The sequence below is a fragment of the Cynocephalus volans genome, chromosome 3, assembly GCF_027409185.1.
Source record: "Cynocephalus volans isolate mCynVol1 chromosome 3, mCynVol1.pri, whole genome shotgun sequence".
Classification (NCBI taxonomy): domain Eukaryota; kingdom Metazoa; phylum Chordata; class Mammalia; order Dermoptera; family Cynocephalidae; genus Cynocephalus; species Cynocephalus volans.
The window spans coordinates 9645308-9777555 of NC_084462.1; the positions used below are offsets into that span (position 1 = coordinate 9645308).

The window sequence follows — 132248 nt, forward strand, 5'->3', positions numbered from 1 at the left end:
CCCTTTACCATTGCTGATGTTAATAAGTTCCTGATAAACGTTGGATGCTGTCCCATGTGCTGAGAGGATTCTCCCACAATGCCCTCCAATCCTCATTCTCTCTCTCTCTCTCATCTTCTCCAAAATGAGAGCCCCATGGAGGCAAGACTATGCCCTGTGTCTACCTTGTTCACTCCACATCCAGCATAAACTCTGGCACACAATAGGAACACAATAAATATTCTGGGTGAATAATAATAATTACACATAGTTGACACTTACCATGTGTCAGTCACTTCTCTTGGCAATTTACATGTATGAATGTATCCCATCCACACGGCAGCCTTGTTGAGGTGCATACCACTGTTATCACCTTTCACATTTCACAGATATGGGCACTGAGACACAGACAGGTGAAGAAACTTGTCCAAGGTCACACATCTAGTAAGAGGCAGCACCGGGATCCAAAGTCAGGAAGTCAGCCTCGGGAATCCATGTTCTCTTAATTGCTGTGCTATCTGAATGAAAGAACAGGGATTTGTACTCACATCTGCCTGTCACCAAAATCTGCTTTCCTTCCGTTATATGATGCTAGTTCTTAAAATGAGAGAGTGCCCAAATATTTGGGCTCCAAGAGGAGCTGAAATGTAGACACCTTAGTGCTAAAGGCTGGGGGCTCTGGAGCCATGTGAATTTTAGCTTTGCCACTTACTGGACTGTGCTTGCACTTACTGTGCTTGGACTAGTTGCTCACCTTTCTGTACCTTGCTTATCTCATCTGTAAAATGGTTATATTAATATTTACTGCGTAGGGTTGTTGTGAGAAGTAACTTGAAGAGCACATGGGAAGCACTGACGATACTGCCAAGAACATAGTAAATGTTCAGTTAAATGCTGGCTTTGTGGCAGATTGTATTTTTGAAAGGTGGTGACACAACGTATATCACACATGCATTTTTTACAATGTGACATTGAGCCTCCAGACCGCAGAAGGATGGAATCTGTGTTCCCTTTCCTTTAGAATAAGCAAAACTTTGTAACTGCCTTGGCCAATAAGTTATGGTGAAGTAACAGTGTGTGTCTTCCCAGGCTGGGTCATAAAAATAATACAGCTTCTGCTTGGTATGCTCGCTCGCTTATTCACTCACTCTCTGTCTGTCTGTCTGTATCTCTCTCTCTCTCTCCCTCTCTCTCTCTCTCTCTCCCTCTCCCCCCTCTCCTCTCCCCCCTCTCCTCTCCCCCCTCTCTTCTCCCCCCTCTCTTCTCCCTCTCTTTCTCCCTTCCTCCCTCCCTCTTCCTCTCTCTTCTCCTATATCCCTTCTCTCCCTCCATCTCTTCTCTCCCTCCCCCCCACACACAACTAGAGAGCCCTTAACCAACAGGTAAGAAAGAAGTTTAGCTCCCCCAATGCTGCCATGCTGAACAGACTGAATAGAAATAAGGGCAGATGGCCAAGGAGCCCCAATAATCCCAGACTCCAACTATTCAAGTCTTTCCAGCCCAGGCCCCACCCCAACTTCCAGTCGGACCCTGCTGTCACCAAATGGAGCAGAGATAAGCTGCTTCCATCAAGGCCTGTGCAGATGGTAGATTCATGAGCAAAATAAATGTGATCTTTGTTTGAAGTCACTGCATGTTGAAATAATTTGTGACATGGCCTTAATAACTGGAACAATTGCTTTGGGTGTTTGGGGATTTTTTTTTTTTATACACCTTGCTGTATGTGGCACATGCATAGCTCAATAACTGGGAGGAAAGAAGGAAGAAAGGAGGGAGAGGCAGAGATGGACAGGAGAGAAGGGTGGAGAGAAGGAAGGAAGACAGAGAAGGAGAGAGTTAGTGACCTTGCCTGCAAGTAGGGTAGACATCATGCAGACAGCTGACCTCCCAGATAGGATGGGGGAGACTCTGAGAGCTCATGAGAAGACCCCTCTGCCCAAAGGCTGGGCAGGCTTTCTGAGGACGTGGTATGGATCACGGCCACAAGGGCAGACAGGCTTTCCTCCAGCCTTGAAGGGAGCTTCAGACAGTGAGAACCACTTAAGCAAAGTGAAAGAGGCAGGAATTCATGGGAGATGTTGTGGGAGGAGGAAAAAGCCTGCTTTGGCTGAAGGGTAAGGTATGGGAGGGGTTAGAAGAAATGAAGTTGGAACAATTGCAAGAAGAAGCCAGATTATGACTCCAATGCCAGGCTGACAAGCTCGTCTCTGATGCATAGGGCACTGGGGAACCACAGAAGAGTTTTGAGCAATGGAGGGTTATAAGCAAATGTATAATTCTATGTTTTTTTTTTTTTTCTGGCTGAGATGTAGAATATGAATTGCAGAAGGACAAAAGTGATATAGGAAGAGAAGCTCCAGCATTAAGGACTTTCCCATTAGGGACATCAACTAGTTGTTCCCCAGTATCCATTCTTCCCTTTTTGCTCATTGTACTAAAGCTTCTGATTTATAGCTGGGCACATGAACACCCAGAATAAAAACTAATCTCCCAGCTTCCTTTGCACCTAGGTGTGGCCATGTGTCTAAGTTCTGACCAATGGGATGTGAGCATTTCTCTCCTTCCTCCTCGTCCTGCCTGGAAGGCAGATGTGATGGCAGGAGCTAGAGCAGCCGCTTTGGACCATGAGGTGGAAGCTATATTTTGCCAGAGCAATGAGATGAAAGGAGCCTGGGTCCCTGGTGTTTATGGATCCCCCAAATAAGCCCTGGATCAACTGCTAACCTATACTTACAAGAACAAGAAATAAACTACCTTGTTTAAGCCACTAATAGTATGAGCTTCTCTCTTATATGAGCAATCATCTCATCTCAGAAAATGGCAATTCTAGCTTTCCAGTTTCTTAGACCAAAACATGGAGTTGCCCTCGTCTCCTCTTTTTCTGTCATACCCTGCCAGCTCTTCATTCAAAGTACATCCAGAATCTGAGCAGATCTCAGCATCTCCACTGCTGCCATCTTTCACTGGATTAGTGTGAAATCCTCCTAACCTGTCTCCTTGATTCCCCCCGTCCTCCACTACAGTCCATTCTCCACACTGAATCTAGGGGATTCTTTTGACACTTAACTCAATCACCGTTTAGGAACCACCATAATCATAATTGATTCAGATGAGAAATATCAACAGATAATAAAACTAATGGTTGAAAGTTTTGTGACACACAAGGATATTTACATAATTTCAAAGCATCTCCCCACAAGATACTTAGTAATAACAAACAGAGAAATTGTAACTTTACTGAACTAAGTGATCAAAGCTGACACCAGCAATATTGGGATAAACAGACACCTCTTGATACATGCACTAGGAGGTACACAATGTCAGTTTTGTGATATTGTTGCCAAAGATGCATAACTGGTGTGTAATAATGAAGAAGCATCAAAGAAAACCAAGCTGAGGGACACGCTACAAAATAACTACCTTGACCTCTTCAAAAGTGTCAAGGTCAGGGGCTGTCCAGTTAGCTCAGCTGGTTAGAGTGCAGTGTTGTAACACCAAGGTCAAGAATTTGGATCCTCTTGTAACATTAAGGTCAAGGGTTCAGATCCCCTTACCAGCCAGTCACTCAAAAAAAAAAAGAGAAAAGAAAAGAAAAAGAAAAAAAGTGTCAAGATCAAGAAGGGCTGATAAATTATTCCAGATTAAAGGACAATACGAGGTAGGACAACTAAGTGCAATATGTGATCTGGGATTGAATCTCAGACACTATTTTTAGAAAACATTGAAAATATTTAGGAGTAAAGGGACATCCTGTTTGCAACCAACTTTTAAACAATTTTTTTTTAAAGTGTGTGTGTGTTGTGTGTATGTGTGTGTGTGTGAATGGGAGAGAGAGAGAGAGCAAAATTGTTCATGTTCACTGTCAGCCTCTGGGGAATCTCAGTGAAGTATATAGAAATTCTTTGTATTCTTCTTGTCACATTTCCATAAACTTGAACTCATTTCAAAACTTGATCAATACAACATGGATGAACATGGAAGACATCGTGCTGAATGAGAGAAGCCAGGCACAACAGGTCACATACTGTAGGATTCCATTTATATGAAATATCCAGAATAGGCAAATCCTTAGAGACAGAAAACAGGTTAGTGGTTGCCAGGGGCTGGGGGGAAGGAGGGACGGGAAGTGATTGCTAGCAGATATGAGGTTTTATTTGGGGGATGACGAAAATATTTTGTAACTAGATAGAGGTGGTAGCTGAACAAAATTGTGAATGTGCTTAATGCCACTGAATTGTTCACTTTTTAATGGCTAATGGTTGATTTTAGGTTATGTGAATTTTACATCAAATTTTTTTTAAAAAACTTAATCAAAACATTTCTATAGCTCCCTCAATATTTCTGATCCTTACAGCAACCCTGGGAGCCCATGATCCACCTCCACTGCCTGTCTGACTTCACGTCCCACCCCTCCCACCTCATCCACTCTGCTCCAGGCACGCTGATGCTGCTGTGTTGAGCACCTCAAGACCTTTGTATTAGCAATTCCCCCTGCCTGGAAATCCTTCCCCAGTTGTCCCCATACCTCACTCCCTTACCTCCTTCAGGTCTTCAGCCAAATATCACCTTGTTAGGGAGGCCTTCCCCATCATACTAAATTTTAAATAAAACCTCCAAAACAGCCACTCAACCCTCCCTGGTCCCCTTCCCTGCTTTAGTTTTCTCCATGGTATTATCGCCACCCGACATTCTACCTAGTTTACTTTTTTATTTTGTTTAGCCACTGTGTCTACTGCCAGATTCTAAGCTCTACAAGGTCAAGTTTTGGGCTATTTCATTCACACCTCTCTCTCTCTGGTTCCTAGAACAGTGCCTGGTATAGAGTAAACACTTAATAACTATTTGTTGAATGAATGAATGTCCTGAATGAATGAATGGTCATAAGAAGTTTAGAGCTGGAGAAAGTGAGGCTGTCAGTTGCTTGAGATATTGAAGCAGGCACTGGAATGCAGAGCTGTCTCTCTGCAGAGCCATCTCTTGCCACTTCGTGTCACCTAGGTCATTTAGTTGTTTGGTCATTCCTTTGTCTATTTATTGTTCATCAATTTGCTGAGCACTTACTGTGTCCCAGCACTTACTATGTTCCAAGCACTTTCCACATCTCATCACACCAATACTCCCACCAGTTCATAACACAGGTTCTGGAACTTATGCTCATTTTAGAGAGGAAGAAACTGAGGTTCAGGGAACTCAGAGAGTAAAATCACTTGCTCCAACCCAAGATACAAACTCAGGTCTATCTGGGGTCCCATCCCCTTCACTGACCCCTTGGCCCAGCCTCTCAGGCCTCAGAAAAAGCCAGTCTTCTCCAGTTTCAGGAAGGGGATGCCCCAACAGCCCTGCCTTGATCCCTCCCAGAGAACAAACAGCTCCTGCCCTGCCACCAGCCTCTCTCCTCCACCCTCCTCTTCCTCCTGCCAGGCCGGTTCTTAGACCCACCCTCCTGGTGCCACAAGCACCTCGCCTCTCCAAAACTGGTCTCAGAGAACTTCAAAGAAAAACCTACCCTGGCCCCTTAAGCTTAATGAGGAAACTGGGCTTCCGCACAGCCCGAGAAACCTCCATTACAGCATATTTAGGGAAGCCCATGTTTTTCTTGCCTCCCCAACCAGACTGGGAGCTTCTTGAGACTGAGATTTAAGCCAAGCCCATTTGAGTTTGGCCACCCTCTGGTTGTTATTGTCACTGTTGTCACCACCACCACGAATGTCTTCATAGCTAAGTCTCCCACCTCACCTCCTCCCACCAGGCCAGCCACACCCCCTGCAGACTACCTGTCGGCCTCCCCAAGGTATTCCCTCTGCTTGAAATCTTCTCTGCATTCCTGGTTCATTCTCGAAATTCAGGTCAAAACTAAGATGCCACCTCCTCAAAGAGGCCTTCCCTAACAACCCCACCTAAAGCAGCCTCACCTGCCTGCTCCTCATTCACCACATCTCTTCACCTCTGTTTCATTTCCTTCGTAGCATTTACTAAAATTTGAAAATCTTATTCATGTATATGTCTGCCTGTTTATCTTCCATCTCCCCACCATGCCCACTAGGATAACAATAACACAAGGGCTGGGGCTTCATCTGTTTCCCCCTCTTCTGTGGCGCCAGGACTTAGAACATGCTTGGCACACAGTAGGTGCTTAAGTATTTGCTACTACATGACATTGGGACTTTGCATATGCCACTCTCAATGTTTAGAATTTTATTCTTCACCTCATCTTTTTCAGCAAACTCCTATTCTTCCTTCAAAACCCCATCAAGTTATCACTTAACCAGGGATGGCTTCTTTGACTGCCTCACACACCCACAAAGTTGGATTAAGGGCCTTCTCTGGGGACACACAGTGCCCTGTGCCACTTCCATGAGTGCACACATCACCGTGAATTATGACTGTGCATGCCGACAGGGCTATTTCCTTAATACAACTCTCTTCTTAAGGAGAAAGGGTAAGGCACAAATAGGTCTCAGGAACTATTCATGCATTGAATGAATAAAGAAATTAATTGGTATGTAAGTACATATATTTCTCTGAGACCCTGCCCCCATCTAATTTTTTTTTTTTTTTTTTTGGTGGCTGGCAGGTAGAGGGATTGAACCCTGGACCTTGGTATTATGAGTACCATATTCTAACCAACTGAGCTAACCGGCCAACAGCCCCCCCATCAAGGTTATAACCCCTCCCCCCAACATGCCATAGCTCCTATTACCAGTGAGTTTGATCTTTCTCCTTGTCCTGGAAATGAGGTATCAGCAGGGCTTGCTGGTTAGCTCTCTCGGTAGAGCACGGTGCCCATAACACCAAAATCAAGGGTTCGGATATCCGTACCTGCCAGCCACCAAAAACAAAAAACAAAACGGAAATGTATCAGCAAATCCTACAGTCTGGTGGCATAGCGGTTGAGGTGAGCTGGGGGTTGGGGATAATGGAAGAGATGCGGATAGTTTCAGATATGACACACGGGGGAATTTTAGCTTATCAAGTCCCAGTGGAGAATTCCGTTCGGTTCCTGTGACCAGACAACTGGGAGAAAAGAACATCCAGCTCCCCGTGCACAAATAACCCCAGTTTAGGCACGGAGGCAAAACCGGGTTATTCGATAATGCACTACCCTGGTGAGTTTGCAAGACAGAGATTCGCTGCGTCCGCCCCGGACTTAATGAGTCAGGCTGTGCAGGGCTGGGAGTCTCGGCGGGTATGTGGGAACGACTTGCTACGGTTCGGGGAGAGGGAGGGGCCTCCTTTGCGGCCGAGGAAGGAGGAAGGAGGCCCTGGGCCCTGGAACTAGGGCAGAGGCTCCAGTTTCGGTCTCGCCTGCAGCTTCAGACCGCAGAACAGCAGCGAGTGGGCGGGGCCTGGGGGCCACCTGCACCGCCCCCAAAGCGAGGGGCTGGGCACCACCCTCTCCTCCCTCAGACCCGGGAGTCTGGGCCCCCCCACACCGAGTTCTTCTGTTTCCCCACCTGCACATAAAGAAAGAGGCCTGGGCTCAGCCTGATCGGCGTTTATGTCACAACCCAGGGCCACTGTGACCTTGAGCTACTGGCCTGCCCCCTCTGAGCCTCTGTTTTCTTCTCTGTCAGTGGGGTAAGGTGACTGCTCCTTCCTTCAAATCCCAACCCAGACAGAGCTGAGCTCATAAAATATTCACGTCTCAAATGCGACAAGAACACAGTGACAGAAGCCAAAGAAAGATAAGCACAAGGACCTTCCTTCCTCCCTCTGCTACACATAGGAGAACCACCTGCTGAGAACATAAGTTTGCCCAGGAGCCCCCAGTGCTTGCTCCCGCAGCCCTCCCCTTCTCTGCTCAGGCAGTTTCATGGCCTGGAACACTTTCTCATCCTCTAAGCCACCTTGGCTGTCAAATTCACCCTTCAGGTTGAGCTCTAGCCTCCCCTCCTCCTCCAGGAAGCCCACCCTGACCCTCTTAGCAGCCTCTTTAAGCTTCTGCAGCACCCTTTGTGTCCTCCATTAAGCATATAATGGGAAGAAGGGCCATTATCTCCGTCACTGCTAACATTGACCTTGAATTGTCTTTTTGCCAGGTATTGTGCTAAGAGCTCTCAGTAAACTCACTTAATCCTCCCAACATTGTTATCCCCATTTTACAGTTGGAAGACTAGGGCACAGACAGGTTAAGTAATTTGCCCAGGGTCACACAGCTAGAAAGGGGCAGAGTCACAAGGTGGCAGCAAAGGATAGCATCAAAGGACACAGGGTCAAAATTGTATGACATGTTCAATCATCTCCTCCATATATTAGCTGTATGACTGTAAACAAATTACTTACCTTGTATGTACCTCAGTTTCTTCATCTATAAAATGGGGATAATAGGTTCAGGTTTCAGTCTTGCCTGCTTCGTGGGCAGGACCTGAGTGGCCACCTGCGCTGCCAGTGAACCAAGTAGTTAGGGCCTGCTCCTCCTCTCTCAGACCCAAGAGTCCAGACCCCAGGAGTTTAGGGTCTGCGGATGATAGGACCCATTTTATAGGATGCTGTGTGGATTATGCATACACACACATACTCACATATTTATAATGAACTGAGAAGAAGATAAAAGTACGCAAATATTACCAAAATTCTTAGGTGGCAAAGCCAGGAGTCAAACCTGCCTGTGCTTTTTGCCATACACCATACATATAATCATCTCTCTTTCTGTTCTTTGAACTAGTTTGGTTTTTTTCTGTCTTGTTTTTTTATTTGATTTGGTTTTTTTTGTTTGTTTGTTTGTTTTTTGGCTGCTGGCTTGTATGGAGACCTGAACCCCTGACCTTGGTGTTACAACACCACACTCTAACCAGCTGAGCTAACCGGCCAGCCCATCTCTCTATTCTTTTATTCCAATCAATTTAGAGCAAGAACATGCCTTCTCTGGTTTCCACACTCACTCAGCATAGACTGTGAAGTCAACATGCGTTGAATGAAGCAATGAAGTAATGCACATGAATGCACCAAATGCCAAAATCTCTTTTCTTAAATTTCACTCCAGCTCCTACTATGTGCTAACCCAATTCTATGTGCTGCAGATAGAGTGGGAGACTGAACATACAAAAGTCTTTGCCATCATGAAGTTTACATTCTAATGTGGAAAACATAAAGTAAACAAAATGAATGGGAAACATAGTGTGTAAGAAGGTGATAAGTGCTCTGGAGAAAAATAAAGTAGGGAGGGGAGAGAGAGACTACAAAGAAGTGGGGTAAGGAGTGCTGCAATTTTAAATAGTGTGGTCATCCAGGCCTCTCTGAGAAGATGACATTCAAGCAAAGGCTTGAAGGAGGAGAGACAGCAAGCCTTGAGGATATCAGGTGAAAGAGTATTCCAGACAGAGAGCGGAGCATGTGCAAAGGTCCTGAGGCGGGATGGAGTCTGGGTGTTCACAGAGCAGCAAGGAGGCCAGTGTGATGAAACAGAGTGATTCAGGAGGAGAGGAAGAAGAGATGAGATCAGAGTCTTTCCCTTTAGGCCTTGTAAGACTTCAGCTTTTATCCAAAGAGAAATGAATAGCCACTAGAAGATTTTGAGCAGAGGATTGACATGAGCTGAGTTGGTTTTCTACAGGATTCCTGCATTGAGACTAGACTGAGGGGAGGAAAGACAGAACAGAGATGAGGCCTCTCCTTAGGAGGCTACTGCACTGGCCCAGGTGAGAGGTGGTGGTTGTGGAAACCAGGTGGAAATCATCAACAATGGGAAAGGCTAAGAGCAGGCATGTCTGTCCCCTGCCCCTGCCCTCTAAGTTCTGGGCCTTAGAGTTTGCCATTCTCATCTACTCACTGCATGTGTAACCTTGGGCAACTTTTTAATCCTTCTGGGCTTCAGTTTCCTCATCTGTGGAATGGAGACCCCCCCCTCTCACACACACCTCCCTCATTTTGGGGAAGAAATGGTGTGTACAACTTGGTTACCACGGAATGGAGGGGGTTCTCAAAAAGAGATTTTAGAGAGGTATTTAGGCCTGAGAATCCTGTTCATTTTTGAGATAAACTTGGAACTGTGCCAAGTTTATTGAACTTAATAAACTCAATCTCAGCTATTATCCTAACGGGGGATTATTGAGGGAAATTTCCAAAGAAAGAGGGAAGGGGATGGGTGGGGGTTGAGGGCACCAGTAGTGACAGTAACCTTGGACAGTAGGAATCCACAAGGTAGGGATGGACACTGGCTCTGGAGATATAACATCAGCCCTGGGTTCAAATCCCCCTTCCACATACCTCCTTTGACCAAGCAACATGAATAAGATGCTTAACTTTTCTAGGCTGCAGCTTCCTCATCAGTCAAGTGGAAATCAAACCTCCAGCCTCCCCAGTTTTTAGGAGAATTCAAAGGGAGTGTTTAAGACAGAGCTTTCAACTCTGACATGTGAACAAGGGTGACATCAAATTATTGTTTCTGTTATTATTCTATTGTTGTTTCATCCAAGCCGGTTAAAGTTTCCTAGCTCCCCGAAGCTGTCCCAGCCCCCTCCTGGATCTGTCTGCCAGCCCCGCCCCAGGGCCACTCCAGCCTGGCTGTGCCAGATGAGTGCTCAGGTATGCGGAGGCGAAGAGCTCTGGCAGGAAGAAGGAAGGAGGAGCCGGCAGACTGGAAGGGAGAGGAGAACTGAGAGCCAGGCAGAGCCTGACAGAGCAGGTGAGGAGGTCTGGGTCCCACAGAGAAGAGGGCTGAGGGTCAGAATTCTAGGTTCTGAGGGAGGAAGAGCTGGGAGTCTAAACTCCTGAGTCTGAGGGAGGAAGAACTTCTGGGTATGAGGGAGGAGGGGCTGGGGCCTGGACTGCTGAGTCTGAGGGAGAAGGGGCTGGGACCTGGACCACTGGGTCTGAGGGAGGAGGGGGCTTGAGGCTTGGACTGAGGGAGGAGGGGCTGGGACCTGGACCACTGGGTCTGAGGGAGGAGGGGGCTTGAGGCCTGGACTGAGGCAGGAGGGGCTGGGGCCTGAACTCCTGGGTCTGAGAAAGTAGGAGCTGGGGCAGGAATCATAGGCCCCTGCAGGCCAGGTCAGGGCATCACATCTTTGTTGGCTCCCAGGGTTCCTCCAGGTGGGCTGGAGCCCCCCATTCTCAGCACCATGAGCACCACCACTGGGTAAGTTCCCCCTGCCCACCAGGCCCCTAGCCTCACCCCACGTCCCCTCACCTCTTTACCCATACCTGCAGATCCTGTTTATATCAGCCCAGAGACTGTGCACAGCCCAGGTCTGGACACTCGGGAGGAAGCATGAGCCTCTTCCCTCTGCGCCCAGCCTATGGTTAGGAGCTCCTGCTTGGAAGTACACAGACCTGGGTTCAAATGTGAATGCTCACACTCACCAGTAGTGTGATTCTCACCAAAGGATGTCATCTCTTTGAGCTTCAGGTCCTCTTCTTTGAAAGAGGGACAATTTTGAGAGCTTGATGGGATACAGCATGTGCAGGACTTAGCAGAGAATCTCAGCAACAATGGGTGTTCAACTCATGGGAACTGCTATTGCTACTGTTGTTATCTTGTTACTAAATATTAACCCTTGCTAAAAAATCGGGGCTTTTTATAATGAAGATTCAAGTCTCCTGGAGTGAGCAGGGAGAAGAACAAAGAGAGATAAGTCAAAATAGCTACATGGAAGGTAATCAAATTGTGGGGGCATCTGACTGGCAGGAGCAGCAGATGGAGCAGGAGTGTGGCTAAAAGTGTTTTCTAGTCTCCCTCATCTCTCGCCCCACCTGAGCCATGAGCTTCTGTTATTTTATGAAAATGGGGATTCAAGAAGAGTAGATCAGTGACAGAAAGAGACAGAAAAGGATTTGGCTGGGAAGAGCCTGACCCATGGGGATGGGGAAGAAGAAGATAATTCCCTGTCTACTCCAGATATTACTAATGCTATTGTAACCATTTCCACTTATTAAGCAACTATTGTGTGCTAAGCCCTTTGCATCATCACAAGAATGATAATAACAGTTATTGAGACTGCAAAATACATCACCTGCATCATCTGATTGAATTTGCCCAACAGTCCTACCGGATGGATTCTATCTTACAGTCCCCTGCCCAGGGTCTTATGACAAGGAAATAGCAGAAAGAGGATTTGAACCAGGTCTGTGTGACAGTAGAGACCATACTCCCCACCCCCAACCGGTACCGCTGCTTTACGTGTCTTCTTAAAGTTCAGCACTGGCCCTGCCCTCTCCTACTCAAAACCCTCCATGGCTCCCCATTACCCTCCCAGTGAAATCCTTGCTGTTCTGCTTGGCATTCCCACAGGATCTGCCCCTAATTCCCACAGTCCCTACCACCCTTTTTTTTTTTCACCAGCCCAGCAGCTGCACCCAAGCCAAGTGCCAAGTCTATCTATGGTGAGTGTGGGGCCAAGAAACCCCAGGTGCACAGAAACTGAGTCTGAGGAAACTGAGGACCTGGACTTCAGGGTCTTGAAGGAGGAGGGAGCTAGAGTCCTGAACTCTTGGGTCTGAAGAAGAGGGCTGGGGACCTGGACTTCTGAGTCTGAGGGAGAAGGGCTTGGGGGCCTGGACTCCTGGGTTCATTCTCCTTCTCCCCCTGCAGAGCAGAGGAAGCGTTACTCCACTGTGGTTATGGCCGATGTATCCCAGTATCCAGTCAATGTGAGTCTGGGGCCTGTTTCCACAGGGAGTCTTCTGGGGGAAGGTAGGCCTAGGGAAATAGGGCTGTTGAAAGCAGTTGGCCGCCAAGCAGAAAGAATGTGGGAAACTCAGTTTGCTCGTCTGCAAAATGGACGGCCTCTGCCTTGCCTCAGACATGGATATTAAGTCAAGGACCTCAGTTCCACTCAGATCTGCCAGCTTGTCCGCCAGACCAGCCCTTATGCTAGACAGTAGGGTCACAGGGACAAATCAGATGCAATCCTGGATGAGTAAGGGATAGACAAACTCCAGAGGCACTGACAAAGAGTGCCAGGTGCTCTAATGGAAGTGGCAGAGGGTACCGTGGGAAACCAGAGAAGTCACTTAGAAGGAACTAGATACAATCCAGACCCATTCCCTGTCCTTGAGGAGCCAGCGGTCTTGGTGAGAAGAGAGACACAGGTGATGAAAGAGAAACAAAAGGCACTAGGAGGAGGGACAGATTTGTGGAGCAGGTGATCAAGGAAGGCTTCTTGGAGGAGCTGTGGTTCATCTCAGGCTGCAAGTCTGATGCCAGGGGATTCTGAACCCATCTGGCATCTTCCTGGGACTCACTACTTTCTCCCTGGCCTGTGCCAGCACCTGGTGACGTTCTGCCTGGGTGAAGAGGATGGCGTGCACACCGTGGAAGATGCCTCAAGGAAGCTGGCCGTCATGGACAGCCAGGGCCGCGTCTGGGCACAGGAGATGCTACTGCGAGTGTCCACTGACCATGTCACGCTGCTCGACTCTGTTTCCAAGGTGCCAGGGGGCACGTGGGTGGAAGAAGTGGTTGGCCTGGGCCTGCAGGGACATGGAGATCTCGACCCTCGGGGCTTTCGGGGGCCTGAGTGTAAATCTTGGCGTCCTTCCTCTGGGACTGACTTCTTCTTGAGCTTTAATAGCCTCATCTATTAAACGGGGGTACTATCTAACCCCCCTAACCTCGTGAGGTTGCCCGGCCTCGTGCCTGTACCTACTGGGCACTGCAGTCACCATGTAGTACTACTATTGGTTTGGGTCCTCCGTTTACTCCATCGTCCCACCCGGCAGGAGGAGCTGGAGTCGTACCCGCTGGGCGCCATCGTGCGCTGCGACGCAGTGATGCCACCCGGCCGGAGCCGCTCGCTGCTGCTACTCGTGTGCCAGGAGCCCGAGCGCGCGCAGCCGGACGTGCACTTCTTCCAGGGCCTGCGCCTCGGGGTTAGCGGGCCGGGTTGGGGGACAGCAGCGGAGGACCCGGCTGGGTTCAGGCTAGTTCTGCGGGCGGAGCCGGAACTGGACGGAGTCCAGAGCAGGCGCAGAAATTGGGCGGGTCCTGAGAGCAAAGAACGGGTCAGCGCAAGTGGAGGAAACGTGACCTGGGAAAGAGGGGCTGGAAGGGAGTGGGGTTTGAGGACAGGTCGGATACAGAGTCGAGATAGAAAATGAGGCTGGGATGCAAAGGAGGCTGAGGGCTCGAATATTCTGAGGACATGGTGGAAGGTCTAGGGGAGTGGCCAGAACAAGGATGGGGGTGGTGTGGACGAGGAACCACCGGGATTGGGTCTCCATGGGCGGGGTCGTGGTCTAGGTCAGGAACAGATTTAGGGCGAGGGCGTGAGTCCAGGGCGTGGACGTGCTTGGTCCACCAGCAGGAGCGATGACAGCCCGTGGTTTGGGGCAGAGCCAAGGACTGATCAGGGGCGTGGCCCGAGGCCGGCACTGGGTGGGGCGTGGAGGGACGTGGCCTAACAGTGTATTTGGCAGGCGGAGCTGATCCGAGAGGACATCCAGGGGGCTCTGCACAATTACCGATCGGGTCGTGGGGAGCGCAGGGCGGCGGCGCTCAGGTGAGAGGCAGAGGGGAGAGGACGGACGGGGTCTCTGGGAAGCCAGTTCCACCTCTCTGAGCCTCAGTTTCCTTATCCGAGAAATGGGCTGATATCACCAGCCTAGAGCTGAACGAGTCAAACCCTGGTCAAGTCTTGCCTGTACCTCCCAGACAAACGGACCCCTCTCCAGGACTTCACTTTCCCCGTCATGGTCCTCGCTTTCTCCTGCCTCTGGCCCCGGTTTTCCTCTAGGGAGGTGCTCCTCCCCCTCCCCATATTGTATCTCTCCCTACCCCTCTGAGCCCATGTGTGACCCTTTCAGCCTCAGTGTCTCTCGTTCCCGAATTCTCCCTTCCCGGACCTGCCGGTTGACCCAGCCTCGGTTTCCCCTTCTCCTCCGCAGGGCCACGCAGGAGGAGTTGCAGCGCAGCCCGTCGCCCGCCGCCGAGACCCCACCGCTGCAGCGCCGCCCGTCGGTTCGCGCTGTAATCAGCACCGTGGAACCGGGCGCCGGCCGCCCCCAGGCGGAGCCCATCCCCGAGGCAGAGGAGGCGCGGAGGCCCGTCCTGGAGGGCACGTCGAGCAGGGCGGACCCGGCCTCCCCGGACCTGGGACCGCGGGCCCCTGACCTGGCCAGTCTGCAGGCCGAGCGGGATGTGGTGAGCGGGGCCAGATGTCTAGAGGTGGGGCCAGGGTGTGGGCCGAAGACCGCTGGGGGGCGAGTCCCAGGTCGGTTCGGGCTTCCGAATTTCGGAGGCGGGGTTGGGCTCCGGGGTCCGGCTTGCTTCTGCGGCGTGGCCAGCCACGTGGGGGCGTGGCCAGCCGTGGGGGCGTGGCCAGCCGTGGGGGCGTGGCCAGCCGTGGGGCCGTGGTGTGCACTGGGCGCGTGTCCAGGCGCTCTTGGCTCGCGGTTTGTACATATGCTGCCGAAAGCGAGCACAAGGCTTACGGGTTGTGACAGGGCTGAGACTCTGGGACTCAGGAGCCCCACGTGTTCCGCACCTCCGTCCCCCAGGATGTCCTGAACCACGTGTTTGACGACGTGGAGAGCTTCGTGTGGAAGCTGCAGAAGTCGGCAGAGGCGGCCCGCGTGCTGGAGCACCGGGAGCGCGGCCGCAGGACCCGGCGCCGGGAGGCCGGTGGTAAGGGTCGCCCCGAGGGAGCCCCCGAATCTCCCCTCCCGCCACTTGCCAGGTCTGACGTCTCGCCACGCTTTCACGGGGTGTCTGCTTCTCTCTCTCACTCTCTGCCTGCCCGTCTAATGCTGTCTCCGCGTCTCCCATCACTGCGCCTGTCCCCCACCCCAGAGGGTCTGCTGACGCTGCGCGCCAAGCCTCCCTCGGAGGCCGAGTACACCGACGTGCTTCAGAAAATCAAGTACGCCTTCAGCTTGCTGGTGAGGACGCGCCCACCCCCGGGCGTCAGAGGGCGAGTGCGACCCGTCCATACGCTGGCACCGACAGCCTCTCGTCCTCACTGTAGGCCCGACTGCGCGGCAACATCGCCAACCCCTCCTCCGCGGAGCTGCTGCACTTCCTGTTCGGACCTCTGCAGATGGTGAGATCCGCCCCGCAGGCCCTCGGGTTTCGCCGGCAGCAGCAGGAGTCGGGGTTACACTTCAAGAGGGTCTGATGGCATGGCCCCGCCTGCTCCCCTGGCAGATTGTGAACACCTCGGGCGGCCCCGAGCTCGCGAGAGGCGTGCGGCTGCCACACCTGACGTCCGAGGCCGTGGCGCTGCTGCGGGACAACGTAACCGCACGTGAAAACGCCCTCTGGACCTCGCTGGGGGACTCGTGGACCCGCCCAGGGTGAGCGGTGGTGCGGGGAGGCAGGGGGCGTGATGACTGGAGAGAAGGTGGGACCAGGAGAGACGGGCTAGAGGCAGGGCTCCGCTAGAAGAGCGTGGCTAAAGAAACCGAGAGGGAGTGGACGGCCGGCCGCCAAAATAAACAGATAAATAGAGTAAAGGAGAGGTTTAAGACACGCAAACTGTTGGATTGGAACAAAAGGCGGAGTTTAGAGCACGGAGCGGGACTACAGGGCAAGGGGAGGGGATTAGATGAACGGGACGGGGCTACAGGCCGAGGGCTAGGCGCAGGGAAGGTTTGCCCCATACGTTTGGAGACTGGTCGGAGTCTGTGCGCTTGGAGGCTGAGAGCTGCACAGGGGTAGGCAGAGCCTGAGACGCGACTTGGGGAAAGGTGCGGGTCGTTTGTTGCTAGAAACCCGGTTTGGAATCAGAGGTGAGATTTAGAGGCTGGGTGAGGCACTTGAGTGGAATTAACGCAGTTTTTAGAAATAGAATTGATGTTGTGAGTTGGGCTTAGAGGTAGGGGCAAGACTTGGCAAAAAGGGACGAGAGTAGAACAGTTGGGATAGAGCCAGGCTTAGGGGAAGGGGAAAAACTTAGTGAAGTTAACGTCAGGGCTAAGTCGGGGACCGGACAGGATCCCAGAACTCGGCCCGCCCCTGGCTGCAGGGTGGAGCTGCCCCCGGAGGAAGGACCCCCATACAGCCCTGAGTTCTCCAGCGGCTGGGAGCCTCCGGCCACTGACCCACAGGGTCGCCCCTGGGAGGACCCAGTGGAGAAACAGCTACAGCACGAGCGGCGGCGCCGGCAGGTGAGGCTGGGACTTCAGGGGACACAGAAGGGCCAGGACCCGGGAAGTCCAGGGTAGAGACCAGCCCGCCTGACCCGAGGCTCTCTTGCTTCCTGCAGCAAAGCGTTCCCCAGGTCGCTGTCAATGGGTGAGTGTCCCCCCAGGGTGGGGCAGGGGGGTCCAGGAAGGGGGCCTTTCAGGGGCTCACAGTGCTGACTCTGCCCTTCTGTTTTCTGTCTTTTCTGTCTTCCCGGCTCTTCGCAGGTGGGTGAGGTGGTGATGGGGCGGGGTGGGGCGGGGCGGGGGAGGAGCTGGGAGGGAGGGGGCGGGGCCCAAACTTCTGGGTTCAAGGGGAGGAGGGAGTGGAGGCCCAGATTCCAGGGCCTAGGGGAGGAAGAGGCTGGAAGTGGGAAAAGTCCGAGAGGTTGGACCCCTGGGTCCTCAAAAGGCTGGAAGAAGGCAGTTTGGTTTCCAGGGCCTGAGAAGCTCTGTGCCTGGGTCCCTAGAGGACAAAGACCTGGGTATTAGAGAAGAGGCTGGGGAATTGGTCGTTTGAATTTTGAAGAAGAGCTCAAGTCAGGTGCTTGGATCCTGGAGACCCAGAGAAGCAGGCTTGGGACTTCAAGGGCGAGGGTCAGGGGAGAAGTTTCTGGGAAAGTTAGGAAGTGGTAATATCTCTGCATCCCTGAGATAGGTAAAGGCTAGGAGGTTGGACTCTTGGTTTTCCAGAGACTCTAAAGCAATTGTCTAAGTCTCTGCTGGGTGTCAGACTGGGAGGCTTTAAGGGTTAAAAGGGGAAAGTGAAGCTTGAGACCTGGACTCCTGGGTCTCTGGGGGAGGAAAGAACTAGGGGATCTAAATTCACAGTCCTACCAAGCTGTAGGGTCTCAGAGTTTTGGGTCCTGGAGGAGGAAGGGGGTAGAAGGGATAGAACTTTAGGGTCCTTGAGCAAGTAGGGGGCAGATTGGAGCAAAGCAAGGTGGGATGAGAAAAAAAATCAAAGCAGCGAGGCTGGAAGAGAGGAAGGGGGGTCTGGGTGAGGGCCTGGGCAGAAGGTCTCAGCAGGGACAGCGTGCTGGGAACTGCCGGCCCCACACAGGGGGTGCCGCGGCCCTGAAGACCTCCCCTCTCCCCTACACACAGGTAGGCCTGATCCGGGCTGAGGTTCTTATTGGGGATCAGAGCCAAGATCCTGTTCCCCACCCCACCCCCAGCTGCCTGGTATTGCAGAACACACCCCCACACCCCGCTTTTGAGTCTTGGGCTTGACACCTCCAGCTTTTAACTCTGAGCCTAGAGTTTTGCAGGAAAGTGTGAATAATGATAATCACCTCCTGGAAGAGTGAGAAGTCTGTGATGTTGTAGGGGCTGGAAGTTAAGAGCTCAAGGCTGTGGCCAAGCTCGGGTTCAAATCCAGCTGCATGCAAAGTAGAGCAGAGTTACACAGACATAGACTGCCTGGGTCCTAGGCTGGCTATGCCATTCTCTTGCTCTGTGACCTTTACATAACTGTGTGTCAGCTTACTCACCTGTAATGGTGATAATAATAGGGCTTCCGAGGAGGAAGGAACTGGGGGGTCCAAATTCATGATTCTACCAAGGGTTTTCATGAAGATCAAATCAGCTAATGTATGTAACAGACTTTAAACAGTGGCTGGCATAATAAGTGCCACATAAGTGTTAGCTATTGTTTTTACTATGATCATGAGTTATTATTGTACCTGAGCCCAGTATCTAATAGATGCTCAATAAATAGCTATTTCTAGCTGTGTGATCTGGGGCATGTGATTTTATCTCTCTGAGCTTCAAAGTTCTCATCTACAAAATGGAATTGATAATAGTACCCATATCATATGCTTATAGCACAGTGTCAGGTAAGGCAAGGAGAAAATATATCCAAGCTGTTATTCCAATTCCAAATCTCTACTAACAGTATTAACCTGATCCCCTGCTGTGACCCCTGCTTGGCTCTAACCCCAGCTCACACAGGAACCCTACAGCCCAGTGGAGTGGGGCTGGCTGCCTCCTTATCTCCAACTTTCCTGCTTCTCCTCAGTCACCAAGATCCAGAGCAGGAATCTGAGCCGAATTGCGAGCCAGAGCCAGCAGGAAAGTGGGTCCTGTGTAATTATGACTTCCAGGCCCGCAACAGCAGTGAGTTGTCAGTCAAGCAACAGGATGTGTTGGAGGTTAGAGGTGTTGCTGGCTGAGGGGCTGGAATTGGTCAGCCCTAGCCACAGACCCAGATTCTGAATCCTCTCCTTATACCACACCCAGGTCCTGGATGACAAGCGGAAATGGTGGAAGGTTCGGGACCAAAAGGGGCAGGAGGGATATGTACCCTATAATATCTTGACACCCCATCCCAGAACCCAGGTGGACCGCAGCCAAAGCCCTGCCCGCAGCATGGTGAGTCAGGGCAGACTCTTGGGTCTTGAGGTAGGAGAGGCTGGGGGGCAGATCCTGAGTCTTGGGAATGAGGGGCATGGTAGCCAGGTGTCAAGGGTATTGGGGGTGTAGGTGGCTGGGGCTTCAAAATTTTATCTCCAGGAAGGGGAGGAGATGGTACTCTGAGTCCTCTCCCTGATCCAGGTGCTCTTCTCTCGTTCCCCTCTAGGAAAATAGCACTCCTCCTCCCTCACAAGCCCTGGCCTCAGCTCCTGCTCAGGTTCGGCCCCACTGGGACAGCTGCGATTGCCTCAACAACTTAAACCCCAGTGAGAAAGGTAAGTGATGGGGGCAACTCCTCCGGACAGAGGTCCTTGTCCTCTTTCCAGGCAGCGAAAACGAGGCTCAGAGAGAGCAAATGGACTCCCGACCCATCCTGGGGATGTCGGAGACCTCCAGCCTTCTGGCCCTAGGACCCCTCGCTCTGAGCCTGTACTTTCTTCTGGTTTCCCGCCTGCAGAGAAATTCTGCCAGATGCTCAGTGTCAGCGAGGAGCTGCAGGCACGCCTGGCCCAGGGCCGCTCGGGTCCCAGCCGTGCAGCCCTGGGAGCCCGCGCACCAGAGCCGCAGCTCAGCCCGCGTTCAAGCGCCTCGGAGGTCCGGGCCTGGCTGCAAGCCAAGGGCTTTAGCTCAGGGTGAGTAGTGCAGGTACTGGCTACCCGGCAGGAGATTTGGGAGTTCCGATTGGTCCGGAGTGGGTGGAGGTGTGCAGACCACGGGGAGCTGGGGTTGGCCCAACGCGAGTCTGTCTGGTGGCAACACCCAGTTGGCAGGCTATGGTTGGCATGCTTTTTCTGGCTCCGACTGGAGTTCCCAGAAAAGCCCCTCCCCCTTTTTAAAGCAAGGTGCAGTCCAACTTCCCTAGATGGTATGCTGTGACTTGTGTGGGGGGATTCAAGAGACTTCTGCAGTGCCCTGCCCTGCTTGAGAGCTAGAATACTGCTGATTGAATACTGCTAGAATACAGCAGCTAGACAGGCGTGATGTGATTGGTGGGACTGGGGACCTTGAGCTGTGATTGACCGACAGGCCTGACCGCGCCCCCCCGCTGCCTTTGCTCAGGACTGTGGACGCGCTGGGCGTGCTGACCGGCGCGCAGCTTTTCTCTCTGCAAAAGGAGGAGTTGCGGGCGGTAAGCCCGGAGGAGGGGGCACGTGTGTACAGCCAGGTCACGGTGCAGCGCGCGCTGCTGGAGGTGAGAGGGGACAACTCACCCTTGGGCCTGAACTGGGTGGGAGGCGCCAAAGACACTAGGGTTCTGATTTCCACCCTTGATTTCTCCAGGACAAAGAGAACGTGTCAGAGCTGGAGGCAGTGATGAAGAAGCAAAAGAAGAAGGTGGAAGGAAAGATGGAAATAGAGGTCATTTGACCCTTCCTAGCCCCTTAGCAAAAAGTGAAGAGAAAGCGGGTTTCCCAGTGCTCTGTGGGAGAACAGACTCTTCAGACTCCCCCCACCAATGGGAGGAGACCCCTTGAAGGATCGCCAACCCGTTTAGGCCCTGGTCTTCCCCCTTCCCCTTCCCGGCAGACAGACTGAACAATCTTGCTGGAGTCTCTCCAGAGCGAAAATGGACTGACTGAGAGTGGGGAGAAGGCAGGGCATAGAGACAATTTACAGAAAGCGCTTACTGCCCGCCCAGGGAGAAGGCACACGCCGGGAGAGGGCACACTCAGGAGCCCTGTGCACTGTAATATGCTGCCCAGTCTATAAACAGCCGCCTTTTAGCAAGTGGTGTCAACTTCTGTCCCCTCTCCTGGCTACCAGGAAGTCCAGGAATCTGCCCATTGCCCCAGACACAGCCTCACAGGAGGAAAGGAATCTGGGAGATGACCCACCTTCTTAAGTTTCTCTCTCTGAACTCTCTTCATGCCCGAAGCCATATCCCAGGCTTTCTCCTGACCTCCTAGCCACCAGTCTGTCCTCCAGCTCACCCCATCTTCTGAATACACGTCCTTTGCTCAAATCCTTCCCTGGCTCCCCACTGCCTTCTTAGCCCCGTATCAGGTCTTTGCCTGTTTGGCCACTACTATAGCACCAGCATTTGAGATCTTGAGTGTTTTCCATACCCACCTCTCCAAACTCATTTCTCACCTCCTTATTCTTCCTTGCATTCTAGTCCTGCCTTCTCCACAGAGCCCCAAGCCCCTTCAACCACTGGTTTTTTCACTTGCTATTTCTACAGACCAGAACAGCCTTTTTCTGCCTGGTGGACTTTTATTCAGCCTTCTTTGCCCAGCTCAAATACCCACTTTAGAGAAGCCTGCCCTCATCCCCTAGGCTAGTTGCCCAACATCCACTTCACTTTTTCCCCCACCTCCTGCCAGGGGTCCAGCCATGGAGAACTGGCTGCCTCCTGAGCATGCCACAGGCTTCCTGGCCACTCTTCATCCTGTGAGATAGCTGCCTAACTACAAACTACCCCCTCAAGAACTAGCTCCTTTTCCCTCTGGCAAGTCTTGTCAGTTTTCTCCATTATTCAAGTGGCTGGTGAGAGCTGGTTTTCTCTGGATTGCACCTTCATTCAGGTTGGACGTTCCTCTGACTGTAGGAAGAATGGCCTTTTCTCTTCCTCCTGTGGCTCCTCCACCTGCTCCCACAGAACACCCACTGCCAAGATTCCCCACCAGAATTCCTGCTGGCCTATGGGTGTCCAGCCTGTTCCCCTGGAGTTCAGTTTCTACTTGAGCCACCAGAGGGCACCAGCCTCAAGCAAGCAGGAGCCCTGATTCTCACTCCCCACTTTGTCCCCTTGTGCCTTGGTTTCCTTCTGGAACCAGGCCACTTTGGATCTTGAAGACTCCTTCCCACATCAACCCCAACCCTGTCCCCTACTTGAACACCTCCCTTGGCACTCCATGACCCATCAGCTAAAATCTAAGCTCCAGCTTGGCAGTTGAGGGCCTGTGACCATCAGGCTCTCTGGCTTCTCAGGCTGTAGAGGACTCTGCTTTCCTCTTCCTGCCACCATGCCTTGGTTCATCTTTTCCTTCTGCCCAGAATACTCTCTCGACCCCAGGGAGTATTTAATCATCCTTAAACCTCTTGCCTGGTGCCCTACCCCTCATTTCTAATAGAGGAACCAGAAATGCAAGCAGTCCGCTCCTCAATAACCCCTCATGGCTCCCATCATCTGGGCTGCAAACTGAAATGCCTGCAGGAACGAGACAAGTGACCCAAACAAACAAGTTGGGCCTAAGCTCTATTTACAAGCCAACGTCCAAACAAACTAAAGGCTGTACCTTCCAACATTCCCAGAATCTGAACATTTCTCACCATATCCACTGCTGTCACCCTGGCCCAAGCCACCCTCATCTCTTGCTAGGATTTCACCAGTAGCCTGTTAGCCAATCGCCCTGTCCCTTACCACCAACTCCCACTCTATTCTTAATGCAGCAGTCAGAGGGACTCTAAAACCTAAGCCGGATCATGATTATGCCTCAAAACCACCCAAGGCTCCCACGTCACAGCTCAAGTCCTTACGTGGCCAAGTCCTTGCACAGCCAGCCACTACCTCTCTAACCTCATCCCCTACTGCTTCCCTCCAGACACCCTGGGTTCTTCCTGTGCCTCAACATGTCAGGCACACTTCTACCCCAGGGTCTTTGCACACATTCTCATCATCCAGAGGGCTCTTCCCTCAAATACCTACACGGCTCACTACTTGCCACTTCAATTATCTGACCATGCCAGCTTTTCAGTGAGGCCTACCCAGACCACCCTATACAAAATACATATGTTCATGCAGGTGCGCATGCACACACACACACACACCTACCCTCCCTTTCTCCTTCCCCTGCTTTCTCTCCATAGCACTACCACCTGGAATACATTAATTTAATCACTGGATGCCTCCCCTCCTGAAACATTGGATCTTTGCCTGTTTTGTTCACTACTGTAACACCAGCATGTAGAACAGAACCTGACAAGTAGAATATGATCAATAATTACTGAAAGAATGAATGAATGAATGCCCATCTTGGAAAATGGCTCCCACTCAGCTCCAGTCACCCATTGCCATGCTGGACTGAAAAGCTCACATTGTCAGTTTCCTATTTTTTTCAGAGAAGCCCAAATTCCAGGTTTTTATGTGAATTACCCCAAATTTTAAATATTTACAATTGACTTAAATTTCCTTCAAAGCCACTGGTGGCAAAACCAAGTTCCCCAGCTCAATATTCACGGCCCTCAAAGTCTTAAGCAGCTGACCCTTCCTTCCCTGTCAGCTTCCCCTCCAGCCACCTTGCCTGTGATCATGTCAACCCTGCCTTAGGGCCTTTGCTCCAACTGGTTGCTCTTCCTGAAGCTCCCTCTCCACACCAGTGAGCCAGCACCTACCCACCCCTCAGCACCCCACCCAAATGGCCCAGTGGCTTGTTCATTAACACACATAGCCCCTGAGCACAGAAGCAGGAAACAGCACCCCACCTCCAGCTGGGGATGCAGTCACTGAGTGGCAACTTCACGACTTTTATTTGTGGTGCCTGTGCTTTGTCTCGAAAATACCTTCTCCCCCTGCCCCAGACAGAGGGTGGAGAGGGGGCAGCAAAAAATAGAAGACATCCCTCCCTATTGCACATGGACCCTATATACAGGCCCACCTGGCTGAGGCCAGCAGGACTCTTGGCACATTCTTGGATCCCTGCTCAGGAGAGGGAGGGGTGACTGGGGTGGTATCACACGTGAGGTGGGGGACCTGTGGGGCAGCCACTCTGGTCCTGGCTACTGATCCTTGCGCCTCTTGGTCCTCGGTTTCTTCCTGGTCCCGTCTCCGACCCCAGTCCCCTCTTGGCGACGTCCCCCTACCTGGCTTGGCCTCTGCCTTCATCCTGGCCTCAGATGGCCCCCTTTGGCTCCTGGGGACTCTGTGCTCCTCTCCCAGTCCAGAAATCCCAAGGGGAGGTTATGGCTTCTCAGAGACTTCCCCCAGAGCCCTGTCACTGGTGGTGTTCACACGGGGGAAGGGGTGCGTGTGGCAGAAGCAGCTGTATAAATACGGGTGCGGGAAAGTTCTCCAGAGTCACTTGGAAAGTTTGCTGATGACTCGGATCAGCGCTGCATTTTCATCCTTGAGCCGCTGGTTGTCAGCCCGGAGATCAGATAGGGCCTGGGGGTCAGAAGGGGTCAGCTGGGTGGCCCTGGGTAGGCTGAGCCCCACCCACCCTCAGCCCTTTGCCCGCAGTGCCCCCATGAGCACCCACCTTCAGCTCCTCCTCCAGCTCTGCTGCCTTGCGCTCCAGGGCCCTGCGCTCCTGGAAGAACATTTAGAAACTGAGTAAGGCTAAGAAGGGTGGGGAAAGGTCAGGGGACCAGGTTAGGAGGTCAGTGTGGCCCTCTTGATCCAGACCCACATGGGCATAAGGCTGGGGACACATCTGGCTCCATCCCAGCTGCCCCTACTCACGAATCTCTCCAGCTCCAGAAGGGCTGGCCTCTCAGCAAAGCGTTCCTGCCTCTGGTGAGGGGAGAGAGAATGCACAAGGGTCAGAAGGGGTAGCCAGCGTTGCTGTGGCAGGGAGGCAGTCTAAGCTCCTGCCAAGACCTTACTCACCCACTAGCCAAACCACCCCTCACCATTCAGGCCCCGCCTCCAAGGTCCTAGCCCCAACCCCTCAAGCTGAGCCCTGCTCAGACCCCACCCTTCCACAGATCCTGCTCCACTTCCCAGAGGTCCTAGCCCCACCGTCTCAGAACCTTCTCCTCATCGCTCAGGTTCCCAGAAATTCTACTCCTCCTCTCAAAAGCTAAGCCCAGCTCAGACCCCTCAAAGATCGGACCCTGCCACCAACAGGCCATAGCCCTGCTTCTACTGCTCCCCCCCAACCCTAGCCCCTCCCCTAAGGTGGAGCCCAGTTAAAGCTCACCCTTCATAGTTCAGGCCCCACCTCTCAGAGGTCCTAGACCCACTGCTCATCGCTCAGGCTCCACCCCCTCGTGATGCTGCACCCGGCACAGGCAGCCCAGCCAGTTCCTGCACCTCCAAGGGCCTGGGCACTATTACCTGTGTGGCCCGCTCCAGCTCCACCTTGAGCTGCGCCAGCCGCAGCGTAGTTTCGGTCAAGGCTTCACGAAGCCGCTCATTCTCCCTGCGTAGCTCTGAGTACAGCTGGGGTAAGGAAGAAGGCAGACAGTCGGGCCTGCCAGCCCCAGATGCAGCACCTTAGCAGGTGGGCTGGGAAGTGCGGGATGTGGGCATCTAGCAAGCGGGAGCCACCGAACAAAGGGGCGGAGCATTAACGGGACTGACGGTGGAGTGGGGCAGCTGTCACACCTTCTTAAAGCCTCCCTCCGGCTCTTCGGTTCCTGGCTCAGGTTCTGGGTTGAGGTCCCACTGTGAGCGCTGCCTGCGGGCTGAGGGGCAGCCCTCGGGAGTGCTGGGGTGAAGGTGGAGCACAGCCTCAGGGGTCACGCTGCTTGCTGCACCACAGACAAGCCCCACCCCTGCCCCCTCAGCCCCATACCTGCTTTCTGGGCTTCCATCTGTCGGCTCCGCCTCTTCCCCCTAAGATGGAGGGAAGGTTCAGCCAGATGGACAGGGAGGCTTGGTCCTGCCCCATCCCCATGGTCCACCCTCAGTACTAGCTAGGCCCCACCTGAGCCCACCTCACCTCAGCAGGCCCCCTCCGCTCCTTGTCGATCTTGTGGTGCTCCCTGGATGCCTGTGGTCCCTGACCTTGCCCGTCAGGCGCCTCTGCTGGGGAAGGGGCAGAAATCAGCCCAGACACCTGTGGACGGAGCACCCTCTCTGCAGTGTTGGGGTCCCTGGGCCCAATCCCCCAGGAAAATAGGAAGACTGTATGAGAGAGATAGGGTGGATCCTGCAGAAGGACTTCCGCAGACAGCAGACCTCACCTCTGTGGGCAGGGCCGTCAGAGTTCTCAACTCCAGGGACTCGGGGCCGGCGGGAAGGGTCCTGTTGGGGAGTGTGTGGTTGTCAGAGGAAGAGGGAGTCTTATACAACCCACTGCCCCCTTACTTGACCTCTCTCACCAGGCATGGCAGAGATGATTTCTCAGGCTCTATGGCCTTCCCTGCAGCCTTTTCTGCTTCCTTCAGGTCTGTCAGAGTCACACCCTGGCAGGGAGAGTGGGCAGTCAGGGGACCCCAGGGTCAGGGCCTAACCCCTCAGGACTCAAGAATCCAGGCCTTAGTTTCTCCGTCCCTCAGACCCAGGAGTCTAGGCCCCAGCCCTTCCTCCCTCAAACCCAGGAGTCCAGATCCCCATCCAACCCCCCACACCTGTGTGGACCTCCGAGACTGGCGCATGAGGCGGGAGCGAGCTTTCCTTTGGGACTCAGATTCCTCATCTCGCACAGGCATCTGGTAGGACCTGAGTGAAGGGCCCCAGTTCTGAGGGAGGGTTCCTTTGGCCCTGTCCTCCTTCCAAGGCTGATATCCTCCAGGGGAGGCAAATTCTGCCAGAAAGGACTTCAACTCCCAGCAGACCCTGGGACAAACTTTCCCGCAGGAAACCCACCCAAAGCCCGGGGGACTCCTGGGTAATGTAGTTATCTCCCAGCTGGGGAGCCATCAGCTTCCCGCCCTGGCCTCTTCACCTCCGACGGTCCCGGGAGTCCACTGGGAGTGCTGTGGATGGTGTGGGGATATTTGGCTTCACTGGGGATTCAGCCTCTGGAATCCCGGAGGGAGGAGTGGAGTTATCCAGGGGAGGAGGAGGCTTGGTGATCTCAGACCTGTATGAATTAATTCATTCAACAAATATTACTCAAGCTCCTGTTATGTGCCTAGCACTGAATATACAGCAGTGAACAAAATAAACAAGGTATCTCTGCCAGGACAGAGTCAAATCTGAGCAGGAAAGACACAAAATAAACTTTAACCATAAAAAGATTGGCACATTACATAATACATCACAAGGATAAAGTACTTTGGAGAAAAGAAACAAAACAAGGACAGGAGACAGGAGGGTCTACATGACCAGACACTGCTGCAGTGGGAGGAGGGTGGCCACAGTGGGCCTCAGGAAGAAGGTGACATTTAAACAATTTAAACACAGATCACAGGGAGGGAGGGAGAAAGCAAGCCCTGTGGATGTGAGGGGGAAGAGACATAGCAAAGGCTCTGAGGCGGCAGAAGGCCAGATCGCTGTGGCCTTGGAAGTTTTACCGTGAGCTTTTACTTGACACACCAAAAGGGAAACTGAGGCAGGGTAATTGGTGGGGTGGAAGGAGAAAGCAGGGACTAGACACAGAGAGAAAATGAACTTGTTCAAAATCATGCTGACAGGACTGAAACCCAGATCAGCCTGCCACCCCCAGGGGGGCCCAGCTCTTGGTACTTACAGGGCAGATAGCTCCAGCACTTTCCGGGAGGGAGTAGGAGTAATTCTGGCAAGATGGGGCTCCTTGGCCTATAGAGAGAGATGAGGGGAGGGTATTCTCCACAACCAGGCAGGGTCCTGGACCCTGCCCAGCTCACCCCACTCACCTGAGTGGAGGTCCCTTCCAGCCGAGAGGAGGAAGCTGAGCGCTGCAGCCCAGACCCAGGGGCTCCATCGGCTCCTCGCCTTTCTGGGGGACCCAGGGCACCAGAGCTCCCTGTTTTCTGGAGGCCAAAGCGCCTGGAGAAGGGGGCCTCATTGGGCAGCTGGGAGAAGAGGAAAGTCTTAGTTATGGAGAAAGGACCTCTCTTCTCAGAGACTTCAAGTGTTAACCCCCAGGAGGACTGTAAAACACTACAATTCCCATCGTCCCCTGGGGCAGGTGAGGCCTGGAAAAGGTGATCAGTTGTCCATGAGGATTCTGGGAACTGTAGTCTTCACACTACCTACCCTGGGGAGAGATTTACAGGCTTTATGGAATCCCACCTCCCCCACCCTCCCAGCCTCCCACGATCTCTAAGGGAATCCAGACTCACCATGGGGCTCTTAGGGATAGGGAAAGGTGGGGAGGAGACTCCATTGAGGGTTCTGGGTTCTTCAGGGGATGGCTCTGAAGTGTGGAAACATGGGTGGGGGGTGATTAGTCACAGAATCTGCTAGTTGCCTCTGAGAATAAAAGAACCCAGCCCCTCTACTCTCCTCCTTCAGATCCAGGAGTCCAGGCTCCCAGCCCCTCCTTCATAAGATCTGCCCTTAGTCTGGCCCCTCACCCATGGGGCCTTCTTCTCCCTCATCCTCATCCCGGATGGGCGGCCCTCCAGCCCCACCAGGCCGGCGCTCCTTGGATAGGTCCTGGAGGGAGATCTTCTCCCGGCTGCTCAGACGGCACACAGAGCTCCTGTTGGGGAAGGAGAGGGAGTTGGGGTCCAGCCCTGGGGTGCAGCCTTCAACCCATCCCACCAGCATGGGGCTCCTCCCTCCTACCTTCTGTATTTGCTGCTGGAAGGCACCTGGGGCTCCTGGCCCCTGTTCTGGGAGGCTTCCTTTTGATTTCGAAGCTGAAAGGAAGAAAGGGGGCTGAAGGGGAGGGGTAGAATACACAATCCCTCCTGGGTCCCCCTGGATTGGACTCCTCTGTTACACATCACCAACACTGAGAGCCAACATTCACAGCTGTGCCGAGCATGCCTTACTCAGGGTGCTGCAACTACAAGGAGTTCAGTGCCTGGGACAGGCAGAGAGGATTTGTGGACTTATTCACAGATGGCCGTGCATCTGCTAGAAGAGAAGGTGCCCTGGTCTTGTTCTCACAGCGTCCACCCATGAAGTCTCCCGTCTCGTCCCCAGACAGCTCTTTCTACCTCCAGGGGCAACTTAATCAGACCTTCTCAGCACACCCAGGATACTGGCCCAACATTTGGTTGCCCCAGATTTGGCCATAGCCTCCTCTACCCTAAGCTCTGTGACAATGGGCGCCGTTTTCCAGACTGCAATTTGCTTTCACACCTTGGAGCCTTTGCACAGCAGTGCCCCTCGCCAGGAATGCAGTTCATCCCTGCCTCTTCTAGCAAACTCTGGGCACTGCAGTATTCATGTTTTCCAGAAAGTGTTCCCAGACGCCCCCAGGCCAGGCTCCCGTGACACCTGGGCCACCTCACCAAGAGCTGACTCTGCTTCACCCATCAAAAATCCCTGTTCCAGGCTAGCCCGTGGCTCACTCGGGAGAGTGTGGTGCTGATAACACCAAGGCCATGGGTTCAGATCGAATATAGGGATGACAGGTTTGCTCACTGGGTGAGTGTGGTGCTGACAACACCAAGTCAAGGGTTAAGATCCCCTTACCGATCATCCTTTAAAAAAAAAAAAAAAATCCCTGTTCCCCATACTGGCCAGCTGCAAAGGAAAATTAAACATTCCCCCTCTCCCTCCCATGCCTCCATTACCCTCATGGTAGAAGCCATGCTGCTCCTCAACCTCAGGGTCTGCCTCATGACTCACGCTCCCCTCCCTGGGCCCCTCAGGGCACTGTACATTTTTCACTCCCAGACTTTGCACCTGTTGTTCCCTCAAGCCCAAGCGTGTGCCCTGGCCTCAAGAAAGCTGGCCGGAATTAACCAAGCCAGAGCCACAAGCTTTTTCTCCTGAGTTTGCAAGCCTTGACATCACTACTGCCAATCTTTAAACAGAAGGATCTGTCAATATCCACCTGCCCACTCAACAGAAACTCGAGGCGGAGGGCCTGGCCCCCAGGAAGCTTCAGATGTTTCTTGCTACCTAATAGAGCTTACTGTATGCCAGGCATGATTATAAATGGTTTTATTTAGTAACATGTATATACTCCTCACAGCATACTCCATGTAACATCACACATAACTCCTCATAAAGTAAAGGCATGCATTATTACCATCCCCATTTTACAGATGAGAAAACTAAGGCCCAGAGAGGGTAAGTGACTGGCTCAAGCTCACACAGCAAATCCATGGCAGAGCTGGGATTCCAACCCAGGCAGTCTGGCCAATGCTCATACATTTAACCCCTTTGCTCTGTGTTTTCCCAGCAACAAAGCCTGGCCTGGTGCTGGCTGGGAGAGATCCCAAGGGTGATGAGCCCAGCCTGAGTCCAGACAGACAACCTCCACCTGAATCCTCTGCTGTCCCCTCACCAGGCAGGTACGGAGCTTCCCAGCCCAACATCCACTGTGGCCCAGCCCCGCCCCCGCCTCCTCCAACCACCCCTGCTCACAGCCCTCCACTGGGCCTGGGTCACCAAGTGGGGAAGAGCAGCTGCCTGGGGCAGTGGGTGTCAGAGAGTCAGGGGATGAGGATGTCCTCCCTCCCCAGCCCTTTCTTCCTGGCCTCCTCTGATGAGTTGTAGGGAAGGAAGGGAGCCTGGGGTAAACTTTGTGGCCCTGAGACTCACATCCTCCTGCTTCTGTGCCAGTTCCTCCAACAGGCTCAGCACTTCCTCGTCAGCCAGGTCACAAGGACGCTGCCCCTGGGTTGGGGGAGAATAAGGGGTAGATGATGATGGAGGTGGGGGCCCTCCTCCACCCTACCCCAGCCTCTGAGTCCCCAGCCCTCACCGCATGGGTCAGCGAGTCCATGCCCCCACCGTGTTCAGCCAGCAGGCGGCAGGCATCCTCCACGCCCCAGTGGGCCGCTGCGTGCAGGGGGGTCCAGCCATCCCCATCGCGTAGCTCTGGGTCATAGCCAGCCTGAAGGAGCAGCCTGGGGGCCAGGGAGGTGCTGGGTCAGGGCCAAGATGGGAGATCTGGGCCAAGGGCTGATTTCAGCCAGCCATGCTGTGGCTGCAGCTCCAGTTGTTACAACATTGAAAAGCTCCTGAATCAGTCAGTAAAGAGCCACTACCCCAAGATCCTCCACTACAAGTAACCCCTTTGCCCCCCAGCCTTGACCCTTCCCCTTGGTCCAGTAGCTAGAAGTTACACCCTGGCCCAGCAGTTGGCCTCTGGAACCTGCTCCTCGTACATGCAGGGGGCTGACACTTTTGAGGGTCACCCTGGTGTGGGACTCTGAGGTGGCAGCAAGGGGGTGCAAGGAGACAGCCCCAGAGGAGGTGGGTATGGGGCTCCCCTGCCAGCCCCCAAGCCTATAAAAAGGACGAGACCCCTAAAGGGGACACCTCAGGACAACGGTGTTCCAGGAACCTAGTCGGCTTAGAGCAGTGGTTCTCAACCTGGACAATGCTGCCCCCCAGGCAACAACAGCAACGTCTACAAACATCTCTGGTTGTCATAAAGTAGGGGTGGGCACTACTGGCATCTACTGGGTGGAGGCCAGGGACATTGCTCATCCTAAGTCATAGCACAGCCACACAACACAGAATGATCTGACCCAAAATGTCAATAACACCAAAGTTGAGAAACTCCGGCTTAAATTCTGCAAGAAAATAATAACCACTTCAGACCACTCAATTTGGGGGTGAAGGCAGGGTTACAAGTCCAGGGCAACTCTCCAGACCTAGCTTAGCTTAAGACATACCTATTTTGAGAGAACCCAAATGAGGTTCTGTGTCAATGAGAAGAGCTATGGCAAAGTGGGAACAGATGAATAGACTAAGATATTTTATAAAGAAACTTTTTTTTTTTTTTAATAAGATGACCGGTAAGGGGATCTTAACCCTTGACTTGGTGTTGTCAGCACCATGCTCTCCCAAGTGAGCCACGGGCTGGCCCATATAAAGAAACTTTTTAAACAAAAGGTCGTCTATCTGGCCCTGCCGACCTCTTCACTCACCTTCCCCATGCTTTCCCTCCAAGCTCACTCTGCTCCAGCCACACTGGGCTTCCTGCTATTCCCCCAAGTGGTAACCTGTCTCTTGGACTTGCTGTTCTCTCTGCCCAGCGAGTGTTCTCAGGGCGCTGCAGCATTTCACATGGCCGCCCCTACTCAGCACAGTCATCCCTCCCCACTCCGCTGTTTCCTGACCACCAAATCCAATTCTTACATAGGCCTCTCCCCATCACACTCTTCTCCTGTCACCCTATTTATATCCTTGTAAGCCAGCAGTTCTCAACTGGGGTGATGTTGCCCCAGAGGGAACATTTGGCAATATCCAGAGACATTTTTGGTTCTTCCAACTGGGGAATACTCCTAATATCCAGTGGGCAAGGGCTGGGGATGCTGCTCAACGTCCTGCAATGCACAGGACAACCACCACAGCAAAGAAGGACACAGTCCAACATGTCTGTCTGTCTGTCTCCCCAACGAAGCAAGGAGCTGCAGGGGGGCCCAGCTCTGTGTGTTTACCACCGTGTCCTCACCATCTAACAGATGGCCTGGCACACAGCAGGTGCTCAGTAAATAAGTGTTAAATGAATAACATCAAGAGCCAGCCCATGGCTCACTCGGGAGAGTGTGGTGCTGATAACACCAAGGCCCTGGGTTCGGATCCTATATAGGGATGGCCGGTTAGCTCACTGGTTGAGCGTGGTGCTGACAACATCAAGTCAAGGGTTAAGATCCCCTTACCGGTCATCTTTTAAAAAAAAAAAAAAACAAGAATGAATGACATCAGATAAATGTATATCTCTACTTTGCCACTGATCTTTAATGGAGAGAATGCTGGCTACACTCCTTTAAAAATGCAGTCAATAGATATTGGTTTAAACAGGAACCCATACAAAAGGGAGTTATGAAAGTACAGTCAGTGAATATTTCTAAGTCCAAAGTGCTTCAATTCTGAGGCTGCCCACAAACATTGACTCTTTTTCTCCCTTTAATAATAGCACCCAACTATTAATGGGACACATGGTCACCTGGCTCAATACAAATCTCCCAGTGTCCCTTACATCTAGGAATGGTCAGGTGACTAGGGTCTGGCAAATGGGATGTCAGCATTAAGTGGTGCATGTCACTTCTGAACTGTTATCTTAAAAGGAATGGATGTTTGCTCCCTTTGTCCTCTCCCCTATCCTGCTGGCTGGGATGTAGATACAAGGGCAGGAGACGAAGCAGCCACCTTGAACTCAGGGGTGGAAGTTATAGGCAGAGGAGAGCACAGCCTCCAGGGCTGGGCATATCACTGGGCTTGACCATTTAGAGTATCTGTTGCCCCTTGCTGTAATGACTGGTTCAGAAATGGGTAAGTAAGCAAGGTGGCCCAGTGAGCAACAAACATGAACTTTTGATGGAACTATGGAGGATAAGATGCTCTACTTCAACAGCAGGTGCTGAGCAGCTAGGATATAAGCCTGGAGCTTTTAAGGGTCATCTGAAGTACTCACTGAGAAAACCTGCTTAAAAATTAATCAACACAGAGTTGAGCAGAGAGATGGAGGGATTCACCTTACTCCATTTTAATACTAAAAAATAAAGTATAACATCACAAAAGACAGAGATGAAAACTGAAACAGCAGGGAGCTTGAGGATGACACCTGGAGAAAACTACTCCAATGGAAAGAGAAAAGACAGCTAGATAGGCACTAAATAAGACCCAAACTGAGGTGAGGATGACAGAAAGGAAATATGTACTATAATAACTTAAAATATATATGCACCAAATAACCTAGCCTAGAAATATATAAAATAAAAATTGACAGAACTAGGAGAAACAGGCCAAGACCATAATTGCAGCAAGAAATTTGAACCACATCTCTCACAGTAACTGACAGAATAAGCAAAAGGGAAAATAGCCCTAAGAATACAGAAGGCTGAAACAGCATGATTACAAAGTTGACCTAATAACCTATAGAGAGTACTGTACCTGACAACACCATTCTTTTCCAGCTTACATATTCTGGTATATAAAGCAAATCTCAACAAATTTCAAAAGCTAGAATATAGAACCCATTCTCTGAACACTATGTAATTAAGCCAGGAAATTAGTAACAAAATGATGAATAGAAAATCCCATTGGAAATCAAGCACACACTTCTAAATAATCCATGGAGAACAAAGAAGAAAGATTACAAACTGGAAAAAAAAAAATTTTTTTTTTTTTAAAGACGACAAGTAAGGGGATCTTAACCCTTGACTTGGTGTTGTCAGCACCACACTCTCCTAAGTGAGCTAACTGGCCATCCCTATATAGGGATCCAAACCCGTGGCCTTGGTGTTATCAGCACCACACTCTCCCAAGGAAGCCACAGGCCGGCCCTGGAAAATGTTTTACACTGTTTACACATCAAAACTTGTGGGTGCAGCTAAGACTGTATTTAGAGGGAAATACATAGCCTCGGGTACATAAATTAGAAAGGAATGGGAAAGGACAAGACTCACAGGAAGGTGTAAGACAGCAAGAAGAAACAGATTGGCCCAGCTCACCTCATCACCTCAATGTAGCCCTTGGCAGCGGCAACATGCAGGGCAGAGGCCCCAGTACGGGGGTGCCGGGCCTCTGGCATAGCACCCCCATTCAACCAGCACCTTGTGTCATGAAGCAGTAATTCCTCCTCAGCCCGCTTGGCTGCCTCCACATCCACGCCTGGAAGGATGAGAAAAGGTAATAGGTGGGACTCACACCCCTTGGCCAGGGAAACCCAGGGCTGCACCCTGGGCTAGCCACAGCTCAGCCCTGAACTTGTCCCTCTCTCTCACATTCCTCTCTGGAACTCAGAAAGCCTGGATTAGCCCAGTGGTTTCCCAACTGTGCTTTGTGCACTCCTGGGTCCACTAAGGGTCTCTGAGTCACTGCTGAGGACTAAGAGAATGAAGAGTTCAGGCCTTTTCCCATTTCAACCAGAGATCCATTTTTATAATATTTTTTAATATAAAATCTAAAGTTTATTGAGCAAATCCAGTGTTGATTACATCTAACTTTTCCTGTCACTACCAATATAATCATTAACACAGCATCTTCATACATTTTATCACCATTATCACTTTTATCACTCATAAGTAGGATAAACCAAGCAAAAAGGCACTAAACTAAGTATCCGTGTCATTTGGACAGCAGGTTCTTTCCTACCCAGGTGCTGATCTCTGTTTGCAACCGTGCTACCACCCAAAGCAATCTGTGTAAAAGCAAAGGATAATTCCCCGCTGGCCAATTTCATTGCACCTAATTGTTGTACTGTATTTATAAATGAAAAAGGCACGTTATGACTTTAAAAAATATAAATTAATTTTGGATCAAAACAGGCAGACTTGGGCCCGCCCCGTGGCGCAGTCAGGAGAGAGCGGCACTGGGAACGCAGCAGCGCTTCCCGCCGCGGGTTCGGATCCTATATAGGGACGACCGTTGGGCTGAGAGGTTCGGCCGTTCACAAAAAAGACAAAAAATTAATAAAAATAATAAATAAATAAAATATATAAATAGAACTTAAAAAAAAAAAACAGGCAGACTTGTTAAAGCTGAAATTTTATCTAATTGTTGACTGTCACTGAGAATATTCTTTTGTGTGCTATAAACTATCAAGATGAGAGTGAAAATGGTCTTTTCTAGAGAATGTTCAATTCTTTCCTGGGGAAGTTATTATTGTCTATTATTTTTTTCAATTGTGAAATTTTTCACACTTACCAAAGTGCCATATGGAGCTGAGCTGTCCTATACAATAGCTGCCAGCCACATGTAGCTACTGGGCACTTGGAAATGTAGCTAGCCCTAATTGAGATGTGTTATAAATGTAAAATGTACATTGGATTTTGAAATATGAAAAAATTGTTTTTATATTGATTACATGTTGAGATGATAATATGTTGAATATACTGGGTTAAATTAAATACATTATTAAAATTAATTTCACTCATTTTGTTTTGTTTTACTTTCTTAAATGCACCTACATAAAAATCTTAAATTACATTTGTGGCTCACATTGGATTTCCATTGGACAACACTGACAAAGAACCCCCATGTACCACCACCCAGCTTGAAAAATTAAAATACAACACAGCCAACAGAAGGCCCCTGTGTACCCCTCCCCAATCTCATTCTGCTTGCTCCTGTCCCAGAGGTAACCACAATCACAAATTTACTTTCATGAACATGTGTTTTGTTTATAACTTTACTATATATATGGTAAATTTCTGCCATAAGACTATAAAGGGATCCAAGAAACACAGTCCCGTAAATTGCCAGATAGTGCTCTTGTCCCACTAAAAGACCAAATCCATCCAGGTCTGGGCTGCAGTTTGGTGCCACCTGAGCACTCTGGTTTAAACTCCAATGGGATCACTTTGGGGTCCCCTGGCTGCAGCAGCTATTCCAGGAATGTCTATTACAGCCTATCTCATGGGCCCAGTATGAAATAGAAAGTCCTACAGAATACTGGGGACAATACTAGGTACTCAGGGACCACCCCCCCCACCCCACCCCCACTGCTTCCTTAAAGGGAGCCACTTACTGTTCAATCCTACTAAAGCTGAATGTGTCTTACTGCAGGGAGGTGAAGGGCAGAGTTTACTGACCTCATTCAACAGCCACAGTGAATATCTTCTGGCATGTTTGTATGCCTTCTTCTGCAACTTGCTTTTTGCCCTCAACATGTTGCGGAGATTTGTCTGTGTTCATAGATAGCGTTCTTGATCAGAGGTCAGCAAACCACAGCCTATAGGTGCTGGCCACCTGTCTGTATTTTTTTGTTGTGGTGGTGGTGATGGTAAAATCAACAGAACATAAAGTTGACCAATTTCAATATTTTTAAATGCACAATTCAGTGGCATTTAGGATATTCACAATGGCACCATCACCATTATCTACTTCCTTGACTTCTTCATTATCCCAAATGGAAACCCTGTATCCACTAAGCAGTTACTCCCCAGACTTCCCTCCCCCCAACTCCTGGCAACCACCAACCTGAGGTAGACCCTTGAACAATGCAGGGATTAGGGGTACCAGCTCCCCCAGTCAAAAATCCACATATAACTTTTGACTCCCCAAAATCTTAACTACATAACTACTGATAGCCTACTGTCAGGTAGGCTACTTAACTGCTTGGTTAGGTATGTCATGTATTCACCAAAAATTTTCCAATATATTTATTGAAAAAATCTGTATATACGTGGACCTGCACAGTTCAAACCATGTTATTCAAAGGTCAACTACTTTCTGTCTCTATGGATTTGTCCATTCTGGAAGGCTGTTTTCATAAATAAAGTTCTAATGAAACACACCCATGTCCATTCATTCACATATTGTCCCTGGCTGTTTCCCCCTCTATAGCAGCTGGTAGAGTAGTTGTAACAGAGACAATATGTACTGCAATGCCTAAAGTATTTACTGTCCAGCCCTTCACAGAAAAAGTTTGCTGACCCCTGCTCAGACCACTCATTTATAGATTATTGATTCATCCACTTTCCCTTTGGCATAGGTGCCAGCCTCTCACTACTGCAAACAATACTATGATGGGCATTTTTGCACACAGGTGAGAAGGCCTCTCTCCAGCTGCCTAGGAGTGGAACTGCTAGAAAGAACAATGAGGACGTGGGCTCTCCAGCTATAATTGATGATGTCCAACCATTTTTCAAAGTGGCTGTAATTCTCAACATTCCCACCAGCCAGAAATGAGTTCCTGTTGCTCCACCCTTATCAGCACTTGGAACTATCCGATTGTCAACTCTACCTGTCTTTGAGTATAACACCCCCTCTTCCATCTGTCTTGAATGTTGGGATTCCAGGTGATACTGCCTCAAATGTTTCAAAAACACTTCAAGTCTCCTTCCTACCCAGTTCCATGTCCCCATGCAAAGAGGCCAGAGAGGGTCCTTTCTGCATAGGACATGGTGCTTAGGACTGTGTTCCTGGGGCCTGCCCCTGCAGCCTTGGTCATGGATACAGCATCTGTAGTGCAGCTGTTGCTTGGATCTGCCAGCACCTATTCTACCTTCTTCAATAACCACATCTTGACTTTCTGCACCCCTGCTTTCCCCAAACATAGTTCCAATGTGACTGAGCCCACAGCCTGACTCCAGGGGGTGGACACATCAAGGGCCTATCACCCTTGCCACACTGACTGGCTCAGGGGCTGGCAAGTGACTAACGCATCCCAATGAGCATCAGAGAGGCCCAACTACTGAGAAAAAGATGCTCTATTTCAGCTGGGATATCAGCCTGCACTGGTAGGAGCCATGCTAAGTACCTCTCTGAGAGAAGCTGCCTAAGAATGAAGCCAGCACATAGTTCAGCAGAGTGATGGAGAGGTGCTTTTGACTTCATTTGTGCCCCTCGATCAAACTATGCCTGAAGTCCACATAACTCACAAACTTTAGTTACATAAGCCCATAAATTGCCCTTTGTAAAAAACTGTGGTAAAATATTCATAAGATTTACCATCTTAACCATTTTTAAGTGTACAGTTTGGTGGTATTAAGTATAGTCACATTTTTTTGCAACCATCATGACTATTCATCTCCAGAACTTTTTCATCTTGCAAAATTAAAACTCTGTACCAATTGAACAACTCCTCCCTATTCCTCCCTCCTCCCAATTCCTCCCTTCTCCCAGTCCCTGGCTATAACATTCTGTCTTTCTCTATGATTTTGACTATTCTAAGTACCTCATGTAAGTGGAATCATGTGGTATCTGTGTTTTTGTGACTGACTTATTTCACTTAGCATGATGCTTTCAAGGTACATTCACATTGTAGCACATGTCAGTATTTCTTTCCTTTTTAAGGCTGAATTATATTCCATTACATACATGCCACATTTTGTTTATCCATTCCCCCACTGTGGACACTTGGGTTGCTTCCACCTTTGGGTTACTGTGAATAATGCTATAGACATGGGGTGCATAAATTGCCTTTTTTGACCCGAGCTAGGTTGAATGGGTTTCTGGTACTTGCAAAGAGCGATGCCTAATTCAGTACCTGAATCAACTGGACCAGAGGCCTTAAAGTTGAACAAGAGGCGTGCTCCAGGTCACAAGGTGACTAGATGAGCACATGAGATCCTCTCATGAGCAGTAGATCCAGAGAGAGGAAAATAGCAAGTGAGGCAGAGATGGTGAGGGGGACAGCTGTGCCTGTCACTGGTTCTGTCTTTTCTCCTGGCACTGCCTGTGAGCGGCTGCCAGGGTTACACTGTGCTTGGCACCTATCTGGATGCCAGCACCCCTGGCAGATTTTCCATCTTCCAGATGTGTGTGTCCAGTAGGAGAGGCAAAAGCCCCACGCTTCTTGCAGCTTGCGGCCAAAGATCTTTCCAGTAGTACCACTGGCCTTTGTTCCCAGCTGATCCTACAAACCAGTATTCTCCCAACCGATATGTCCTTTCTAAGCCTTCTCCTCACCCCACAGAAGAGGAGCATGGCCCACCTGGAAAAGCTGATGCAAGCTATGGGCAATTTCTTCATAAAAACAGAATGTCAGAAAGTTCATGGGCCCCTGAAGGCTATTCTTATTCCCCGCAGGGTCCCAAGGAAGGGGAGGACTGGTGCAGGTGGAAGGAGACTAAAGCGATATGAGAACCACATGCAGGGCCAGATCCTGGGCTGGGCCCTCAACAGGAGGGGGAGAGGCTACAAACTGAAGAAATGACAGGCAACAGTGTAGCATCAAGATTAAGTTCCTGGGCCGAGCCCGTGGCGCACTCGGGAGAGTGTGGCGCTGGGAGCGCAGCGACGCTCCTGCCGCGGGTTCGGATCCTATATAGGAATGGCCAGTGCACTCACTGGCTGAGTGCCGGTCACGAAAAAGACAAAAAAATAAAATAAAAAAAAATAAGTTCCTGATGTTGCCACAGGAGGGTGACAATGTTGCATCGCTACTGTGGTTATGTAGCAGCATGTTCTTGTTGCAGGAGATACTTGCTGAGTATCAGGAGCAAAGAATTGCAATATTTGCAACAAAATCTCAAAATGGCTCAGGAATGGAAGGGAAAGAGAGAGGGAGGAAGGGAAGGAAAAATAGAAGGAGGAAAGAAGGAAGGGAGGGAGGTAGGAAAAGGAATGAAAGAAAGGGTAGACAAGAGAGGAGAAAGAGGAAGGAAAGAAAAAAAGAAATGTGTTTACGTGCGTGTGTGTGTGTGTGTGTGTGTGTGTGTGTGTGTGTGTGTGTGTGTGTGTGTGTGTGTGTGTGTGTGTGTGTGTGTGTGTGTGTGTGTGTGTGTGTGTGTGTGTGTGTGTGTGTGTGTGTGTGGCTGGCAGTTACAGGGATCTGAACCCTTAACCTTGGTGTTGTAACACCGTGCTCTAACCAACTGAGCTAACCTGCCAGACTGAAATGTGTTTATGTATGCACACATGGGAGGAAAAGAAGGGGGGGGGCGGGTAATGACAGCACTCAAAGGTATCGAAAAGCTAAAAACCGATGAACCTATACTGCATGATTCCATTTATATGAAATATCTAAAACAGGCAAATCTACAGAGACAGAAAGCAGATCAGTGGTTGCTTAGGGCTGGAGGAATAGGGAATGATGGCTAAAGAGTACAGGCTTTCTTTGGGGGAATGATGAAAATGTTCTAAAAATCAATACAGTGATAGATGCACAACTCTGTGAACATACAAAAACAACTGAATTGTGTGCTTTGAACAGGAAAATTGCAGGGTATGTGAAAAATATCTCAAAAAGCTGTTTAAGAAAAAACACTGGTGTTAGAGGTGGGAAAGGGGGAGGGGAGAGGGGTTGGAGAAAAAACTAGTTAAGAGTTACAAAGATTATGTTTTGCACACGAGTATACTAATTATCCTGATCACCACATATTATTCACAGTTATTGATATTTGACTCTGTATGCCACAAATACATATAATCAATAAAAAATAAAATACTTTAAAGTTTCTTTTAAAAAAAAGAAAAGAAAAAACACTGGGGAATCTTAAGTTTGAAGCCTTCCCAAAATAAAATCAGGGGAGAATGGAGAACACCCAGCTCGAGGGTTGATTTTACTCGCTGTAGTGGATTGAATTACATCCCCCAAAACTCAACAAAGCTTAAAGTGTCTCCCAAGTTGTATGTATTAGAAACTTGGCCCCACTGTGACTGCTAAGAGGGTGGGAAATCCTATTATGGTAATTGAAAGGTGGAGCCTTGAAGAAGTGATTGGGTTGTAGGACCATGCAGTGGTGAACAGATTAAAAATGGTGGTCAGGGGCGTGGTTCTGAAGGCTTTAAAAGAAGAGAGTCTGTCTCTCTCTCTGCTCTCTCTGGTTCCACCATCTTGCAGTGTGAGACCCCTGGGTCACTGTTGCCACCAACAGATGGACTTTGGACTTCTCAGCCTCAGAAACTGTTAAGCAATAAATTTCATTTTCTTTATAAATCACCCAGTTCCAAGTATTTTGTTATAAGCAACACAAAACACACTAATACACTCACTCTCCCATTTTAACCAAATGACAGCACCCAAACCTCAGATTTCCACCTCCACATGTCCCACTAACTATGCTGTATCCCCACATGGCTCCCACAGCCACCTAAAACTCAATGTGCCCCACACAGAACCCTTATCCTTTTCCGTCCTGGCTGGTGACATGGCAAGGATAGCCAGGCCGGAAATCTGGGAGCCTCCCAGTATCTGTTTCTTCATCAGAATCTCACCTTACCTCCTAAACAGTCCTAGTCTAAAGGCACTATGCTCACACCTTTTCATCAATAACCATGCTGAGCCCTGACAACCACCCCATGAGGCAGACACTGGTCATCTCTGTTTTATCAAATAAGGAAAATGAGCTTCAGGAATATGCCTGGAGTTGTACAGCCAGTCATCGACAAAGCTGAGACATGAAGTCAGGTTTGAGAATCATGTTCATGACCTAGGGCTCCTCCAGGGTGTCCCACAGGCATGACACACTCCCCAAGATCCAGTAAAGCTGCTTGGCATCCCCCACTAATCTGCTCCCCACATCCTTTGCTTCTAGGCCCTTAAGTGGAGAGCTGAGTGCCACCCAGAATACATGCCAACTGGCCCTGGACATTTATTTTGGGAGAGAGGTAGAAGGTGGTCTCAGGCCCATCTGAGGACCTGTTAGAACCAACATTTCCCCTCCCTAGAAAAATGAAAATGGCCAGGCACAGAGCATCAGGGGATTCTTGGACCCCATATGCAGGATCCATGGGGTGTAGTGATCCTCAGAGCACAGGGGAGACAGAGACCCTGGAAGCCCCCTGTATGCCTGTACTCCCCCCCTCAGTAAACATGCCACCTCCCAAGAAGAACTGCAATGGGGGTCCCAGCAATCCTGCCTAAGGGACTCCTGGACAAGTTTCTCCCTCTCTCTGCCCTTTGATTTACTCAGTTACCCAGGCAATAAAATAACAACTCCAGTCAATAGCAGTTTGAGCTCTTATTCTGTGCCCAGAGGAGGCACAAGAGCTTTATACAATTACTCATTTAGCCAACCGCCAAGCAACCCTGGAAGTAGGTACCTATACCCCCATTTCACAGGTAAGGAAACTGAGGCATAGAGAGAGACAAAGAATCGTAGGAAACAGGGTCAGCCTTTGAGCCCAGACAGCCTGATTCCAAAGCTGTTTTTTTGATTTGTGGTGGTTGGTAGGTACTGACTCCAAAGCTCTGGATCTTAAGGCTGCAGACGATGAACAGTGCCCCCCACCCTGCACATGGCACACCAGAGGCCCACCTCGGTGGGCGATTTCCGCTTTCAGCAGCCCCTCCATGGCGTCCGACTCGGCCAGGTCCAGGGGCAGGTCCCCATCACTGTTGACAGCAGCAATGTTGGCCCCATGGCTCAGGAGGTACCTGAGGGCAGGGGAAGGTCAGGACTGATGGGTCCAGTGCCCCTCCCATCCCATCAGGGTGTGGCCCACCCCCTCCCACCTTACCTGGCAATGTCCAGGTAACCACAGGAGGCGGCCACATGCAGGGGCGTCCAGCCCTCATTGTCTGCCTGGTTCACAGTGGCACCCTGCTCCACCAGGAAGCGCACCACCTCCAGGTTCTCATCAATGCAAGCCTTGGGAGGCAGGGGACAGTGCCATCAGTCTATACCTTGTCCAGACATGCCCAGCAAGGCAGAGTCCTGAAGGGGACTGTCAAACAGATCCAGGGGCCCAGTGGGAATGAGAGTCAAGAAAACAGACCCTGACAGCCTCTGGCATAAGCCGTGAAGGACTATTCAGCCACCCAGCTGTTTAAGACACCCCTGGAGAAGGAGGAAGTAGAGAGAAAAAAAAGACACCACTGGCTGCCCGATGGTCAGGTCAGCCAGGTGTCAGGAGCTCAGTCGAGACTACGAGAAGAATCCCAGCTGTCTGCGAACAGGAGTTAAATAGGGAAAGGATGGCGGCTTCTCATCCAGGTGTAAGAATCCTGAATGGTGCTTGTTAGATGTAGCATACGCCACACTCATCACTACAGGGCAGGGCTTCCAGTGTTCAGGCTAAGGGGAGAGGTCACAGCCCCTCCTCCCTGAGACCAGGAGTCCTGACCCCCCAGGCCCTGCTCCCTCAGATCCAGCCAGGTCCTTCAAAGAGGCAAGACTGGAGGACCCACCCCCAGCAGATGCTCTCCAGGAACTGACCCCTTGGCCAGGGCTATGTAGGGATGGTAAAGTCACCCTATCCCTGGGACAGAGTAAGTGTCCCAGGTAGGATTCCCAAAGTGAGAGAAATGGTTGTTTTTTTCTGTACCCAGGGGCCCAAGCAGACACAGCTCCTGTTCACTGAGTGCCTACTATGCACAGGGCACTGTGCCAAGGGGTTTACTTGAACCATCCCTTCTAATCCTCCCTCTGTTAGGAATCAAAGCTCAGAGAGATGAAAGCCCTCACCCAAGTCAGCAGCAAGCATTTAACCCAGGGCCCAAGTGGGCACTGGGTAGGTACTGGGACCTGAACTGGGTCTGAAAGAGGTGGAAGGGCCTGAACTCCTGGATACTAAGGATAAGTTAACCCCCCAACTCCCTCACCTCTCCAAAACTGCCCATCTGGAGAAGGGGGGAGGAAGCTACAAGGGCCAAGAGCATGAAGTCATGGAAACTCAGGCTGCAAAAGGGGGGCCACACGTGCCCTGGGAACGGGATGAACTCTGGGCTCTGTTTATTTCCACCCAGTTGTCATGGCGATGGGGGGGGCAAGGAGGCAGATGGGGCTTTCCCTTTCAAGGACCTGGCCCAGCACGGGCATCCATGTGAAAAATGCCTGAGGCCTGGGCACCAGGGACCCAGGAATCCAGGCCCCTCCCTTTTCAGACCTAAGAACACTGGCTCCCAGCCCCTCCTACTCCAGACCCTAGACTCCTAGCCACTAAAGCACATGGCAATTTGGGAGATGAGGGGGAGTGAACCAGCCTCACCAAATGGTTGATAAACCTACCAGAGGTAGGAACTGAGGCTTGAGAACTCACAGAAACCATAGCCTTGGCAGGGGCTGATTCTTGGGGACCTGGCCCAGGAATGATTCAGAACAGAAAACGCAACCCGAGGTAGAGAAAGCAGCTGAGACTGAGGAGTCTCCCAGATAGGGTGATCAACCATCGATGTTTTCCTGTAACAGACGGTTTTCCTGGGACCTGGGACTTTCAGTGCTAAAAGTAGTCCAGTCCCAGGCAAACAACACAAGTTGGTCACTCCATACCCAGACCTGATCCAAATCCCAGCTCCCCTGTTTGAGTCACGTGACCTGGGATGGGAACTTCCCTTCTCTGAACCTCAGACCACCCCAATCCCTCAGGCCTCCTGCAAAACCCTGGAGAGTGAGTTTACCAAGTGCTCACCCCATGGTGGGAGGTGAATCCCACCAGAAAGGCAGCCTGAGAGGCCAGGCCAGAAGGGCCTCTTTCAAGGTCCAGGTCAAGGAGGTCGTCAGGGGGCCTCTGGAGGATGGAGGGCAAGGGGACTCAGTCTGAAGAGCAGGGCCAGGAACTCCTGTAGGAAAGGTACAGGAGGGCCAGGGGCAGGGCCAGGGGCACAGGATGACAGAGGAGGAAGGAGGTAGCCTGAGCCCCTCTCCTGGGCTCACTCGCCAAGGACTATGAAACCCAGAAAAGGGCCTCAGGAAAGCAGTTCCCCACTGTGGGTGGAGGAAATGTCCCAGATAGCACTGGGGCTTCCCCAGGGAAGGGGCCTGGGGTGGGGAAAGGGAAAGGGGGTAGTGGCAGCAGCATTTAGACTGGGGGCAGCACCTCCCAGTGAACACCTATATGCTTCAGGCCTCCCAAAGGGAATTTTCCACACATACGACCTCCCTCTCTCACCAGAGCCCTGCCAGCGAGGAACTGACTACTGGCCCCATGTCTCAGTTCAGAAAACTGAGGCACAGAGGAAAGACACTAAGTCAAGGTCACAAAGTTGAGAAGCTGAGATGAGAACTCAGGACAGACTGATTCTGATTTTGTTTTTCTCAAACTGCTGATCTTCTTGGGAATCTGAAAAGTGGGCCTGGCCAAACATCCTCCCCTTCCTTTCCACCCCCTGCCAATCATTTGTTACCAGGGCCCTCTCTGGCTCCACCAGTAACCAAACCCTAGGGATTTTGGCAAGAAGAGAGAGAGAGGGCACCAAGAAACGGGGGATTGTCACCAGAGAAGAAATCTGTTTGACAGGAGGCTGAGGTTGGGCTCACATCAGGAGACCAGGAGGGCAAAGGCCTGAGGATGGGCTCTTCTGTGGCCAATCCTGTCCCTGGTGGCCCCAACGGTGGGGGGGATAGAGATAAAAGCACCCAGAACCAGAGAGAACCCTGGGAACCTAAGGTGGCCTTGGCTCTGAGACACAGGATCACTGGAGGCAGCCATCAGAGTGTCTCAGAAGGGACATGGGGACCCAGGCTGTGGAGGGAGAGGATTAACAGGGTTCTAGAACCCTTAGGAAGGTGACATGACAGGGGGCTAACAGAGAATGCACAGTCTATGGGAGGGGGAAGCTGCCTGCCCAAATAAAAGGAGTGAGAGGTCGCCCAAATCCACAGAAGGAGAGGGTGTTTGGGCAGTGCAAGCAAGATGACCAAGAGGACAGAAAGGTGGCCCAGAGCCAGGAAGAGGCAGTGCTTTGAGGTTGCCCAGAAAAAGGGTGATGATGCAGGCCTAGCCATGAGAAGGGGAAATAAGGGAAGAGAAGCAGAAACATCCCTAAGAGAAGGCTCATGGTGGGAGGCAAGAGGTAGCGCAGGCCCCAAAAAGAGAATGAAGAGGGAACCAACTGAGTTAAGCGGCCATGCGGGTTGGGGGTAGGGAGGAGAAATAGCGTGAGGTGACCCAGACAAGGAAAGCATCTGCTTCAAAGAAACAAGGTAGTGGAGAGCCTAGAAGGAAATGGCCCAGGAAAAAGCATCCTTAGGGAACAACAGACAGCAAAGACGAAGGAGGAGAATGAACGCAGAGAAGACGGAACCTGAAAGAAGCGGCACTGAAGAATCTAGGCCTAGCCAGAGGTGGCCCAGGCCAGAGACTGGGGGAGGAAGGAAGCACAGGCCGATAAGCGGAGGATGCAGCTCAGTGAGAGTAGTACCTGCCTAGAGGTGGCACGGAAGTAAGCAGAGGTGGAAAAAATAAGTGGTACGGACGCAGAAAAGAGATGGTAGCATTAAATAGCACAGTAGAGATGGCACAAACGAGCCGAATAGAGGATGCTCCGGGTCGAGAAGAGGGCAGCGCGAAGCGGCAACGACCACGACCAGAGAAACAGACTAGACTGAGCCGTCAGAGATGGCTCAGGTCCAGAGGGAGGACAGCGCCGGATGGCAAAGACCAGGACAAATAACGACGATGCCGATCAAGAGTAGTAACCGGGCTCAGGACTGGGAAGAAAGGATGCTCAAGGTGGCGCAGACCGAGAGTGGATCAGGTATGGGGAGGGCGCAGCGCGACGGAGACGGCCCGGGAGTTGGGGCGCTGACCTGGTGCAGGGCGCTGATGCCGTCGGCGTTGGTGGAGTCGAGCACTGCGCGGGCGGGCGGCGGGGCGTCGGGGTCGGACTCGGCGCCGGGGCTGTGGTCTGCAGCCCGCAGCATCAGGCGCGCCTCGTCCAGGTCGCCGCCCGCACAGGCTGCCAGAAACTCGGCGGCGCGCTCGAAGCGGACAGTGCGGGAGCGCCTCTCCCCTGGGCCTGGGTCGGCGCCCGCTCGAGCCCCCCACTGCCGCAGCTGCTCCCGCCGCCGCTCGCGGGCCGCCGCTGCCGCAGCCCCCGGGCCCGCCGCCGGGCTGTCCTCGCCCGACATCGCGCCGCCCGCCCGCCCAGAGAGCGAGCAAGCGAGCGCCGAGTACCAAACAGGCGCCGCCGCCGCCCGCCCCGGGGGCCGCCGGAAACTGCCGTACTCCCCGCACAGCCCCAGGGATCTCCCGGTACCTCCCGGCGCACTGACGTCACGACGCCGCCCGGGGCGCGCTGGGAAATGGAGTCTGTAAGCGGTAGTTGCTCCTGGTAACTTTGGGGACTCGCTCTGCCCGAGGCACGCTGAGAAGTCCGCAAGTCGAGGCGGCAAATGGAAATCGCTTGGGTGAGGGTATGCTCCGGGAAACGCTGATAAATGGATTTTGCAGGATAGGGGTGCCCCCAAGTCAGGCTGGGAAATGTAGTGCACTGTATAAAGGGGATGAAGAGCAGGACGCCCATGGCCTGGTGAGAAATCAACTGGGCAGCCCCGGGAAGCGGAGTGGGAGAGAGGTCCTAAAAGATAAATCATTTTTCTATACACCTTATCAGCTGTCCACATACTATATAATTTATTTATTTCGCTTTTTTTAGTCTGCCTTGTTAAACTAGAAGTAAGCTCTGTGAGGACAGGGATTCTTGTCTTCTGTATGCACTAGTTATTCTCAGTGCCTAAAACTGAGCTTAAGGATACACGATCGAAAATATTTTTTGAATAAATAAATTAATGGTTTTCCTAGGTCGTGGGAAACACCAGGGCACCATGGGAAATTGAGTCCGCAACCAAGAAATCATTAAAGACAATCCACTTTCAAGCTTCCCTGGGTACTGTCCTAGGGCATGCTGGGAAATAAAGTTTGCCGTGCAAGAGTCATGGTAGTGCGTTAACAAACTAAGGCACTGTGGGAAATGTAGTCCGCAGGACCATGACCCCTAAAGACAACAGGCTCTAAGAAGGGCTCCAAGGCACCCAAGGAAATCGGGATCAAGGGAAAGAGAAGTTCAGAGTTCCTATTGGTAACCCCTGGGTCACAAGGGGAAAGGAACCCAAGGGGCGGGTTCTACAATGACAGCGCCCTCAGAGGCTTCACTGTTCCGCCCTTCCGCGGCCACGCGGGGCCGTGGAGCACGCTGGGAAATGTAGTTCGCAAGGCATGCTGGGATTTGAAGTCCAGGGCTAGGTGTTCCAGTAGGTTTGGAAGGTGAAATACCTTATAGTACAGCCAAGGGATAAGCACACGTTAATCCTCACTTTAAATGTCCTTCACCTGAATCCAAATTGGGAAGATGCCAGGAACTTTGAGACAGGAACACAGACCCGGAAAAATCATACAGGAAAGTACCAAAATCTGGACAGAAGCAACAGACTTTTTTTCCCCAAGGGATACTGGAATAGCCCACCCTCTCTGAAGTCCTTGGCCTTGTGCATAGAAATAAACTACAAATCTCAGGAGGCCTATCCCTAGTTCTGATGGCTCTTGAAATGTGTAGTCCCTGAACTCCCACATTTTTTATACACATAGACACCAACCCCCTTACCCCCAGGAAGGTAAAAAGTAAATCTTCAGTGTGTTATTGTGGGTGGTTGTGGTTATGTGTGTTTCAGTGCCTGTGTATAATGGTAACACATTTTTTTTTTTTTTTTTTTAAAGATGACCGGTAAGGGGATCTTAACCCTTGACTTGGTGTTGTCAGCACCACACTCACCCAATGAGCTAACCGGCCATCCCTATATGGGATCCAAACCCATGGCCTTGGTGTTTTCAGCACCACACTCTCCCAAGTGAGCCACGGGCCGGCCCCTAATTGTAACACATTATAATTGTGTATATTTGTGGGCCGGCCCCGTGGCTCACTCGGGAGAGTGTGGTGCTGAGAACACCAAGTCCCTGGGTTCGGATCCTATATAGGGATAGCCGGTGTGCTCACTGGCTGAGCATGGTGCAGACCACACCATGCCGAGGGTTGCGATCCCCTTACCAGTCATAAATAAATAAATAAATAAAAATAATTGTGTATATTTGTGACAGTGTCTGTGGCTGGGTGTATGTTATTTATGGGTGCTTGTGTTTATGTTTGTGAATGTTCATGTAATTATATCTGTATATTTTCATGACTGCGATTATTTGTGGGAGACGCAATTTGGGATATCTACTTAATGCACCCAGCGAACTGTGGGATGTGCTCCTACTCTAAGTTCTATTAGCAATCTTTACATTGGCTGCTATCTTTGAACTTTAACCTCTTTTTAAACATTCTATTCTATGGTTAGAGCACAGCGTTATAACACCAAAGTCACAGGTTAAGATCCTTGTACAGGCCAGCTGCCAAAAACTAAATAAATAAATTATATTCTACTGCAATGGTTAAGAATTCCAGCTCTGGATTTGACGGTCCTGGGTTTGAATCTTGTCTCTGTCCACTTCCTAGCTCTGTGACCGGGGGTTAGTCTCTGTCTCTGCCTCCTGGAGTTGCTGAAGTGGTGTACATAAAATACCCGATAGGTAGAATGTTGGGTGTGTACATGTGTCTTCATATTCCACTTGATAAAATTCTCTCCTGCCCTTTTCTTTTCCATAGTGAAGGTTTTTTTCACTTCTCAGGCCTGCTGTTTTTTCTCAATGCTAACAGTGGAATTTCAGTGCTTAACCTTGGAACTGCAGGCCCTCCTCATTGCTGGCAAAAATAACCTCAGAAAGATAAGAAGAAAATGTTCCTTCTTCCCCTGTGACAGCAGAAAAAACCCTAGTCTACATCATAAAGATGGTTCAGATAAGGGAGTGAGCTGAGAATATCCACAAAAGTATCAAGTTGACTCTCCAGAGTGGAGACAGTGCTAAGACTATTATAAGCCAGTTCTGATTCCTGTTATTTTAAAACTGTCCTTAGAGCTGGCAGGTTAGCTCAGTTGGTTAGAGTTCAGCCTTATAACACATAACACCAAGGTCACAGGTTTGGATCCCTTTGCCAGCCAGCCACTACAAAAAAAAAAAAAAAACTGTCCTTAGAGTTATTTGCACAAAGGAACCTTTCAAATTTAAGAGGGAATTCTATTGTCCAAGACACCCCACGGCTTACCTGCCTGTGACCATCAACATACTAAAGTATTCCCTGGGCCCCCAGATTCACACCAACCGGAAGAACGGTTTGAAATTGTTAATCTTCCCAAGAACAGCATCCTCCCAAACATCATTTTCGGACATGGGCACAGAAAGAAGCCCTCCCTCAGATGCAGTGTCAGGGGCCACAGTGATTACAGAAAAAGATTTTATCCCAGTGTGTAGAAACAGATCTTCTAGGTTTGTTGATATATCATCCCTGTTCCTGCCCAATGACTGCCATGTGCGTCCCTTTCTCTCCTTTTCCATATGGTAGTCGTTTATTGTTATACTTATTAATTTTCCCTGTTCCTTCTCTACCATTGTTGATGTAGGGAGAGAGAACTTGTCTTTATGTTTATAGGATGCCAAACCATCTGGAGACACTTCCAAGCCTGACTAATAGGTCTAGTCCAGTCCCCAAAAGCCCCGTCTGACCCCCCAAGAACCTGGGCTATTGTCCTTGGGGAATGAGTGAGTGTATTCCATGTGCAGGATCTGAGTACTTGCGTTGGATAATGAAAGGGGTGAATTGTGTCAGAGACTGCTAATTTTCTTCCCATTACTATTGTCTCCCTCAGTAATAAAACCCTGATTTTGTTTGGGATGCCAAAGCACACAGCAAACCAAAGAATGAGCCAGAGATCCCAGTCTCCTTTGCAATGTGAGGAAGCCAATGAGATGTTAATGGACTTTGTTGGATGGGGCTTCCGGAAAGGCTTTGCAAAGAGGGAGATTCAGCTGAGGGTTGCGCATTTCTGATCTCACCTTCAGCTGTCTTCCTTCCTGGAAAGCGGATGTGATTGCTAGAGCTCCAAAAATTATATTGTGCCCAGGAAGTGACCTTGTAGATGGAAGCCAAGCAGAAAGGCAGAAGGAACCTCAATTCTTTAATTTTTATTTACTTTTTTTTTTTTTTTTTAAGATGACTGGTAAGGGGATCTTAACCCTTGACTTGGTGTTGTCAGCACCACGCTCTCCCAAGTGAGCTAACCGGCCATCCCTATGTGGGATCCGAACCCGTGGCCTTGGTGTTATCAGCACCGCACTCTCCCGAGTGAGCCACAGGCCGGCCCAGAACCTCAGTTCTTGATGGGAGTTTGGATCTGCCTTTCCTGCCCTAGACTGCCTACCACCACCCCCTTTTATCTTTTTTTATTGATATGTAATTATTGTCCTATCTCCTGTCTTTAGGTTACATGTGAGGAAAAAAATCTCAATTCATCAAAACCATTGTTATTTTAGGTTTTTCTTACTAGCAGCCAAACATAACTTCTAAATGACATGGTCAACCTAGTACTGGCATTATAATGAGGAGGGATCTGAGTCAAGCCATAGAAACATGAAGAGGCACGATGGGATGACCACAGAAGATGAACAAAACCCTGGGAGCATAAGGTTAGGCAGAAACTTATGAAAGAACATCATGTAGGCCCCTCATGAGAATGAAAAACATAGGAGACCACATGGAGAGAGGTCCCAGCCATCTCTCTGGTGACCACCATAATGGGGACATCATAAACCAGCCAGCCAGCGCCTGTTGACCCACCAGAACACTGCAGATGCATGAGCAAGCCCAGCCAGACAAGAAGAATCCCCAAGCTGAGCCCAGCCCAAATTGCCAACCCACGAAATCGTAAGTTAAATAAACAGTTGCTGTCTAAAGCAAACTGATACAGGCAGTCACCTTCCAAGAGGCCTTTGTGCCTGATGATTGTGAGATATTCTGCCTGTGATCAAATGTGGTGGACAGAGAAACAGTAATTTTGACGTACCTTGTGGCAGAGACTGCTAGTTGTCCCCCGATATTCACTGTCCCCTTCTTTCTCAACACAATAGAATCCCCTAGTTTTACGCTGAGTTTAGCACCGACACCTAGAATAATGTTTACATCTCCCAGCATCCCTTGCAAGCGCGTATGGCTATGTAATTAACTTTTGCCAATAAGAATGAGTAGGAGTGAGCATTTTATTCCTTTCATTTTACCCCATCTGCTGTCTGAAACAAAGGCTGATGAGAACTATCTTACCCTATAGACAATGCCAACACCCTAGGGCTGGTAGCTACACAGTATAAGGAGTTGGGTCCCAGACAACTTTACAATACAGAGCCTTATCCCAACTCATACTTTTACATGTGGGAGAAATCAACTATTGTCTTAGTTCATTTGGGCTGCTATATATGGGTAATTTATAAACAATAGAAATTTATTGTTCTCAATTATAGAGGCTAGGAAACCCAAGATCAAGGCCCCAGCACATTCAGTGTCTGGTGAGTACTGGCTCTCTGCTTCAAAGGTGGGGTCTGCTTGCTGTATCCTCACATGGCAGAAAGGGGAAAGGGGCTCCCTCGGGCCTCTTTTACAAGGGCACTAATCCCATTGATGAGGGCTCTGCCTCATGACCTAATCACCTCCTAAAGGCCCCACCTCCTAATACTATTACATTGGTGATTAGATTTCAACCTATGAATTTGGGGGGGACACATACATTCAAACCATAGCAACTATCTTGTCATTTGGAATTTGGAGCCCAGTAGGCAGACCTACGTGGTCACACTAATATAAGTCCCAAACTGAAAGTCACAAAGGTAGAGCAACAAACAGTGAGTAGGAATTTGTCACTGAGCTGATTCTCATAGGCAACTTTGCATATCCCTTTTTTGTTTGATTTGCTTAAGCATTTCTTAATTCAGATATACTTCACATGCCATAAAATTTACCATTCTAAAGTACAATTTAGTGGTTTAGTATATTCACAGGTTGTGCAACCATTCCCACTCTTTAATTCCAGGACATTTTCACCACCCCAAAAAGAAACACTATTCCCTTTAGCCACTGCTGGCCACACCTCTCTCCTCCCAGTCACTGGAAACCACTTATCTACTTCCAGCCTCTATAGATTTGCCTGTTTTGGAAATTTCATATAAGTGAAATCATATAATATGTGACCTTTTGCATCTAGCTTCTTTTACTTAGCATAATGTTTTCAAGATTCATCCATTTGGTAGCGTGTATCAATATTTCACTTCTTTTCATGGCTGAATAATATTCCATTGTATGGATATACCAGCATTTGTTTATCCATTCATCTGTGGATAGACATTTGGGTTGTTCCTACCCTTTGGCTGTTATGAAAAATGCTGCTGTGAACAGTCATGTACAAGTTTTTGTGTGGACCTAAGTTTTTGGTTCTCCTGGGCATTGTTAATTCTAGGTGTCAACTTGGTTAGATGAAGGAATGCTGAGAAACCTGGTAAAGCTATCTTTTTAGATGTGTCCATGAGGGTGTTTCCAGCAGAGATTAGTATGAGAGTCTGAGTGGCCTGGGTGTGAAAGACCCACCCTCAGAGTAGGTGGGAACCATCTAATCCACTGGGGGTCTGGAGAGAACAAAAGACAGAGGAAAGAGGTGAAGCTCTCTCTCTATCCACTGGAGCTGGGATACACTCTTTTCTCCTGTCCATGGACATCAGAGCTCGAGACTCTTCAGCTTTTGGGTTCCAGAACTTACACCAAGGACACCATCAGCTTCCCTGGTTTTGAGACCTTTGGACTTGAACTGAGCCACGCTACCAACATCCAGTTTATAGACGGCCTATCGTAGGACTTTTCTTCACAGTCCCATGAGCTAATTCCCCTAATAAATCCCTCTCATATAATTATAACATATTCTATTGATTCTGTCTCTCTGGAGAACTCTGACTAATACAGGCATATACCTAGGAGTGGAATTGCTGGGTCATATGGTAACTTTGTTTCACTTTTTGAAGAACTGGCAGACTGTTTTCCAAAGCAGCTGCACCACTTTACATTTCCACCAGCAGCATGTGAGGGTTCAACTTGACATATTTTAATGACTGTTGAGGACTCCCCCAAGCAGTAGCTAGTTGGTGATAATAAGTCAGTTAGCCACGATAGACCAGCTGCATATTAATAATAATAGCATCACAGAACTCGGCAGGTGCCTGCAGGGGGAGCATTTATTTCGAGCTACAGATAGGACAAATACTCTGATGGCTCCCGGTTGTCTCAAGGTGGACCTCAGTCCTGGCGTTCTCACTTCCAGCGGCCTCCAACGCGACCCTTCCCTGCCCCCTTCCGGCTGTAGGAGAAGGAGGTGGTATCAGGAAGGGGGGACCTCTCCATCCTCTGAGATGAGCCCCAGGCCACCCTCAATTTGGAAAGCCCATCCCCCAAAATATCAGCCCTCCCCGCCCAGGGAAAGAGGTGGGCAAAGGCGTTCAACTGCTGTCTCATTCAGATTCAATGACTGGGGAGGTGTGGTCAGCGGTCAAAGGCCTCATTAACACGTGGGAGGTGATTCTTGTGGGTGAGTGCAGGATGTTCACGCAGACACTGATAAATGTTTGTGAGTAAGGGGCAGGGTGGGGACAGGAAGCGGTGAGTGGGTCATCTGAGAGTGGCTAACATGCAAGAGGGGCCAGGGGAGGCTGGGGTGAAAGAGACAGAGGAAGAGATAGAAACAGAGAAGAGAGAGAGGAGAGAGGGAGGCAGGAAGGGGAAGAGAGAGACAGAGGGAAGGGAGGGAGATAGAAAGAGACACTTGGGAGAGCGTGGTGCTGACAACAGCAAGTCAAGGGTTAAGATCCCCTTACCGGTCATCTTTTTTTTAAAAAAAGAAAAGAAAAAGACAGAGAGGGAAGAGAGAGGGAGAGAGAGACCAAGCAAGAAAGCAATATTTAGAGCCAGTTTTCTCAGCCATGGCACTATTGACATTTGGAGCCAGATCATTGTATGATAGGGGCTGTCCTGTCATTGTAGGACTTTGAGCAGCCTCCCTGGTCTCACCCACTAGATGCCAGTAGCCCCCCTCTAGTTTTAACAACCAAAAACATTCCAGACATTGTCAAACGTCCTTTGGGGAACAAGATCACTGCCCCCCATGCTGCCCACAGTGAGAATCATAGATTTAAAGGGACATAGAAAAAGGGACTGAAACCTGAGAGACAGAGAGCAGAGAGAGAAGGACAGGGAATGAGGGGAAAAGACAAGAGTAAGGGACAGATACCAAGAGGGGGTGGAGGACGGGATCTCACAGAGGGAGGGAAAGGGAGGCCCTGAGAGTCAAAGGGAGATGTATGGGGGGAAAGCAGGGGCTCAGGGCCCAGTTCACACTTACAACTTCTGGGCGTGGCTGATGCGGTTGTACAGCACATTGATCTGCAGAGGCAGAAGGGAGGTGCTGGGACAGCAAGTGAGGATGGGCCGCCCACCCCCAGCCTAGCCCGAGCCTCCAGCAGAAATGGGTCCCACCTCATATTTCTGCTGCTTCAGCTTCTCCATCAGATCAAACTTCTCGGACTCCAGCTGGTGGATCCAGTTCGACAGCTCCTGGGCCTTCTCCCTGGCAGGGCAAGAGGGCTGTGATGGAGGGGAGCCAGGCCATGCCTTAGGCCCAGAGATGGAGAGAGACTTGGGTTAAGGGAAGTGTCCAAAGCCACACAGCAAATCTCTTGAGTTCAGCATTGTTGGCACCATTCTGTTAATATTTGAGGGCGAGAGTTTTAAAACCTGTGCCTACTTTCTCTATATCTAAAATGGAGATCTCATATTTCCCCAAGATGTCATGGTTAAGAGCCCAGACTCTGGAGTCAGAAAGCCCTGGTTCAAATTCCAGTTCTGCCGTTCTCTGGTTTATGACTACAGCTAAGTGACTTCCTTTAATTTTATTTTTTATTTTTTAATCTTATTTATTTTCTGGTGGTGTTGTTGAAGCATAATTGATTGTACATATCTGTGGGGTACAGTGTTGAATATCAGTACCTGTGTGCAACCTGTGATGGTCAAATCAGGATAGTTAGTATATTCAACATTACACAATGTAATCATTTTTTGTGACTTCCTTTAGAATCCTGTTTCCTTCTCTAAAAAGTATAGAAATAAAATTGTGGGAGATAAGGCTGATTGCCTACTTAATAGCCCTTCTCCCTTTCTTCTTTAGAAATAGAGCCTTGTATAATAAGGCCCAGTTGAAAAGCTACTTTTCTCAATCTCCCTTGCAGGTACAGGTGGCCAACGGGATAAGAGTAGGTCATTGAGTGGGGCTTCCAAGAAAGACTTTGTGGCTCTTTTCTTGCAATTTCTGTCTGCTGCTTGGGTCACACATGAGATGGCTGGAGCTCCTGCAGTCATATTGGACTGTGAGGTGATTTTGAAGATGAAAATATTGGGCTGAAAGTGGTGGAGCAGAAAAATAGGAGTCTAGGTCTCTGGTGATTTTGCAGAGTTGCCACACCAGCCATGGACTATCTATTTTCAGTTTTTTTCTATTTGAGAAACAAAACTTCTGTATTTTAGGCTACAATAATCAGAACTCAGTTACTAGAGGCCAAGCTTATTCTTAACTGACTGCATTGAGCTGTTGTGGAATGCAATAATGCATGCAAAGTGCCTGGCATATAATAAACACTCAATAAAGCTAGTTGTTACTATTCATTTTATTATTACTATCACTCCTCGATTTATTTCGTCAGCTAATGGCTTTCAAATGTCCTCTCCTCTGTGGTGTATTTTATTTAAAGATTTTATAGCAACTCATATGCCTTTAGTTTCTCCTATCTAATAAATAAGATTTAAGTAACTTAAGATCCTCAAAAAATATTGGATCCAAATTATGAGTGGGTGTGTGGCAGGGGACAAGAAAAAGGAAAAATGAACATTGACTACAGGTTATTTTATGCCAGGCCTTGGGAGAATACTTTACATGAATCGTGTGCACAGGAGGGAGGGCACAGAGCCAGCTCCAAAGGCTTCCAAGAGCCGACTGTGCACATCTTTTCCCAATTCCACATTCAGTGTCCTCACATTGGCTATTTGAAATCAGCATTGTGGGAGTACTTCCACCATGGAAATGGGCAAGTGCTAAATCTAGACTTTTCTCCCCCTGGAGGGCCGGCTTTTAAACATTTACAGTCAAACCACTTTACAGCACTTTGTAGCAAAGAGTACAGGCCACTGCACTTGACTGCCTGGGTTCAAATCCCAGCTTTTCCACTTGCTAGCTGTGCAACCCTGGAAAGGTTACTCAACCTCTCTGTGCATCAGGTTCCTCATCATTAACATAAGGAAAATAATAGTAACTACCCCATAGGATTGTAAGCCCACCAGAGGAGGCTACTGCAGTTATGATTATGATTATGACTATGATTATCATCTCACTGGCCTTTCACATATCTGAGGTAGATTTTGTTATCATATCCTCAATTTTTTTTTTTTTTTTTTGGTCCTTTTTGTGACCGGTAAGGGGATCGCAACCCTTGGCTTGGTGTCGTCCTCACCGCGCTCAGCCAGTGAGCGCACCGACCGTCCCTATATAGGATCCGAACCCACAGTGGAAGCGCCGCTGTGCTCCCAGCACCGCACTCACCCGAGTGAGCCACGGGGTCGGCCCATCATATCCTCATTTTATCCATAAGGAAAAAGAAGGCCAGAGAAGTTAAGTAATGTCCCTACGGTCACACAACTAGTAATTGGTAGAGCTGGCACTGAGCCGTGGGCAAGTGTCTTCAGAGCCTGAGCTCCAAACTTTATCACTGTGCTGCCTTTGGAGTGGTAGAAGTTTCTGATTTTTTGCCCCTGTCCCAAGTCAGAGGACAGCGATATGCAGATGAGGCCCCTGAGGGAAAGACTCCCAGCACCCTTCCCTCTTGTTGCTTATCATGAGATGCAGGCTGTCCTGGTAATGGGATGTGAAGGGGAAGAGAGAGTCCCATCAGGCAGTGATGCAGCTGGAGATTTTTCACCAGCATGTGTGGCTTTAATTTAGGTAAAAGATAGGGCCCATCCTGAATTCCCACAGCACATCATAATTTCCTAAATTTGGGGGAGCCATATGTGTCTGGCTTCCCTACCACAACCCATATCACCGGCTAGACTCTACAGGTTACGGCAGTCACAAAATGTGGGTCCTATATCAGTGACATGTTTCACAGAGGAAGCAGCAGGGGCCCAGAGAGGGGGAGCCACTTGCCCAAAGTCACCCAGCACCGGGGCTCAGACCTGGGGCATCCACCCGCCCAGACCTGGACGAGGGTCTTCTTATCTCCATCTCACGACCTGGCCCTTCCAGCCCTGAACCCCCCACCCCACTTACCGGAGCTGGTCTTCCCCCAAGTAGTCAATGTTCAGAGGCTTTTTACGCTCAGACAGGATCCGCACTTTCATCTCCCGTCCTGTCTGCCGCTTACCACGCTTCTGTTCTGCCTGAGGGTTGTGAAGGGGGCATTGTGAGCTGGGGGAAAGACCCTCCAGACCACTCCCCATGTAAGGACTCAGGGGGCTGACCTCGTGGCCACCACTTCCCCCAGATCTAGGAGTCCAGGCCCAGCCCTCCCTCCCTAGACCCAGGAGTCCAGGCCTCCAGTCCCTCCTTCACCAGAAAGCAGAGTATAGGCCCTTGATTCCTTCCTCCTTAGAACTTAGGCCCCAGCAGGTTGCACCCACCTTCACCAGATAACCCCCAAAGTGGGCTCCCATGTTGGATAGAACCTTCTTCTTTTTGGCATCATCCTCCGCCCGCTTCTTCGCCTCTTCCTCTTCCTTCCGCATCTTCTCCTCCTGTGGGAAGAAGGGGCTTAACCTCACGGGCTCCCCTTCAGAACTGAGGGAAGAAGCAGCCTGAGGTGGAATGTGGGGGGCTCGGTTCTGCGCTCAGTGGAGCTGGGGCTCGGGGATTCATAAGACCCAGTGCCCAAGAGGCCAGGGGAATATTAGAATTGGCAGAAAAGTGTTCGGGGCCAGGCAAGTGGGTGGAGGATGAAGAAGGGGCTGGCCTTCGCTGACAGTGACGCAAGATGGCAGCCACCACGGGCTTGGGAGGAAAAGTCCTTCGCAATTTCTGACTGTCAGGAGAACTCGAAGAAGGCCAGAAAGGAGTAGGAAATAATACAGTTAGCTGGGGTCTAGAAGATGATGGGGACATGACACTTACAAGATGGACATGGATGATAACTGGGACTCCAAAAATAATGTATGAAAACCAAGGGCCAGCCCATGGGTCACTTGGGAGAGTGTGGTGCTGATAACACCAAGGCCATGGGTTCAGATCCTATATAGGGATGGCCGGTTCGCTCACTTGGGAGAGCGTGGTGCTGACAACACCAAGTCAAGGGTTGAGATCCCCTTACCGTTCATCTTTAAAAAAAAAAAAAAAAAAGTATGAAAACCAAATATACAGCCTTAAAATAGAATGTGGACCTCAATACCCAGAAGCACCTCCTTTTGTAAGATTTGTAGCAAAAATTAATATGAATGGAGTTAATAGTTCTAATGGAGTTGTGGACCCAAGAGCCATATCAGTTCTAGCAAAATTCATACAGCATCAAAGTTGTCCTTCAAGAGCTTCGGCACCTAATGATGTCTACAGAAAATATGAAACTCCCTTAGCCACCTGAAGGACAGTGTTACAGCAATTAATTTTTTTAAAAAAGAAAGAAAGAAAAACCACAGGCCCTTCCCCTTCCCCCCGTTCGATATAAGCAGTCTTCATTTTCCACAGTAGCAAATTTTCTAGATACCTCTTGTAGACCTCAAAGTACTGGAAAGGAAGCTGTCATTCAAAGGCAATTTGTCTTAAGGTACTGCAAGTGATACTAATATCATTTGATACTAATTTGAAGTACATAAATTGTTCTATAACAACAACAACAAAAAAGAATTGGCGAAAAAGCAGGAGTTCCCCTCCTGGCCTTTCTAGGCCTAGTTGTATAACCACCTGAAAGTCCCTTTCCCTCTCTGGGCTTTAGTATCCTTCCAGCAATAGTAAAATATGTGGAGAATGGGGCCATGCTTGCTTTTTCTGCATCCCTCCAGCCTGAAATGGCCAGTGGTGAACTTTGCTATGTAACCTCAGTTGTGTTACTAAAGTTCTCTGGGCCTTGGTCTCCCTTGGTCTCATGATATGAGAAGGTCTGTCCTCAGAGGGTCTAAACTGGTAATGGGGCTAGGGGTTTGGGGCATTAAAGAGATTGATGGCCTGAGCCTGAAGAGGGGGTTCTAGAATGTTTAGTGAGTCACCACAATGTTCCAGAAAGTCTGCATTGCATGTTCCAGAACTAGTGGCTTGTCTAGGCTGAAACTCCTCTCCCCACTGAAAGGCTGGTGAGATGGTCATGATGCTTTTCTGTACATCCAGCATTCTCTACCTGAATTAGTTTCCTGTTGCTGTTATAATGTGCAAAGTTAGTGCCTTAAAACAATGCTATCTTACAGTTCTGCAGGACAAAAATCTGAATGGGTCTCACTGAGCTAAAATCAAGGTGTGAATAGACTGGTTCTTTCTGGAGGCTTTAGGAGAAAATCTATTGCCTTGCTTTTTCTATATTCTAGAGGCCATCTGCATTCCTTGTCTCGTGTCCCCTTCCTCCATCTTCAAAGGCAGCAGCATAGCCTCTTCAAATCTCTCCGGCTCTGACCCTCCTGTCTCCCTCTTATGAGGATCCTTGTGATGACATCAGGGCCACCCAGATAATCCAGGACAATCTCCCCATCTCAAGATCCTTAACTTAATCACATGTGCAGAATCCCTTTTGCCATGTAGGGAAATGTACTCCCAGACTCTGGGGATTAGGACGTGGACATCTGTGCGGGGCCATTATCCTGCCTACTCCCATTCTTTAAACACGGTACAAGTGGGGACCCACTCCTTGATGCCAAGGTAGGTGATGTTCCCAAGGCCTAAACCATTCTAACCACTCTCCCCCACATAGCCAACGATCAGCTCCAGCTCCATGGTGGACAGCCTGAACTCATCCTAGGATTTGTGCAAGAAACAGAGAAAAGAGGAGCTTAAGCCAGAGCTGCTGGTGATCAGGGAATGGGGTGTCCAGGAGGGTGACCCACATTCCAGTTTGCCTTGGACTAATGGGAATGCAGGATTTTCAGAGCTAAAACCAGGAAATTCCCAGGCAAACTAAAAGGAGTTGGCCAGCCCAGTGTCCACAGAAAGGCAGGCCAAGGTTTGGGAAGAGAAAAGCTCCCTCCCTGTGCCATCATTTGAGTCCTTTGATCCAGCCATGCCTGAAGCAAGCCAAGCCCCAGACTTTTCAGTTAAATGAGCCGACAAAATTATCTTTCCGCTGCATCCAGTTTGGGTTGGAGTTCTCTCCCGTACAACAGAAAAATCCTTGAATAATGCGTCATGTGGACTTTCGCAGGACCACAGAGAATATCAGAAATTGGGAACGGAACATCCAGATGAAGCGACGTTCGGGCTCCCGGGGCAGGCAGGCACGCACCGCCAGCTTAGCCTGACGCTCGCGCTCCTTCTCCGTGCGGAAGCGCTGCTGCTCGGCTCTTTCCGACCGGCGCCGCTCCTGCGGGAGGGACAGGAGTGAGGGTGTGCAGAGATGCTGCCCCTGACGGGGGATCATTCTCCGTGACTCCCAAGACCCAGGGAGTGAGGGGAGAACGTGCGGGAACCAGGACTCCCCTGACTCACAATGCGGTCCTTCAGCGCAACGAGCTCCTCTTCCTCTTTCTTCCTCTGCTCAAAATGCACGTCGATGAGCGTCTGCAGCTCCAGCAGGTCTTTCTCCATGCGCTTCCGGTGGATGTCCTACAGGACAGAGAGGGGGACCAGCCCTGTGAGACCGCTGGAGAAGGCACCAGCTTCTCTCAGTGCCTCTGGGAAATGTCAGGGTTTCCGTGTGCGGAAGAGGAGCCCGTCCCAGCAAGAAGGGATGGATTTGACAGTTCACTGTGATGTTTTCCAGCAGATGGCAGCAAAGCATCGTGTTCTAACAATAGTCAACTATTATAAGGCCCGGCTTCCAAAAGAAGGGAGTAGGAGCCCGGGACCAGACCCCGCTCCCACAACCAGGCACCCGTGCCAGTGCCTCAGGGCCTTCCCTGGGACCCAAGGCATGGAGAAGGGGACCGGACCCCCCCTCCCACAACCAGGCACCCGTGCCAGTGCCTCGGGGCCTTCTCTGGGACCCAGGGCATGGAGAAGGGGACTGGACCCACCTCCCACAACCAAGCACACCATGCCAGCACCTCGCGGCCCACGCTGGGAACCGGGGTATGGAGAAGGGGACCGGATCCCCCTCCTACCACCAGGCACACTGCACCAGTGGCTTGGGGCCTGCTGTGGACCCGAGGCATGGAGAAGAGGATTGAAACCCCTCCCACAACCAGGCACACTGCGCCAGTGCCTTGGGGTGTGCCCAGGGACCCAGGGTAAGGAGCTGGGGACTGGCCCCCTCCCACAACCAAGCACACCATGCCAGCACCTCGGGACCCACTTGGGGACCCAGGGCAAGGAACCGGTGATCGGACACTCTCCACAATCAGGCACACTGCCAGCACCATGGAGCAGGCCAAAAACATCTCCTCCGTGTGGGTGGTCCACCACAGCCACCACGATAACATGGCTGCAGTGAAGGTGGCTAGACGCCACAACCACCACGCAGATGGTCCGCCAGCCACTGGAGTGAGTTGACACAAGGAGAGTCACCAGCAGAGACAAAGAAAGGAGGAGGATGTCTGTCTCCACAGGGCCCATTTCATAGTGACAGAAGAGGCATCTGCTCTATGATTGTGTTGGGGGACCTGATCACACCTCTCAGCATTGGACAGATCATTTGGGAAACAGATCAACAGAGTAACCATGATTCTTTCAGAGGGTGAGAAGAAATCTAGGGTGATTAGAGGAGGGAGGGGGAGAGGAAGAGGGACGGGGCGGGATTGGACAAGGGGCATAAAGAATAATTACAATTGGTAACAATATATATGCTAGTAATACTGATTTGATCAACATATCTCAATGTTGGACCCCAAAAATATGTATAATCAATTTTGATTCAATAAAAATTTTAAAAAGAAAAAAAAAAGAAGGGAGTAGGGAGAGGCGGTGTGTAAAGAATACAAAAGAATACAGAGGCACTCGTTGTATTAGAGAATCAAGTCCACCAGCCAAATTATCCTACTGTTATGTCCTCAAAACTAATCTTAGAAAAAGATAAACTTAATCAGTAAATTTACCCTGCAAGGTGGAAAAGCCTATGTTAAGTTTGATTCACATAAAGAGGTTGCAAAGAATTTGTTATTATATAAATGTTACAGGAAATATGATCAAAGGTTTTAATCTTTTCTTGACTTCCTCCTGAACGCTTACATCTTAGCAAGTGATAAACATGATGGTTTAAAAGCCTAATTGTGGGTAAATGATTGAGGAACAGATAAAAATATTAATATCTACTGTTTATCACCATATTATATGAAATAGAAGTGACCATCCTTGAAGAAGTATTTGACCAAAAAAAAAAAAAGAAAAAGAAAAAAAGCAATATCTGTCATCTATAAATTGTCTTGTTCTAAAGAAAGCAATTATGTTCTATAGATATATAAGTAAGTTATTTCATACCAAAGAAAGGAGGGGGGAGTAGGGAAGGGTGCCTTTTCCTCATTGGCACAAAGGCTCCATAAGGACTAGCAACTGTGCCTGGGGATAAGATATCTGTTACTTACATCGAAGTCAACACGCTCCCCTTCTGGGATCTTTGGGGGGATCAAAGGAGGTACCACAGGACGGCTGAATGGACAGAAAAGGATTAAGACCATTAGTAGTCTAACTTCCCAGACCGAACTCCAAATCTGTGCTGTCCAATGTGGTAGCCACTAGCCACCAGTGACTCCTGAGCCCCTTACACACCAGATTCCAAGACTCAGTGCAAACAAAAGAATGTAAAATATCTCACTAATAGTGTTTTATATTGATTTCATGTTGAAACGGTAAAACTTCAGATATAATGGGTTGAATAAAATATGCTATAAAAATTAATTTTACCTGTTCCGTTGTACTTTTAAAACTGGGGCTAGTAAAAAATTCAAGCTACACATGTGGCTCGCGTTATATTTGTATTGGGTGGTACTACTCCGGGGGTCAGCCCTCAACCCTCTCTGATTTCCTGCCACTGGGAGCTCCTACTTCCTTGGAATTCTCTCTTTCCTTGGTTTCTCAGACAGCACTTTCTACTGATTTGCCTCCTACCTCTCTGGCTGTTCCATCTCCTTGACCCCTGGTGAGTTTTTCTTTCCCCTTTTCTTCATTCATAGGACACTCTCATGATCAATGTCATTCACCCAAATGACTTCAAATATCACCAGTTACTGAGGTCTCCCCAACTCTGTCTCCAGCCTAGACTGTCTCCTTAGCCTCGGACCCAAGTTACCAGATGCTTCCGGAATATTTCCCACCTTCCCACACACCATGTCCCCAACGGAGTTCATCAACTTCTCCAAGATGGAGGTGGCCACCATCCATTTGGTTCCCCAGCCCAAAGACCCTTGGGAGTTGTCCTCACCTCCTCCCTCCCCTTATCCCAATAGCTCATCAATCCCCAACTCCTGTCCCCTTTGCCTGGTAACCTCTCTCAGTCTGCTTCCTCCTTTCTACCCGATGGCACCTTGCCCCAGCTCAGGCCTCTTCCCCTTGCACTTGTACCATCATATCATACTCCTCTCTGGCCTCTCTGCCTCCAGCTTCTGGCTCATCCTCCTTTATGACTCCAGATGGACCTTTCCAATACCCAGATCTAACACTGTTCCTCCTCTGCTCAGAATCATTTTTTCCTTGACTCCCCACTACCCTTAAGACAAAGCCCAAGCAACTCACCCTGGCATTCAAAGTCTTTCTCCATCTGGCCTCAACTAACCTCTCCAGCTTCTCCTCTTCTCACTCACAAACACACGCAATATTTCCTGGTTCCCTGGCCATGGCATCTCCTTTCGTACCCGTGGGTCTTTTCATGTGCAGTGCCCTCTGCTTGCAATGCCATTCCTCTGACATATTCCACCTCCCTTTCTCAGGTGGCCTCACCTGCTCCAACAAGCCTTCCCTGACCCTGAAGCACATTTGTCCTCTCATGTACTCCTGTGCTCTCTCACCCAGATCTGAGTTTATGCCTCCTCTGCTCAAATCCCTCCCATGGCTCCCCAGTGTCCTGGCCTCCACAGTCCCACCCTGTCTTGCATTCTACACTGCAGCCACAATGAAAATCATACCATTGCCCATCCAAGCACAGATCATTTCTGTTTCTAGTTTTTTTCCCCATACTCAGATTGCTGTCTCCTTGCAGCTCCAAGCTTTGCCCCAATATCACCTCCTGCAGGCTTCTTCTTGGCCCAGTAAGCTCTCACAGACTCCACTGGTCAGCTTAGCTTAGGATCCTCATTATTAGAATGAGCTATGTCTGCATTTGTTTCCTGGACTGGTCTATATCCAACCACCAGACTTTGCATATATCACATAGCCTTCTCTCCTACAATATCCCTTCTACCTTCTTCAGGTAGCAAAGCCCCCATTTCTCAGGACTTAGGCATCATCTCCCCTGGGAAGATTTCCTTGATTGCCTAAGCAAACATTAGGCCCCCTCCTGTGCTGCTCTGTTACCCTGGGTCTGTTTCACCAAAAGGGCAGATGACAGGGTCTGATCTGCCAAATACAGTAGTAAGTTCCCAGAAATGTTTGCTGAAAGAGGGAATAGGTTTTTTCTTTTAATAAAGATGACTGGTAAGGGGATCTCAACCCTTGGCTTGGTGTTGTCAGCACCACGCTCAGCCAGTGAACAAACCGGCCATCCCTATATGGGATCCAAACCCATGGCCTTGGTGTTATCAGCACCACACTCTCCCGAGTGAGCCACAGGCCGGCCCCTGAAAGAAGGAATAGTTGACTGTCATCTTTCATTTAATTCTCCTCCTCCTCTGCCTGTCTTGCACCCTATCACTGGAGGTGTGAGAAATATTTAGGAGAATGTGATTGGGACCCATCCCCCTCCTGTAGGAGCTCACCTTGGTTTGGGGCGCTCCTCTTCTGTTGGTGGTGGGGGATACAAAGAGATAATTAACAAGAGTTCAGGGGGTATGGAGGTAGGTCTGACACACCCTGGGGAGGGAACCCTCCCAAGCCTCGGCCCCCAGATCAGGGAAGGACTCTGGAGTCATGTTCTGGGGGAAAGGTATGGGGAGCAGAAAAGGGGGAAGGGAAGTCAGGGTGGCCATAAAGAAGGAAGAGGGTCACACGCATCAGATATACATTCAGAACTGGTGTGGGGATCCCCTCCGCCCACCTTTCTGAGAATCCAAGATTCCAAACCCCCAGATCCTCCTCCACTTATATACCCAGAGCTCCTTCCCTCTTCCATTAAGACCTAACAATACAGGAGGCCCCAATTCCCTTCACTCAGTGACACAGAGTTCTGTCCCAGTCCCCTCCCCCTCCAGGACACAGATTCCCAGTTCTAGCCCCTTACACAACCCTAAATTCCAAGCCCCAACCTTTGAATGTATATAGGGGAGAAAATTAACAGACAGGGTCGGGAGCGAAGATGAGAGGGGACGGAGTGGCGCCTCTCCGCAAACATCCAACCCTTCTGTAAGTATTCCTCCAAGCTGGGGAAGAAGGCTTGGGTGTCGGTCCCTTTAAGAAGGAAGGGAAAGGGTTAAAGCCACTGCGAGGCGATTTCCCTTCACGGCCACAAGAGGGCGCGGGCGCTCTCTGGGACTTAAAGGACCGGGCCTGGGGGCGGGTTACGGGGGTTTGGGGGAAGGATAACCGTGGAAGTCAGGGCCCGATGAAATCGGTCTCTGGAAGCGAAGCAGCCGCGGTTACCTCGCTCTGCCACCGGCTCCGGCTCCTCAGGGGCTGGGGAGGGGGCGGGGGGAGAAGCGAGGATTTGGGGAGCGAGGGAGGGGAGCGGCCACGCCCATCGTGGGAGTGGGGAGGAGGGGAGACACGGGAGAGGCTGTTAGAGGAACTGGAGCCGAGGCCATCGGGAGTCCCCCGTCCCCGCTAGGCCTCCGCCCCTGGCCCAAGCGTCCCCACATCCACCCAGCTCTCGGCTCCCGGGCCCCGCGTCCAGCTTTAGACCTCACCTTCCTCCTCCTCCTCTGCAGCCTCCTCTTCTGGAAGGAGATGGGGGCAGAGAAGAAAAGGCATTGGATACTGGGAAGGGGGTGCGAGGGGCCAGAGGCCCGCGTTTGAGTCTCACCTGGGCTGGGTGACCACTCCGGGCGTCACTTACAAAGGGCCACAGGGAGCTTTTGCCATGGTTGTGCGGAAATGGGACTGGGAAAGCTTCCAAACCCCGAGGGGCGTCGGGTCCGGGAGGGAAACCCCCTCTCCACGGCCCCCTCTCTCCCTCCCGCCCTCAAAGGTGCCACGCCTCCTCTCGCCTCCCATTGGCTAAGATCCGCGGGGGACGTCCCCACTCCTAAGGCCAGCCCACTCTCTGCTCACCTTCTGGCTGCTCCCTGAGGACATGGCGTGGGGAGAGAGAAGGGAAGAGGACATATATTAGATATACTGGGGGGTGGGAGAGTCTCTCCACTTCTCCGAGCCCCCAAGCCCTCCTGCCAGCATCACTCACTCATATTCCTGCTCTTCGGTGTCTGACATCCTGATGTGACCTAAGGACCAGAGAGAAGAGGCCCAGTGGAGAGGGGTCCCGAAGAAGAAAGGACTAAAGTCCGGACTCTTGGGTCTGAGGGAGGAGGGAGCTGGGGGCCCAGAATCCTAAGCCATGCAAGAGGACAGGGCATGGGAGGTGTGCTCTGGACACAGCCCCCAAGGCTGCAGGCCACGCCCCCTCACGCAGCTGTCATCTTTTGTCTTCTGACAGATCCACGGAAATTTGATCTCAGTTGGGATTAGGAGGAGATATTTGAGAAGGGACAGTGGCCTGAAAACAATAGCTGCCCCACCCCCAAGAGCTATTCTGGGGGGATGTCGTAGGTGGTGAAACAGAGGACACTTCCTAAGAAGGGATTTGGCTGGGGGGGGTGGGCTTCTGGAACAATTAGTCACACATGTCCCCTCTCCCACCCCCAACCCCTCCCCTTCGGCTGGTAATCTTCCCACCTGTCTCCTCTTTTCACCTTCACCCACATCCATGGAGTGGGGGGGGGGTGCATCAAGAGGAGCTTCTATCCATAGATCTCATTCTTTTTTTTTTTTTTTTTTTTTTTTTTTTAAAGATGACCGGTAAGGGGATCTTAACCCTTGACTTGGTGTTGTCAGCACCACGCTCAGCCAGTGAGCGAACCGGCCATCCGTATATGGGATCCGAACCCGGGGCCTTGGTGTTATCAGCACCGCACTCTACCGAGTGAGCCACGGGGCCGGCCCCATAGATCTCATTCTGATCCCTATTTAGAACCCCCCATCTCTGAGATCCCCCAAGTCTCAGGGTGCCCAGGTTAAAAGACCCCCAAAGCCCAATACCTACAGAATCTGAGACCCCAATTCTTGACAATCCAGATATGGGCCCAGACACCCTAAGACCCCCTCCTCCAGGTCTGGAGAATTCCTAAATTCTGAAATCTCAAAATTATGAGACCCCCAAAATCTTGATACCCAAACTCAGAGGCCCAGTTCATGATACACCAAATTATGACACTACAAATGCTGATACTTCTGATCAAAGGACCTCAGATTCTGAGACTTCAATTCCTAAAACCCAGATTCTGAGACCCCTCCCCAGTTCTGATACCCTCAAGAGTCTGAGACTCCAAATCCTGATACCCAAACTGTTTGACCTCCAAGCCCAGATACCCCCAATTTCTGAGATTCCCCCAGAATCTGAGACATCTGTGACCCTAAAGAAGTTATATTCTGGGACACCTAAATCTTGGCATCCACAGATTCTGTAACCCACAAATCCAAATACTTTCCCCTCCATCTTCCTCCTAATATCCGAGCCTCTTTAATTCTCAGACCTCCGTTTTCATGCCTCCTCTACCTCCACTCCTCTTCCCCACACCCCTCGTCTTTCCCACCCCTCTCCTGCCCACCCCCAAGGACATTGTCGTGAAGACCTCAGAGCCCCAGTACCTAAGGCTGTGTCCGCAGCTGCTGTAAACCGTAGGGCTGAGCCTTGCAAAGGGGGCTGCAGCATCTCTGGGGTTTATAGCTGGAACCTCAGCCCCGCCCTGGGGGGAGAGGGAGGGGCAGAGAATTCCTTTGCTCAAACACTAGTCCCAGAGCTCAGAGACTGCCCTGCCCCCTCCGGCTTCATTATTCAAGGTCTAGGCATGTCTTGGCTGCTCCAAGTTCCCTCCCCCAATCTGTCAGCCCTGCCCTGGAGCCCCTGGTTGAATCAGGCACCCTCCAGGCTCCCAATAGTACTCTATACTAGCTCTCTTATAGCACACAGCACCCTATGCTTTGAAGTCCCCCAGGTCCAGCACAGAGTATGTCCTTGGAGAATGCTTATTGACAAAAGGGGTACGAAAGAAGTTTCCTGTTTCCATCTCTCTGTTCCCCCTTTCTGTGTCTCTCTGGGTCTCCATTCCTCGAACCCTGTTTCAGTTGTCTCTGTCTTTTGTCTCTGCAACTTTCCATCTGTGTATCTCTGTGTATGTCTGTCTCTACTTCTCAGTCTCCCCCTCTGTCTCTGTCCATCTCTCTGTCTCCCCAGCCCCACCCCCACTCCTTTGTCTGCCACCAGGATTCCACCCTGGTGACAACAGGCGCTAAAGCCAGAAAGCAGGTGTGTGGTGGGGGGAGGGGGAGGATGGGGTGTCAATTAGGCTGGTGAGACCTCACCCTCCCAAACCCCCCCACCTCCATCTGACACTGATCTCTTTTGGTATCCCCCTCCCCCCTTCCCAGCCAAGCCATGACCTTGAGCTCTGGAGAGCGGGCTTCCTGACCCTTCTGTGCCCCTCTGTATCTCTGTCTCTCACCGTCTCTGTCTTCATGTTTCTGTTTCTATGCTTTTCTTGGGCTCTCTCTTTGGGTCTCTGTCTTGGGCTCTCTCTGCATCTCTCTGTCTCTTTCAGGGCCCCTCGGTGTGTTTCTCACTCTGCATGTCTCTCTGTGTGTTTTTGCCTCTGCATTTCTGTGGGTGACTGTTCATATCTGCCTCTCTCTGCATCTGTATCTGTTGGCGCTCACTGTGCACTTCTGTCTGCCTATAACTCCATTTCTGTCACTCTTTGGCTCCATGTCTGTATCTGTGTCCGTGTGTCAATCTTTCTAGCTCTTTCTGGGTGTCTTTCTTTGTGTCTCTGCAGTTCTCTCTCTTTGGGTCTCAAGTTTTGTCTCTTATACGGTCGCCATCATTTATGTTCCTCTCTGTGAGTATGTCTTGTCTCCACTTTCTCCTTTCTTTGCACTTCTATGTATCTTTTTCTTTCCTCTCTCTGTGGGTCTTTGGCTCAGGCTCTGTGTCATTATACGCCTCTCTGTCTGTCTGTGTGTCTCTCTCCTTTCACCTTGCTCTCTGCATCTTTGTGCATCCCACGTGGAGCAGAGGAGCCAAGAATGCCCCGTTTTGGTGACCCATCTTGCCCCTGACCTACTGTGTGGCTTTGGGGGAGACCTGCCCTCAGTTTTCCCATCTCTCGTATGCCTAAGCTCCAGGGTAGTAGCCATGCAGTCACTGCCAACTCAGAGAGAAACTTTATTCCTCAGGGTCATCCTCAGGGCCACGGTGGTGGGCAGGCAGACTCAGCCCTCAAACTTTTTCTTGCGGCCCTCCATTCCACTCAGTGCATCGATGTTCTTGCGCCAGTCTCCCACCTCCCGGTTTTCCTGGGGAGATGGAGTCAGAGATTAGGGTCTCTTCCTGGTCCCTAGTCCCTCAAATATCCTCCACCTTTCATCCAGTGGGCTGCTCTACTCTGGATACCTGTCCAAGTATCTCGTTCTGGAACACTTCTTGTTCCCTCGAACAATCCCTGCCAATTTCTCCATGCACTTCCTGTCTTCCCCTTCCACTTCCTGTGTCCCTCATGCACTTTCTTTTTCCCCCTCCCACTTCCTGTCTCCTTCATGCACTTCCTGTCTCCTTCCTTACTTCATCTCTTCCTATTATATTCCTGTCTTTCTCTTCTTGTCTCCCTCATGTATTTCTTTTCTCTCTCATGAACTTTCTGTAGCCCTCATGCACTTCCTTTCTCCTTGTTATTAGGTCTTTCTCTAATGCACTTCCTGTCCTCCCCTTCTACTCCCTGTCTTCCTCTTGCATTTTCTTATTCTTTGGCAGTTGGCCAGTACAGGGATCTGAACCCTTGACCTTGGTGTTATAAGGCCACAGTCTAACCAACTGAGCTAACTGGCCAGCCCCTCTTGCATTTTCTAGATCCCTCCTATTCTTCTCATTAAGAATTGCTTACCAGCTGATTCTCCCCCAACTTCAAGCACCATCTGTCCTCAAACTAGGCCATAGCATTATTGCCCCCATACCCCCTACCCTAAGCACCACTTTTCCTGGTCATAGCCCATACTCACCTTCTCCGTGTCCTCCTTCTTCACCTGTTTCAGGTGGGCCCGCAGGTCCAAGGACTCCTTAGCCCGGGCCCCCAGCAGTGCCTCCATCATGGCATCTGCAGAGATCCGCACCCTCCGCAGGGTGGGCCGCTTAAATTTGCCACGAAGGTCGAAGATCTTCTGGGTCAGGTCTGCGATCTGTGGGTGGCCATAAAGGGAAGTGGAGACTCCTCTCTCCCCTTTCCCCTCACCCCACTCTTCCATCCTACACTCCTCTCCTATTCCTATTCTGTCTTACGGTACCCAGCCTCATCCAGTCTCTTCCCAGCTTAGGCTCCCAGTCCAAGCTTCTAATCCTGGAACTCGATGCCCTCCCTGATATGCTCCAGACTCATCTCGCAAAACTACTGACACATCCCTGTCCAGCTACAAGCAAATCACAATTCCCTGGCCCATGTCTGAGCTCATTAACCAACACTCAGTGTCCCAACCACAAACATATTTTCTGTTTCTCCACCCCTGGATTTGTTTTTTTGGTTTTGTTTCTTTGTTTGTTTTGGCAGCTGGCTGGAACAGAGATTGAACACTGAACTTTGGCGTTAGGAGCACCATGCTCTAACCAACTGAGCTAACTGGCCAGCCCCCAGCTCCCAGCTTTGCGTGTGCTGTTCCCTCGGCTGGAAGAGCCTTCCCTAACCATATTGTACTCATCCTCTGCCCAAACCCTGCCAGGCTTACAGAGTTGTCCTGGGTCCTATGGTCTGCAACCAAAAGCAGCTGCAAAGGGTCAGGCTGAGACCACAGTCCCAGACATCTCACACTACCCTGAAGGTACACAAGCTGCCCAAGGCTTCCCACCTCCGTGATGTTCTTGGTAACTTTTGCTTCTACGTCGTATCTCTCTTCATCCACCTTGTCCACACGGGCGTGGAGCTGTCGGCACAAGTCCTGGTAGAGGAAGATGGTGTGTGTTGTGGGGGAAAGAATACGGGTCTGGACTCCTGGGTCTGAAGAAGGAAGGGGCTGAGGCCTGGACATCTGGTCCTGAAAGAGGAGTAGATTGGAACCCGGACTCCAGGGAACTGCAAACAAAAAGTGCTAGGAGTCCTGAACATATGACAGAATTGGGGCTGGAGGAACTGACTTCTGGGTTTTGAGATTGTAGGCAGCTGCAGGCCAGATTTCTGAACTCCTAAGGGTAAGGATTGCGATATTTGACCCCTGGCTCCGAGCATTAGGGGGAATAGCGACTGTACTCCTGAGTCTGAAGGGATGCAAGACCAGAGACTGGGAACCTCGGATCCCAGGCAGGGCAGGATTCCTTGACTTGGGAGCGGGTACCTGCAGCTCCGCGAAGCCCAGCCCAGCCAACTCCAGAGGCTGGCAGCGGGTGCTCAGAGCGCGCCCTTTCTCTCCGCGCCGCTCTTCTGCCTCTCGCTCCAGCTCCTGCTTTGCAATCTGCAGCATCAGGGTCTGCGGAGGGGTGGGAGAGGACCGCAGCGCCCCCCGGGGTAACGGGGTAACGGAATAAAGACCACTCCTGGGGAAGCCGCCTATGCCTCGCCCGCCCTCTAATCCCATCTGTCTTTCAAGAGATCCACCCACTCAAAGGTTGGTTTCCATCAATCCAAGGCCTTGCACCTCCGCACCTCCTTCAGCGGGGCTCCCCAAGTAAAGCCACGCCCCGACGGCGCAACACTCCAAGCCCCGCCCATCCCCAGCCGAAGCCCCACCCCAAAGTTCAAGCCCCGCCCTCCTGAGCACCGCTTTGTTTCCTCTCCTGACCCATCCTCACCTTCAATTGCAGTTTTCTCGAGGCGGAGATCTTAGACTTTTTCTGCCAGTGTGAGATGGTGCAAAGAAGGATCAAGGGGAGGGATCCGAAGGGGGACGATGGGGGGGACTTCAGGACACCCGCCCTCCCAGCCCCCAGAAGATCTAGATTTGGGCCTGCCTCCAACTTGAGCCCTGAGTCGACGGGAAGCCGCGCCCCTCAGTTCCACCCACCAGTCTGGGGCTTTGACTTTGGCTAGGCACCGCCCATCCATCCCCTTAGCAAGCCTATGAATAACGGAGCTCTGCGCACAGGCACCTCTCACCCATCCGAGCCCGGACCTCGTGAGACTCCGCCCCTAAAGTCACCCATCCGCTGAAGCTCCGCCCACGACCAAAGCCCCGCCCCCTCCCGAGGCCCTGGCTCCGCCTCTCCTTCCCAAGCTGTCCAGTACATTTCATGAATGTTAACCTAGGCTCCTCGAAGCCCCGCCCCGGCCCCGCCCCCACTCTGGCCCCGCCCCACCTTGGCGTGCGGCTCCGTGGCGTAGGCGCGGTAGTTGGCAGAGGAGCGGCGTCTTACCGGTGCGGGCGCGGGGCGCGGCTCCCCAGCCTGGGGTTGGAGGAGCGGGTCTGCGTCACCACCGAGACTTTTCCCAGCCCTTCCCCGTGCCGCGACCTCCCTCCCCAGACCCTGGCCATGGGAGTCCCAGCGCACGCCTTAGGCCGCCGCTCTTACCGCTTTGCTGCTCCTGGAGGAAGAGAAACCGGGGAGAGGGTATTAGCGGTGGGCCTGTGTCCTGTCTCCTGAGGGACCCCGAGGCCCTTCGGACCAAGAGGTCGAGGCCACTAGTGCCCCCTTCTTCGGGTCCCAGGAGTCTGATTCTCAAATTCTTACCTCATTTTCATGCCCAGGAGTCCTATCTCCAGCTCCCTGCTCAGGCCAGGTGTCCAGCCTCTCAGCTCTTACCCCTCCCGGGAACCCGGGAGATCGCCCCCACCTTCCTCTCCCTTGGGACTTCAGGTACCGGGCTACCAAGCTTCACTCACTCATCCGCCATGCTGAGACTCAGGCCGGGGATCGCGGTAGGCAGAAAAGAGAACAAGGGGCTCTTTGTGGGTCAGTGAGGGGGCGTCCGGAATGACCTTGAAGGCCCCCAGGACGTTCGGTCTGCTCCGAGCTGCTCAAGCCTCACTGGGGACACTGAGATAAAGGGTGAGGACAGAGACTAAATATACTGCTGCTGCCTCCTCCCACTGTCCAGGATGCGAGATAACGGGGCGCGTGAGGGGCGGAGCGGGCCTTGCTCCAGCTGGTTCACCCCGTCACCTTGGTGGCCTGGGAATCTGGACCCCTCCCCCCTCCTTCAGACGCAGAAAAAGTCGGAGCCTCCAGCCTCCGTCTTCCGACCCCAGGCCCGCAGCCCCTCACTAAATAGCAATTTCCATAAGGGCTGGAATTTTGTCTATTTTTTTCACGGTCTTAGGATCAATTTTAGTGTCCCAAACTTGTTAGCTACTCAATAAATTTTGTTGATTAATTTGAGCATCCAGGTGTGGTGTCCCAGACTCTCAGCCTACAGCACTGAGAAATCCACCCCGAATCCACTGGGAAACGCACAAATCTGGTTTCTGGTCTCCTCCCTCACCACTCCTGGGCCCTCCCCTCTCCCAGACCTGGAGACATATTGAAAACAGGGAAGACACTCAGACACACAGAGGACCCAACTCTTTACTTGAACCACTTGGGTGCTAACCAGACCCTGGCGAGGAGACACCCCCAACCCCCAGTCAGGAGTGGGATGCTTGGGGACAAGGGCCCTGAGACCCAGGGTCGGACCTCTAAGCCGGTCTTAGAGTCTTGGGACAATTTAGAATTCTGAGAGGACAACCTAGAACTCTAGGAATATAACTTAGAATCCCAGAAAGGGAATTTGAAATTCTAGCAACACCTCTGGGGCTGAATGAGAATGTTGAAAGTAAAATTGAGAATTCTAGCATGGGTTTAAAATTACACGAGTGGGTTTTAACTCCAGGACCTGATTTTAGTTTTATTTTATTTTATTTTATTTTATTTTATTTTTAAAGAAAAGGGGATCTTAACCCTTGACTTGGTGCTGTCAGCACCATGCTCACCCAGTGAGCTAACCGGCCATCCCTATATGGGATCCGGACCCGTGGCCTTGGTATCATTAGCACCACACTCTCCCGAGTGAGCCACGGGCCGGCCCCAAGGACCTGATTTTAGATGTTAGAGGTGAGGGACTTGGTCTCTTGGGGTGGGGTCAGACTCTGGTTTGGGAGTCTGACTCACTGTTGGGCGTGGCCAAAGCCTCCTGGGTTGGAGCCAGAGCCTCCAAGAGTGAACCCTGAGACAATGAGGGTTGCTCAAGGGGCTCAGAGCCTGGAGCCCGTCCTTCTAGTTGCTGGGTCAGGTCCTCACAGGACGGGCTCATTGCTTCAAGAGAGGGAGCCAGGACTTCAGGGGGCGGAGTTCCGGATTCCATGGCTGGGTCAATGCTGGCAGGAGCAAGGTCCCCGGACTTGTAGAAGCGCGCGAAGGTCTCCGAGGGCCTGGCGCCGATCTGCGGGGCAAATCCGGCCGCCTGAGCTAGCTCCCCGACCCGGGTGGCGAACCCCTGCAGCTGCTCCTGCCTCAGGTCCACCAGGTACCTGCAGCCGGGAAGCGACCTGTTAGGGACCCAATTTCGGCCCCCAGCCCGGATGTTCCCTGCCCTGGGATTTTCTGGCTCACCGGGCTAACTCCACAATCAGATTCCCTCCAGGGGCCAGGCAGGCCCCGAGCTCAGGGCTAAGAAGCTGGACCATTCTGAAGACAGGAAAGGGAAGAGGCTTAGATTCAGGCTCGCAGGTCGTCAGGAAGGAGAGGGGCTGGGGACCCAAACACTGAGTGAAGAGGGGGCTGTGAAACTGGAGTCCTGCCTCCTGGAGGAAAGGGGGCAGGAGGTCTGGACTCCTGCTTCTTTTTGTCTGTTTTTTGGCGGCTGGCTGGTCTGAGGATCTGAACCCCTGATGGACTCTTAGTTCTGAGGGAGGAAGGGCGGGGCCTGACGATCCTGGGTCCTTGTGAGCACGCGTGTCTCCTCTTACCCACAGGCCACATACAGGAGCTGGAACCGGCCCTTGTAGCAGCTCTTGTGGTGGAGAGTCTGGGCAGAACCGAGGGACAGGAAGTGCACAGTGAAGGATTCCGGGGCGGGGGCTGCTGGGGAAGGGCAAAAAGGGGTCGTCTTTGGACAGTGGATCCATGAGAGGCAGAAACCCAGAGGGACAAACATAGCGACAGGCAGAGTTGGGCAGACACACAAAGTGTGGAGACAACACTCCTTGTGCTTCTTAAAGCCCTTCTTCATCCTTTCTCTGAGGTGAATTCCTGGAAAATTCTGGAAAGGTCGGACCTGCAGGCAGAGAGGCATTTTACAGACCAGGCTCCTGAGACTTAAGAGAGCGAAAGAGTGGCTGGTTGGTCCGGGGATACACGGGGCGTCCCCCGTAGAGTAGGACAGACTCCCAAGGGGCGCCAGGTGGGGGGCGCGGAGGCTTAGAAGGAGGCACAGCCAGAATCCGGGTCGGGATGGGGCGGTGTCGACAGAGGGGCTCACACCCAGCACCCTGTTATAATGTGTTCGGCCAGTTTAGGCTTCTGCAGGTAACACTGAAATTCTACTACCGGAATCCAGCATCTTAAGAATGCTGTCAGCATTTAGGAAAGGGAGAAACAAAGCAAAGAGAGAAAAAGAGAACACCGAGTAGACACGCCCCGGCACTCCAAGCCGCACCAGTCCGCGCTCCAATTTGAAATACCTGGAGCCTGAAGTCCGTGGCTCACCTGAAGGGCGTGGCTCCGGGGTTCCATCCGGGAGGGGCTGCTCCTCCACGGGGTAGCCCTGGGCGGCTCTCGGGCGTCCCCAGACGGCCATCTCGCGTAGCACCTCTGTCACGTTGTGCTGTGTGATCTCGCCCGCTGTCTGTGCAGGAGAGAGGGGGGCGTGGCCGGACACCGGGGCTGGGACCGCTGGTGCGCGACCAGATCGGCGGGGGCGGTCGGGGCTGGAACTCCGGGCGTGGTTGGGGTTCTCAGGACGAAGGCGTGGGGCGGGGCCCAGGAACTCGGGGACGGGGCCTGTTACTGGCATGCAGGCGCCTCACCAACACAGGGGCGAGGCCTGGAAGGCGGAGGGCGGGGCCTCGGGCGCCGGCCCCAGCCCCAGCCCCAGCCCCGCCCGTCGCACACCTTGACCGGCTGTCCGTTGCTGGTCTGCAGGAGGCTCTCGTCGTCCGTTTCGATGCCAAAGGCCACGAAGGGACCCGTGGCAATGTCCCCCCAGTACCCGCGCGCTGCCACGCGCTCCCCGTGCTGGGAAAGCAGAGGGAGAGAGAAGACAGGTGAAATCGGCGACCCAAGAGTCAGGGTCCCCAATAAGGAGTAGGGCAGGGCAGGGAATGGACCCACGTGACTCAGGAGGCGACCGGACGCCAGGGTCCTGTTGGGCACGTGGTAGGCGCTGGAGTCTCTGAGTTCAAAGGCGACACCTGTGTCCCTCCAGCGTCGGAACTCGCGGGTGTGGATGACTTGGGCCTGGAGTAGGGGGAGAGAGTAAGAGAGCTTCACCGAACCTGGCAGATGAAGCTCCAGTCCCTCCTCCACCAGATCCAGGATCTGGGCTGCCGGTCCCCTCCTCCCTGAGACCCAGGGCTCCAGGCCCCAAAGCCCTCCTCCTCGACACCCAGGACTCGGGGCCCCCCATCCACCTCCTCCCAGGCCCCTCACCCCGCGGTCGTGCAGCTTCATGTGCAGGTCCCAGTCGCTGACGCCGCGCCGGGCGTCGTAGCGGGAACCCAGGTAGTGGCGCAGCCGCGAGTCCCAGAGGCGGCTCATGGGGAAGGTCTCCTGCCCCTTCTCCCCGCCAGCCCAGAAGCGGAACACGGCCTCCAGGGCGTCCCGCTCGCGAAACTGCGTGGACAGGCACGCGCGGGAAGAAAGGGATACGGGGAGACCGACTTCTGCTTGGCCCTCCCTTCCATCCCAGGAGGTGGGAAGGGTTCTCCCGTTTCTCAGGTGAGGAAACTGAGGCTCAGAGAGCAGAAGCTACCCCCTATCCCTAGACCAAACCCCACAGTTGGAGTTGGGGGGCTGGGATTCGAACTTCCAAGTCCCCAAATCCTTTCGGACTGCCCATTTCCATTCTTCCCGCCGCCACCCGGATCCCAGAGTGAGGCCTGGTGGCGGCACCTTGAGGGCGCTGAGGCTGAGCCAGGGCAGCTGCTCCGCCAGGCGGTCAGGCTCGGGGACCAGGTGAGCCAAGAGGTCGGCCTGGGCGCGCACAAAGGCAGCCACCGGGGGACGAAGCAGCGCGTTGCCCCATACCTCCAGGAAGGTCTCGCTCCTCTCTAGGGGAAGGGAAGAGAAAGTTGGGAGGGAGGAGCAGAGGACTGAGCCCAGAAATCAGACTCCTAATATCTTATTATTTCGTAGTCATATAGAATCAGCATACCGAACCCCGGCAGACTCCCAACTCATCGCAATAACTATAACTTGAGGAATAACTTGCACCTAACCTAGGTGTTCTCACCTATGCCTCCCCACACCACCACCCATCCTGAATTTCATGTTTAGTTTTCCCTTGCCTTTAAAAAATAAAAAGTGATATATAGATATAGATGAAGATAAGATATATGGGTTTGTTAAAACGTTATAGTGTTAAATTGTTTCATTTTAGTTATTTAAGAATCTTATGAGAAAAGCCAAGAAAAAAAAATCTTACAAGAGAATTATATACCTTAAGTTGTATATGATATACACACATCGACATCTATATATACCTATGTATAGTTTCATTTTAGTTGTTTAAAAACCTTATAGGGATGGCCAGTTAGCTTAGTTGGTTAGAGTGCGGTGTTATGCCACCAAGGTCAAGGGTTCGGGTCCCCTCACCAGCCAGGCACCAAAACAAAACACAACAAAACAAAACCTTATAGAAGAGAACTACATGCCTTTAGCTAGTCAGATAGATAGATTAGTTTAGTTCTAGTTCTAAGAAACTTAAACAAGGTGTATTGTGCAATGTATTCTGAACGTCGTGGGGTATTAATGACAATGACCATCTATAATCATGATAAAAAAATAATAATCGCTCAAATGTACAGAGCCTATATCATAAACAAGGAGCTATGCACTTTTCATTGAATCTTCACAAGAATTCTATTGGTGGAGGAACTTTTAGGATCCCTATTTTGTAAATGTGGAAATAGAGTCCAGAAAGGGGTAGATTCTAGTCCAAAGCCACACAGCAAGCAGGGCCAGAATTTGAACACAACCTCTCTGAGTCCAGAGTCTTGCTCTAGGCACTAAGCTGGTGTTGTTTTTATCGGGAAATAATCACTTTCTGCCTCCCCACATTGGAGGACTCACTACCTCTCAGGAAGTCTCCTGATCTCCTTTGGCCTCCCACGATAAGACCAGATTTTGAATGCTTACGTTGTGTTGTACAATGTCCTAAGAGTTTCATGTGGATTTTCTCCTAGAATTCCTGGGTCTAGGAGGTATTATATTTAGCCCCATTTTACAGGTGAGAAAAACTGAGGCTCTACAGTCACAAACGATGAAATAGGGGGCAATAACCAAATTTTAAGTTCCACCATTGAAATGCCAGAACCCCTGTAGTGAAGAGGAGGACACTGGCAGTCAGAATGCCTGGGTCCTAGCAACTGACCTTGCAGCCCCATCTTCTCAGGTTCCTCCAGGGCTAGGCTGAAGATCAGCATGTGTCGGGCCACAGCTTCCAAATTATGCTCCAGCACATAGAACTGAAAGGATGGATAAGGCAGAATCATTCGAAGACCTGTGTCCCTGGCCCCTAGAAGGTCCAAGACAATAGCCCCTCAGCCCCCTCCTTCTACGGACCTAGAAGTCCTGTATGCCAGCGCCTTCCTTAAACACAGGAGTCTGGGCTCCCAGAACCCTCCTCCCCACCGTTATTTAGAAGACCTGATCCTTAGGCTCTTCCTCCCTCTGGAACCCAGGAATCCCAAACCTCAGCCCCTTCTTCCCTGGGACGCATGGATCTGTACTCCCAGCTCCCACCTCTTTCAGATCCAGGAATCCAGGTTCCAGTCCCTTCCTCCCCGGACTCAGTATTTTTGAATCCCAATACCCTCCTCCCCCAAAGTCTCGGGAATCTGGGCTCTCATCTTCATTGTCCTGCTTCCACGACCCCAGAATTCCAGCTCACGTTGAACCTTCTGCGAGGCCAAAGTGCCGCCCTGGCCAGGGTCCGGAGCAGATGCCGTCCATCCACTGAGCCCAACAACAGCACATCTAGCTCGGGGGTCCTGTCCTCTGTATCAGCCCGTGAGTCTGGGTCCACAGGAGGACCTGGCAAGACGACAGCGGGCTGGGGCTGGTGGCCTTCAGAGCCTCCCCTCCAGCCGCCCCTAGAACAATGGACCACAAATCCCAGCAGGCCTTGCGCCTCCGGGCTCGCTTCCAAAGGGAGCTGTGGCTCTAAGCATTCTGGGGTTCGTAGTCCTGACATCAGAGCTGCTCCTCGGGGGTTTTCCCACCGCCGTTGGAGCCTTGGAGAACGTTAGTGCGCCCCCCTACCATCGACGCTGGGACTACAAGTTCAAAAAGGCCGTCTGCACAGGCGGTGAAGGCAGCCGATGCATCACATCAGGTGTGGTGGGACTCACTTTCAGCCTGCAGGTCCAGCGCCGGGGACAGACCCCACCAGGACACGGTGCCAAAACCCGTGCCGGAGCCCGCCGGTGTGGTCATCACCCTGCGGGACAGACATCTTGGGAATCCCCAAACATTGTCCATCCATTCCCCTTTCACTGCCCCTCATTTCTCGCCCTTTTGCCTCCGCGTGACACCCCCCTCACCTTTATCCTTCCAAATATCTCGGGGCGCCCCCTTCCTCCCTGCTCCGTTCTGGGCTGCGAACCAGCACTCGTCCACAACCGCTGCCCAAGGCTCCCGCCCTTTTCGACCAGTCGACCAATGGGCACATGCAGGCTTGCACTGCCGCGATCAGCTGACAATGAAAGTGAACGGGACCCGTCCGCTAAAAAGTTTTGGCCGGTGGGGATGCTGAGGGATGGCTCCCTCGGCGTGCGGGAAAGGAGAGCGTATGGACGCGGTTGTCATGACGATGGCGTTGGTGAAGGGGCGGGGTTGGAAGAGGTGGAGTCTGGGACGGTTCAAATTTCTGGGATGGGGAGGCCTGGGATGCGTTACATTCAGACGGAACGGAATGGAATCTTGATTAATCCAGATTAAAGTGAGGTGGCCTCAGACTTTGGACTGCACACTTCTGTGTCCCCTTTCCTCCTCATACCCTGGGCTGTACCACACAGGGTGTCTCACCAGTTGGGAAACAGAGATGTGCAGGAGCCAGCTAGCCCTGGCTCTTAGTCGTTAAATTTTCACGGATTTTGTGAGCTGGTTATTACACACAGTCATTAAATATCAAATTCTGTAATCTTACAATTAAATACATCACATTAAAATAAAGGTAATAATATTCAAAACTCCTCACCTCCTATTTTACTATATTTTGCTATTATCGGTGCTCTTGAGGTCATTTACATCTATTGTACCTGTATAGAAGAAATGCTATTTTAATGCAATATTTTAAAAAATCAAATAGGCAAATTATAGTCACTGGCCGGCTGTATGTGTAAATACAGTTTTATTAGAACCATCACCAGGATTACAGTGAAGCAGAATCATGGAAGTGCAGGGTTGTATCAAGTGTTTAAAATTATTATATTTTGTCCACTGTGGATTTTTTTGCATTAATTTCAATTTTTAAAAAATATTACATTAGAGTGCTAATTGTCTTGATTACTGAGGGTTTTGTTGTTGTTGTTGTTGTTGTTGTTGTTGTTGACTTCACCTTAAATTTGGAAACTTCATACAGGCCCTGGGAAATACCATATGATGATGTGCTAGCAGGCATCGCTTCTCAACTCTCTATTCAGTGACTTCACATTTGTAGCTTGAAATCAACCATGGTGGGGTGTTTACATCATGGAAATGGGCAAATTACCCACCAGGGCTTGATTGGTAATAGCACACCACAGGATGCACACGAAGTCCCCTCATGCCTCCAGGTCTCTAGTCTTTGCATTGTTCCCTTCCTCTAACATCCTCCTGCATGCTCACCCTGGAAAAATCCTGCTCATCCCTCCAACCCCAGCTGGGAATCTTCCTCTGAGTTCTGCTTCTGCCTCCCCAGCAGAATGGCCACAGCAATCTACCCTGTGACCTGAGATTGTGGCCTTTGGTCTCAGGCAGGCCCAAGTTTACAACCTGTCTCTGCCACTTGCTGATCAAGTGGCTTCAGCCAGGTGACTTAATCTTGCTGAGCATCTCAGGAGCTAATATCTACCTCATAGGACTGAGTGAAGAATAAAAGAATCAATGCTTATAAAACAATTATCCCGGGAGGCTGCCACATAGGAGAAGTCAGTGGGCTGTAGGTGCTGTCATTACTAACTTAAGTGTGGTCCTGGGGCCCAGCCTGTGAGTTCCACAAGGGCAGGGTCTGAGTGAGACACATCTCTGGATCATCCCAGTACCCAGCAGAGGGTGCAACACCCAAGGGGCCTTGGCTCTCTGCCTCCTTTCCTCACTCATCTATGTGACCTTAGACAACTCACTCCTCCTTTCTGAGTCTCGCTTTCCTGCTCTGTGAAATGGGAACGGTAATATGCAGCTGGCAGGAGTTCGGTAGATCAGAAGGAGGTCCACTTTCCTCCTGAGGGCATGTGAGTTCTTGGCACTGAGAAGACAGTGCCCAATGAGGAAGTGAAGGCTGAGATCTCAGCAGTCCCTGCAGAACCAGGCTAGCCAACCCTGGGCTCCTCCCCAGCCAGCTCTCAGCCCATCAGAGCCCTAGATCCTGGCTTTCTCCAGGGAGGCTCAATGCCTTTCATCCCTCTTACCACCACTCCAGACCCCCACCTCCCACAATACATTCTCCACAGAGGAGCCAGAGTGATTTTAAAAGTAAATCAAGCCATACCACTCACCTCTTAAAACCCTCCAGAGGCTTCTCACTGCACCTTGACACAATCCCAGCTCCTTAGCTTGGTCCCCTGCACAATCTGGCTCGTGCCTGTGTCTCTTCTGTTATCCCAACTCACATCCTTCTCATCCTCCCCACCAGCCACACGGGCCTCCTGGCTCTTTTGAGAACACACCAAGCCTGTTTCTGCACCAGGGGCTTTGCAACTTGGGGTTCCTTCTGCCTAGAATTGTCCTCCTCACCATCTTTGTTTTTTTTATTGAGGTAAAATACACATATAACATTTACCATGAATGACATTTAACACATTCACAATGTGCAACCATCATCACTATCTAGTTCCAGAATTTTCTCATCACCCCAAAACGAAACTCCATATCCATTGAACAGTCACTCCACATTTCCCTCTCCCCGCAATCCCTGGCAACCACTAATCCACTTCTGTCTCTGAATTTGTCAATTCTAGATATATGAGAGTACTTCAGAAAGTTTGTGGAAAAACAGAATTAAAAGATAATATGAACCTTTCTATAAACTTTTTGAAGTACCCTCATATTACACATATGGAATCGTATAACATGTGGCCTTTTGGGTCTGTCACCTGTCACTAAGAATAGTGTTTTCCAGGTTCATCACGCTGCGTGAGGCATGAATCAGTGCTTCATTCCTTTTTATGTATGAACGATATTCCATTATATTTCCCCCTCATCTTTGCAAGTCTCATTCCATATCATTCAAATCACACTCCAAATGTCACCTTGTCAGGAAGACTGTCCCTGATCACCTTTTCTAAATTATCTCAGCCCTTCCTGGTTTTCTTCCCAGTATGGATTGCCATTTGTAATAGTTCTTATTCTTCTTATTGGTCTCTGCTTTCTTACTGGGACAAGGAACCAGGGACCTCAATGTCATCATCTGAATCAGAACAGGTTCAATCCCAGAATTTAGAGACTGACTTCTTGGCTGTGTGATTCTGAGCAGGTCACATTAATTCTCTGAAGCACAGTTTTCTAATTTGTCAACTGGGATAATAATTGTGTTTATTTTTTGAGATTGTTGTAAAGATTATTATTGGTAGTAGCAGCAGTAATAGTAATACATCATGCTGTCTTTGTAAAGACACCACACACGCATACATACTCACACATGAGAAATTACTGCATTCCTTTGGAGAAATTTCTAAAATCTCATGAACATGATAACCTATGTGACTGATCTCATTTTCCTGTTGCCCAATGGTTACCAGGAAGCCCAGGGACATGTTTGTACTCTGCCCCTTTCCTTAATACACGGAGGTATTCTTTTTTGCCTCATTCTCCACTTAACCTGCTGCTAGGGAGCTCTCTTGCCAAATTTCATAGACCTTTGTCTGCCACTCAAAATCCTATCTGGGATGAGATGAGGGAGAAGCCAATGAAACAATCTTCATTCCTACAAACAGAGAGGAAGACAACATTTGTTGAAAGAAGAATGAGGTGAAGTCAGAACCATTGGCTTTCTCTGCATAACCCTATCCTTTCTCCCAGGCTTGGGAGATTTCATTCCAAGACTTTGCACATCTACTCTGTTTCCTTGATGAGAGTGAGTCACTTGGCAGTAAGGTCTGGGTTTGCATCTATTCTGGGTCCCAAGCATCCAACAGAAGCTGGCACACAGAAGACCTCAGGGAATATGGAACGGATAGATGATGAGAGGAAGATAGGCAGGGAGGAAAGAGGAAGGAACAGAGGGAAAGAGGGATGGAGGAAGGGATGCAAATATGGGTATAAAGATCTATGTGATTCATGCGTGAGGGAGTGAGTGGATAAATTCACAAATAAGTAAGAGAATTCTCATTGACTCTTCACAGCACACATGCAATAGTTATTATAATTATCAAGATGTTTTCAGATGAGGAAACCAAGGCTCAAGGGGTGAGTAAATGAACAAATGAATGAATGAATGAATGGAAGCATACGTGGGTGAGAGTGTGAGGGGGAAGATGGATGAGTGGGATGGGTTGGTTTCCCTCAATGGGTCTCCAGGATGGGCAGCACTAACACTGCCCTTGTGGGCTCCCACGCCTGGAGATGAGGTTCCTTCTTGGGCCCCCAGTCCCTGTCCACCCCCATCAAGGAGCATGGGCCAGGCCACCAGAGCTGCTGAGTATTTTATTTGGCCCCAGGAGCAGGGCAGGAACCAGGCTGTGTGGGAAGAGGGGCATTGGGAGCAAAGGGGATAGAAGACTGGGATCGCTGATTGTCAAAGCAGATGGTGGGACCTAGAAACAGGGGAGATCAGACTTCTTTCCTTTCCCCCAGGGGTCCCTGGGGCTTCTGGGTATGTGTGTGCATGTGTGTGGGGAGGCAGTGTTAAAAGTTGTCATGATTGGCATAATGCAGGGTGAGAAAGTAGGAATATATCAGATGGTTGGGGTGAAGAAGTGGGGAGGGGTTAGTGGTCAGAGAAGGCTTAAAGGTGGGACCGGGCTTGGCTTTGGCCAGACTTAGGAGTCTGGGGTAAGAGGCCAGAGTCCAGGCTTGGCCAGAAGCTGGGGGGTGGGAATCAGGGTACAGGCAGCAGCCTCACTCGGTCAGGGGGCCGCAATGAGTGCCACTGCGCAATGGGCCGCCGGGGGTTTGCCAGCATGTCCGCCCAGTGCCGCAGGCCAGCCCCACCGGCCGCTGTCCCTACAGCCACTCTCCCAATGGCCTCGTTCTTGCCCAGCTTGTCATAGTCCAGCACGGTCAGCTCCACATGGACCTTCTGGGGTGGGCAGGGAAGAAAAAGGAGACAGGAGGCAAAGGAATGAAGGACAGAAAGGGGCTCAGGTATCAGGTATCACTGGTAAGGATATCCTCTCCCTGCAACCAGAATGCTAACGGCCTTGCTAGAGAAGCTCTGGAACAGGGTAGGGGGTGGGAGGTGGAAGGATGGAGCCCTGCGGTGAGAAAGATGTTCTTTGCTCCTTCCCAGACAGATTTCTAAGGAGATAAGCCCTCAGGACCCCGTTGCTAAGGTGTTGTTAGGAGTCTCCTTAGGGAGCAGCCTCCCGAGAGGGGCAAACCTTCAGAACTCTGAAATGGGTGGAAGAGCCAAACCTTAGGCCTGCCTGTGCCCTGTCTCTAAAGAGAAAAGGGAAAGTCTCTTTTTCTTAGTATCCATGTTTGGGGGGAGTGGCAGGGAGGGCATCCTGGTCTCTTTTAAGGCATGGGACATTCTGGTCTTGCTTAGGGAGCAGGGGATTCTTGGTCTTGCTTAGGAGGCAAAGCATCCCGGACTCACTCAGGGGGTACAGCAGCCGGCTCTTGCCTAGGGGGCAGGAAAGCCTGGTTTTGCTTAGAGGAGAGAGTATAGAGAGAGGATGCCCAAGCCCAGTTCTAAGAAGACTCTTTTTTGAGTGGGCAGGGCCTCCCTGTCCTCATAGGAGGAAACTGAGGTTGAGAACATAACTTCAGACCTCCATGACCTGATTTCTAGGTGGATGCTAAAGAGTCTCCCTTCCTCTTGCAACGGGGTTCCTAAGGGCCTGGGCCTCTTGGGGAAGTGCTGTTGTGGCAGCGGCGATGGGCAGGTCTGAGCTCACCTGGACTTGGTCACAGGGCACCTCGAAGCTGAAAGCTTCGTTGTAATAGGGGTTCAGAGTGTTCTTCTTGATGGTAGTCTTCTTCTTCCGCACCTTTTTACCACCCTGCAGCAAGTGGACTTTGACATACGGATCTGGGGAGGGGGAGGAGGAGTCTTACGGTCCTTCCATCGCTGGGTTCAGGGGGATCGGATTGAAGGGAATGGATGAGGAGTCTTCTTTGGACCAACATAAAGACATCCCATGCACCCCTCTCTCCACGCCAAAATCAAACCTATATCTTTCCACGAAAGCCTGGGCCTCCCTTTCCCCAAGAAACCTTCAGGGCCCAGAAACTGTCAGAACCTTAGTCAGAGAACACCAGACACATTCACACGCGCACACACACACACACACACACACACACACACTTCCCATTTCTTGCTTCCCACACACCTGACAGTCCTCCTACGTCCATTTTCTTCAGATTTTTAGCTTCCAGGACGATGACTGTGAGCTTCCCGGCGGTGGGGACATAGCGGAGGGAGAAACAGATGTCCCCTAGTTTCTCCTGCTAAAAGAAGGAAAGGAACTCATCGCCAGACCCCCGATCCATATCCATCCCCTCTCTGACCTTTCTTTTCTCCCCACACCTTGAAATGGAAGTGATTCAGAGTTAAGAACTCAGTGGGGTAATCCACGGGTGGGGCGGGGGGGCGTCAATCTACCTCTGGAGCGGGTGGAAGGGCTGCAGCCCTAAGCGTCCAGGAAGCCTGCACTGGGATTCCCCATCAAAGTTGGGGTGGGCGGGGCCCCAGCCTTGGGGCGTGGCCACGCATGCTCACCTCCTCCCGCGGAGCCAGCTGCAGCTCGCGCCAGGCCTGCACCGGCCGCCCTAAGTCCACGGAGCTCATGGGGACCCGAACCTCCCCGATGGCATCGTTGCGGGAGAAGCGGTCAAAGTCGTACACCGCCATGACCAACACCCTTCCCCCCAGCTCCACGTAGGGGACCTAAGTGGGTGGGGGACACCGAGAAAACACAAGGTGAAGATTGGGAAGTCACAGAGAGGAAGTGGGGTAGAGCACATCCAGGTGGAAGCCTTAGTGTTGGGGCAGTGAGTATCCAGGGGAACAGTTGAGGGAGGGTGACAATGGAGCCCAAATGGGAAAGTCCGGAGATACACGGGGAAAAACTCACAGGTCAATGGAACCCAAACCGGATTGCCCAGGGACCAAAGGAACAGCCCAGGAATCTAGTAGTGTGCCCCAAGGGACAACCCAGGGTCCAGTGGAATAGCCCCCAGAGCAGGTAGCTGCCACCTGAACTGTGGCTGCCTTCAAAAAAGCTGAAGGGGTCAGTCCCCAGTGTTCCAGGGACTGAGGGCAGGCTGTGGAGCATGGGGCACTGGTGGGAGGAGCTCACCTTGAAGGCGAAGGTCTCTCCAAAGTGTGGGTTCAGCGTCTGCCGATGCACCTTGGTCTCCTGCCGCCTCCGCTTGTCTGGCAGCAGGTAAACCCGCACATAGGGATCTGAGGAGCCACCCAGGTCCAAGGCTGCCAATCCCTCAGCTTGCAGGATACCCACCAGCAGCTGCAGGTGCCCAGGCACAGTGAGTAGGGAGGAACCCTAATCTTAGCCTCCCTTCCAGGGCCTCCTCTTGGAAGGGGCTGGAGTCCCTGGGACTCTCCCTCTCCAAAGCATCCCCTTCCTCCACCCACCTGGCCACTCTGGAAGTCATAATCCAGTGAGTACTGCAGTCGTCCTAGCTCATGCTTCTCTGCCACCTGCTGCTCTGGCCTGGATGATGCTGGCTCTAGTTCCTCCACTTCTGGCTGCACCTTAGGAAGCCAGGGGCAAAGGCAGGTAAAGTATTCCCCTGATAGCAGTATCCACCAGGCCCAGAAGCCAAGGGAGGCTCACAGATCCCTCAGGCTATACCTGAGCACTTGCAAGCTAAGCAGAGTCAGTGTTTGATTAGTGATGTCTGCTACAGGCAGGGAATAGACCTGGTGACATATATACAGTGTATTTGTCATGCCTAGACTAGAACAACAAGTGCTGGTAGTGTCTCATTGCCCACAAGAACGATGCAGATTTTATTTCACATGCTAATGGATGTATGTGGTGGTAGTCCAAATTGCCCTGTTGATTGGTCTCCAGAATACAGTATATACTCTATGATCCAGATATTGTGAAAAATAACTCTTTGTTCTCCAAATATGCCTCATAATCTGGATGTCAGGCCACAAGCTCCTCCTCTGACTAGAATGTCCTTGTCTCTGTTCTTGGTTACCTCTGTCCCTTGGTTCTCAGCACATAAGTTGCCTACACCAGGAAGCCTCCTCTGACCCTCTAGGCTGTCAAGTGCCTTTTCTGGACTTCTATAATACTCTATTATGCTTTTAAAATGACCCATATCACCCTGTATTGTAAGTGTCTGTGTCAGTGTCTGACTCCCCAGCACACTGAAAAGTTCTTGTGAACAGCAGCTAGGTCCGATGAAACTCCACCTGGAGATTCCATACTCAGAGTCCAGTTGAAGGCTACACACAGGGAAGATGAGTGAATAAGGTGGGTTTAGAAGGGAAAGGAGCAGGAACTGAGACCAGCTGAGTGAGCCATTGAGAGGAGCAAAGATGTGGAAAGGGGCAGGGTTGAGGGGTTGATCCAGGCCACACCTTATCTATGTAACTCCGGCCCAGCTCCTTCACTTCCTGAAGGTGGACCTGGGCTTGGGCCTGGCTCTTCTTGCCCATCCGCCTCCGACAACGTTTCCGGTAAAGACAGAGACAGCAGCTGAAGATGAGGAGGCCTGAGACCAGCACGATGGTGGCCAGGGCCCAGGGAGGCACTACAGAGTGGGGAAGACAACACACATTGAAGCCCTGGGAAGCAGTCTGGCTAAATCCGGCTACATGTGGAAGCTGGAATCCTGGCCTTGTTTTCCCTCCAGCCATTTCCATTCCCTTTTATTCCTGTGATTTCCTTCCAACTGATTTCAACTATAAAGAGATGTGATGCCCTAATCTGGGCTGAAATCATCCAGATTTGCTTACCTATTAATTTTGCCTCCTTTTCCACCTCTATTCTTTTTTTTTTTTTTTTTTTCTTAAAGGTGACCGGTAAGGGGATGTTAACCATTGACTTGGTGTGTTCTCAGCACCACACTCTCCCAAGTGAGCTAACCAGCCATCTCTATATAGGGATCCGAACCCTTGGCCTTGGTGTTATCAGCACCACACTCTCCCAAGTAAGCCAGGGGCCGGCCCTTCACCCTTATTCTAACTTCTGCTCAACCCCTGATGTTTTTAGAGGAAGCCTTGCCACTCCCTTGGCCTCAGTTTCCTCTTCTGTAAAAGATGGGAGAGGTGGAACTTCAAATTCACCAATCCAAGATCCCATTACATGCCACACTCCTTGATCCGGTTCTGGTTTTTCTTGCAAACCTGTTGGAGCCTTTTCCCAATTTCATTCGGATTCCAGTCCAGAATGCCCATCTGTAATCCCAGGCGGATTTTCCAACCCTCCAGCCTGAGTACACTCATCCGAATCCGGCCCCTGTGAACCTGGCCGGGCTTTCTTTCCACTCTCGTCGGGTCTCGCTCACCTGGGCCACGGCTGATGCGGCTGGAGTCCGGAGGCGTGTTCGATGCTGGAGGTCCCGGGGTTGGGGGCTCCGGGAACATGGTGGCGGTATCCTGCAGAGGCACCCAGGCGCACTAGCCGCCCCTTTCCACCCAAAACATCCATCGAGTCCTCCGCACAACAAACAACTACAATTCCCATCAGCACCCTGCACGACCGGTCGGACATAAACTGGCCAGCCGCCGCGAGTCATGCTGGGAATTGTAGTTTCAGCCTCTCCGCGACGAAGGGCGGGCGCTTTGGGGAGGTCCAGGACCTAGTTCCCTCCCTTTGAAGTACCCCCCACCCCACCCCACCCCACCCCCGCCTTCCTGGCACTCCGAAGACTTCTGCCCTTTCCCCGCCGCTCCCCAGGGCTTCAACAGGAAATGGGCAAAGACGGGAGTGGGAACCGGCAGACCGGGTTGCCCGGAACAACTGCCTGGCTCCACTTGGGTGGGGTGGGAGCAACGCTGGTTGCCCGGGCAACGGCCTGTTGTCAGGACAACGGGCGGGGCTGACGCAAAGAGGCTGAGTCCGGGCGGGGCGGATTCGCTCCGGGCCCTGTAGGTGCCTGGGACCCTACGACCCTGATCTCGGAGTCCCGCGAGAGTGGGGAGGGGGCGGCCTGTTGTCCGTGCGCCCACAGCCGGCTCCTCCCTCCGCATCTGACCCTTGGAGGAGCTGAGACGCAGGCTCCCTCTTCTCTCTCTCCAGTCTTGCTGGGGGTCGGGGCGGGGGCGCGGGTTGGGGTCGGCGCGGAGGCTGCCCTGGTGCCTCTGCTGGGCCGCCCACATCCTCCTCGGCCTGTTGGTCTCTCCCGCGCATACCGAGCTCTGTCTTCGCGCTTGTTCTCAAGACCGCCTCGGTCTCCACTTCTCTCTCTTGACCCCAAATAGGCATCTTCCCTATTTCTGTATGTCTTGTCGTCCATCTCTCCCGTCTGTGTCTCTCTTGCCTGTCGTCTGGCCTCCGTCTCCCAGGGTCTCTCCCACTCCTCCTCTGCCTGCTCCCTTCCACCCCCGCCCTCCGGCTCTTTGTCTGTCTCCACACCTGTCTCGTGTCTCTAAATCCCAATCTTCCCTTTTCAGGCTCCAATCCACCAACTCCCTCTGTTGGTACCTCCAGTGTCCCCCCCACTTACTCCCACGCACTTCGTCCCTCTAGGGATGGGAATGAGAATGGGACTTGGGGAAGAGGTCCCAGTAGCTCCTACCTGCTCGGTGGCTGGACAGGACCCTCCGAGGAGACACTGAGGCGCCGGCCCCGCGCGGACCCCGCCCCCGCCCGTGGGCGGGTGGCGCTGTCCCGGGTGCTGATCGGGGAGCTAGGTGGGGCGGGGGCGCGGCTGCGCGGAGCCGGGCTGTGTGTGTGTGTGTGTGTGCGCGTGTGCGCGCGCGTGTGTGTGTGCGTGTGCGTGTGTGTGCGCGTGTGTGTGCGCGCGTGTGTGTGTGCGTGTGCGTGTGTGTGTGCGTGTGTGCGCGCGTGTGTGTGTGTGTGTGTGCGTGTGCGTGTGTGTGTGTGTGCGTGTGTGTGTGTGCGCGCGCGAGAGAGAGAGAGAGACAGAGAGAGACAGAGAGAGACAGAGAGAGGAATTCGTCCTGGGTAAGCGTGAAGCCCAGCCCCGCCCCTAGTCCATCCCCCACCACGATGGCGACCATGGACGTTCATCCTGGTGCCTTAGAATTTTCTGCCTTCTGGTCCAGTCATAGGACATCCACATCGCTGCCCCCCACTCCCAATACACACACAAAACACACACAACCCTAACAGCTCAAAGAACTTGGCGCAAGGACACCGGGTCCTAGGACCCAAGAGACGCCCCGCCCCCGCCCCGACTCACGTATTCGGATATCTGGACCCCGAGAGACTCAGCATCAAAGTCGCCAGGATATCGGCCCCATATATCACCCTCTAAGGTCCGCTAACACCAAGCCCAGGAGGGAAAAACCCAAAACCACCACCACAACCACCGCCAGCTCCAGCGAACCTCATCCATACCGCCCAGATCCTGGACACAGACGTCTGAACACCCAGCCTTCTCTGAGAGACTCAACCATCCAAACCTACCTTTTTCAGGTGCAAAACTATGGGTATCTCTAATTCCTTCCCTAGGACTTAGATATCAGGAACCCACCCTCACTCCCACCCCCGGTATTATTTCCAGACCCAGAAATCCACTGGCGCAACCGTCTCTGGGAAGAACAGTGATTTAATAAATTATGGGACAGAAGAAACATATATGCACACAGTGGGGTACAGGGAGACCTCAGCAGAGGGATTCCTTTCAACACCAGATTATAGAAGACTGATTTGGCTTCTGAAGTAAAAGCAGAGCAGGATCCTGCCTGCCCACGCTCCTCAGGTAGCCAGAATTCCAGACCCTAATTCCTTCCTTCCTTGGAATCCAGGTTGCAGCCTGTTTCTTTGAGAACCTGCCCCCAGCTTCCTCCTCCCTCAAAGAACTAGGAAATCCAAGCTACCACCCCTCTCCTCCTTCAAGGACCCAGGGGCCTCCAGCACCCACAGTACTCGTGAATTGAAGCCCATCATATCCCTCTCCCCTAGGGAAACAGGAGGTTAGGCTCCCATCCCCCCTCCTCCCACAGGGCCCAGGAGTCTGGGACCTCAGCCCTCTGCTCTCCCAGGGGTCCAGGAATCTGGGCTCAAGTGGAGATCCAGAGCTTGAACATAGCTGTGCTGTGGGCTCAATCCTCCTGCAGCTTAGACCTCCAAGTTGTGGGCCTGGATGGCAGCGACATTCTCATAGATATGGTCTGCCGCATTCTCATAGGTAGCCTCCTTCTGAGCTGGGGCTGGGGCTGACTGTTGGAGGAACCGCAGGATGCACTTGTGTAGGAACACGTACTGCGCCTGGGGAGGAGGCATGCGGAGTGAGGGGTGCCCTCTTGGCAACTGGCTGCTTTCCCAGGGTCCCCTGTCCCACCCCCAATTCCTGCCCTGTGTCCCTTAGGAGCTTCGTCACCTCAGTCTGCACCATCAATGGCCGGCTTTCTCTCATCTTCTTCAGGAAGTTGAAGGGCCCTACGAGACCCTCACACTCCAGCTGCCGGAGCAGGACATCCAGGGCAATTAGTGTGCCGGTGCGGCCCACGCCAGCACTAGGCAGGGACAAGGAAAGGGTCAGACCATGGGAGGGAGCAGTCTGGAGTCTTGGCTGATAGGAAGGAACTGTTTTTGGAGCACTCGGGGATCACAGTATTCAACAAGATACAGTTAAAGTGGGGATTACTTAATAAAAAAGTAATAACAGTAACTATGCCTAGAGTTCTTTCCATCTCTTAGGCCCTCTTCTAAGTGCCTTACCTGCCTCTTTCACTCCTCCTAAGCCTAAGAAGTAGGATCTATTAGCATGACCATTTTACAGATGGGTAAATTGAGGCTGAGCAATGTGAAGTTATGTGTCTCAGGTTACTTGGGTAATAAATGACAGAGTTGGGGTTCAAACACAGGAAGATGAACTCCTGAGCTAATCACTTTTGGTTTTCTTTAAACATAAAATTAATCATTTTAACATGCACAATCCAGCAGCATTTAGTACATTCATGAAGTTGTGAAGCCATCACCTCTATCTAGTACTAAAACACTTTCACCATCCCAAAAGAAGACCCCTTACCCACTAAGCAATCACTCCCCATGACCCCCTTTCTCTCCTGCTGGTGGAAACCACTAATCTGTCTTCTGTCTCTGTGGATTTGCCTATTCTGGACATTTCTTATTAATGGAATCAAATAACGTGTTTTTTTTCATCTGGCTTCCTTCACTGAGCATGTTTTCAAAGTTCATCTGTGTTATAGCATGTGTCAGTGCTTCATTCCTTTTTATGGCTCCAGCTAATGATTTAAATTAACCACTATGCAAGACTCCCTTCTGCGCTTGGGGGGGGGGGATAAAATGACAATGGGGACACCTCCAGAGGGTACTATTTGGGTACAGGGCTAGTCTTAGTACACAGTACAGCAGAATGGTTAAAAGTCCCACCATGGGCATCAGGCGGAAACGAATCCCAGTTCAGCCAGTTACTACTGGCCTCGAACTCAGTGACTTATGCCTCTGACTGAGTTTCCTTAGTTCAGCTCAGCTCTAAAATATGCAGGAAAGCCCTTTATCATGAAGCTGTGCTGAGGGTCAGCAAAACAGTGGCTGTAAATGTCACATACATGTCAACTATCATTGAAACCAGAGCCCGAATTTCAAAAGCTGTCACCCCAGAGCAAGTTCCTCTCCTCATCCTCCTAGTATTTATATTCAGGTAAAATCTAATCCATGGCGGCTTCAGCGTAAATGTCAGGAAAGCAGTTCGTGGGGTGAAGCCTAGCACGTGAGCTCAAGAAGGTGTTTCACATGTTCCTCAGAATCTTTGGCTGCTTTCTTCTGCTCCATTACCCCTTTTCCCTTCTCTTTTTCCTCATCTATATCTTCTCTTCCTTTACTTTTTCATCTTTCTTTCCCATCTTTTCATCTTTATCTTTCTTCCCTTAATCTGCTTCACAGCACCCCTTTATCTTCAACATCCACCTCTGCCACTTCCTTCTTCTATCTCCTCTATAGGTGCCTGGGGACCCATCAAGCACCATTTTCTTTCTTCCTTCCTTTCCTTTTTTTTTGGAGGGAGGGCAGCTGGCCTGTATGGGAATTCAAACTGTTAACCTTAGTGTTGCCAACACCATGCTCTAACCAAGTGAGATAACTGGCCAGCCCTTTTACCACATTTTCTGAGTCCCAAGGGGGTGGTTCTCCCCAAAGGAGAGGGTTCCTGGCTGGTCCTCACCTACAATGCACAATGGGTGGGCCTCCCTCCATGGTCTGGTCCAGCCACTGCCGAAGCATCTTCCAGAAAGCGAGCAAGGGGTCTGGGGAGTGGGGGACACCGTGGTCTGGCCAGGCCAGGTAGTGGAATTGGCGCACGAATAGAGTCTTCTGCTCCTCCATCTGGAAGGAGTGGGGGTTGCGAGAGAGAGCTCGTAGGCTCCGAAGTCATGGGGAGAGCCTGAACAGATGGTTTCTACAACAGACAGAGTATTCCCTGGGGCACATTGTGGTCCCTTGGGGAGTGAGTGGAAGGTTACACTTCATGGAAACTTCTGGGAGTGAGTGTGGGAAGGGCTGCTTGGAATTTCATGAAGGAGGAGTTGAGGGCCAGGATGGGGTTGGAGGGACTTACATGGAGGAGCTGCAGATCGCGGACTGTCCAGTTCTCCATCACCTTCTCATCCATCAGGGTCACCTGTAGGTGACGATGGGTGCAGGGCTGAGCGTCCAAAGGCCAATAGTGCTCACACTTCACCTGGGAGAAGACAGAGGTGGAGGAGCATCAGAGAACGGGAGGCCCCTCTGCACTGTGGCTTTTCTATTCAGGGCTGCTTGGAAATGAGGCAAGACTACGGGCATCCAGGTGTAGAATCACACAAGTCAGGAGGACCCCACTTCACAAGGTCAGTGGGACCAGCTTCCTATGTGGACAGTCTGGGAGTGGTGGCGGAGGGTTCAATTTTGAAGATGGTTGGGGACATATTGGAGGAATTGGTGAGGTCTGGATTGGGGTCTACATTGGATCAGTGTCTGGGGCAGGGTTGTGGGTTGGAGCTCAGGGGTCAGCACCCAGGACTGAGGTCTCTTCTCACCCGGCCAGACTCCACACAGTTGGTCAGCATGACCAGGGTATGGCTCTGCTGTTCCCACACCAAGCGCCAGAAATCACCCATGGTCTGTGGCAGAGGACCCTGGGCTGCAATAAACTCCTGGGAGTTCCAAAGACCCTGGTTGAGGATGGCAGGCAAGTCAGGGGGGTCAGCAAATGATCCCCTCTGGCCCTTATCCCTCCAAGCTTGTTGTGCATCCTTCTGGTCCCAACCACAACCTTACAGGCATGAAGCTGGCGTTGATGTAGTCAGAGCCTGGTTCCCCAGGGAGGGGCTTCAGGGGCACCCGTGACCAGTCATCTAGGAGAAGAGGCCAGCATTAGCCACACGGAGAGAGTGGTGAGAGACCCAGAGAAACCCTGAGAGACACAGAGACAACACCGAGACCCAGAGACAGAAATCATGCCAAGATTCAGACAGACACTGGCAGCTATGTAGAGACTGAGAGGGGCAGAAGGACCTCAGCTGGGAAAGTGTCCAGGAGGACTCTCAAGAGGACCCACTGAGAGGAGGAGCTTTGTCTCTCATTGGAGATAAGAGAAGGGGACCAGGGATGGGGTGTTGACTAGATTGGGGTGGGGGACAAAGGCAGCAGAAGCCTAAGACTCACAGGGGAGCACATTTCTGTAGCGGTTCTTGGCACTGTTCTCTGGAGCTGAAGCCACCATCTGAGACTGGCCATGGCCTTCCAGGGCCAATTTCTGGAGATGGAGGCAGAGGGGGTTTTCGTGGTGTTGGGTTTTCTCTAGCTCCCCCCAAGAATACCCCTGGAGCTCCCCCTGCTTTCTTCAGTGTCACCCCATTTATCCTTTGCACCCTGGGATTCCATAACACCCACAAAAATAGAATATACTTGTGCCACCTGCCCTGGGGAGCATTTGAGAGGATTGGCAGTGGGGAGGGACAGAGACTTCTTCAGGCAGACAGGAGAGCAGGTGTCAGGGGAAAATAGACCTTCTCGGTGGCAGTTGAGGGAGTTACTTTAGGATTGACCCAGCTACTCGTCATCATTATAAGATATCAATGAGTTGAAAAGATAACCATGCCTGAGAATTTCTATATATCTGAAGAAACTATGCGTGACTGCTTTTGCTTAATCCCAAAGGGTGTAGGAAGGTCTAGGATGTGTTTTAGGGCACAAGAGGCTGAGCTCAGCCCCCTCCATTCTCACCCCACCTGGTACTCCTCTGCAAAACCACAATTGCTGTCCTTCTCATTTTTCCTGACATGCTCAGCAAAGTCTTTGGCCAGGATATCCCCTGGGAAGCTGTGGGTCCGGGAGAGGAAAGGAGGGAAGAAAATAATTTAACGTCCTTTAATCCTGTCCTCTTGGGATAAAAGAAAATATGTTTTTGATTCAGCATGCAACTTCCGGGTATACAGCCAAAAGAAATGAAAGAAAAAACTTGAAGAGATATTTGTACACCCATGTTCATTGCAACATTATTCATAATAGCCCAAAGGTGGAAGCAACCTGGTGTCCATCAATTTATGAACAGATAAACAAAATGTGGTATATCCATACAGTGGAATATAATTCAGCCTTGAAAAGGAATAAGATTTTGAAACATGCTAGAACATGGATGAAACTTGAGGACATTATGCTAAGTGAAAAAGCCACAAAGACAACTACCATATGATTCCACTCATATAAGTAGTCAAATTCATAGGGACAGAGGGCCGAGCCCGTGGCGCACTCGGGAGTGTGCGGCACTGGGAGTGCGGCGACGCGCCCGCCGCGGGTTCGGGTCCTATATAGGAATGGCCGGTGCACTCACTGGCTGAGTGCCGGTCACGAATAAGACAAAAAAACAAATTCATAGGGACAGAAAGTAGAATGGTGTTTGCCAGGGATTGGAGGAAGGAGGGAATGGGGAATTCTTGTTTAATGAGTACAGAATTTCAGTTTTGCAAGATGAAAAGAGTTCTGGAGATAGGTGGTGGTGATGGTTGCACAACGATGCAACTGTGCTTAACGCCACTGGACTGTATACTTAAAAATGGTTATAATGGTAAATTATGTTATATGTATTTTACCACAATTTTTTAAAATTTAAAAAAAGAATTTTTTTTAAAGGAAAAGGTATTTCTTCTCACATTTAGGGCTACTCCCTTTCTCCTGGGCTCTGAATCTAAATCCTTCCCACTTTCTCAGGGCCCTCCAGCCATCATTTCTTCCCTCTTCTGTATCTATACCCTCTTCTCTTTCTTTTTAGCTTGTAAGCATGCTAATCTCTCCTCCTCTATGTTAAAAAAAAAAATTCCTTGACTTCAGGTAGGTCGAGCTCTTTCTCCCTCCTCCCCTTATGCTATAGTTTTATAAATGCTGTCTTGACCCAGTGTTGAGGTCGTGGCTCAAGCCCCGTCATTTCCTCTTTTCAAGCAGATGATTAAATAAACATCCCCAACTATCCCCCTTATTGGGCTTTGACACTCCCAGCCACTATCCACCTGCCCTCATCACCAGACAACCAGGGACAGCTCCTATGCCCCAGAGCTCATGAAATTATTCAAAGTAGCCAATCCTAAGCCCATTTACCCTGCCTTGCCCATTTCCTCCCATGGAAAACACAATAAAGTCTCCTGCCCACAGTTCCTCCCTCTCCCTCTATCTCCTGCCTTACGCCTGTGCTTCCTTCCCCAGGTGACCCCTCATGGCGGGACAGGTACTTCCTCTCTTGGGATCTGTGAGTATAATAAATTCTCTTTTCAATGGCAGTCATCTCTGATCTGTTGGCCTCACCACATCTAAATAATAATAAAACTCATTAAAACACCCCTTCCTACTCAAACTTCTCATGCAGAGCAGGTTTCTCCCCTTCCTTTCACCACATCACCGTCACCAATACTATGGGCAGCATCTCTTTCCAAAGTCATCGTGGGCCTCCCTATTTCTAATTCCAAAGGTCACCTCTCAGTCCATACCCTGCTTGACCACTCAGCAGCATTCAGCACCCCCGACTGTGCCTTTCTTGTTTTCCTGGATCTGCCTCTTCCTGAACACCTGTCCTGGTTTGCTCCCCACCTCTCTGGTTTTTGCTTGTCCATTTCCTAGGTGGGCTCCTCTTCCTCTGTTCATCCTAAAAAGTCAAGTGTTCTCCAGAGTTTGTCCCCAAGCCTCTTTTCTCACTGCACATACACATCTTATAGGGTTTTGTCCACTTCTGTAGCTTCACTTTCTTTCTTTCTTTTTTTTTCTTTTTTTTTTTTGGCAGCTGGTTGCTGGTCACAAAATGCTTAATGTACATACAAGGTCAGAATCAATGCAGTAATGTGGAATCGAATCAATGTGGTAATAAGTTGCAGGTGCTGTATAAGGCATGTGGCACAAGTAAGATGCTCAAGTTTACTGGAGTGGCATGCTAGCTAGGACAGGTCCTGTGGTGAAGAAGAAACGGGACATCACCTTCCTCCAACACCCATATCTACTCTAGCTCATACATCTGCATCAGATGGCCACTGCCTCAGTTTATAGCTCATCCTTTTGTACCCAAGCCATCACACCTGGTCTCCAATTCCCTTCTCTCCCTATCCCATCTCTCCCCTGTATCAATCCAAAGGGATCTTTCTGGGCCAGCCTATGGCTCACTCGGGAGAGTGTGGTGCTGATAATATCAAGGCCACGGGTTCGGATCCCATATAGGGATGGCCGGTTAGCTCACTGGGTGAGCGTGGTGCTTACAACACCAAGTCAAGGGTTAAGATCCCCTTACCGGTCATCTTTTTAAAAAGAAAAAAGAAAGAAGGGATCTTTCTAACATAGAGGGGTTTTTTGTAAAGATTATTGACCTAATGAGGAGTAAGAGTGATGAGAACATTTGCTTAGTTTCTCCTGAACAATTGAATGTGTCCAAACGCTCATTCAATGTCTCCACTTAAATGTGTAATGAGCATCTCAAACATCATGTTTCCACAGCTGAGCTTCTGATACTTTCTGCCAAACCTGCTCCCCGCATAGTCATTCCATCTCAAGGAACGGTGACTCTAGTCTCTCTGGCATTCAGGCTAAAGTCCTCGGAGTCACCTTGAGCCCTCTCTGAGTCTCATACTGCATATCCATTCTTCATCCAGATCTGTTGTTTAAACTCTCAAAGTGGTTCTAGAATCTGACCACCTGTAACTATCTCCTGGTCCAAGACATAATCACCTCTTGTCTGGATCATTATAAATCTCTTCCAGGGTCCCCTACTTCTGACTTTTCTTCTTAAACATGTTAGAGGTTACCGGTCTATTCAAAACTCTCCAAAAATTCCCATTTCAGAATAAAACCACAGTCCTTACTTTCATCTACAAGGCTCTGCCTGATGTCTCACCTGATACTTCTCTGACATCATTTTCGACCTTCCTCCCCTTTATTCACTCTGCTCAGTCTCAAAGATGCACATAGTTCTGTAAACACCCAGGCATGCTGCTACCTGAGGACCTCTGCTCTTGCTGGCCCCTCTGCCTGGAATGCCTTTACCCAGATACACACATGGCTTCTTCCCTCACTTTCTTCAGATCAGTACTTATTTTTTTTTTTTTTTTTAAAGATGACCGGTAAGGGGATCTTAATCCTTGACTTGGTGTTTTCAGCACCACGCTCAGCCAGTGAGCCACGGGCCGGCCCTCTTCAGATCTGTACTTAAATTACTTCCTCTTAGTCATATTCTTAGCAAGACTTTTTCTGGAGACCCTATCCTAAATTTCCTCTAAATTTAACACCCTCTCTAAAATGTTCTGGGGGCTGGCTGGTTAGCCCACTTGGGAGAGCATGGTGCTGATAACACCAAGGTCAAGGGTTCAGATCCCTGTACTGGCTAGCTGCCCAAATAAATAAAATATCCTTCTATCTTTCCTATCCTCTCCTCTTGCTTTATTTGTGTCCAAATAGACAACATAATCTTTATTATCTTCTTAATTAATGTCTTCTTGGTCTAGAATGTAAGTTCCAAGAGGGCAGGAATCCTTATTTTACTATTTCCTCAACACCTAGAAGAGTGCCTGATACATATTCAGCGCTCAGTTAACATTTGTTGAGTGAATAAATGAATGTCCTGGAGTTGAAATGGAAACTAATTCCAAAATCACTGGCCCAAAATAACAAATGCTGGTGAGGATGTGGAGAAAGAGGAACCCTCCTGCACTGCTGGTGGGACTGTAAATTAGTGCAGCCATTATGGAGAACAGTATGGAGGTTCTTTAAACAGCTACAGATAGAACTTCCATATGATGCAGCAATCCCACTACTGGGGATATATCCAGAGGATTGGAAAACATCAGGTCGAAGGGATACCTGCACTCCCATGTTTATTGCAGCTCTATTTACAATAGCCAGGATATGGAACCAATCTAAATGTCCATCAATGGATGACTGGATAAGGAAATTATGGTATATATACACAATGGAATATTACTCAGCCAGAAAAAGAATGAAATTCTACCATTTGCAGCAATGTGGATGAGCCTGGAGAAAATTATTCTAAGTGAAACAACCCAGGTACAGAAAGAGAAATACCACATGTTCTCACTCATAACTAGGAGCTGAATCCATAAATAGACGAATGAACAATACAGAGAGACAGATGGAAAGAAAGAAACAACAATCACAGTAATATGTCGAACTTTTAGAAAACTAGGGGTGGAAAGGGGAAGTAAGGGGAAAGGGAGGGGGGCTAATGAGAAATTGGTCAATGGACACAAAGAATGATTGCATATTGTAATGATGAATAAGCTACCTACACTGATCTAACCACCACATATTCTACACAATTATTGAAAATCAACGTTGTACTCCACATGTATATATAATATAATTAATTAATTAATTAATCACTGGCCCAGTCTGCTTAGGGAGTGAGTCACAATGAAAAGGTTGTGGTCCCTGTTGCAGAGGACATTAGTCCCTTGAGAGACTATTGTGGGTGGGGCTGGCTGGTTAGCTCAGTTGGTTAGAGCATGGTGTTATAACACCAAGGTCAAGGGTTTGGATCCCAATACCAGCCAGCCTCAAAATATAATTAAAAAATAAAAAAGTAAAGTTGGGTGAATCATTTGGAAAAAGACTATTGTGGGTGAATTCATTGATCCAGTTCTCTGACCTATCCAGTGACCAGCAAACACTCCTTTACCTGACCTGAAAGTGATTCTTCTTTGAATGCTCCCTCAAAACTTTCTGCTCACCTGAAGACCAGGTCCCTGGGTCCTACTTTCTCCTGGTTCTTCTTATTCCTGGGAAAAAGACATTGGGATGAAAGTCTCAGGAGTGAGGATGGAACTAGGAATTTTCCACCTTCCTTACCCCAGCCCCCATCCTCCAGGTGGTGAGTGCCACGCTGAGTCTCACCTCCTCTTCAGGAAGAAAATCAGCAGGCACACCAGGATGAGAAACAGGAGGGTGCCCACAATGGCTCCAGCAATGACCCCTGGTGGGAGGAGGCATTGGGATGCTCTATGTTAGATCCCAGATCTTGTCAACTGATTTCCTATCTCCATTCTCACCCAGCACTGAGATTAGAGAGCCCACAGAGTAGATGCTAAAGCAGAGAAGGGAAAGGAAAAACATTCTGGAAAAAGTGTCATCTCTCACCCAGTCTTTCTTTTTCCTCTGTCATTTCCCCAGAAGCCTAGTCAAAATACATCATTTTCTCAGATGAAATGGTTGCTAAAGAGTGACTTTCCAAAGATGGCAGAATAGACAGTTCCCAGCATCACTCTCTCCCAGAAATCAACCAATTTACAACTATAAAAATGTAATATCAGCCAAGCCGGGGCTGCTGGAGCTCAGGGGAAGAGGAGGAGAGACCTATGGAATTCATGAAGGTGGGAGAAACCACGATGAGAGAAAGAAAAAACTGTTCTGAGCTTTTTGGGCTGTGGCCACTTCAAGGCTGGAGCTGCTGAGTGCATGGAGCAGGAGCCGGCAGAATCTGCAGCTGTGCCCTTCAGATGGAATTATTTGGAGGCGGCAGGGGAGAAGAGGGCCTTGGCAGCCCCCGGGACAGCAGGACCACTAATAGGGTTCCTGTGGACCCACGCAGGAATGAGGAGCCAGAACAGCTGAAAAAGGGGAGCCATTCAGAGGCCAGTGAGTCATTGCAAGGGACCAGCACAGGGCCCATCCCATGGAAAGTGTTTGGAGCTTGGGCGGTGGGGGAGATGGGTCCACTGGGAGAACACTGGGACACAGTAAGGACAGCTGACCCACCCCCCAATCAGCGCAGGACTATTCAGAGACTGGTCAGGAATGCAGAATTGCATGGGACGCAGTTTGAAGAAAAGACTCAGGCCCAGATCAGAGTTTCTACACAACCCAGGTGCGCTAGGTCTCTGGAGGGCTGGAAGTACCTATAAGGTCAACCATTTAAACCCTGAGCTGCACAAAAAGCCTTCCCTAGGGAAACAGCAGCAAAGCAGCAATTTAGCTCAACCACACAGCTCAAGTACTAGTCCCCACAAGAAGTTCCCCTGTTTTAGAAGTAAGCAAAAGACAAAAAATTAGTTCCAGCCCAGGCATACCACCAACACCAGGCACACCTCCTGGGCACTGGATGCTTGGAGCCAGGGACCAGACCCCACTCCCACATCCAAGCACAATACACCAGCACCTCGGAGCCTGCCCAGTAACCCAGGGCATGGAGAAGGGGACCAGACACACCCCACAACCAGGCACACTACCAGCACCAAGGAGCATGCCAAAAATATCACCTCTGTGTGGGTGGCCCACCCCATCCACCACAATAACCATGGCTGCCGCAAAAGCAGCTACATGCTGCAACCACCCAGCAGATGGTCCACCAGCCACTGGAGTGCATTGACACAAGGAAAGTCACCAGCAGAGATAAAGAAAAGAAGGGGATGTCTCTCTCCACAAAGCCGATTCCAGAGTGACAGAAGAAGCATCTATTATCTATGATAATATTGGGGGACCTGATTACACCTCTCAGCATTGGACAGATCATTTGGACAGCAAATCAACAGAGTTACCATTATTCTTTCAGAAGGAAAGAAGAAATGTAGGGTAATTAGAGGGGGGAAGGGAGAAGGAGAGGGGGAGGGGAAGAAATTAGACAAGGGGCATAAAGAATAATTATGATTTGTAACAATATATATGCTAGTAATATTGATTTGATCAACATATCTCAATGAACCCCAAAAATATTTATAATCAATTTTGATTAAATAAACAAAATGAATTAAAATAAGGGTGACTTTCCCCTTCCTTGGCCTAGACTAGTGGTTCCCAACAAGAGGGTTTTGTTATTGTTTTTTTTTTTATTTATTTTTATTTTTTATTTATTTATTTTGTTGTTGTTGTTGTTGTTTCGTGACCGGCACTCAGCTAGTGAGTGCACCAGTCATTCTTATATAAGATCCGAACCCGCAGCGGGAGCGTTGCCGCGCTCCCAGCACAGCACTCTACCAAGTGCGCCACGGGCTCGGCCCGGGTTTTGTTATTGTTGTTGTTGTTGTTTTGTCCCCAATGGGACACTGGGCAGTGTCTGGAGACATTTTGGGTTGTCACACCTTGGGGGTGGGGAAGCTATTGGCATCTAATGAGCGGAGGCAAGAGATGCTGCTCAGCATTTTACAGTGCGCAAGACAGCCCCCATGATAGAGAATGATCTAGCCCAAAATGTCAATAGTGCCATGATTGAGGCAACACTTTGCTGGTCAAGAAACCACTCCCAAGCATTGACGGTTTCAGTTCTCCCCAGAATTGAGGCTTCGTTTTTCAGAGGTTCTGTTTGCTGGGGGATTGGCTCCCAAGCAATGGGCCCTACTGAGGTCTGGTGGTGTCTAAGACCTTGGTTGGTCCCAGTCTCTGATGGGCACAGTTCTCCCAGGATCTGTTCTTAGATGACTGGTCTTAGGGTAGAAACAAGCCCAGGGCCCACTTCCATCAACCATGGAGGCCCCCAGCTGCAGCTCTTCAATAGTCTTGATCATTAGGGGAGCCTGCTTGTTCAACAGGCTCTAGTAGGGTCTTATAGTCTATAGGGGAAACTCATTTCCTTCATGGATTTAGTCCCAGATAATTGGACTAGAATATTTGTCCTCTCGGGGACCCTTGTTGCTAAGAGAGAGACACTACCAGGCAATGGGATCTAATGAAGCCTAGTTTGAAGCAGCATCACTGCATCAGCCTCCAGTCTCTCTCCATATCGAAGACCCAATCTTATAAGATGCCCCAGGGCCAAGCCCGTGGCGCAGTCGGGAGAGTGCAGCGCTGGGAGCGCAGCGACGCTCCCGCCGCAGGTTCGGATCCTATATAGGAATGGCAGGTGCACTCACTGCCTGAATACCGGTCACAAAAAAGACCAAAAAAAAAAAAAAAAAAGATGCCCCAATTCCTAGGAAGCAATTGATGGGGTGAAGTGAGGACTATGGCCACAGTTATGGTAAATGGTCAGAACTTTCCAAAGTATGAGATTCAAATGTCTTCAAAAGACACATTGATAAATGTAAAATGGTGCAGCCATGTTGGAAAAAAATTCAGCAGCTAAAGAGACTTACCTTATGACCCATCAATTCTACTCCTGGGCATACACCCAAGAGAAATGAAGACATATGTTCACACAAAAATCTGTACACGAATGTACACAGAAGCATCACTCATCATAGCCAAAAAGAAACAGCCCAACTGATTTATCAACTGATAAATGGATAAGTAAAGTGAGGTATGTACATGCAATGGAATATTATTTCACAATAAAAAGGAATAAAGTACTGATCCATGCTACCACGTGGATGAACCTTAAAACCATTATGCTCAGTGAAAGGGGCCAGTCACAAAGGACTGCATAATGTGTGAATGCATTTTTTACAAAATGTTCAGGATAGGCAAATCTATAGAGACAAAAAGTAGGTTAGAGATTTCCTAGGGCTGGGAGATGCGGAATGGGGGAACTAGGAGGTGAGATGGTAAAGGGGAGCGAGTTTTCTTTCTGGGGTAATGAAAATGTTCTAAAATTACTAGTGGCTGATGGTTACACAAGGTTGTACATATACTAAAAGTCACTGAATTGTACCTTTAAGTGGTTGAATTGCATATTATGTGAATTACATCTCAATAAAGCTGTTTTAAAGAAAATGGGGAAAAAATGGCAAATAAACAAACAAAAAAACCCCTCACGACAGGGCCCCATGCAATCTAACTCTCGGGCCCGGTGGGGCTCTGCTCACCTGCACTCTCAGTGTGGCAGATCACAGAGGCAGGAGGGGCCTTCTTTCCATCCCAGACAGTCACGACGGTGGCTGAGTAGGACTTAGCCGGCCTGAGACCCAACACGGACACACCCGTCCAACATGAAGCTCTGTCCTGGGAGCTCCACTGCTCACCCACCTCCATCTCAAATGCCTCGTAGCCCCCTGAGGGGCAGGACCAGTTCAGGATGACCCCATAGCCCCCTGAGGTGCTGATGCAGGAGGTGATGGTGACTGGGTTTGGGTCTGGGTGAACGGAACAAGAGGAGTTGACAGGAGTCATTCAAGGAGGCTTTCCACTCCCACCCATCCCCACCACTAGTCATGCCATTTCTCTAGGAACTAGCTCATCTCTTCCTCCCCCAAACCAGAATAACTCATCTTACTTCATTTTCTGTTCTCCCCACATGGACATAAACATGTCCCTTCAAACTACAACTCCCATGAGATTTTGGACTCTGTGTATCACTGTGACTTATGAAGTCTTGACACCATAGCCTGCTGGGATTTGTAGTCCATTCACTTCCCCTGGCCCTCACGGTCTGATCTAAGCCAGGTAAAGGAAGGGTAGGGCCTCTCACCTGTGGATGCACAGAGGCTCTGTGTGGAACTGGCTACATCATTCCTCTCTGCCCACACGCTGAAGTTGTACAGAGTCCCGGGTTCGAGGGCCTTCACTTCGTACCTGGTTTCATTGGTCCAGACAGTCTGGTTAGCCCAATCTTCTTGGGGGTCTTGCTCCCTCTGGAGGTATCCCCCACTGGTCCACTGGACCCAGTATATGTAAAGCTGAGAGTGGGTGTCTTCAGGGGCATTCCATTGAAGGGTGACTGAGTTGTTGGTCTGAGTTATGTTCTGCAGATCCGTGACCTCATTGGGAGCTGAGAAGACAGGAGCAAAGCCTAAGGGGGTATCCTGAAGGACCCTCTTATCTGAGCCTGCTCACTTCCCCTCCCTGCCCCCACCCCCTGCCACCAGCAAATCTGAGATGCCCCAGTTATCTATATCAATGGCTCTAGTTACTAAGGAGTGTGAACCACAGAGAAGAGCCTAGAAACCCAAGCCAGTAAGGACTAGGATCTCCTGGGCCCTTTCTGTCCCCTGGCTACAGCTCTGGGTCCCACCAGTCACCTTTCAGTTCTCCCCAAATGGACACAAATAGGTTCACTGAAACTACAACTCCAATGAGTCCCTGGACTCTCTATATCACTGCAACTTAGGAAATCATAACCCCGTGGCCTGATGGGTTTGCAGTCCATCACTTCTCATGGACCTCAAAGTCTGACCTTTCTTTATTGCCTCTCCCACGAGCAGCCCAGGACAGATACTTTTTCACTTCTAGACACACCAGGTTTCTAGAGGGAACTGACAACTTTAGTCTTCTTAGCATGAGTGGTCAAAAGTTAAAGAGTTTCAGGTTCTATCAACAGTGAACCTAATTTCTGGTAATTTTGGTTTTTCTCTCACTTGGGACCCACCATGTGTAGGCTGAGAGGTGGGGTTCTCTTGGTTCATCCAATTCACTGGGACCAGCTGTTGACTACTGTCCAGCTGGTGACTTTGTTCGTTCCGGAAAGGGGGTGCTGGACAGTCAGGGGCTCTCCCTGACTCCAAAGAGCTCATTTCCAAAGATGGAAAAGACAGACTCCAGGGCCGAGCCCGTGGCACACTCAGGAGAGTGCGGTGCTGGGAGCGCAGCGACGCTCCCACCACGGGTTCGGATCCTATATAGGAATGGCCGGTGCGCTCACTGGCTGAGTGCTGGTCACGAAAAAGACAAAAAAAAAAAAAAAAAAAACAGAAAGAAAAGAAAAGACAGACTCCATAGTTTGGAAAGCACCAGTTGCTGAGAAACAACATCTCATAGGAACAGGACCTATAAGCTCAAGCTCCAGAAAGACTGGACAGGGTCACTGAGCGCACTGTTCATCTCCTAAGAAGCTCCCAAAGTCCCTCCAATTTTCCTTCCCCTATTCCAATAGGGCTGGTTCTAGAACTGGTCTGTGTCTCACCAGTGGCCTCAATGATTGTTCTGTTATCACTGATGAGTCCATGAAGTTGTATAGGCTCCCAGGATTTCCATATCCCCCAGTCCCCAAGAGCCCCAAACACAGTGATATGCCCTGTCCCTGTGCAGCCCAGCTTGTTAAGAAATGCTTACTAGTAATGGGACCTAGAGTGACCTGGGCTCCTGCAGCTTCATGCTCAATGGCATGAGATGTCTGGACAGGTTCTTCTCTTCTTCAGGGCAGAGCCAGTCCCCAGATGTGGCCACATATGTCCTGTGGACCCAGGGAGGGTAGTCCTGACTCAATGAGACTGAAGAGACTATGAATGAAAGACCCAGAGCCCAGAGGAGGTGCCATCTTTGCCACTTCTTAAACTCTCATCAAAACAGGGAGTGGACATTGAGGCATCCCGCCTGTGGATATGTTCCACCTGGAGCCAAGTACTCTCTTCACACAGAGAATTGGTACAAGGTCCCAGGTTCAAGTCCACCAAGCTGTGATGCTGGTGTGTTGTGTTTCAGATCTCATTTTTGTCAACTTCTCCAGTTCCCTGGACCTAGTAGGTGTAGTCCCAAAGGTCTGGGCCATCAGGGGCTGCCCAGCTCAAGGCAATGGAACTGTTGATCTGACTCTTCAAAGACAGATTTGTTACTGGGTTGGGAGCTAAGAAATTAGGAAGAAGATCCAAACTGAGAAGGGGTGCAGAACAAAGGGAGGCAGTTAGTGGGCATTTTTGGTTCTCAAAGTTCCCAGTCCTTCATCAACTGTTGGTCCCAGTAGATGAAGGGTGTATGGTCTAGACTAGTGACCTCAAACTTTAATGTACACACGTATCACTGAGGTTCTTGTTCAAATGAAGGTGCTGCCTCAGTAGGTCTGAGATGAGACTGAGATTCTGCATTTCCAGTTAAGTTCTTGAGAGAGAGAGATGCTGCCCACACATCAACCATAATTTGAGTAGTTCTGTGGTCTGAATATCTGTGTTCCCACAATTCTAATCTTGAAACTTAATCCCCAATTCAGTAGTACTAAGAGGTGGGGTCTTTGAAAGGTTATTAGGTAATGAGGGTGGAGCCTTTGTGAATGGGATTAGGGCCCTTATGAAACAGGCCCAGGGGAGCTTTGTGTAATGATAGAAATGCTCTCCGACTGTCGAGTAAGGTAGGAGATAGCCCAATGGTGGATGTGGGTGGAAGACTGGGAGTCCCTCAACAGAGCTATTGAGCACATGAAATGTGGAACCGAATTTGCAACTTTAATGAGCTTAAATTTAAATAGTCACATGTGACTACCATATTGAACAATAGAGTTCTAGAGAGAGGATACTTTATGTCAGGGTGATGGAGCTGATGTCTGAGCTTCCATCCTTACTATGTGACAAAGAGGGTTGGAGTGTCCCCATTCACAGTGTCTAATTTCCCTAGAGCTCAGGTAACATGCCTTGGCCCTTATGCATCCCTGTTTGCACAGGAGGACCCTCCCTGGTCTTAGAGTCTACATTCTAGAAAATCCTAGACCCAACTGACCTAACTCAGAAGCTGGAGATGCCTTGGACATTCTTTCTTTATCTTCTGAGCCAAGACTGCCCCAGGATGGGACCAGTTTTCTCCTGCAAACTCCCGAGTATCTGGTTCAATGGGGCGCTAAGTGGCTACGGGCTAAACCATCTGCCGTGTTCTCCTGTTAGTCTTCAATCACCACCTACCACCCCCTAAAAAAAAAAAAAAAAAAAGGAAAGGAGATGGAGACTGCCTCCTACCTGTGGTAGCATTTTGAGTCTTCCAGGAGCTATTGATTCTATTCTTCTCCACCCACATCCAAAATTCATACAAGGATCCAGGTTCCAGTCCATCCACTGTGACACTGGTGTTTATTGTGTTTTGGGTCTTGTTTATGTTACCTTCTCCAGTGCAATGGATGCAGTAGGTGTAGTTCTGCAGGTCTGGGCCTTCGGGGACCTCCCAGCTCAGGGTGATGGAGCTGTTGGTCTGACCCTCCACACTCAGATTTCTAACTGGGTTGGGAGCTGAAAATTGGGACAGAAGGAGAAATTAGCTGTGGCTTCAGGTCCTCAACTTTTCCAGCCCTTCCTTAACTGTCAGACCCAGTAGGTGGAGGCGGGACGGCCCAGACTCAGGCTACCCAAATTGAGATGTGCCGTAATTATAAAATACACACCAAGTTTTGAAGAATTGGTATGAAATTAAGGATGGCAAATATCTCATTAATCCTCTTTTATATTGATTACATTATATGCAATTTTAATGACCTTCAATTTAAATGATGATGTTTTGCACCTCCTGGGCTACATAAAATATTTCATGATAATTTCTTTCACCTGTTTCTTTTTACTTATTTTGATGTGGCTGATAGAAAATTGAAATTTTCATGTACGACTTCTATTATATTTCTATTGGACTATAGAGCCTGCCATGTTCTCCTGTCAGTTCTCAACCACCCCCTATCACTTGCCTTTAAAAAAGAAAATAAAACAGTGGCTGCCTCTTACCTGTGGCAGTATTGAAAATCTCCTCAGAGCTATATGATCCATCTGTTTCCACCCACACGGAAAATGCATATGAAGACCCAGGTTCAAGTCCATCCACTGTGATACTGGTATTTGTGGTGTTTCTGGTCTCAATTTTGCCACCATCTCCAGTGCAACGGACCCAGTAGGTGTAGTTCTTAAGTTCTGAGCCCTCGGGGGCCTCCCAGCGCAAGGTGATGGAACTGGTTGTTTGAGCCTCCACACTCAGGTTTCTGACTGGGTTGGGGGCTGAAAAATGGAAGAAGGGTCTATTGCAAACAAGAGAACAGATAGCACTGTCCCTCCCAGCACCTTGAGCTCTTACCCCAAGTCCAGAAGTAACCTCTCCCATAGACCCTGCCAGGGACCACTAGACCCTCCAGGGAGACCACCCAAGAGGTACATGGGAGTTGAGGTCCCACCTCTTTGTGTGGGCAGTGAATTCAGGCAGGAAGCACTCACCGGCTGTGCTGCCCCCTGTCCAGCTACACAGGCCCTGGAAAGAGCCCAGAAAAGAAAGAATCAGTCTTCTTCGCTCCTTTCTTGACCCAGGTGAGATTGTGGGGCTGGGCAGGGCCAGCCAGTGACTCTCCCAGTCCTCTGTCCCCCGCCCCCATGAATCACCCCTGCCTGAGGAGAGGAGGGACCAGTGTGGAGCTGGGCTGTGACAAAGGTCACCTCTATGTCTGTCTTTTATGGGGGAGAGGAGGGCTGAGTATGGCAGGAGCGGGGCTCCAGGGACCCAGGAGCTGGGGTTGGCTCATCCCACAAGGCCCGGAGATAAACTTAATGGTTTCATTTCCCAAACACGACAGCCTTGGAAAACTGGGGGCTGGGAAGCGATCAACAAACTGGGAAGGGAAGACAATACTGAGGCCGCAGCCAAGAGCCCAGACACCTCAGACATGTCTCTGAGGGAGGAGGAGACGGGGGCCTGACTCCTGGGTCTGAAAGAGGAGGGGCTGAGGGGCTGGACTCCTGGGTCTGAGGGAGGAAGAGCTGGAGTTTCTGGACTCTTGGGTCTGAGAAAAGAGGGGGCTGGGGGGTCTAGACTCCTGTCTGAGGGAGCAAGTGCTGGGGACCCGATCCTGGGTGTTTGCGAGCATAGCTGAATCTTGTCTGAAGGCAGTGTTTGCTGTCACACCAGACACTGCCCTATCTCAAAATCCAGGCATAAGACTCCTCCCCATCCCCACACCCACAACTAGAAGCCCCTTTCTTTTTCCAGGGAACCACCAGCCCCTACTTCCTCAGGACCTGCGTTCAGGGGCCCCAGCTCCCTTACCCCTCAGACTGAGGAGTCCGATCCCTAGACCGTCCCTCCCTTGGAACCCTGGCTGCTGCCCAGGGCGAGGGAGCACTTACCAGTAGCACCAGGCTGCCCCAGGCCCTGAGGCCCCAACCGGCCACAGCCATGTCTCCAGAGACTGTTGAGGGACACAGGAGTCCCAGGCCTGGTCCCTCCACCTGCTGAACTTTAAACTCAAGGATTTCCCTTTCCCAGCCTCTTGGTGAAGCCAGAGGCCAGGGCGGGAAGGGGAGGAGGAGGAAGTGGAGGTTTCAAGCCTGAGGAGTCAGCTCCCAGCCCTGCCCCGTTCCTCCCCTCTTTCCACACCTCTGCTCCTTGCCCTGACACTGGAGACTCCTCTAGTCTCTTCTCCAACCCCACTTGGAATCCTCAGCCCCATCTCACCCCACTTTGTCCCATGAAAGCACCCTAAGCACCTTCTGTACTCAGTTGAAGTAAAATATTAGGCACTGCTGCCCACTGCTGTATGAACCCCCGATGCAGATCTCAGATGGTCAGAGCAGGCGAGAGCTGAAAGACCACCTGACTCCCTCTTCTCACAGGTGGATGAGTATGTGCCACAACTAGCCTAGGGTCTACATCTCACGTCCCTCCTGTCTATTTGATTCAGGCTCTGGTCCCTTCCCCTGTCCCTGCCTCTCATAAACCCTTGCAGCTCTCATAAAATGAGCCCAGGAGGCTCCCACCTCTTGGCCTTTGCATACACTGTCTCCCCCACCAGGTGCACCTGCCTACTTTTCTCCAAAAGTCTCTTTCCTACTCCTCCATTAGAATTCCACTCAGAAATTACCCATAGTGGGTCAGACGCCTTCATATCCCCGTCGGACCCTGGACTGTATCTGTCACACACAAGACTGTTTGCATTTCCATATCCACCTTGCCACATTCTACCTGTGACCTTGAGCAAGTGACTTAAATTCATAGTGACTCAGAGTCTGCATCTAGAAAAAAGTAGGCACAGCCCCTTGGAAATATGCTGGGAGGAATAAGTGAGTTATTACATAGAAAATCCTAGCATAATGCCTGCCCCCCTTCTTTTTCTTTCTTTATTCTTTTTTTTTTTTTGCTGCTGGCCAGCAGTATCGGAACCTGGCCTGTTTTAAATGCTCAATAAATATTAGCTATATTTATTTTTGGTCATCCCTAGACTTACAGTGTCCCAAAGGGGCCCGATACCCCGAACTTTTCAGGGCATTGTTGTTGACTTACTGATTATGTGCACACACGGGCTGCCATAATTTCACATATAGTGTGGAACTTAACAATGTGCGGGACTGGCTGGTTAGCTCAGTTGGTCAGAGTGTGGTGTTATAACACCAAGGTCAAGGGTTCGGATCCCCATACTGGCCAGCCGCCAGAAAAGGAAAAAAAAAAAAAAAAACCCACAAAACAACAACAACAAAATGATAATGTGAGTAGTGGAGTCTTATGCCTGCATTTGCAGTTTACCTCTAATCACCTGTGTGATCTTGAATAATTCATTCAACCTCTCTGTGTCTTTGTTTTCTTGTTTTTTGTTTGTTTGTTTTGTTTTATTTTTCAGCTGGCCTGTACAGGAATCGAACCCTGGACCTTGGCATGCTCTAACCAACTGAGAAAACTGGCCAGCCTCCCTTGTTTTTAAAATGAATTTTTAATACTATCTGCCTCGGATACAAAGCAGCGAATGGCTTCTGGCTAGTTGTGGAGCCATAGATATTTCAGGATTCCCGATTTGAAAAAGGGTTGCCCATTAGAGCTCAGTGGAGTTTGATGGAAAGAAGTCGGGGCATGTACAGGTTTAATTGTTACTATGTATCAGAGGGTTTGGAGAACACTGATCCACTAGGGAAGTAATTTCCTGATTGATGACAAATAACTCAGTTATGCTCACCTCCCTCCTGCTAAAAAGTTGTGCGGTGAATTATGTAGTGTGCAGTGTATTGTAAAATGCTTAATAAAAAATAAAATTAAAAAGACGAAAAAAATACCATCTACCTACAAGGTTGCGCTGAGTCATACTGAAGCAATGTAGATGCATTTGTTGTTTATTACCACGTAACAAATTACTCCAAGCTTAGTGGCTTTTACAACAGTAAATATTTATTATTTCTCAGGTTCTGCATGTTAGGAATTCAATAATGGCCAGGCTGGATGGTTCTGGCTGAGGATTTTTTCAAGAGGCTGCTGTGAGATGTTGGTTGGGGCTGCATTCATCTGAAGGTTGGACTGAGAAGTTGAAGGGTCCACTTCCATGATGCCTCACTCATGTGGCTGCTGGCAGGAGGCTTCAGTTCTTCACCATGTGGACCTTGCCATGGTGTATCTTGGGCGTGCTAACAACATGGCTACCAGTTTCCCCCAGAGTGGATGATTCAAGAGAGAGAGCAAGGCAGAATTCACGTTTATCTTTTATGACTTTGCCTCAGAAGGCACAAACCATCATTTCTGGAGTATCTCATTCCTTAACTGGTCACCCTATTCAATGTGGAGGGGACTATACAAAAGTGTGAAAAACAGGAAGTGAGGGTCATTGAGGACCATCTTGGATGGAATCTGGTACCGTGACATATTTGCACCCAGTAGTCATTCAGTGCATGTTTGCCATTTTTACCATTTTCTTTAACGCCAACCCCCATTTGTCAAGCACCTGTTACCAAGGGGAAGGAAGGACAGGGTACTACCACTCACTGCGCAGCTCTGGGAACATCTCAGTTCTTTGACATTTTGCCCACTGCAGAAGGGAGAGCTGGGGCCCCAAGAGGACATGACCTGTGAACTCAACTTCTGCCTCCAAGGGTTGACTCTGCTTCCCCCCGAGATGTGTGGATTCATTTGTCTGCAAACTTTAACCCTAAGACATTCTTGACTACCCCACAGTTGGAATTATAGTGATTTTAATTTTTTCCTTAAGCTTTTCTCTCATTAAAAAATTTCAGGACTGGCCAGTTAGCTCAATTGGTTACAGTGCAGTGTAATAACACCAAGGTCAAGGGTTCAGATCCCCATACCAGCCAGCCACCAATAAATAAAATAAAATAAAGTTTTCATTAGATGAGCACATTTTATACTCAGAAAATATGTGTTATTTAAAGAGATATTGATTTTAGCTACATAAGTCTTTTCTCACACCACTGTTTTGGGGAAGTCAGTTTCTCTCTCAGAGCCTCAATTTCCCCATATGTATAACTAAGGGTTTGGTTGCAATAAATTCCCTTTCTTTCTTTTTTTGGTTGCAATAAGTTCTCTCTCAATGTGCAATGGATCCCATCCCTTGCCAAATGGTAAAGTTTCTGTTTCAACCTTTCTCTGTTTCTCCCCTATATCTTTGAAAATCTCTCTGTCTCTTTCTCTTCCTCCCCACCCCGTTTCCATTCTTTCCTCCCTCTGTCCTCTCTGGATCTTCCTCAACTTGTAAACATGCTCACCTTCCCAATCTAAAAAAAAAAAAAATCACCTCTGTACCTGCCCTCTTAACCCAATTTCAAAACCCCAATTCTCCACAGAGTTGCCCACATTCCCTGGCTTCAGAATTCCTAATGGAGCAGCTTGCCCATGCACAGGGAAGACACACTAGAAATAAAACATGTAGGACCTTTCTTCTCCCTTTTCCCCCTTAATAACAGAAATCCCTAGGGAGTCATGAATGGGAGCCCCAATTAGCACAACCCTCCCAACTTAAGTTCTTTTTGGCCTCTCTTACAGTATGATGAAAAGCACCAAGAAAATGTTATTAGATCTATATAATGATAGTTATTTCTAGGTCTGGTGAGCAGGAGGAAGAAGACTTAAGTCACCACAGTGGGGCACCACAATGTCTTAGTTCATGTTCCCAGGAAGCAGACAGTGAGACAAGGATTCAGATGCTCGTGATTTTTTTTGTTTCCTTCTAGAAAGGAGTGAGGGGCAGAGGAAAGGGCTAAGTGAGGATACGACTTCAGACTGAGCCCACGACGGGGACAAAAGTCTGAACTCTGTACTCCCTACATCTTTGTCTATGGACTTCCCCCAGGGGTGAGAGTTTCATGGCCTCCCTGGTAGGACATTTTCTGTTCAGTCAAGAACAATTCTCTTGAGAATGGGACATCTGCGAGCAGCCAACACTCCCACGAGCTGGAGGATGAGTGTGCTGTGCATGTAAAGAGACCTGGGGGGCACCAACACAGCACCCCATACAGCCTCACACTAGCTACCGCTTATGAGCCAGTTCTCATATTTGGAACCCCTTCAATGGAGGACACGCTTTTCCTTCAGGAAGGACTCCTAATATGAATCAAAGTATATACTGTAAATATTCCTTCTAGCTGTTTCTAGAAGCCAATTTTCAGGGTGACTGGGGTTTAGGGAAAGGGAAAGTAGGATTACTAGACCCTGGCTCTCCATCAGTACTAATCTGTAGGGATACAGAAGGTCACTGTGGACCGTGGTCTGACTGGCGCTTGGGGTAATTGACCTAAATGGAGGATTGACCTAAGACTGATCATACACTGGGTCAAGTGAACTTGAAAAACCCTGTGTGGTTCCTTCCTCAGTTCTTTTGAGTGCAGTTGAAATAGACATACTCATAAAATGGCATGGCAAATACAACACTTTGTTTTCCCTGATCTATAGTGTGAGGATTTTGTTGGTGGGAAGGAGAGATGAAAGCCCCTTGAACTTTCCCCATCTTTCCCAAACAGTAAGCTCAGGGAAATAGAGATTAGTGCCACCATTAAGCCTTGGAAAATTGGTGAGGAGGTGGAGGGGTAGTGATTCCTATAATATTCTCTTTTGATTCACATGACTAGTCTATGCTGGAAGTGATGGGTCTTGAAGAATGGAAATAGATAATGTTAAACTTAATCAGACAATGGCTTCAGTGGCAGCTATTGCTTTTAATGTGGGGTCTCCTTCAGCAAATTAGTACAGCCCCTGGTGCTTGGTATTCAGTTCATGAGCTGGAAAATGCTTTTTGCCTCTATACTGCCTAAACACAGAGCTTTCTTTCATCCAACAGGGATAGACATGAACTTTGATCCCCTCTAGGTTCTCTCTGGGACCTTGGTCATCTTATCAACTCATAAGACATCACACTGATCCTCCTCATTCTTAGGTAGTAATTTATGCTCACTGGAATAGATGCTTTTAGCAACTTGTTAGTTTCTTAGCAAATATTTGTTGCATTAATAAACGAAGTCTTTACCTGACATTTGAGTTCTTTCCGGATCTGCTCCTTGTCTACCTCACCAGCCTCCTCTCCTGTCTTTACTCCAGCTACACAAAAGTTCCCACTTTTTTCCCTAGGCACTCCAGGGTGGTTCAAACCCCAGGGTCTTTGCACATGCTGTTCCCACTGCCTGGCAAGTTCTTTCTCTGTCACCCAGTGCCTACTTCTCCTACTTTTGGTTGACCCCAGATGCAGTTGGCCACTCCCTCCTGTGTTTGGAGCTTAACTACACAAATCTCTTATTATAATACTCATAACATTGTCTGTGGCTTTGCCTATTTTTTCCTTTCTTTTATCAGAATGGAAACTTCTTGAGGGTAGAAACAAGCCTACTCATGTCTGGGGCCAGCTCCACACTTGGGTGTTGAGGAAGGCTCAGGAAATATTACTTAATCTGAATCCGATTATGTGTGTCAAGTAATCCAAGTCCACAGTCAGGGATCCAGTCTGCTTTTTCATGCAAGCTCACTCCACTCCCACTTTCTCTGGACTCTAATCTGGGATTAGATCTTCTCTGATCTCCTGCTGGTGAATCAGTCCAGACTCCCACCAGGTTTTCCAGCTGGTTTGCTCCTCATTCCTTGCCTACCCCATGCTCAGTCCTCCAATCCAATCCAACCCATATTTTTCTTCTTCCTAGCCATATCTGTGGAGAGTCAGGATTAAAGGATTCAGGAAATAACAGGAGCCTTACCATATTGTAGGGGAACTCAGGTGTCCTAGTTCCCTTCTCTCATGAACTGAAGCAAGAAATGAGGTAGGACTCTGAGGAGCCTGGGGAAGGGAGCCTTCTGATGGTAGGATGACCAACACAAGGCATGCTTAGATGGTGACTTTCATTTGTATCACGGAGGATGTACATGTACAAACATGAACAGGAAAAGCCTGGACTGTGCCCTGATATCGAAGACTTAAATCCTGGATGTGGGGACAACCAGTACATGCCCAGAGGCTACTGCACTCTGAATCAAGCCAGCCCATGGCTCACTTGGGAGAGTGTGGTACTCATAACACCAAGGCCACGGGTTCGGATCCCTATACAGGGATGGCCGGTTAGCTCACTTGCGAGAGCGTGGTGCTGACAACACCAAGTCAAGGGTTAAGATCCCCTTACTGGTCATCTTAAAAAAAAAAAAAACTCAAAACTATGACCAGATCCCACCCCCCAGTTGCTCAGAATTCAGGAATCTGGGCACTACGTGGTATCTCATTAAGAGTGGTGTATTAGTTTTCCAAGTCTGCCATAACAAAATACCACAGACTGAGTGGTTTGAACCACAATTTATTTTGTCACAATTCTGGAGGCTGAAAGTCCAAGATAAGGTGTTTGCAGGGTTTATTGAGGTCTTTCTCCTTGGATTGCAAATGCTTGCCTTTTGTGCATGTGTCCTAATCTTCTCTTCTTACAAGAATAACAGTCATATTGGATTAGGGCCCATCCTAAAGACATTTTAACTTAATTGCCTCTAAAGACCCTATCTCCAAATACAGCCTCATTCTGAGGTCCTGGGGGTTAGGACACCAACATATAAAATTGTTGGGGCGGGGGGGACACAATTTAGCCCATAACAGCAGAGATGACTTTTACTTCCCCTGAAGAATAAATATTTATTTCTCCATGCAGGTTTATCCATGGCTTTTTTTCTTTTTCTTTCTTTTTTTTTTTCCTTTTTTTGTTTTTTGTTTTTGAGTCAAAATTATGGCAAGATCCCCCCGCTCCCACCCCCCATGCTCGGAACCCAGGAATCTGGGTACTGCAGTTTCCCATAGAGATACCTGGATCTAGACCATTGCACTCCAGGGACCCACCACTCATAGGCTCTGGCTGCTGCTATGTCTCAGTGTGGTGCCTGGTCCAGATTTTCATAAATGGCACTAGCCACATTCTGGTACAGACCCTCAGCTGTGTCCATGGTCTCGTAGATGCCCTCAGCCCTCTCCCCCTCCCTCCTCAGGGTTTGGCCAGGATGCTGTGATGCAGGAACACACATCAGACTTGTAGGGAAGGACAGACAAGTTGGTGTTGAAGCTCCACTGATACGGGATGCTCTAAGGAGGGAAGACTCACTTGGAATCACAGCAAACCCTTTGGGCAACTGCTTGGAAGACGTTGTGAACCTTCCAGGCCAACCACCTCTCTCCCTTTGTCACCTGGGCAGAGTCCTCATGCTGGATAACACATTTCCTTACTTCCTGCATCCTTTTACCTGAGGGTGGGACCTGCAAAAGTATTTTCTGGCCCTCTTGATTCAAGAAGACCCCGATTTCTGTTGTTTATAAGTCACCCAGTTTATGGCATTTTTGTGATAGCAGCCTAAATGGACTAAGACAATGGTAACTCCAATAACCTAAGTCTCGGCAGGTTCATTGCTGTGGTCTGTGGTTTCTGCTCATTCTTACCCATAGTGATGTTTGCTTTGTGTGTTTTATCATTGAGGGGGTGATGCACCTATGCCTGAAATTTTATTTATAGGGATGATTTGGATCTAAAATAAAGATGCCCTCCTTGAGAAAGGGTAAGTGCTTAATTTTGCTGGTGCCTTGGAGGATCACAGTGGAGGACTACCCTAAAACGAGGTAGGGGCTAGAGTTCTGTGGAACAGCAAGCTAAAAATCCTCACAAGGACTGGATTCATTCTGGTTCACCTTTATCCTTGGTGTGTTGCTCTTTGGGATTTGGCTGATTGTGACAGTTTCCTATTTAGACATCCATCATGTGTGGGTCCCGGGATTTTAATTCTATTCTTTTCACCCCAAAAGGCTGAAATATGAAAGTTGATATCTGCAGGGATCCAGAAATAGGGGTAAAATGCACTTCCAAACTCTCTGGGTTCCCATTTTCTCATTAGTTTTGCTCAATACCCCCTCACTAGCCAGTCAGCATTTTTTTTTAAACCACTTTTCTTCAGTTTCTTGTTTGTTTTAGTGGCTGGCTGGTACAAGGATGGAACTCTGGACCTTGGTGTTATCAGCACCACACTGTAACCAACCGAACTAACTGGCCAGCCTCAGTCAGCCTTTTTGATGATTTTAAGATGTTCTTCATACAGTCACACGTCACATAACAATGTCTCAGTCAATGACAGACCACATACATGACAGTGGTTCCATAAGACTATACCACATTTTTACTGTACCTTCTCTATGTTTAGGTATGCAAATACCTATCATTGTGTTACAATTGCCTACAGTATTCAGTACAATAACATGTTGTACAGGTTTGTAGCCTGAGAGCAATAGACTATACCATATAGCCTAGGTGTGTAGCAGGCTGCACCATCCAGGTCTGTGTACTTGTATTTGTACTCCGATATTTGCACAATGACAAAATCACCAAACAACACATTTTTCAGAACGTATCTCTGTCGTTGTGATGCATGACTGCATTTTGAGAAATTTTTAACTGTTTTAGTGTGATACAAGTAAAGTAGCCTGCTTCTGCCCGAAACTCAAAGCCATTAGGAGGACTCACTCTTTTCATCCCTCAACTACTCAGGCACCCTCCCACTCTGTTCAGTTCCCACACCCTGAGGTTTATTTTTGTTTCTTTTTCATACCACACCTTGAGGTTTAGAGATCTTACATTTCTTTTTTATGGTGATTTGTATTTTCAAATGTCTCTAGAATGAGCAGGTATTGGAGATGGAGGGCTACACTTGAGTGAGGACACCTGCTGTTGCTGTGAACTGACCAGACCATGATTCCCTCTAAGTGTGGCTCTGGAGGCACTGACCAGCCCCCTTTATTCCTTGTGGACCAGTAAAAATGTGGGGTCCTCAAATAAAAGGGAGAGACTGGCCTCTTGGTTAATTCAACAGGTGGCTGCTTTTGCAACATGAGTGAAATGAAAGATGAATTGAAGAAGCAAAAGTTGTCCCCCTCTTCCTCTTCCTCCTTACCTGACTACACATGGAATGATCCCACCCCCAGGTTCCTCCCTGAACTTCTTCTTGTGAAGGTTACAAATGATGACCTGTCACTGGTTAAATGTGGCCCCCATAAAAGATGTGTCCATGTCTTAATCCCTGGAACTTATGAACGTGACCTAATTTGAGAGAAGGGTCACTGCAGATGCAATTAGGTTAAGGATTTTAAGATGAGATCATCCTAGATTATCCAGATGGCCCTAAATCTAACAAGTGTCCTTATAAGAGACAGACAAGAAGACACAGATACAGGAGAAGGCCATGTGAAGATGAAGGCAGAGATCGAAGTGATGCAGTCACAAGTCAAGGAACACCTAGAGGCACCAGAAGCTGGAAGAGGCGAGGATTCTCCCCCAGAGCCTTCAGCGGGAGCACAGCCCTTCTGAAACCTCTGGCTTCCAGCATAGTGACAGAAGACATTTCTGTTGTTTTAACTCATCCAGTTGGTGGTAATGTTATGGCAGCCCTAGGGGACTCACACTGCCGGATGTCAAAATGCAACGGAACATGGTGCAGCCTCTCTCTGGCCTCCCAGGCTTCACCACCACCTTCTGGTTCATCTTCCCCAACAGATTCAGGGGCATCGTAGTAATGTGTCCCTGGCCCCCTCTACATGTGGATCTAGAGGCCAGGAATGGGGTTGGCAAGTAGTGGACACACGAATTACACCACCCCCTCCCTGCAGCCAGAGGATCAGATAAAAGCCCAATATCTTCCATTTGAGGCCCCCACCCACCTCTCTAGGCTCATCCACCACACCCAGCATGCAGTCTTTGCCCCAGTCACACAATGTGGCTTCTTGAGTCTTCTTCAGACCTCTTGAGTCCTTCCCACCCCAGGGCCTTGGCACATGCTGGGTTCTTCACCTAGAACATCCCCTTCTCCATCTCATCACTGGCTTCCATTTCTTTGAGTCCTAGTTCTGACTCTGCTTCTTCTCTGAAGACTCCCTACGGATCTGCCTGGATAGTTCCGATGCCCCTCTCCTCAGACCTGAATATCCTTGCACACATCTCTTCTCATAAACACCTGTATTGCTCTATCCTGCTCTTCTGAGACCTTGGCTGTGTCACCACCCTCTAGAATACCTGAATCTTCTCTGGACACACAGAGAAGACTCATCTAGATTTTATTAGGTAAACTAGATGCCCCCAGTCCTGTTTTTATTTTGTTTTGTTAAGTTCCTTCTTCCACACCCAAAATAAGTTTTCTTGACTTCACTCCCCAAATGACTGCTGACGTGGGTCAGGAACAAAATGCTTTGGCCTTTCATCCTCCCGGGACCCAGGGGTGCTAGCAACCTCTCTACATTCATGGTCATAAGCAAAGAGTAGAAAGACCAGGAATCATGACTCTCAGGAATCCCTTAGGCAGGCAGCATCCTAGAGAGACTGGCTTATTGGGGGGGTGTGAGGAGCCATGTTATTTTCACTCGTGTCCTAGAATAAGGAAGTGTATAATGGTGAGGAAGTAGACCGTGGGCCCCACCCTACCACACCCATCAGAGCATCAGACTGTGAGATGAGGCAGTGCAGTTCTGAATGCTTTCCTGAACTCATATATGTGTCCCTACCGTTCCCTTCTGTGTTCATTTCTTCATTTTACACATATTCACTGATCATCTGTAGTTAAAGTTTGAGCTGAGGCTGGAGGTGCAGCAGAAAGCAAGGAAGATTCGACCCCAGGTCAACAAGGGTGGGAGGAGCAGGTAAACAGGCATGATTCTGCCCATTCTTTTTTTTTTTTTTTTTTAAAAGATGACCGGTAAGGGGATCTTAACCCTTGACTTGGTGTTGTCAGCACCATGCTCAGCCAGTGAGCAAACCGGCCATCCCTATACGGGATCCGAACCCGGGGCCTTGGTGTTACCAGCACCGTACTCTCCCGAGTGAGCCACGGGCCGGCCCCAGGATGATTCTGCCCATTCTGAGCCATTTCTGAGTTTCTGGGTTCTGGCAGCTCCCGGGATCTCTGTCCTTGGTGCTGAATAAGAGTTTGTTGGGCAAGTCTGTAATCACCAGGGAAAACCCCTGTTCTTCCTGTGCTAAAGGGAGCTGGGATCCAGAAGAAACCATGGCATAGCCTTCCCATTCCTCCAGCAACCCTGGGGACCCAGGAGCAGGTGCTCCCATGCCACAGGAGAACAGGCAGAGATTCCCTTCATTAGCTGATTTTATGAGAGAAGGAATGGTTGGGGAAGGGGAATGGTGAAATCTCTGCATAATGCCCTCAGAAAATGAACTTTTCCACATTCATAAGCCTATATGATTTGTCAGAGAACTGAGTTAAAATCAGGGCATAAAAAAGGGCAGGGTGGGGGTTGGCCAGTTAGTTCACTCAATAGAGCATGGTGCTGATAACACCAGGGTCAAGGGGTCAGATCCCTGTACTGGCCAGCTGCCAAAAAGAAAGAAAAAAAAAAAAACAGGCCACAATGATAGTTGCAATACAAACATTTGACAAAAGATTCGTTCCCATCATATTTTTGAAGAACTCTTAAAAATCAACTAGGGAAAGGCAGAAAACCCAAATTTTTCTTAATGGGCAAAAGACTTGAAAAGATTCTTTACAAATAAGAACACCCAAATGGTCATACAGAAACACACTCAAATGGGAAGGTGTCCAACTTCATTAGCCATCATGGAAATTAACACCACAAGGAAGAACCAAAAGGCCTCATCAAAATAGCTAAAATAAAAAGGTCAACAATAGCAATTATTAGCAAAAATGTGGGACAAATGGACCATCCTTACGTTGCTGATAGGAAGGCAAACTGGCAAACTGCTTTGGGGAACTTTCTGGCAGTATCTACTAAAGCTAAAAGTACACATACCATAAACTCAGCAATTCCACTGCTAGGCAGATACCTGAGAGAAATAACTGCTGTTTCCTCCAAAAAACATGTACAGAAATATTCACAGTAGCTTTATTCATAATAGCCCCAAACTGGAAACAACCAAATGCCCATGAAGAGAGATACAAATCAATAAATCATGGTATATTCATAAAATAAAATACTATACACCAATAAAAATGTACAATGCACAACACTGATTGATCTCCTATCCATAATGTTGAGTGAAAGATGCCAGACTCAAATAATTAGATACAAACAATTCCATTTAGAGAAAGTTCAAGAACAGACAACACTAACCTCTGGTGATAGAGATCAGGATAGTGGTTACTTTTGGGAGAGGAGGTAACAAATTGGAGGGGGCACAAGGGAGCCTGCTAAGGTGCAGCTCCCAGGATTGCTGAAAATATTCTATATGTTGACTACACAGATGTATACAAGAATACAATTTAATTGATATGTATGCTTTAAGACTAGTGCAATTAAATGTAAGGAAGCTATATCTCAATAAAAAAGGGGAAAAAAAAACTAGGTAGGATATGACTGTTAGCCCCTTAGTACTTGGGAGCCAGGATAGTTCCCCCTCAGAAATCCAAATTCCCTTTCCCTGTCTCCATTCAGATCCCAGAATGAGGGTTTAGGTCCTTCCCATTCCTGAGTCCTTCAAGTCCAAGCTCCCAGACACTGAACTGTCCTGGTAGAGACTCTGGTTTGGGAGCCAGCCATGTCCTGGTACAGAACATCAGCCTCGTATGTGTTCTGATAAATGTTCTTTCCCCAATTTGCCACCTCAGCCTGGGTTGTGGTGCTCACTTCAGGAAGTGCAGGAAGATCTCATGCAGGAACACGTATTGGGTCTGTAAGAAGAGGGGAGAAGATTCTGGGAGAAGGCTTCACCTCACATTGGGAGGTGGATCCTGCCAGGCACCACCTTCAGAAGACAAATTCTGAACCTGCCTTGGCCATTTTCCTCTGCTCCTTGGCTCCCTGGCCTGAGCCTTTAAGCAAGATTCACTTTCTCTAAATCTTCTATTTTTTTACCTAAGGATGGAGCATGCTTTAGGGTATGGGGGCTCACGGTGAGACTGTTTACAAACACCCTAGTGACCAGAGGGATCTTAGATCATTTGAGATTGGGTTCATCTTTATTTTGCTGTCACAGAATCCACTTTACTTGGGTGTTACCTGAGCATTTTTCCCAGAACCCTCTGTGGAACCCCGGGATGCTAAACACGGGGCAGACTCACATAGACCAACCTGGGTACCCAGATGTCTGGAGATAAAACACCATCCCATGATCCCAGAAGTAAGTAGGAGCATATTGGGTAGTGGTGGGACCTTCTCTATGTTCCCCAGGCCCCTGCCCCCTACCCACTAAAATACAGATCTCCCCTACCCAGACGAAGGATCTAGTAAGAGCAGGAATTCTGTCAGAACTAGCCAAACACAGATTCCACTGGTTTGAATCTCAAAGAGATGGAGAAGGGATGGGTAGGGTTTCGGAGGCGGATTACACGTGGGAGGGTCTTTCTGGTCCCTACACAACTCACCTGGTACTCCTTGGCAAAGCAACACTTGCCATTCTTCTCCTTTCTCTTGATATGGATGGCAAAATCCTTGGCTAAGATTGGCCCCTGGGAGCTGCAGTATGCGGAATGACAAAAGATCTTTATTTTCTATGTCCCTTCGATTTCTCCTGACCCTCTGGGGATGCAGAGGGGGGAGATGGGAAGGCCGATATGATTAAAACATTCTAATTGTTTACAGCTAGACAAGAAAAATAAGTTCTAGTGGTGTACAGTAATGCGAGGCATCTATAATTGACAAGAATTTATTGTGTGTTCTCAAATGGCTAGAGGAGAGGTGCTCAAATGTTCTCATCACAAAGAAATAATTTTTTGTGATAATGAATTTGCTAGCTACCCTGATTTTATCCTTACACATTGTATACTTGTAATAAAATATAACTCTGTACACCATATGTACAATCAATACATTTCAACTAAAAAATAAGTTCCCTCAGAAAAAATTCTAATTGTTAAAATATTTTAAAATGCCACTCAAAGTGTCCCTGTCCCAGGACCCCCATGCACTCCCACAATCCGGCAACTAAAGGGGTGACATCATTCAGCATAAGCAGTCCTTCAGGTCTCTGCTCAGGCCTACAACCAGTGTCCATTCTGAATGGTCAGTGTCCATGTGCTGTGGTCTGGATGTGTCCCCCCACAATTGATATGTTGAAACCTGGCCCCCAAGGTGATGGTATTAGGAGGCAGGGCCTTTGGGAGGCAATTAAGTCATGAGTGGAGCCCATATGGATGGGATTAGTGTCCTTATAAAAGAGGCCTGGGGGAGCCTGTTTGCCCCTTCCATCATATGAAGACACATAGAAGGTGCCATCTATGAGGAACAGGCCCTCACCGGATATTGAATCTGCCAGCACCTTGGTCTTAGAATTCCCAGCCTCTAGAAGTGTGAATAAATTTATATTGTTTATAAACTACCCAGCCTAAGGTAATTTTGTTATAACAGCCTGAACAGACTAAGATACCATCCCAAACTGGTCACTAAGCACTTTCAATATCACTTCTGGCTTAAGTAAGGATGCAAAAAGCCAGGAGTGACAAGGAGGGTAGAAGACAGGGGGTGGCATGGGATCTACTGTACGAGCAGGAGGGGAAGGGATGAGACTCAGGGAGGGGTGACTTAAGGGAGAAGAAAGAGGCAGGTAGTAAGACCAGGGAGTTGAGGGACTCCTCAAGCAGGCAGTCTATGGAGAGTACAGGATATGCCTCTGAGAGAATGTGGGAATGAACAAATAAAAGAGGCAGGATCGTGGGCAAAGAATCTGAACAGTTTTCCAAAGAAGATATACAAGTGGCCAATGAGCACATGAAAAGATGCTCAACATCATTAGCCATCAGAAAAATGGAAATCAAAACTACAATGAGATATCACCTCACATCCACTAGGATGTGTACTATCAGAAACAAAAAACAGACAAAAAATAAGAAGTGTTGACAAGGATGCGGAGAAACTGGAACCCTGTGCATGTTGGTGGGAATGTAAAATGGTGCAGCCACTGTGGAAATCAGTATGGTGCTTCATCAAAAAATTAAAAATTAACTATCATATGATCCAGCAATTCCACTCTGGGTATATACCCAAAAGAAAGTAGGGTCTCAAAGGGATATCGCTACACCCATGTTCATAGCAGCATTATTCGCAATAGCTAAAACATGGAAGCAATCCATGTGTTCACTGATTGATGAATGGATAAGCAGAATGTGGTATATCCATATAAATGAATATTAGTGAGCCTTGAAAAGGAAGGAAATTCCACATATGCTACAATATGGATGAACCTTGAGGACATTATGCTCAGTTAAATAAGCCAGTCACAAAAAGGCAAATACTGTAGGATTCCACTTACATAAGGTACCTAGGGAAGTCAGTCAAAGAGATTGTAGAATGATGGCTGCCAGGGGCTGGGGGAAGGGGGAAATGGGGAGTTATTGTTTAATGGATACAGTTTCAGTTCTGCAAGGTGAAAAGAGTTCTGGATGGTGGTTGCACAACATTATGAATGTATTTAATATCACTGATTTGTACACTTAAAAATGGTTAAGAAGGCAGTTCCAATCAAGATGGTGGAATAGATGGTCCCCAGCATCACTCTCTCCCACAAATCAATCAATTTACAACTATAAAAATTTAACAACAGCCAAGCTGGGGCTGCTAGAGCTCAGGGGAAGAGGAGGAGAGACCTATGGAGTTCATGAAGGTGGGAGAAGCCACTATGAGAAAAAGAAAAACCTGTATGGAAGGTTTCTAGCTGTGGCCACTTTAAGGCTGGAGCTGCTGAGCACATGGAAGCAGGAGATGGCAGAAGCCGCAGCTGTCCCCTTTGGATGGAGTTGCTTGGAGGTGGCAGGGGAGAAGAGTGTCTTGTTGGCCCCCAGGACTGCAAGACCACTAATAGGGTTCCCAAGGACCCACACAGGAGCGAAGAGCCAGAACAGCTGAAAAAAAGCGCCATTCAGAGGCCGGTGAGTCATTGCAAGGGACCAGTGCAGGGCCCATCCCATGGGAAGTGTTTGGAACATGGGCGGTGATGGAGATGGGCCCACCAGGGGAATACTGGGGCACAGCAAGGACAGTTGATCCAACCCCCAATCAGCACAGGACCACTCAGAGGAGACTGGTCAGGAATGCAGAATTGCATGGGGTGCAGTTTGATGAAAAGACTCAGGCTTAGATCAGAGTTTCTACACAACCCAAGTGCCCCGGGTCTCTGGAGAGCTGGAGGTACCTATAAGGTCAACCATTAAACCCTGAACTGCACAAAAAGCCTTCTCTAGGGAAACAGCAGCAAAGCAGCAATTTAGCTCAACCACACATCTCATGTACTGGTTCCCACAGGAAGTTTCCCCATTTTAGAAGCAAAGGACAAAAAATTTGTTCCAGCCCAGGCACACCACCAGCACCTCAGGGCCCTGCCCAGGGGCCTGGAGCACGCAGCTGGGGACCAGAGCCCCCCTGCCCCTTCCCGCCCATAACTGGGCACCCTGCCAGCACCTCAGGGCCTGCCCGGAGTCCTGAGGCATAGAGCTGGGGACCGGACACCCCCACAACCAGGCACAGCACCAGCACCAAGGAGCATGCCAAAAACATCACCTCTATGTGGGTGGCCCACCACAGCCACCAAAGTAACCATGGCTGCCATGAAAGTGGCTAGATATCACAACCACCACACAGATGGTCCACCAGCCACTGGAGTGCATTGATACAAGGAGAGACACCAGCAGAGACCAAAGAAAATAAGAGGATTTCTCTCTCCACAAAGCCCATTCTAGCATGACAGAAGAAGCATCTGCTCTATGATAATATTGGGGGACCTGAACACACATCTCAGCATTGGACAGATCATCTAGGCAACAAATCAACAGAGTAACCATTATTCTTTCAGAAGGAGAGAAGAAATCTAGCGTTATCAGTGGTGGGAGTGGGGAGGAAGAGGGGGATAGGGAGAGATTGGACAAGGGGCATAAAGAATTAGTACAATTTGTAACTATATATATATATATATATATATATATATACTATTAATATTGATTTGATCAACATATGTCAACACTGAATCCCCAAAATATGTATAATCAATTAGGATTCAATAAAAAAAAAAGGTTAAGAAGGTAAATTTTGTTATGTGTATTTTATCCAGAAAACAAGGCATGTCCACAAATCAATAATGAGAAGAAAAATAAACCAATTTTTTAAATGAGCAAAGTAGTTCGTCTCTTCACAAATGTAGCCATAAGCATATAAAAAGGTACTCCATATCATTAATCATCAGGAAAAGGCAAATCAAAACCATAATGAGAAACCACTGCACATGTATTAGACTGACTCAGACCAAGAAGATTGACAACATCAATTATCGGCAAGGACATGGATCAACCAAAGCTCTCCTGCATTGCTGGTGGGAACGTAAAGTGATACAACCACTTGGACAACTTGTCTAGTCATTTTTTATAAAGTTAAACATACATTTAACTTACGAGACAGGAATCCCACTCCTATGTATTTATCCAAGAGAAACGGAACATATGTCAACAAAAAGACCTGCACAAGAATATTCACAGCACCCTTGCTCATAAAAGCCCGAAACTGAAAACAACCTAAATGTCTACAACAGGAGAACGGATTAACAAATTTTATATTTGGAATACTACTCAGCAATAAAAAAGAATGAACTATTGATGCACATAATAGCATGGATAAACTTCACAAACATATTAAACAAAAGCAGATATATATGAAATCTCAAGATAGGAAAAACTGATCTATAATCAGTTGGTGATAATAATAAAGTAGTTACCTGGGAGCAGGGGAGGAAGGAGGATCGACTGGCAAGGAGCTCCAGTTATTTTACTGTATGTATGTAATACTGCATGATAGATGATGGACAGAAGAAAGATAAGATAACATAGAGATAAAGAGAGAGACGATAGACTGATGATAAATAATGGATGGATAGATGATAGACTGGTAGATGATAAATAGATTAGACAGATACATAAATAGACCTTAGATATACAGATGATAGATGGTTGACTGACAGATAGTAGATGGATAAATAGATGACCGCTAGGTAGATAGATGACAGAAAGATGATACAGAGATACAGAGGTAATAAGTGACAGATACATAGATAGGTTGACTGATAGATAGTAGATGGATGGATGGATAGATTAAAGAAAAACCAAGTAATATAGGGAAAAGTAAGGCACAATTTAGTAAAAGTCCATTAAGGAATAAAGCCCAGGAGGGGTTTAAGATTAGGAAACACCTAATACCACAGAGAACTGAAAAGCCTCTGTCATGAAAGAGAAAGAAGAAAAACAGAATATATAACTTCTGAGTAAAGAGAAATATCCCTGAGCCCAGCAGAGAATTTAAGAGAAAAAAGTCCGATATTTCCAGAGACATACTTATCCATAAAAGAAATGTTTCTATGAAAAACAGAGTAATTAAGAATAGGAAGACTCTTGGAAATTAATATATAATGGTTAAAATAAAAACAAAATTCAATAGAAGGTTTGAAAGATAAGGTGGAAGAAATCTCCAAAGGAGTAAAATAAAGCAACACAAAACAAATACAAAAAGAGACAAAGCAAAGAGTTAGAACCACCAGGAGTGTCAACATCCAGTTAATAGGAATTTCACAAAGAGAGAAATGGAAAGCAGTAGAGATAAAATCATCCTAGAAATAATACAAGAGTTTCCCAGAGTCAAACCCAATCTTGGGTTTGAAAAAAACACTGAATGTCCAGCCAAGGAAATAAGAGCAAATCCACATTTATATATATATATCTTTGTGAGTTCACAATAAGCCAGGTTAAAAAACAGCTCAAGATCCTGAAAGCTTCCAGAGAGAAAGAGCAAGTCATCTAAAAGTTAGAAGTATGGGGCCAGCCGGTGGCTCACTCGGGAGAGTGTGGTGCTGATAACACCAAGGCCACGGGTTCAGATCCCTATATAGGGATGGCCGGTTAGCTCACTTGGGAGAGCGTGGTGCTGACAACACTGAGTCAAGGGTTAAGATCCCCTTACCGGTCATCTTTTTAAGAAAAATAAATAAACAAAATAAAAATAAAAAATAAAATTTATAAGTATTAGGGTAACCTCAGAAACTTCAGATGCATAGTAGGGAACAATAGAGACCAACCCTCCATATTCCTAAGGAAACTATTCCCTGCCTAACACTCTATTTACAGCTAAATCATCTATCAGGAGTGAAAGGAGAATAGAGATATGTTCAGATTTGCAAAACCTCAGAAAATATATGCACCCCACCCCCTGCCACCTCAAATGCTTTATAGGAAGTTACTTTTGCTGCACAAAGTGGGGAGGAGGAAAACAAGAAAGAACAAGATGTCTGATCCAAGATCCACCAACCCAAGAGGGGCAATCAAAGAATGAAAGCTATGCAGTAGTGCTGGGGGTAAAAAAAAATACTAGATTGGAACAGGAGGGTGGAAAAGTCGTGACAGACTGTCATAAGAGGGAATTCCCGAAACTTTGAATAGGATGGAGAGATTCATTCTCTAGAAATGAATAAACATAAGCAAGTACAGGCCAAAAATACTGGCTGGCCGATTAGCTCACTTGGTTAGAGCACAGTGTTATAACATCAAGGTCAAAGGTTCAGATCCCCATATCAACCAGCTGCCAAAAAAAAAAGCAGAAAAACATTAAGAAATGCTTGGGTTGTAAGGGTTGGGGCTGAGGCTTTCTAAAAAAAAAAAAACTTGGGGTGGGAAAGTTATAAGAAATGAAATATAATCCCAGAAAACTATTTGGTGCTGCAGAGAATATTTATGTGGCCACAATGCAGTACTAATTTTTAACCTTGGGAATCAACCTAGATATAAAGCACAGAAGGGCCACAGAACAGATAGCAAATGTATCTGAGACAGAAGGTGTTCAGTTTCCCTGGGCTTGGGTTACAGGACAT

General features: G+C 49.6%; 7 protein-coding genes and 1 pseudogene across 8 annotated transcripts; 2 read left to right on the forward strand and 6 right to left on the reverse strand.

The window, feature by feature from the left end:
* Positions 1-11030: 11030 nt before the first annotated feature.
* Positions 11031-21180, forward strand: EPS8L1 (EPS8 signaling adaptor L1). The gene is made up of 19 exons (XM_063090995.1): positions 11031-11056; positions 12260-12300; positions 12509-12567; positions 13186-13347; positions 13639-13788; positions 14335-14417; positions 14803-15058; positions 15415-15541; positions 15707-15795; positions 15882-15956; positions 16061-16209; positions 16881-17022; positions 17121-17149; positions 19058-19190; positions 19279-19410; positions 19619-19727; positions 19910-20084; positions 20512-20644; positions 20734-21180. Exons 1-19 carry the CDS (start codon positions 11040-11042, stop codon positions 20818-20820), a joined length of 2148 nt encoding a protein of 715 aa, XP_062947065.1. The 5' UTR covers positions 11031-11039; the 3' UTR covers positions 20821-21180.
* A 2723-nt stretch (positions 21181-23903) lies between these two features.
* On the reverse strand, positions 23904-47381 carry PPP1R12C (protein phosphatase 1 regulatory subunit 12C). Of its 2 annotated transcripts, none has more exons than XM_063089418.1 (22): positions 46984-47381; positions 42974-43104; positions 42772-42890; positions 34576-34735; positions 30873-31017; positions 30710-30784; positions 28775-28848; positions 28561-28688; positions 28327-28400; positions 27898-28056; positions 27753-27820; positions 27006-27143; positions 26689-26779; positions 26440-26523; positions 26302-26362; positions 26058-26140; positions 25911-25951; positions 25721-25823; positions 25451-25555; positions 24854-24904; positions 24651-24701; positions 23904-24556 (listed from the first exon to the last, which is right to left on the reverse strand). In XM_063089418.1, exons 1-22 carry the CDS (start codon positions 47302-47304, stop codon positions 24470-24472), a joined length of 2349 nt encoding a protein of 782 aa, XP_062945488.1. In that variant the 5' UTR covers positions 47305-47381; the 3' UTR covers positions 23904-24469. The 2 variants fall into 2 exon arrangements, with proteins under 2 accessions (XP_062945488.1, XP_062945487.1); XM_063089417.1 differs by having other exon boundaries at positions 26058-26143.
* Positions 47382-54298: 6917 nt separating this feature from the next.
* On the reverse strand, positions 54299-67311 carry TNNT1 (troponin T1, slow skeletal type). Its single transcript, XM_063088940.1, has 10 exons — positions 67233-67311; positions 66150-66171; positions 63825-63888; positions 61795-61911; positions 61592-61669; positions 58800-58913; positions 58450-58559; positions 55611-55701; positions 55477-55517; positions 54299-54438 (listed from the first exon to the last, which is right to left on the reverse strand). Exons 1-10 carry the CDS (start codon positions 67294-67296, stop codon positions 54393-54395), a joined length of 747 nt encoding a protein of 248 aa, XP_062945010.1. The 5' UTR covers positions 67297-67311; the 3' UTR covers positions 54299-54392.
* On the forward strand, positions 59150-59771 carry LOC134371967 (ubiquitin-conjugating enzyme E2 variant 1-like; annotated as a pseudogene).
* Positions 67312-70742: 3431 nt separating the features above from the next.
* On the reverse strand, positions 70743-74268 carry TNNI3 (troponin I3, cardiac type). Its single transcript, XM_063088941.1, has 8 exons — positions 74243-74268; positions 74084-74096; positions 73871-73957; positions 73367-73408; positions 72913-73044; positions 72430-72519; positions 71593-71769; positions 70743-70893 (listed from the first exon to the last, which is right to left on the reverse strand). The coding sequence occupies exons 1-8, from the start codon at positions 74251-74253 to the stop codon at positions 70810-70812; spliced, it is 636 nt and encodes a 211-aa protein (XP_062945011.1). The 5' UTR covers positions 74254-74268; the 3' UTR covers positions 70743-70809.
* A 1361-nt stretch (positions 74269-75629) lies between these two features.
* DNAAF3 (dynein axonemal assembly factor 3) lies at positions 75630-81377 on the reverse strand. The gene is given in 13 exon segments (XM_063091930.1): positions 75630-76017; positions 76100-76174; positions 76456-76567; positions 77195-77333; positions 77600-77722; positions 77819-77944; positions 78137-78319; positions 78599-78756; positions 80079-80172; positions 80598-80767; positions 80770-80799; positions 81058-81207; positions 81278-81377. Coding segments are annotated over 13 exon segments (1848 nt in total).
* Positions 81378-85943: 4566 nt separating this feature from the next.
* Positions 85944-90632, reverse strand: SYT5 (synaptotagmin 5). The gene is made up of 8 exons (XM_063091738.1): positions 90554-90632; positions 89625-89797; positions 88665-88784; positions 88369-88536; positions 87789-87956; positions 87400-87517; positions 86965-87098; positions 85944-86144 (listed from the first exon to the last, which is right to left on the reverse strand). The coding sequence occupies exons 1-8, from the start codon at positions 90630-90632 to the stop codon at positions 85944-85946; spliced, it is 1161 nt and encodes a 386-aa protein (XP_062947808.1).
* A 2662-nt stretch (positions 90633-93294) lies between these two features.
* PTPRH (protein tyrosine phosphatase receptor type H) lies at positions 93295-112370 on the reverse strand. The gene is given in 20 exon segments (XM_063089918.1): positions 93295-93444; positions 93557-93692; positions 95363-95523; positions 95756-95878; positions 96216-96350; positions 96457-96533; positions 96844-96934; positions 97410-97500; positions 102396-102443; positions 102559-102637; positions 106398-106664; positions 107000-107299; positions 107897-108036; positions 108602-108700; positions 108881-108932; positions 108935-109090; positions 110187-110453; positions 110937-111203; positions 111417-111450; positions 112320-112370. Coding segments are annotated over 20 exon segments (2724 nt in total).
* Positions 112371-132248: the final 19878 nt, after the last annotated feature.

Excerpts from the sequence above, each read along its gene's own strand:
- EPS8L1 (XM_063090995.1), top strand. Across the intron at positions 12,568-13,185 it reads TATCCCAGTATCCAGTCAAT|CACCTGGTGACGTTCTGCCT; the intron begins GTGAGTCTGGGG and ends GGCCTGTGCCAG. Across the intron at positions 14,418-14,802 it reads CGCAGGGCGGCGGCGCTCAG|GGCCACGCAGGAGGAGTTGC; the intron begins GTGAGAGGCAGA and ends TCTCCTCCGCAG.
- PPP1R12C (XM_063089417.1), bottom strand. The coding sequence starts at position 47,304 with ATGTCGGGCGAGGACAGCCCGGCGGCGGGCCCGGGGGCTGCGGCAGCG. Across the intron at positions 31,018-34,575 it reads GGCTACATTGAGGTGATGAG|GCTGCTCCTTCAGGCTGGCT; the intron begins GTGAGCTGGGCC and ends CCTGGCCCCCAG. Across the intron at positions 24,557-24,650 it reads AGCTGGAGGAGGAGCTGAAG|GCCCTATCTGATCTCCGGGC; the intron begins GTGGGTGCTCAT and ends TCTGACCCCCAG.
- TNNT1 (XM_063088940.1), bottom strand. The coding sequence starts at position 67,296 with ATGCCTTTTCTTCTCTGCCCCCATCTCCTTCCAGAAGAGGAGGCTGCA. Across the intron at positions 66,172-67,232 it reads TGCAGAGGAGGAGGAGGAAG|AAGAGGAGCGCCCCAAACCA; the intron begins GTGAGGTCTAAA and ends CACCACCAACAG. Across the intron at positions 61,670-61,794 it reads TTGCGCTGAAGGACCGCATT|GAGCGGCGCCGGTCGGAAAG; the intron begins GTGAGTCAGGGG and ends TCCCTCCCGCAG.
- TNNI3 (XM_063088941.1), bottom strand. Across the intron at positions 73,409-73,870 it reads CCACGGAGCCGCACGCCAAG|AAAAAGTCTAAGATCTCCGC; the intron begins GTGGGGCGGGGC and ends TCACACTGGCAG. Across the intron at positions 73,045-73,366 it reads CGAGAAAACTGCAATTGAAG|ACCCTGATGCTGCAGATTGC; the intron begins GTGAGGATGGGT and ends ACCCCTCCGCAG.
- SYT5 (XM_063091738.1), bottom strand. The coding sequence starts at position 90,632 with ATGTTCCCGGAGCCCCCAACCCCGGGACCTCCAGCATCGAACACGCCT. Across the intron at positions 89,798-90,553 it reads CCGCATCAGCCGTGGCCCAG|TGCCTCCCTGGGCCCTGGCC; the intron begins GTGAGCGAGACC and ends CCCACTCTGTAG. Across the intron at positions 88,785-89,624 it reads GCCGGAGTTACATAGATAAG|GTGCAGCCAGAAGTGGAGGA; the intron begins GTGTGGCCTGGA and ends TGGCTTCCTAAG.